The sequence below is a fragment of the Cinclus cinclus genome, unplaced genomic scaffold (genome assembly GCF_963662255.1).
Source record: "Cinclus cinclus unplaced genomic scaffold, bCinCin1.1 SCAFFOLD_83, whole genome shotgun sequence".
Taxonomy (NCBI): Eukaryota; Metazoa; Chordata; class Aves; order Passeriformes; family Cinclidae; genus Cinclus; species Cinclus cinclus.
Window position 1 is genome coordinate 346,257 of NW_026912186.1, and position 138,346 is coordinate 484,602.

Genomic DNA, 138,346 nt, shown 5'->3' on the forward strand with positions numbered 1-138,346 from the left:
AGTCACTTTTCCCCAAGAAGCCAAATTCAAGAGCCCACTTGGCAGGTGTCATTTTGTAGGGCGCGTTTGGGCCTCCGATGGCAGCCATGTTTGGAGGAGGGGGCAGCTTTGGTCTGGGAGAAATCCTCGTCCTTATGGAATTTTTGGAGGCAAAAGCCCAGGACGGGCCGCAGGCAAGTTAGGCAAGTTGGCTTTGAAAGGAGGCACTTTTCCCCAAGAAGCCAAACTCAAGAGCCCACTTGGCAGATGTCATTTTGTAGGGCGCGTTTGGGCCTCCGATGGCAGCCAGGTTTTGAGGAGGGGGCAGCTTTGGTCTGGGAGAAATCCTCGTCCTTATGGAATTTTTGGAGGCAAAAGCCCAGCACGGGCTGCAGGCAAGTTGGCTTTGAAAGGAGGCACTTTCCCCCAAGAAGCCAAACTCAGGAGCCCACTTGGCAGATGTCATTTTGTAGGGCGCGTTTGGGCCACCGATGGCAGCTAGGTTTGGAGGAGGGGGCAGCTTTGGTCTGGGAGGAATCCTCGTCCTTCTGGAATTTTTGGAGGCAAAAGCCCGGGACGGGACACAGGCAAGTTGGTTTTGAAAGGAGTCACATTTCCCCAAGAAGCCAAACTCAAGAGCCCACTTGACAGGTGTCATTTTGTAGGGCACGTTTGGGCCTCCGATGGCAGCCAGGTTTGGAGGAGGGGGCAGCTTTGGTCTGGGAGAAATCCTCGTCCTTCTGGAATTTTTGGAGGCAAAAGCCCAGGACGGGCCGAGGGCAAGTTAGGCAAGTTGGCTCCGAAAGGAGGCACTTTTCCCCAAGAAGCCAAACTCAAGAACCCTCAATGCAGATGTCATTTTGTAGGGCGCGTTTGGGCCTCCGATGGCAGCCAGGTTTGGAGGAGGGGGCAGCTTTGGTCTGGGAGAAATCCTCGTCCTTATGGAATTTTTGTAGGCAAAAACCCCGCATGGGCCGCAGGCAAGTTAGGCAAGTTGGCTCCGAAAGGAGGCACTTTTCCCCAAGAAGCCAAACTCAAGAACCCTCAATGCAGATGTCATTTTGTGGGGCGCGTTTGGGCCTCCGATGGCAGCCAGGTTTGGAGGAGGGGGCAGCTTTGGTCTGGGAGAAATCCTCGTCCTTATGGAATTTTTGTAGTCTAAAGCCCAGCACGGGCTGCAGGCAAGTTGGCTTGGAAATGAGGCACTTTCCCCCAAGAAGCCAAACTCAGGAGCCCACTTGGCAGATGTCATTTTGTAGGGCGCGTTTGGGCCACCGATGGCAGCTAGGTTTGGAGGAGGGGGCAGCTTTGGTCTGGGAGGAATCCTCGTCCTTATGGAATTTTTGTAGGCAAAAGCCCGGGACGGGACACAGGCAAGTTGGTTTTGAAAGGAGTCACATTTCCCCAAGAAGCCAAACTCAAGAGCCCACTTGACAGGTGTCATTTTGTAGGGCACGTTTGGGCCTCCGATGGCAGCCAGGTTTGGAGGAGGGGGCAGCTTTGGCCTGGGAGAAATCCTCGTCCTTCTGGAATTTTTGGAGGCAAAAGCCCAGGACGGGCCGAGGGCAAGTTAGGCAAGTTGGCTCCGAAAGGAGGCACTTTTCCCCAAGAAGCCAAACTCAAGAACCCTCAATGCAGATGTCATTCTGTGGGGCGCGTTTGGGCCTCCGATGGCAGCCAGGTTTGGAGGAGGGGGCAGCTTTGGTCTGGGAGAAATCCTCGTCCTTATGGAATTTTTGTAGGCAAAAGCCCGGGACGGGCCGCAGGCAAGTTGGCTTTGAAAGGAGGCACTTCCACCCAAGAAGCCAAACTCAAGAGCCCACTTGGCAGGTGTCATTTTGTAGGGCACGTTTGGGCCTCCGATGGCAGCCAGGTTTGGAGGAGGGGGCAGCTTTGGTCTGGGAGAAATCCTCGTCCTTCTGGAATTTTTGTAGGCAAAAGCCCTGCATGGGCCGCAGGCAAGTTGACTCCGAAAGGAGGCACTTTTCCCCAAGAAGCCAAACTCAAGAGCCCGCTTGGCAGATGTCATTTGGTAGGGCGCATTTGGGCCTCCGATGGCAGCCAGGTTTGGAGGAGGGGGCAGCTTGGTCTGGGAGAAATCCTCGTCCTTATGGAATTTTTGTAGGCAAAAGCCCAGAATGGGCCGCAGGCTAGTTAGGCAAGTTGGCTTTGAAAGGAGGCACTTTTCCGCAAGAAGCCAAACTCAAGAGCCCACTTGGCAGATGTCATTTTGTAGGGCGCGTTTGGGCCTCCGATGGCAGCCAGGTTTGGAGGAGGGGGCAGCTTTGGTCTGGGAGAAATCCTCGTCCTTCTGGAATTTTTGTAGGCAAAAGCCCAGTACGGGCCGCAGGCAAGTTGGCTTTGAAAGGAGGCACTTCCACCCAAGAAGCCAAACTCAAGAGCCCACTTGGCAGATGTGATTTTGTAGGGCACGTTTGGGCCTCCGATGGCAGCCAGGTTTGGAGGAGGGGGCAGCTTTGGTCTGGGAGAAATCCTCGTCCTTATGGAATTTTTGTAGGCAAAAGCCCTGCATGAGCCGCAGGCAAGTGGACTCCGAAAGGAGGCACTTTTCCCCAGAAAGCCAAACTCAAGAGCCCACTTGGCAGATGTCATTTTGTAGGGCGCGTTTGGGCCTCCGATGGCAGCCAGGTTTGGAGGAGGGGGCAGCTTTGGTCTGGGAGGAATCCTCGTCCTTATGGAATTTTTGTAGCAAAAGCCCGGGACGGGACGCAGGCAAGTTGGTTTTGAAAGGAGTCACTTTTCCCCAAGAAGCCAAACTCAAGAGCCCACTTGGCAGGTGTCATTTTGTAGGGCGCGTTTGGGCCTCCGATGTCAGCCAGGTTTGGAGGAGGGGGCAGCTTTGGTCTGGGAGAAATCCTCGTCCTTATGGAATTTTTGTACTCAAAAGCCCTGCATGGGCCGCAGGCAAGTTGGCTTTGAAAGGAGGCACATTTCCCCAAGAAGCCAAACTCAAGAGCCCACTTGGCAGATGTCATTTTGTAGGGCGCGTTTGGGCCTCCGATGGCAGCCAGGTTTGGAGGAGGGGGCAGCTTTGGTCTGGGAGAAATCCTCGTCCTTCTGGAATTTTTGTAGGCAAAAGCCCAGGACGGGCCGCAGGCAAGTTGGCTTTGAAAGGAGTCACTTTTCCCCAAGAAGCCAAAGTCAAGAGCCCACTTGGCATGTGTCATTTTGTAGGGCGCGTTTGGGCCTCCGATGGCAGCCAGGTTTGGAGGAGGGGGCAGCTTTGGTCTGGGAGAAATCCTCGTCCTTCTGGAATTTTTGTAGGCAAAAACCCCGCATAGGCCGCAGGCAAGTTAGGCAAGTTGACTCCGAAAGGAGGCACTTTTCCCCAGGAAGCCAAACTCAAGAACCCTCAATGCAGATGTCATTTTGTGGGGCGCGTTTGGGCCTCCGATGGCAGCCAGGTTTGGAGGAGGGGGCAGCTTTGGTCTGGGAGAAATCCTCGTCCTTATGGAATTTTTGTAGGCAAAAGCCCAGGATGGGCCGCAGGCAAGTTAGGCAAGTTGGCTCCGAAAGGAGGCACTTTTCCCCAAGAAGCCAAACTCAAGAACCCTCAATGCAGATGTCATTTTGTGGGGCGCGTTTGGGCCTCCGATGGCAGCCAGGTTTGGAGGAGGGGGCAGCTTTGGTCTGGGAGAAATCCTCGTCCTTATGGAATTTTTGTAGTCTAAAGCCCAGCACGGGCTGCAGGCAAGTTGGCTTGGAAAGGAGGCACTTTCCCCCAAGAAGCCAAACTCAGGAGCCCACTTGGCAGATGTCATTTTGTAGGGCGCGTTTGGGCCACCGATGGCAGCTAGGTTTGGAGGAGGGGGCAGATTTGGTCTGGGAGAAATCCTCGTCCTTATGGAATTTTTGTAGGCAAAAGCCCAGAATGGGCTGCAGGCTAGTTAGGCAAGTTGGCTTTGAAAGGAGGCACTTTTCCGCAAGAAGCCAAACTCAAGAGCCCACTTGGCAGATGTCATTTTGTAGGGCGCGTTTGGGCCTCCGATGGCAGCCAGGTTTGGAGGAGGGGGCAGCTTTGGTCTGGGAGAAATCCTCGTCCTTCTGGAATTTTTGTAGGCAAAAGCCCAGGACGGGCCGCAGGCAAGTTGGCTTTGAAAGGAGGCACTTCCACCCAAGAAGCCAAACTCAAGAGCCCACTTGGCAGATGTCATTTTGTAGGGCACGTTTGGGCCTCCGATGGCAGCCAGGTTTGGAGGAGGGGGCAGCTTTGGTCTGGGAGAAATCCTCGTCCTTATGGAACTTTTGTAGCAAAAGCCCGGGACGGGACACAGGCAAGTTGGTTTTGAAAGGAGTCACATTTCCCAAAGAAGCCAAACTCAAGAGCCCACTTGACAGGTGTCATTTTGTAGGGCACGTTTGGGCCTCCGATGGCAGCCAGGTTTGGAGGAGGGGGCAGCTTTGGCCTGGGAGAAATCCTCGTCCTTCTGGAATTTTTGTACTCAAAAGCCCAGGACGGGCCGCAGGCAAGTTAGGCAATTTGGCTCCGAAAGGAGGCACTTTTCCCCAAGAAGCCAAACTCAAGAACCCTCAATGCAGATGTCATTTTGTGGGGCGCGTTTGGGCCTCCGATGGCAGCCAGGTTTGGAGGAGGGGGCAGCTTTGGTCTGGGAGAAATCCTCGTCCTTCTGGAATTTTTGTAGGCAAAAGCCCTGCATGGGCCGCAGGCAAGTTGACTCCGAAAGGAGGCACTTTTCCCCAGGAACCCAAACTCAAGAACCCTCAATGCAGGTGTCATTTTGTGGGGCGCGTTTGGGCCTCCGATGGCAGCCAGGTTTGGAGGAGGGGGCAGCTTTGGTCTGGGAGAAATCCTCGTCCTTCTGGAATTTTTGTAGGCAAAAGCCCAGGACGGGACGCAGGCAAGTTGGCTTTGAAAGGAGGCACTTCCACCCAAGAAGCCAAACTCAAGAGCCCACTTGGCAGATGTCATTTTGTAGGGCACGTTTGGGCCTCCGATGGCAGCCAGGTTTGGAGGAGGGGGCAGCTTTGGTCTGGGAGAAATCCTCGTCCTTATGGAATTTTTGTAGGCAAAAGCCCTGCTTGAGCCGCAGGCAAGTGGACTCCGAAAGGAGGCACTTTTCCCCAGAAAGCCAAACTCAAGAGCCCACTTGGCAGATGTCATTTTGTAGGGCGCGTTTGGGCCACCGATGGCAGCTAGGTTTGGAGGAGGGGGCAGCTTTGGTCTGGGAGAAATCCTCGTCCTTATGGAATTTTTGGAGGCAAAAGCCCAGAATGGGCCGCAGGCTAGTTAGGCAAGTTGGCTTTGAAAGGAGGCACTTTTCCCCAAGAAGCCAAACTCAAGAGCCCACTTGGCAGATGTCATTTTGTAGGGCGCGTTTGGGCCTCCGATGGCAGCCAGGTTTGGAGGAGGGGGCAGCTTTGGTCTGGGAGAAATCCTCGTCCTTATGGAATTTTTGTAGTCTAAAGCCCAGCACGGGCCGCAGGCTAGTTAGGCAAGTTGGCTTTGAAAGGAGGCACTTTTCCGCAAGAAGCCAAACTCAAGAGCCCACTTGGCAGATGTCATTTTGTAGGGCGCGTTTGGGCCTCCGATGGCAGCCAGGTTTGGAGGAGGGGGCAGCTTTGGTCTGGGAGAAATCCTTGTCCTTATGGAATTTTTGGAGGCAAAAGCCCAGGACGGGCCGCAGGCAAGTTAGGCAAGTTGGCTTTGAAAGGAGGCACTTTTCCCCAAGAAGCCAAACTCAAGAACCCACAATGCAGATGTCCTTTTGTAGGGCGCGTTTGGGCCTCCGATGGCAGCCAGGTTTGGAGGAGGGGGCAGCTTTGGTCTGGGAGAAATCCTCGTCCTTATGGAATTTTTGTAGGCAAAAGCCCTGCATGAGCCGCAGGCAAGTGGACTCCGAAAGGAGGCACTTTTCCCCAGAAAGCCAAACTCAAGAGCCCACTTGGCAGATGTCATTTTGTAGGGCGCGTTTGGGCCACCGATGGCAGCTAGGTTTGGAGGAGGGGGCAGCTTTGGTCTGGGAGAAATCCTCGTCCTTATGGAATTTTTGTAGGCAAAAGCCCAGAATGGGCCGCAGGCTAGTTAGGCAAGTTGGCTTTGAAAGGAGGCACTTTTCCGCAAGAAGCCAAACTCAAGAGCCCACTTGGCAGATGTCATTTTGTAGGGCGCGTTTGGGCCTCCGATGGCAGCCAGGTTTGGAGGAGGGGGCAGCTTTGGTCTGGGAGAAATCCTCGTCCTTATGGAATTTTTGTAGTCTAAAGCCCAGCACGGGCCGCAGGCTAGTTAGGCAAGTTGGCTTTGAACGGAGGCACTTTTCCGCAAGAAGCCAAACTCAAGAGCCCACTTGGCAGATGTCATTTTGTAGGGCGCGTTTGGGCCTCCGATGGCAGCCAGGTTTGGAGGAGGGGGCAGCTTTGGTCTGGGAGAAATCCTTGTCCTTATGGAATTTTTGGAGGCAAAAGCCCAGGACGGGCCGCAGGCAAGTTAGGCAAGTTGGCTTTGAAAGGAGGCACTTTTCCCCAAGAAGCCAAACTCAAGAACCCACAATGCAGATGTCCTTTTGTAGGGCGCGTTTGGGCCTCCGATGGCAGCCAGGTTTGGAGGAGGGGGCAGCTTTGGTCTGGGAGAAATCCTCGTCCTTCTGGAATTTTTGTACTCAAAAGCCCAGGACGGGCCGCAGGCAAGTTAGGCATTTTGGCTCCGAAAGGAAGCACTTTTCCCCAAGAACCCAAACTCAAGAGCCCACTTGGCAGATGTCATTTTGTAGGGCGCGTTTGGGCCTCCGATGGCAGCCAGGTTTGGAGGAGGGGGCAGCTTTGGTCTGGGAGAAATCCTCGTCCTTATGGAATTTTTTTAGCACAAGCCCGAGACGGGACGCAGGTAAGTTGGTTTTGAAAGGAGGCACTTTTCCCCAAGAAGCCAAACTCAAGAGCCCATTTGGCAGATGTCATTTTGTAGGGCGCGTTTGGGCCTCCGATGGCAGCCAGGTTTGGAGGAGGGGGCAGCTTTGGTCTGAGAGAAATCCTCGTCCTTCTGGAATTTTTGGAGGCAAAAGCCCAGGACGGGCCGCAGGCAAGTTGGCTTTGAAAGGAGGCACTTTCCCCCAAGAAGCCAAACTGAAGAGCCCACTTGGCAGGTGTCATTTTGTAGGGCGCGTTTGGGCCTCCGATGGCAGCCAGGTTTGGAGGAGGGGGCAGCTTTGGTCTGGGAGAAATCCTCGTCCTTATGGAATTTTTGTAGCAAAAGCCCGGGACGGGACGCAGGCAAGTTGGCTTTGAAAGGAGGCACTTTTCCCCAAGAAGCCAAACTCAAGAGCCCACTTGGCAGATGTCATTTTGTAGGGCGCGTTTTGGCGTCCGATGGCAGCCAGGTTTGGAGGAGGGGGCAGCTTTGGTCTGGGAGAAATCCTCGTCCTTCTGGAATTTTTGGAGGCAAAAGCCCAGGACGGGCCGCAGGCAAGTTAGGCAATTTGGATTTGAAAGGAGGCACTTTTCCCCAAGAAGCCAAACTCAAGGATCCTCAATGCAGATGTCATTTTGTAGGGCGCGTTTGGGCCTCCGATGGCAGCCATGTTTGGAGGAGGGGGCAGCTTTGTTCTGGGAGAAATCCTCGTCCTTCTGGAATTTTTGGAGACAAAAGCCCAGGACGGGCCGCAGGCAATTTAGGCAAGTTGGCTTTGAAATGAGTCACTTTTCCCCAAGAAGCCAAACTCAAGAGCCCACTTGGCAGATGTCATTTTGTAGGGCGCGTTTGGGCCTCCGATGGCAGCCAGGTTTGGAGGAGGGGGCAGCTTTGGTCTGGGAGAAATCCTCGTCCTTCTGGAATTTTTGGAGGCAAAAGCCCAGGACGGGCCGCAGGCAAGTTGGCTTCGAAAGGAGGCACTTTTCCCCAAGAAGCCAAACTCAAGAACCCACAATGCAGATGTCATTTTGTAGGGCAAGTTTGGGCCTCCAATGGCAGCCAGGTTTGGAGGAGGGGGCAGCTTTGGTCTGGGAGAAATCCTCGTCCTTCTGGAATTTTTGTACTCTAAAAGACCAGGACGGGCTGCAGGCAAGTTGACTCCGAAAGGAGTCACTTTTCCCCAAGAAGCCAAACTCAAGAGCCCTCTTGGCAGGTGTCATTTTGTAGGGCGCGTTTGGGCCTCCGATGGCAGCCATGTTTGGAGGAGGGGGCAGCTTTGGTCTGGGAGAAATCCTCGTCCTTCTGGAATTTTTGGAGGCAAAAGCCCAGGACGGGCCGCAGGCAAGTTAGGCAAGTTGGCTTTGAAAGGAGGCACTTTTCCCCAAGAAGCCAAACTCAAGAGCCCACTTGGCAGATGTCATTTTGTAGGGCGCGTTTGGGCCTCCGATGGCAGCCAGGTTTGGAGGAGGGGGCAGCTTTGGTCTGGGAGAAATCCTCGTCCTTATGGAATTTTTGTACTCAAAAGCCCTGCATGGGCCGCAGGCAAGTTGACTCCGAAAGGAGGCACATTTCCCCAAGAAGCCAAACTCAAGAGCCCACTTGGCAGATGTCATTTTGTAGGGCGCGTTTGGGCCTCCGATGGCAGCCAGGTTTGGAGGAGGGGGCAGCTTTGGTCTGGGAGAAATCCTCGTCCTTCTGGAATTTTTGTAGGCAAAAGCCCAGGACGGGCCGCAGGCAAGTTGTCTTTGAAAGGAGGCACTTTTCCCCAAGAAGCCAAACTCAAGAGCCCACTTGGCAGGTGTCATTTTGTAGGGCGCGTTTGGGCCTCCGATGGCAGCCAGGTTTGGAGGAGGGGGCAGCTTTGGTCTGGGAGAAATCGTCGTCCTTATGGAATTTTTGTAGGCAAAATCCCAGGTCGGGCCGCAGGCAAGTTGGCTTTGAAAGGAGGCACTTTTCCCCAAGAAGCCAAACTCAAGAGCCCACTTGGCAGATGTCATTTTGTCGGGTGCGTTTGGGCTTCCGATGGCAGCCAGGTTTGGAGGAGGGGGTAGCTTTGGACTGGGAGAAATCCTCGTCCTTATGGAATTTTTGGAGGCAAAAGCCCAGGACGGGCCGCAGGCAAGTTAGGCAAGTTGGATTTGAAAGGAGGCACTTTTCCCCAAGAAGCCAAACTCAAGGATCCTCAATGCAGATGTCATTTTGTAGGGCGCGTTTGGGCCTCCGATGGCAGCCATGTTTGGAGGAGGGGGCAGCTTTGTTCTGGGAGAAATCCTCGTCCTTCTGGAATTTTTGGAGACAAAAGCCCAGGACGGGCCGCAGGCAATTTAGGCAAGTTGGCTTTGAAATGAGTCACTTTTCCCCAAGAAGCCAAACTCAAGAGCCCACTTGGCAGGTGTCATTTTGTAGGGCGCGTTTGGGCCTCCGATGGCAGCCAGGTTTGGAGGAGGGGGCAGCTTTGGTCTGGGAGAAATCCTCGTCCTTCTGGAATTTTTGTAGGCAAAAGCCCAGGACGGGCCGCAGGCAAGTTAGGCAAGTTGGCTTTGAAAGGAGGCACTTTTCCCCAAGAAGGCAAACTCAAGAGCCCACGTGGCAGGTGTCATTTTGTAGGGCGCATTTGGGCCTCTGATGGCAGCCCGGTTTGGAGGAGGGGGCAGCTTTGGTCTGGGAGAAATCCTCGTCCTTATGGAATTTTTGTAGGCAAAAGCCCTGCATGGGCCGCAGGCAAGTTGAATCTGAAAGGAGGCACTTCCACCCAAGAAGCCAAACTCAAGAGCCCACTTGGCAGGTGTCATTTTGTAGGGCGCGTTTTGGCGTCCGATGGCAGCCAGGTTTGGAGGAGGGGGCAGCTTTGGTCTGGGAGAAATCCTCGTCCTTATGGAATTTTTGTAGGCAAAAGCCCTGCATGGGCCGCAGGCAAGTTGGCTTTGAAAGGAGGCAATTTTCCCCAAGAAGCCAAACTCAAGAACCCACAATGCAGATGTCATTTTGTAGGGTGCGCTTGGGCCTCCGATGGCAGCCAGGTTTGGAGGAGGGGGCAGCTTTGGTCTGGGAGAAATCCTCGTCCTTCTGGAATTTTTGTAGGCAAAAGCCCTGCAAGGGCCGCAGGCAAGTTGACTCCGAAAGGAGTCACTTTTCCCCAAGAAGCCAAAGTCAAGAGCCCACTTGGCAGGTGTCATTTTGTAGGGCGCGTTTGGGCCTCCGATGGCAGCCAGGTTTGGAGGAGGGGGCAGCTTTGGTCTGGGAGAAATCCTCGTCCTTCTGGAATTTTTGGAGGCAAAAGCCCAGGACGGGCCGCAGGCAAGTTAGGCAAGTTGGCTTTGAAAGGAGGCACTTTTCCCCAAGAAGCCAAACTCAAGAGCCCACTTGGCAGATGTCATTTTGTAGGGCGCGTTTGGGCCTCCGATGGCAGCCAGGTTTGGAGGAGGGGGCAGCTTTGGTCTGGGAGAAATCCTCGTCCTTATGGAATTTTTGTAGTCTAAAGCCCAGGACGGGCCGCAGGCAAGTTGTCTTTGAAAGGAGGCACATTTCCCCAAGAAGCCAAAGTCAAGAGCCCACTTGGCAGGTGTCATTTTGTAGGGCGCGTTTGGGCCTCCGATGGCAGCCAGGTTTGGAGGAGGGGGCAGCTTTGGTCTGGGAGAAATCGTCGTCCTTATGGAATTTTTGTAGGCAAAATCCCAGGTCGGGCCGCAGGCAAGTTGGCTTTGAAAGGAGGCACTTTTCCCCAAGAAGCCAAACTCAAGAGCCCACTTGGCAGATGTCATTTTGTCGGGTGCGTTTGGGCTTCCGATGGCAGCCAGGTTTGGAGGAGGGGGTAGCTTTGGTCTGGGAGAAATCCTCGTCCTTATGGAATTTTTGGAGGCAAAAGCCCAGGACGGGCCGCAGGCAAGTTAGGCAAGTTGGATTTGAAAGGAGGCACTTTTCCCCAAGAAGCCAAACTCAAGGATCCTCAATGCAGATGTCATTTTGTAGGGCGCGTTTGGGCCTCCGATGGCAGCCATGTTTGGAGGAGGGGGCAGCTTTGTTCTGGGAGAAATCCTCGTCCTTCTGGAATTTTTGGAGACAAAAGCCCAGGACGGGCCGCAGGCAATTTAGGCAAGTTGGCTTTGAAATGAGTCACTTTCCCCCAAGAAGCCAAACTCAAGAGCCCACTTGGCAGGTGCCATTTTGTAGGGCGCGTTTGGGCCTCCGATGGCAGCCAGGTTTGGAGGAGGGGGCAGCTTTGGTCTGGGAGAAATCCTCGTCCTTCTGGAATTTTTGTAGGCAAAAGCCCAGGACGGGCCGCAGGCAAGTTAGGCAAGTTGGCTTTGAAAGGAGTCACTTTTCCCCAAGAAGGCAAACTCAAGAGCCCACGTGGCAGGTGTCATTTTGTAGGGCGCATTTGGGCCTCTGATGGCAGCCAGGTTTGGAGGAGGGGGCAGCTTTGGTCTGGGAGAAATCCTCGTCCTTATGGAATTTTTGTAGGCAAAAGCCCTGCATGGGCCGCAGGCAAGTTGAATCTGAAAGGAGGCACTTTTCCCCAAGAAGCCAAACTCAAGAGCCCACTTGGCAGGTGTCATTTTGTAGGGCGCATTTTGGCGTCCGATGGCAGCCAGGTTTGGAGGAGGGGGCAGCTTTGGTCTGGGAGAAATCCTCGTCCTTATGGAATTTTTGTAGGCAAAAGCCCTGCATGGGCCGCAGGCAAGTTGGCTTTGAAAGGAGGCACTTTTCCCCAAGAAGCCAAACTCAAGAACCCACAATGCAGATGTCATTTTGTAGGGTGCGCTTGGGCCTCCGATGGCAGCCAGGTTTGGAGGAGGGGGCAGCTTTGGTCTGGGAGAAATCCTCGTCCTTCTGGAATTTTTGTAGGCAAAAGCCCTGCAAGGGCCGCAGGCAAGTTGTCTTTGAAAGGAGGCACTTTTCCCCAAGAAGCCAAAGTCAAGAGCCCACTTGGCAGGTGTCATTTTGTAGGGCGCGTTTGGGCCTCCGATGGCAGCCATGTTTGGAGGAGGGGGCAGCTTTGGTCTGGGAGAAATCCTCGTCCTTATGGAATTTTTGGAGGCAAAAGCCCAGGACGGGCCGCAGGCAAGTTAGGCAAGTTGGCTTTGAAAGGAGGCACTTTTCCCCAAGAAGCCAAACTCAAGAGCCCACTTGGCAGATGTCATTTTGTAGGGCGCGTTTGGGCCTCCGATGGCAGCCAGGTTTGGAGGAGGGGGCAGCTTTGGTCTGGGAGAAATCCTCGTCCTTATGGAATTTTTGTAGGCAAAAGCCCGGCATGGGCCGCAGGCAAGTTGGCTTTGAAAGGAGGCACTTTTCCCCAAGAAGCCAAACTCAAGAGCCCACTTGGCAGATGTCATTTTGTAGGGTGCGTTTGGGCCTCCGATGGCAGCCAGGTTTGGAGGAGGGGGCAGCTTTGGCCTGGGAGAAATCCTCGTCCTTCTGGAATTTTTGTAGGCAAAAGCCCTGCATGGGCCGCAGGCAAGTTGACTCCGAAAGGAGTCACTTTTCCCCAAGAAGCCAAACTCAAGAGCCCACTTGGCAGGTGTCATTTTGTAGGGCGCGTTTGGGCCTCCGATGGCAGCCATGTTTGGAGGAGGGGGCAGCTTTGGTCTGGGAGAAATCCTCGTCCTTCTGGAATTTTTGGAGGCAAAAGCCCAGGACGGGCCGCAGGCAAGTTAGGCAAGTTGGCTTTGAAAGGAGGCACTTTTCCCCAAGAAGCCAAACTCAAGAGCCCACTTGGCAGATGTCATTTTGTAGGGCGCGTTTGGGCCTCCGATGGCAGCCAGGTTTGGAGGAGGGGGCAGCTTTGGTCTGGGAGAAATCCTCGTCCTTATGGAATTTTTGTACTCAAAAGCCCTGCATGGGCCGCAGGCAAGTTGGCTTTGAAAGGAGGCACATTTCCCCAAGAAGCCAAACTCAAGAGCCCACTTGGCAGATGTCATTTTGTAGGGCGCGTTTGGGCCTCCGATGGCAGCCAGGTTTGGAGGAGGGGGCAGCTTTGGTCTGGGAGAAATCCTCGTCCTTCTGGAATTTTTGGAGGCAAAAGCCCAGGACGGGCCGCAGGCAAGTTGTCTTTGAAAGGAGGCACTTTTCCCCAAGAAGCCAAACTCAAGAGCCCACTTGGCATGTGTCATTTTGTAGGGCGCGTTTGGGCCTCCGATGGCAGCCAGGTTTGGAGGAGGGGGCAGCTTTGGTCTGGGAGAAATCGTCGTCCTTCTGGAATTTTTGTAGGCAAAAGCCCAGGACGGGCCGCAGGCAAGTTGGCTTTGAAAGGAGGCACTTCCACCCAAGAAGCCAAACTCAAGAGCCCACTTGGCAGATGTCATTTTGTAGGGCACGTTTGGGCCTCCGATGGCAGCCAGGTTTGGAGGAGGGGGCAGCTTTGGTCTGGGAGAAATCCTCGTCCTTCTGGAATTTTTGTACTCTAAAAGACCAGGACGGGCTGCAGGCAAGTTGACTCCGAATGGAGGCACTTTTCCCCAAGAAGCCAAACTCAAGAGCCCTCTTGGCAGTTGTCATTTTGTAGGGCGCGTTTGGGCCTCCGATGGCAGCCAGGTTTGGAGGAGGGGGCAGCTTTGGTCTGGGAGAAATCCTCGCCCTTATGGAATTTTTGGAGGCAAAAGCCCAGGACGGGCCGCAGGCAAGTTGACTCCGAAAGGAGTCACTTTTCCCCAAGAAGCCAAACTCAAGAGCCCACTTGGCAGGTGTCATTTTGTAGGGCGCGTTTGGGCCTCCGATGGCAGCCAGGTTTGGAGGAGGGGGCAGCTTTGGTCTGGGAGAAATCCTCGTCCTTCTGGAATTTTTGGAGGCAAAAGCCCAGCACGGGCCGCAGGCAAGTTAGGCAAGTTGGCTTTGAAATGAGGCAATTTTCCCCAAGAAGCCAAACTCAAGAGCCCACTTGGCAGATGTCATTTTGTAGGGCGCGTTTGGGCCTCCGATGGCAGCCAGGTTTGGAGGAGGGGGCAGCTTTGGTCTGGGAGAAATCCTCGTCCTTATGGAATTTTTGTACTCAAAAGCCCTGCATGGGCCGCAGGCAAGTTGACTCCGAAAGGAGGCAATTTTCCCCAAGAAGCCAAACTCAAGAGCCCACTTGGCAGATGTCATTTTGTAGGGTGCGCTTGGGCCTCCGATGGCAGCCAGGTTTGGAGGAGGGGGCAGCTTTGGTCTGGGAGAAATCCTCGTCCTTCTGGAATTTTTGTAGGCAAAAGCCCTGCAAGGGCCGCAGGCAAGTTGTCTTTGAAAGGAGGCACTTTTCCCCAAGAAGCCAAAGTCAAGAGCCCACTTGGCAGGTGTCATTTTGTAGGGCGCGTTTGGGCCTCCGATGGCAGCCATGTTTGGAGGAGGGGGCAGCTTTGGTCTGGGAGAAATCCTCGTCCTTATGGAATTTTTGTAGGCAAAAGCCCTGCAAGGGCCGCAGGCAAGTTGTCTTTGAAAGGAGGCACTTTTCCCCAAGAAGCCAAAGTCAAGAGCCCACTTGGCAGGTGTCATTTTGTAGGGCGCGTTTGGGCCTCCGATGGCAGCCATGTTTGGAGGAGGGGGCAGCTTTGGTCTGGGAGAAATCCTCGTCCTTATGGAATTTTTGGAGGCAAAAGCCCAGGACGGGCCGCAGGCAAGTTAGGCAAGTTGGCTTTGAAAGGAGGCACTTTTCCCCAAGAAGCCAAACTCAAGAGCCCACTTGGCAGATGTCATTTTGTAGGGCGCGTTTGGGCCTCCGATGGCAGCCAGGTTTGGAGGAGGGGGCAGCTTTGGTCTGGGAGAAATCCTCGTCCTTATGGAATTTTTGTAGGCAAAAGCCCGGCATGGGCCGCAGGCAAGTTGGCTTTGAAAGGAGGCACTTTTCCCCAAGAAGCCAAACTCAAGAGCCCACTTGGCAGATGTCATTTTGTAGGGTGCGTTTGGGCCTCCGATGGCAGCCAGGTTTGGAGGAGGGGGCAGCTTTGGCCTGGGAGAAATCCTCGTCCTTCTGGAATTTTTGTAGGCAAAAGCCCTGCATGGGCCGCAGGCAAGTTGACTCCGAAAGGAGTCACTTTTCCCCAAGAAGCCAAACTCAAGAGCCCACTTGGCAGGTGTCATTTTGTAGGGCGCGTTTGGGCCTCCGATGGCAGCCATGTTTGGAGGAGGGGGCAGCTTTGGTCTGGGAGAAATCGTCGTCCTTCTGGAATTTTTGGAGGCAAAAGCCCAGGACGGGCCGCAGGCAAGTTAGGCAAGTTGGCTTTGAAAGGAGGCACTTTTCCCCAAGAAGCCAAACTCAAGAGCCCACTTGGCAGATGTCATTTTGTAGGGCGCGTTTGGGCCTCCGATGGCAGCCAGGTTTGGAGGAGGGGGCAGCTTTGGTCTGGGAGAAATCCTCGTCCTTATGGAATTTTTGTACTCAAAAGCCCTGCATGGGCCGCAGGCAAGTTGGCTTTGAAAGGAGGCACATTTCCCCAAGAAGCCAAACTCAAGAGCCCACTTGGCAGATGTCATTTTGTAGGGCGCGTTTGGGCCTCCGATGGCAGCCAGGTTTGGAGGAGGGGGCAGCTTTGGTCTGGGAGAAATCCTCGTCCTTCTGGAATTTTTGTAGGCAAAAGCCCAGGACGGGCCGCAGGCAAGTTGTCTTTGAAAGGAGGCACTTTTCCCCAAGAAGCCAAAGTCAAGAGCCCACTTGGCATGTGTCATTTTGTAGGGCGCGTTTGGGCCTCCGATGGCAGCCAGGTTTGGAGGAGGGGGCAGCTTTGGTCTGGGAGAAATCGTCGTCCTTCTGGAATTTTTGTAGGCAAAAGCCCAGGACGGGCCGCAGGCAAGTTGGCTTTGAAAGGAGGCACTTCCACCCAAGAAGCCAAACTCAAGAGCCCACTTGGCAGATGTCATTTTGTAGGGCACGTTTGGGCCTCCGATGGCAGCCAGGTTTGGAGGAGGGGGCAGCTTTGGTCTGGGAGAAATCCTCGTCCTTCTGGAATTTTTGTACTCTAAAAGACCAGGACGGGCTGCAGGCAAGTTGACTCCGAATGGAGGCACTTTTCCCCAAGAAGCCAAACTCAAGAGCCCTCTTGGCAGTTGTCATTTTGTAGGGCGCGTTTGGGCCTCCGATGGCAGCCAGGTTTGGAGGAGGGGGCAGCTTTGGTCTGGGAGAAATCCTCGCCCTTATGGAATTTTTGGAGGCAAAACCCCTGTAAGGGCCGCAGGCAAGTTGACTCCGAAAGGAGTCACTTTTCCCCAAGAAGCCAAACTCAAGAGCCCACTTGGCAGGTGTCATTTTGTAGGGCGCGTTTGGGCCTCCGATGGCAGCCAGGTTTGGAGGAGGGGGCAGCTTTGGTCTGGGAGAAATCCTCGTCCTTATGGAATTTTTGTAGGCAAAAGCCCTGCATGGGCCGCAGGCAAGTTGAATCTGAAAGGAGGCACTTTTCCCCAAGAAGCCAAACTCAAGAGCCCACTTGGCAGGTGTCATTTTGTAGGGCGCATTTTGGCGTCCGATGGCAGCCAGGTTTGGAGGAGGGGGCAGCTTTGGTCTGGGAGAAATCCTCGTCCTTATGGAATTTTTGTAGGCAAAAGCCCTGCATGGGCCGCAGGCAAGTTGGCTTTGAAAGGAGGCACTTTTCCCCAAGAAGCCAAACTCAAGAACCCACAATGCAGATGTCATTTTGTAGGGTGCGCTTGGGCCTCCGATGGCAGCCAGGTTTGGAGGAGGGGGCAGCTTTGGTCTGGGAGAAATCCTCGTCCTTCTGGAATTTTTGTAGGCAAAAGCCCTGCAAGGGCCGCAGGCAAGTTGTCTTTGAAAGGAGGCACTTTTCCCCAAGAAGCCAAAGTCAAGAGCCCACTTGGCAGGTGTCATTTTGTAGGGCGCGTTTGGGCCTCCGATGGCAGCCATGTTTGGAGGAGGGGGCAGCTTTGGTCTGGGAGAAATCCTCGTCCTTATGGAATTTTTGGAGGCAAAAGCCCAGGACGGGCCGCAGGCAAGTTAGGCAAGTTGGCTTTGAAAGGAGGCACTTTTCCCCAAGAAGCCAAACTCAAGAGCCCACTTGGCAGATGTCATTTTGTAGGGCGCGTTTGGGCCTCCGATGGCAGCCAGGTTTGGAGGAGGGGGCAGCTTTGGTCTGGGAGAAATCCTCGTCCTTATGGAATTTTTGTAGGCAAAAGCCCGGCATGGGCCGCAGGCAAGTTGGCTTTGAAAGGAGGCACTTTTCCCCAAGAAGCCAAACTCAAGAGCCCACTTGGCAGATGTCATTTTGTAGGGTGCGTTTGGGCCTCCGATGGCAGCCAGGTTTGGAGGAGGGGGCAGCTTTGGCCTGGGAGAAATCCTCGTCCTTCTGGAATTTTTGTAGGCAAAAGCCCTGCATGGGCCGCAGGCAAGTTGACTCCGAAAGGAGTCACTTTTCCCCAAGAAGCCAAACTCAAGAGCCCACTTGGCAGGTGTCATTTTGTAGGGCGCGTTTGGGCCTCCGATGGCAGCCATGTTTGGAGGAGGGGGCAGCTTTGGTCTGGGAGAAATCCTCGTCCTTATGGAATTTTTGGAGGCAAAAGCCCAGGACGGGCCGCAGGCAAGTTAGGCAAGTTGGCTTTGAAAGGAGGCACTTTTCCCCAAGAAGCCAAACTCAAGAGCCCACTTGGCAGATGTCATTTTGTAGGGCGCGTTTGGGCCTCCGATGGCAGCCAGGTTTGGAGGAGGGGGCAGCTTTGGTCTGGGAGAAATCCTCGTCCTTATGGAATTTTTGTACTCAAAAGCCCTGCATGGGCCGCAGGCAAGTTGGCTTTGAAAGGAGGCACATTTCCCCAAGAAGCCAAACTCAAGAGCCCACTTGGCAGATGTCATTTTGTAGGGCGCGTTTGGGCCTCCGATGGCAGCCAGGTTTGGAGGAGGGGGCAGCTTTGGTCTGGGAGAAATCCTCGTCCTTCTGGAATTTTTGGAGGCAAAAGCCCAGGACGGGCCGCAGGCAAGTTGTCTTTGAAAGGAGGCACTTTTCCCCAAGAAGCCAAACTCAAGAGCCCACTTGGCATGTGTCATTTTGTAGGGCGCGTTTGGGCCTCCGATGGCAGCCAGGTTTGGAGGAGGGGGCAGCTTTGGTCTGGGAGAAATCGTCGTCCTTCTGGAATTTTTGTAGGCAAAAGCCCAGGACGGGCCGCAGGCAAGTTGGCTTTGAAAGGAGGCACTTCCACCCAAGAAGCCAAACTCAAGAGCCCACTTGGCAGATGTCATTTTGTAGGGCACGTTTGGGCCTCCGATGGCAGCCAGGTTTGGAGGAGGGGGCAGCTTTGGTCTGGGAGAAATCCTCGTCCTTCTGGAATTTTTGTACTCTAAAAGACCAGGACGGGCTGCAGGCAAGTTGACTCCGAATGGAGGCACTTTTCCCCAAGAAGCCAAACTCAAGAGCCCTCTTGGCAGTTGTCATTTTGTAGGGCGCGTTTGGGCCTCCGATGGCAGCCAGGTTTGGAGGAGGGGGCAGCTTTGGTCTGGGAGAAATCCTCGCCCTTATGGAATTTTTGGAGGCAAAACCCCTGTAAGGGCCGCAGGCAAGTTGACTCCGAAAGGAGTCACTTTTCCCCAAGAAGCCAAACTCAAGAGCCCACTTGGCAGGTGTCATTTTGTAGGGCGCGTTTGGGCCTCCGATGGCAGCCAGGTTTGGAGGAGGGGGCAGCTTTGGTCTGGGAGAAATCCTCGTCCTTCTGGAATTTTTGGAGGCAAAAGCCCAGCACGGGCCGCAGGCAAGTTAGGCAAGTTGGCTTTGAAATGAGGCAATTTTCCCCAAGAAGCCAAACTCAAGAGCCCACTTGGCAGATGTCATTTTGTAGGGCGCGTTTGGGCCTCCGATGGCAGCCAGGTTTGGAGGAGGGGGCAGCTTTGGTCTGGGAGAAATCCTCGTCCTTATGGAATTTTTGTACTCAAAAGCCCTGCATGGGCCGCAGGCAAGTTGACTCCGAAAGGAGGCAATTTTCCCCAAGAAGCCAAACTCAAGAGCCCACTTGGCAGATGTCATTTTGTAGGGTGCGCTTGGGCCTCCGATGGCAGCCAGGTTTGGAGGAGGGGGCAGCTTTGGTCTGGGAGAAATCCTCGTCCTTCTGGAATTTTTGTAGGCAAAAGCCCTGCAAGGGCCGCAGGCAAGTTGTCTTTGAAAGGAGGCACTTTTCCCCAAGAAGCCAAAGTCAAGAGCCCACTTGGCAGGTGTCATTTTGTAGGGCGCGTTTGGGCCTCCGATGGCAGCCATGTTTGGAGGAGGGGGCAGCTTTGGTCTGGGAGAAATCCTCGTCCTTCTGGAATTTTTGTAGGCAAAAGCCCTGCAAGGGCCGCAGGCAAGTTGTCTTTGAAAGGAGGCACTTTTCCCCAAGAAGCCAAAGTCAAGAGCCCACTTGGCAGGTGTCATTTTGTAGGGCGCGTTTGGGCCTCCGATGGCAGCCAGGTTTGGAGGAGGGGGCAGCTTTGGTCTGGGAGAAATCCTCGTCCTTATGGAATTTTTGGAGGCAAAAGCCCAGGACGGGCCGCAGGCAAGTTAGGCAAGTTGGCTTTGAAAGGAGGCACTTTTCCCCAAGAAGCCAAACTCAAGAGCCCACTTGGCAGATGTCATTTTGTAGGGCGCGTTTGGGCCTCCGATGGCAGCCAGGTTTGGAGGAGGGGGCAGCTTTGGTCTGGGAGAAATCCTCGTCCTTATGGAATTTTTGTAGGCAAAAGCCCGGCATGGGCCGCAGGCAAGTTGGCTTTGAAAGGAGGCACTTTTCCCCAAGAAGCCAAACTCAAGAGCCCACTTGGCAGATGTCATTTTGTAGGGTGCGTTTGGGCCTCCGATGGCAGCCAGGTTTGGAGGAGGGGGCAGCTTTGGCCTGGGAGAAATCCTCGTCCTTCTGGAATTTTTGTAGGCAAAAGCCCTGCATGGGCCGCAGGCAAGTTGACTCCGAAAGGAGTCACTTTTCCCCAAGAAGCCAAACTCAAGAGCCCACTTGGCAGGTGTCATTTTGTAGGGCGCGTTTGGGCCTCCGATGGCAGCCATGTTTGGAGGAGGGGGCAGCTTTGGTCTGGGAGAAATCCTCGTCCTTCTGGAATTTTTGGAGGCAAAAGCCCAGGACGGGCCGCAGGCAAGTTAGGCAAGTTGGCTTTGAAAGGAGGCACTTTTCCCCAAGAAGCCAAACTCAAGAGCCCACTTGGCAGATGTCATTTTGTAGGGCGCGTTTGGGCCTCCGATGGCAGCCAGGTTTGGAGGAGGGGGCAGCTTTGGTCTGGGAGAAATCCTCGTCCTTATGGAATTTTTGTACTCAAAAGCCCTGCATGGGCCGCAGGCAAGTTGGCTTTGAAAGGAGGCACATTTCCCCAAGAAGCCAAACTCAAGAGCCCACTTGGCAGATGTCATTTTGTAGGGCGCGTTTGGGCCTCCGATGGCAGCCAGGTTTGGAGGAGGGGGCAGCTTTGGTCTGGGAGAAATCCTCGTCCTTCTGGAATTTTTGTAGGCAAAAGCCCAGGACGGGCCGCAGGCAAGTTGTCTTTGAAAGGAGGCACTTTTCCCCAAGAAGCCAAAGTCAAGAGCCCACTTGGCATGTGTCATTTTGTAGGGCGCGTTTGGGCCTCCGATGGCAGCCAGGTTTGGAGGAGGGGGCAGCTTTGGTCTGGGAGAAATCGTCGTCCTTCTGGAATTTTTGTAGGCAAAAGCCCAGGACGGGCCGCAGGCAAGTTGGCTTTGAAAGGAGGCACTTCCACCCAAGAAGCCAAACTCAAGAGCCCACTTGGCAGATGTCATTTTGTAGGGCACGTTTGGGCCTCCGATGGCAGCCAGGTTTGGAGGAGGGGGCAGCTTTGGTCTGGGAGAAATCCTCGTCCTTCTGGAATTTTTGTACTCTAAAAGACCAGGACGGGCTGCAGGCAAGTTGACTCCGAATGGAGGCACTTTTCCCCAAGAAGCCAAACTCAAGAGCCCTCTTGGCAGTTGTCATTTTGTAGGGCGCGTTTGGGCCTCCGATGGCAGCCAGGTTTGGAGGAGGGGGCAGCTTTGGTCTGGGAGAAATCCTCGCCCTTATGGAATTTTTGGAGGCAAAACCCCTGTAAGGGCCGCAGGCAAGTTGACTCCGAAAGGAGTCACTTTTCCCCAAGAAGCCAAACTCAAGAGCCCACTTGGCAGGTGTCATTTTGTAGGGCGCGTTTGGGCCTCCGATGGCAGCCAGGTTTGGAGGAGGGGGCAGCTTTGGTCTGGGAGAAATCCTCGTCCTTCTGGAATTTTTGGAGGCAAAAGCCCAGCACGGGCCGCAGGCAAGTTAGGCAAGTTGGCTTTGAAATGAGGCAATTTTCCCCAAGAAGCCAAACTCAAGAGCCCACTTGGCAGATGTCATTTTGTAGGGCGCGTTTGGGCCTCCGATGGCAGCCAGGTTTGGAGGAGGGGGCAGCTTTGGTCTGGGAGAAATCCTCGTCCTTATGGAATTTTTGTACTCAAAAGCCCTGCATGGGCCGCAGGCAAGTTGACTCCGAAAGGAGGCAATTTTCCCCAAGAAGCCAAACTCAAGAGCCCACTTGGCAGATGTCATTTTGTAGGGCGCGTTTGGGCCTCCGATGGCAGCCAGGTTTGGAGGAGGGGGCAGCTTTGGTCTGGGAGAAATCCTCGTCCTTCTGGAATTTTTGGAGGCAAAAGCCCAGGACGGGCCGCAGGAAAGTTGGCTTCGAAAGGAGGCACTTTTCCCCAAGAAGCCAAACTCAAGAGCCCACTTGGCAGGTGTCATTTTGTAGGGCACGTTTGGGCCTCCGATGGCAGCCATGTTTGGAGGAGGGGGCAGCTTTGTTCTGGGAGAAATCCTCGTCCTTCTGGAATTTTTGGAGGCAAAAGCCCAGGACGGGCCGCAGGCAAGTTGTCTTTGAAAGGAGGCACTTTTCCCCAAGAAGCCAAACTCAAGAGCCCACTTGGCAGATGTCATTTTGTCGGGTGCGTTTGGGCTTCCGATGGCAGCCAGGTTTGGAGGAGGGGGTAGCTTTGGTCTGGGAGAAATCCTCGTCCTTCTGGAAATTTTGGAGGCAAAAGCCCAGGACGGGCCGCAGGCAAGTTAGGCAAGTTGGATCCGAAAGGAGGCACTTTTCCCCAAGAAGCCAAACTCAAGAATCCTCAATGCAGATGTCATTTTGTAGGGCGCATTTGGGCCTCCGATGGCAGCCAGGTTTGGAGGAGGGGGCAGCTTTGGTCTGGGAGAAATCCTCGTCCTTCTGGAATTTTTGTAGGCAAAAGCCCAGGACGGGCCGCAGGCAAGTTGACTCCGAATGGAGCACTTTCCCCCAAGAAGCCAAACTCAAGAGCCCACGTGGCAGGTGTCATTTTGTAGGGCGCGTTTGGGCCTCCGATGGCAGCCAGGTTTGGAGGAGGGGGCAGCTTTGGTCTGGGAGAAATCCTCGTCCTTCTGGAATTTTTGGAGGCAAAAGCCCAGGACGGGCCGCAGGCAAGTTAGGCAAGTTGGCTTTGAAAGGAGTCACTTTTCCCCAAGAAGGCAAACTCAAGAGCCCACGTGGCAGGTGTCATTTTGTAGGGCGCATTTGGGCCTCTGATGGCAGCCCGGTTTGGAGGAGGGGGCAGCTTTGGTCTGGGAGAAATCCTCGTCCTTATGGAATTTTTGGAGGCAAAAGCCCTGCATGGGCCGCAGGCAAGTTGAATCCGAAAGGAGGCACTTTTCCCCAAGAAGCCAAACTCAAGAGCCCACTTGGCAGATGTCATTTTGTAGGGCGCGTTTTGGCGTCCGATGGCAGCCAGGTTTGGAGGAGGGGGCAGCTTTGGTCTGGGAGAAATCCTCGTCCTTCTGGAATTTTTGTAGGCAAAAGCCCAGGACGGGCCGCAGGCAAGTTGGCTTTGAAAGGAGGCACTTTTCCCCAAGAAGCCAAACTCAAGAGCCCACTTGGCAGGTGTCATTTTGTAGGGTGCGTTTGGGCCTCCGATGGCAGCCAGGTTTGGAGGAGGGGGCAGCTTTGGTCTGGGAGAAATCCTCGTCCTTATGGAATTTTTGTAGGCAAAAGCCCAGGACGGGCCACAGGCAAGTTGACTCCGAAAGGAGTCACTTTTCCCCAAGAAGCCAAACTCAAGAGCCCACTTGGCAGGTGTCATTTTGTAGGGCGCGTTTGGGCCTCCGATGGCAGCCAGGTTTGGAGGAGGGGGCAGCTTTGGTCTGGGAGAAATCCTCGTCCTTCTGGAATTTTTGGAGGCAAAAGCCCAGGACGGGCCGCAGGCATGTTAGGCAAGTTGGCTTTGAAAGGAGGCACTTTTCCCCAAGAAGCCAAACTCAAGAGCCCACTTGGCAGATGTCATTTTGTAGGGCGCGTTTGGGCCTCCGATGGCAGCCAGGTTTGGAGGAGGGGGCAGCTTTGGTCTGGGAGAAATCCTCGTCCTTATGGAATTTTTGTACTCAAAAGCCCTGCATGGGCCGCAGGCAAGTTGACTCCGAAAGGAGTCAATTTTCCCCAAGAAGCCCAACTCAAGAGCACACTTGGCAGATGTCATTTTGAAGGGCGCGTTTGGGCCTCCGATGGCAGCCAGGTTTGGAGGAGGGGGCAGCTTTGGTCTGGGAGAAATCCTCGTCCTTATGGAATTTTTGTAGCAAAAGCCCAGGACGGGCCGCAGGCAAGTTGGCTTTGAAAGGAGGCACTTTTCCGCAAGAAGCCAAACTGAAGAGCCCACTTGGCAGATGTCATTTTGTAGGGCGCGTTTGGGCCTCCGATGGCAGCCAGGTTTGGAGGAGGGGGCAGCTTTGGTCTGGGAGAAATCCTCGTCCTTATGGAATTTTTGTACTCAAAAGCCCAGGACGGGCTGCAGGCAAGTTGACTCCGAAAGGAGGCACTTTTCCCCAAGAAGCCAAACTAAAGAGCCCACTTGGCAGGTGTCATTTTGTAGGGTGCGTTTGGGCCTCCGATGGCAGCCAGGTTTGGAGGAGGGGGCAACTTCGGTCTGTGAGAAATCCTCGTCCTTATGGAATTTTTGTAGGCAAAAGCCCAGGACCGGATGCAGGGAAGTTGGCTTTGAAAGGAGGCACTTTTCCCCAAGAAGCCAAACTCAAGAGCCCACTTGGCAGATGTCATTTTGTCGGGTGCGTTTGGGCTTCCGATGGCAGCCAGGTTTGGAGGAGGGGGTAGCTTTGGTCTGGGAGAAATCCTCGTCCTTCTGGAATTTTTGTAGGCAAAAGCCCAGGACGGGCCGCAGGCAAGTTAGGCAAGTTGGATCCGAAAGGAGGCACATTTCCCCAAGAAGCCAAACTCAAGAATCCTCAATGCAGATGTCATTTTGTAGGGCGCGTTTGGGCCTCCGATGGCAGCCAGGTTTGGAGGAGGGGGCAGCTTTGGTCTGGGAGAAATCCTCGTCCTTCTGGAATTTTTGTAGGCAAAAGCCCAGGACGGGCCGCAGGCAAGTTGACTCCGAATGGAGCACTTTCCCCCAAGAAGCCAAACTGAAGAGCCCACTTGGCAGATGTCATTTTGTAGGGCGCGTTTTGGCGTCCGATGGCAGCCAGGTTTGGAGGAGGGGGCAGCTTTGGTCTGGGAGAAATCCTCGTCCTTATGGAATTTTTGTAGGCAAATGCCCAGGACGGGCCTCAGGCAAGTTGGCTTTGAAAGGTGGCACTTTCCCCCAAGAAGCCAAACTGAAGAGCCCACTTGGCAGACGTCATTTTGTAGGGCGCGTTTGGGCCTCTGATGGCAGCCAGGTTTGGAGGAGGGGGCAGTTTTGGTCTGGGAGAAATCCTCGTCCTTATGGAATTTTTGTAGGCAAAAGCCCGGGACGGGACGCAGGCAAGTTAGGCAAGTTGGCTTTGAAATGAGTCACTTTTCCCCCAAGAAACCAAACTCAAGAGCCCACTTGGCAGGTGTCATTTTGTAGGGCGCGTTTGGGCCTCCGATGGCAGCCAGGTTTGGAGGAGGGGGCAGCTTTGGTCTGGGAGAAATCCTCGTCCTTCTGGAATTTTTGTAGGCAAAAGCCCAGCACGGGCCGCAGGGAAGTTGGCTTTGAAAGGAGGCACTTTCACCCAAGAAGCCAAACTGAAGAGCCCACTTGGCAGATGTCATTTTGTAGGGCGCGTTTGGGCCTCCGATGGCAGCCAGGTTTGGAGGAGGGGGCAGCTTTGGTCTGGGAGAAATCCTCGTCCTTATGGAATTTTTGTAGGCAAAAGCCCAGGACGGGACACCGGCAAGTTGGTTTTGAAAGGAGTCACTTTTCCCCAAGAAGCCAAACTCAAGAGCCCACTTGGCAGGTGTCATTTTGTAGGGCGCGTTTGGGCCTCCGATGGCAGCCAGGTTTGGAGGAGGGGGCACCTTTGGTCTGGGAGAAATCCTCGTCCTTATGGAATTTTTGTAAATAAACGCCCTGAATGAGCCGCAGGCAAGTTGACTCCGAAAGGAGGCACTTTTCCCCAAGAAGCCAAACTAAAGAACCCTCAATGCAGATGTCATTTTGTGGGGCACGTTTGGGCCTCCGATGGCAGCCAGGTTTGGAGGAGGGGGCAGCTTTGGTCTGGGAGAAATCCTCGTCCTTATGGAATTTTTGTACTCAAAAGCCCAGGACGGGATGCAGGCAAGTTGACTCCGAATGGAGGCACTTTTCCCCAAGAAGTCAAACTCAAGAGCCCACTTGGCAGGTGTCATTTTGTAGGGTGCGTTTGGGCTTCCGATGGCAGCCAGGTTTGGAGGAGGGGGCAGCTTTGGTCTGGGAGAAATCCTCGTCCTTATGGAATTTTTGTAGGCAAAAGCCCAGGACGGGCCGCAGGCAAGTTGACTCCGAAAGGAGGCACTTTTCCCCAAGAAGGCAAACTAAAGAAACCTCAATGCAGATGTCATTTTGTGGGGCACGTTTGGGCCTCCGATGGCAGCCAGGTTTGGAGGAGGGGGCAGCTTTGTTCTGGGAGAAATCCTCGTCCTTATGGAATTTTTGTAGGCAAAAGCCCAGGACGGGCCGCAGGCAAGTTGGCTTTGAAATGAGGCACTTTCCCCCAAGAAGCCAAAATGAAGAGCCCACTTGGCAGATGTCATTTTGTAGGGCGCGTTTGGGCCTCCGATGGCAGCCAGGTTTGGAGGAGGGGGCAGCTTTGGTCTGGGAGAAATCCTCGTCCTTCTGGAATTTTTGTAGGCAAAAGCCCAGGACCGGCCGCAGGGAAGTTAGGCAAGTTGGCTTTGAAAGGAGGCACTTTTCCCCAAGAAGCCAAACTCAAGAGCCCACTTGGCAGGTGTCATTTTGTAGGGCGCGTTTGGGCCTCCGATGGCAGCCAGGTTTGGAGGAGGGGGCAGCTTTGGTCTGGGAGAAATCCTCGTCCTTATGGAATTTTTGTAGGCTAAAGCCCAGGACCGGATTCAGGGAAGTTGGCTTTGAAAGGAGTCACTTTTCCCCAAGAAGCCAAACTCAAGAACCCTCAATGCAGATGTCATTTTGTAGGGCGCGTTTGGGCCTCCGATGGCAGCCAGGTTTGGAGGAGGGGGCAACTTTGGTCTGGGAGAAATCCTCGTCCTTATGGAATTTTTGTAGCAAAAGCACAGGACGGGCTGCAGGCAAGTTGACTCCGAATGGAGGCACTTTTCCCCAAGAAGCCAAACTCAAGAGCCCACTTGGCAGATGTCATTTTGTAGGGCGCGTTTGGGCCTCCGATGGCAGCCAGGTTTGGAGGAGGGGGCAGCTTTGGTCTGGGAGAAATCCTCGTCCTTATGGAATTTTTGTAGGCAAAAGCCCAGGACGGGCCGCAGGCAAGTTATGCAATTTGTCTTTGAAATGAGTCACTTTTCCCCAAGAAGCCAAACTCAAGAACCCACAATGCAGATGTCATTTTGTAGGGCGCGTTTGGGCCTCTGATGACAGCCAGGTTTGGAGGAGGGGGCAGCTTTGGTCTGGGAGAAATCCTCGTCCTTATGGAATTTTTGTACTCAAAAGCCCAGGACGGGCAGCAGGCAAGTTGACTCCGAATGGAGGCACTTTTCCCCAAGAAGCCAAACTCAAGAGCCCACTTGGCAGATGTCATTTTGTGGGGCGCGTTTGGGCTTCCGATGGCAGCCAGGTTTGGAGGAGGGGGTAGCTTTGGTCTGGGATAAATCCTCGTCCTTATGGAATTTTTGTAGATAAACGCCCTGCATGAGCCGCAGGCAAGTTGACTCCGAAAGGACGCACTTTTCCCCAAGAAGCCAAACTAAAGAACCCTCAATGCAGATGTCATTTTGTGGGGCACGTTTGGGCCTCCGATGGCAGCCAGGTTTGGAGGAGGGGGCAGCTTTTTTCTGGGAGAAATCCTCGTCCTTCTGGAATTTTTGTAGGCAAAAGCCCAGGACCGGCCGCAGGGAAGTTAGGCAAGTTGGCTTTGAAATGAGTCACTTTTCCCCCAAGAAACCAAACTCAAGAGCCCACTTGGCAGGTGTCATTTTGTAGGGCGCGTTTGGGCCTCCGATGGCAGCCAGATTTGGAGGAGGGGGCAGCTTTGGTCTGGGAGAAATCCTCGTCCTTCTGGAATTTTTGTAGGCAAAAGCCCAGGACGGGCCACAGGCAAGTTGGCTTTGAAAGGAGGCACTTTCACCCAAGAAGCCAAACTCAAGAGCCCACTTGGCAGATGTCATTTTGTAGGGCGCGTTTGGGCCTCCGATGGCAGCCAGGTTTGGAGGAGGGGGCAGCTTTGGTCTGGGAGAAATCCTCGTCCTTATGGAATTTTTGTAGGCAAAAGCCCAGGACGGGACACCGGCAAGTTGGTTTTGAAAGGAGTCACTTTTCCCCAAGAAGCCAAACTCAAGAGCCCACTTGGCAGGTGTCATTTTGTAGGGCGCGTTTGGGCCTCCGATGGCAGCCAGGTTTGGAGGAGGGGGCAGCTTTGGTCTGGGAGAAATCCTTGTCTTTATGGAATTTTTGTACTCAAACGCCCAGGACGGGCGGCAGGCAAGTTGGCTTTGAAAGGAGGCACTTTTCCCCAAGAAGCCAAACTCAAGAGCCCACTTGGCAGGTGTCATTTTGTAGGGCGCGTTTGGGCCTCCGATGGCAGCCAGGTTTGGAGGAGGGGGCAGCTTTTTTCTGGGAGAAATCCTCGTCCTTCTGGAATTTTTGTAGGCAAAAGCCCAGCACGGGCCGCAGGCAAGTTGGCTTTGAATGGAGGCACTTTTCCCCAAGAAGCCAAACTCAAGAGCCCACTTGGCAGATGTCATTTTGTAGGGCGCGTTTGGGCCTCCGATGGCAGCCAGCTTTGGAGGAGGGGGCAGCTTTGGTCTGGGAGAAATCCTCGTCCTTATGGAATTTTTGTACTCAAAAGCCCTGCATGGGCCGCAGGCAAGTTGACTCCGAAAGGAGACACATTTCCCCAAGAAGCCAAACTCAAGAGCCCACTTGGCAGGTGTCATTTTTTGGGGCACGTTTGGGCCTCCGATGGCAGCCAGGTTTGGAGGAGGGGGCAGCTTTGGTCTGGGAGAAATCCTCGTTCTTCTGGAATTTTTGTAGGCAAAAGCCCAGGACCGGCCGCAGGGAAGTTAGGCAAGTTGGCTTTGAAAGGAGGCACTTTTCCCCAAGAAGCCAAACTCAAGAGCCCACTTGGCAGGTGTCATTTTGTAGGGCGCGTTTGGGCCTCCGATGGCAGCCAGGTTTGGAGGAGGGGGCAGCTTTGGTCTGGGAGAAATCCTCGTCCTTCTGGAATTTTTGTAGGCTAAAGCCCAGGACCGGATGCAGGCAAGTTGGCTTTGAAAGGAGGCACTTTTCCCCAAGAAGCCAAACTCAAGAACCCTCAATGCAGATGTCATTTTGTAGGGCGCGTTTGGGCCTCCGATGGCAGCCAGGTTTGGAGGAGGGGGCAACTTTGGTCTGGGAGAAATCCTCGTCCTTATGGAATTTTTGTAGCAAAAGCACAGGACGGGCTGCAGGCAAGTTGACTCCGAATGGAGGCACTTTTCCCCAAGAAGCCAAACTCAGGAGCCCACTTGGCAGATGTCATTTTGTAGGGCGCGTTTGGGCCTCCGATGGCAGCCAGGTTTGGAGGAGGGGGCAGCTTTGGTCTGGGAGAAATCCTCGTCCTTCTGGAATAGTTGTAGGCAAAAGCCCAGCACGGGCCGCAGGGAAGTTAGGCAAGTTGGCTTTGAAAGGAGTCACTATTCCCCCAAGAAGTCAAACTCAAGAGCCCACTTGACAGGTGTCATTTTGTAGGGCGCGTTTGGGCCTCCAATGGCAGCCAGGTTTGGAGGAGGGGGCAGCTTTGGTCTGGGAGAAATCCTCGTCCTTATGGAATTTTTGTAGGCAAAAGCCCAGGACGGGCCGCTGGCTAGTTGGCTTTGAAAGGAGGCACTTTCACCCAAGAAGCCAAACTGAAGAGCCCACTTGGCAGATGTCATTTTGTAGGGCGCGTTTGGGCCTCCGATGGCAGCCAGGTTTGGAGGAGGGGGCAGCTTTGGTCTGGGAGAAATCCTCGTCCTTATGGAATTTTTGTAGATAAACGCCCTGCATGAGCCGCAGGCAAGTTGACTCCGAAAGGAGGCACTTTTCCCCAAGAAGCCAAACTAAAGAACCCTCAATGCAGATGTCATTTTGTAGGGCGTGTTTGGGCCTCCGATGGCAGCCAGGTTTGGAGGAGGGGGCAGCTTTGGTCTGGGAGAAATCCTCGTCCTTATGGAATTTTTGTACTCAAAAGCCCAGGACGGGATGCAGGCAAGTTGACTCCGAAAGGAGGCACTTTCCCCCAAGAAGCCAAAATGAAGAGCCCACTTGGCAGATGTCATTTTGTAGGGCGCGTTTGGGCCTCCGATGGCAGCCAGGTTTGGAGGAGGGGGCAGCTTTGGTCTGGGAGAAATCCTCGTCCTTCTGGAATTTTTGTAGGCAAAAGCCCAGCACGGGCCGCAGGGAAGTTAGGCAAGTTGGCTTTGAAAGGAGGCACTTTTCCCCAAGAAGCCAAACTCAAGAGCCCACTTGGCAGGTGTCATTTTGTAGGGCGCGTTTGGGCCTCCGATGGCAGCCAGGTTTGGAGGAGGGGGCAGCTTTGGTCTGGGAGAAATCCTCGTCCTTATGGAATTTTTGTAGGCAAAAGCCCAGGACGGGACGCAGGCAAGTTGGCTTTGAAAGGAGGCACTTCCACCCAAGAAGCCAAACTCAAGAGCCCACTTGGCAGGTGTCATTTTGTGGGGCGCGTTTGGGCCTCCGATGGCAGCCAGGTTTGGAGGAGGGGGCAGCTTTGGTCTGGGAGAAATCCTCGTCCTTATGGAATTTTTGTAGGCTAAAGCCCAGGACCGGATGCAGGGAAGTTGGCTTTGAAAGGAGGCACTTTTCCCCAAGAAGCCAAACTCAAGAACCCTCAATGCAGATGTCATTTTGTAGGGCGCGTTTGGGCCTCCGATGGCAGCCAGGTTTGGAGGAGGGGGCAACTTTGGTCTGGGAGAAATCCTCGTCCTTATGGAATTTTTGTAGCAAAAGCACAGGACGGGCTGCAGGCAAGTTTACTCCGAATGGAGGCACTTTTCCCCAAGAAGCCAAACTCAAGAGCCCACTTGGCAGGTGTCATTTTGTGGGGCGCGTTTGGGCCTCCGATGGCAGCCAGGTTTGGAGGAGGGGGTAGCTTTGGTCTGGGAGAAATCCTCGTCCTTATGGAATTTTTGTAGATAAACGCCCTGCATGAGCCGCAGGCAAGTTGACTCCGAATGGATGCACTTTTCCCCAAGAAGCCAAACTAAAGTACCCTCAATGCAGATGTCATTTTGTGGGGCACGTTTGGGCCTCCGATGGCAGCCAGGTTTGGAGGAGGGGGCAGCTTTGGTCTGGGAGAAATCCTCGTCCTTCTGGAATTTTTGTAGGCAAAAGCCCAGTACCGGCCGCAGGGAAGTTAGGCAAGTTGGCTTTGAAATGAGTCACTTTTCCCCCAAGAAGCCAAACTCAAGAGCCCACTTGGCAGGTGTCATTTTGTAGGGCGCGTTTGGGCCTCCGATGGCAGCCAGGTTTGGAGGAGGGGGCAGCTTTGGTCTGGGAGAAATCCTCGTCCTTCTGGAATTTTTGTAGGCAAAAGCCCAGGACGGGCCGCAGGCAAGTTGGCTTTGAAAGGAGGCACTTTCACCCAAGAAGCCAAACTGAAGAGCCCACTTGGCAGATGTCATTTTGTAGGGCACGTTTGGGCCTCCGATGGCAGCCAGGTTTGGAGGAGGGGGCAGCTTTGGTCTGGGAGAAATCCTCGTCCTTCTGGAATTTTTGGAGGCAAAAGCCCAGGACGGGACACCGGCAAGTTGGTTTTGAAAGGAGTCACTTTTCCCCAAGAAGCCAAACTCAAGAGCCCACTTGGCAGGTGTCATTTTGTAGGGCGCGTTTGGGCCTCCGATGGCAGCCACGTTTGGAGGAGGGGACAGCTTTTTTCTGGGAGAAATCTTCGTCCTTCTGGAATTTTTGTAGGCAAAAGCCCAGCACGGGCCGCCGGCAAGTTGACTCCGAAAGGAGGCACTTTCCCCCAAAAAGCCAAACTGAAGAGCCCACTTGGCAGATGTCATTTTGTAGGGGGCGTTTGGGCCTCCGATGGCAGCCAGGTTTGGAGGAGGGGGTAGCTTTGGTCTGGGAGAAATCCTCGTCCTTATGGAATAGTTGTAGGCAAAAGCCCAGGACGGGACGCAGGAAGTTGACTCCGAAAGGAGGCACTTTTCCCCAAGAAGCCAAACTCAAGAGCCCACTTGGCAGGTGTCATTTTGTAGGGCGCGTTTGGGCCTCCGATGGCAGCCACGTTTGGAGGAGGGGACAGCTTTTTTCTGGGAGAAATCTTCGTCCTTCTGGAATTTTTGTAGGCAAAAGCCCAGCACGGGCCGCAGGCAAGTTGACTCCGAAAGGAGGCACTTTTCCCCAAGAAGCCAAACTCAAGAGCCCACTTGGCAGATGTCATTTTGTAGGGGGCGTTTGGTCCTCCGATGGCAGCCAGGTTTGGCGGAGGGGGCAGCTTTGGTCTGGGAGAAATCCTCGTCCTTATGGAATTTTTATAGGCAAAAGCCCAGGACGGGACGCAGGAAGTTGACTCCGAAAGGAGGCACTTTTCCCCAAGAAGCCAAACTCAAGAGCCCTCAATGCAGATGTCATTTTGTGGGGCGCGTTTGGGCCTCCGATGGCAGCCAGGTTTGGAGGAGGGGGCAGCTTTGGTCTGGGAGAAATCCTCGTCCTTATGGAATTTTTGTAGGCAAAAGCCCAGGACGGGCCGCAGGCAAGTTAGGCAAGTTGGTTTTGAAAGGAGGCACTTTCCCCCAAGAAGCCAAACTCAAGAGCCCACTTGGCAGATGCCATTTTGTTGGGGGCGTTTGGGCCTCCGATGGCAGCCAGGTTTGGAGGAGGGGGCAGCTTTGGTCTGGGAGAAATCCTCGTCCTTATGGAATTTTTGTCGGCAAAATCCCAGGACGGGACGCAGGCAAGTTGACTCCGAAAGGAGGCACTTTTCCCCAAGAAGCCAAACTCAAGAGCCCACTTGGCAGATGTCATTTTGTGGGGCGCGTTTGGGCCTCCGATGGCAGCCAGGTTTGGAGGAGGGGGCAGCTTTGGTCTGGGAGAAATCCTCGTCCTTCTGGAATTTTTGTAGGCAAAAGCCCAGGACGGGCCGCAGGCAAGTTAGGCAAGTTGGCTCCGAAAGGAGGCATTTTCCCCAAGAAGCCAAACTCAAGAGCCCTCAATGCAGATCTCATTTTGTGGGGCGCGTTTGGGCCTCCGATGGCAGCCAGGTTTGGAGGAGGGGACACCTTTGTTCTGGGAGAAATCCTCGTCCTTCTGGAATTTTTGAAGGCAAAAGCCCAGGACGGGCCGCAGGCAAGTTAGGCAAGTTGGCTTTGAAAGGAGGCACTTTTCCCCAAGAAGCCAAACTCAAGAGCCCTCAATGCAGATGTCATTTTGTGGGGCGCGTTTGGACATCCGATGGCAGCCAGGTTTGGAGGAGGGGGCAGCTTTGGTCTGGGAGAAATCCTCGTTCTTCTGGAATTTTTGTAGGCAAAAGCCCAGGACGGGCCGCAGGCAAGTTAGTCAAGTTGGCTCCGAAAGGAGGCACTTTTCCCCAAGAAGCCAAACTCAAGAGCCCACTTGGCAGATGTCATTTTGTAGGCCGCGTTTGGGCCTCCGATGGCAGCCAGGTTTGGAGGAGGGGGCAGCTTTGGTCTGGGAGAAATCCTCGTCCTTATGGAATTTTTGTAGGCAAAAGCCCTGGAAGTGACGCAGGCAAGTTGGTTTTGAAAGGAGGCACTATTCCCCAAGAAGCCAAACTCAAGAGCCCTCAATGCAGATGTCATTTTGTGGGGCGCGTTTGGGCCTCCGATGGCAGCCAGGTTTGGAGGAGGGGGCAGCTTTGGTCTGGGAGAAATCCTCGTCCTTATGGAATTTTTGTAGCAAAAGCCCAGGACGGGACGCAGGCAAGTTGACTCCGAAAGGAGGCATTTTCCCCAAGAAGCCAAACTGAAGAGCCCACTTGGCAGATGTCATTTTGTGGGGCGCGTTTGGGCCTCCGATGGCAGCCAGGTTTGGAGGAGGGGACACCTTTGGTCTGGGAGAAATCCTCGTCCTTCTGGAATTTTTGTAGGCAAAAGCCCAGGACGGGCCGCAGGCAAGTTAGGCAAGTTTGCTCCGAAAGGAGGCACTTTTCCCCAAGAAGCCAAACTCAAGAGCCCACTTGGCAGGTGTCATTTTGTGGGGCGCGTTTGGGCCTCCGATGGCAGCCAGGTTTGGAGGAGGGGGCAGCTTTGGTCTGGGAGAAATCCTCGTCCTTATGGAATTTTTGTAGGCAAAAGCCCAGGACGGGCCGCAGGCAAGTTGGCTCCGAAAGGTGGCACTTTTCTCCACGAAGCCAAACTCAAGAGACCACTTGGCAGATTTCATTTTATAGGGCACATTTGGGCCTCCTATGGCAGCCAGGTTTGGAGGAGGGGGCAGCTTTGGTCTGGGAGAAATCCTCGTCCTTATGGAATTTTTGTAGGCAAAAGCCCAGGACGGGCCGCAGGCAAGTTAGGCAAGTTGACTCCGAAAGGAGTCATTTTTCCCCAAGAAGCCAAACTCATGAACCCACTTGGCAGATGTCATTTTGTAGGGCGCGTTTGGGCCTCCGATGGCAGCCAGGTTTGGAGGAGGGGGCAGCTTTGGTCTGGGAGAAATCCTCGTCCTTATGGAATTTTTGTAGGCAAAAGCCCAGGACGGGCCACAGGCAAGTTGGTTTTGAAAGGAGTCACTTTTCCCCAAGAAGCCAAACTCAAGAGCCCACTTGGCAGAAGTCATTTTATAGGGCACATTTGGGCCTCCGATGGCAGCCAGGTTTGGAGGAGGTGGCAGCTTTGGCCTGGGAGAAATCCTCGTCCTTATGGAATTTTTGGAGGCAAAAGCCCAGGACGGGTCGCAGGCAAGTTAGGCAAGTTGGCTCCGAAATGAGGCACTTTTCCCCAAGAAGCCAAACTCAAGAACCCTCAATGCAGATGTCATTTTGTGGGGCGCGTTTGGGCCTCCGATGGCAGCCAGGTTTGGAGGAGGGGGCAGCTTTGGTCTGGGATAAATCCTCGTCCTTCTGGAATTTTTGTAGGCAAAAGCCCAGAATGGGCCGCAGGCAAGTTGACTCCGAAAGGAGGCAGTTTTCCCCAAGAAGCCAAACTCAAGAGCCCAATTGGCAGATGTCATTTTGTAGGGGGCGTTTGGGCCTCCGATGGCAGCCAGGTTTGGAGGAGGGGGCAGCTTTGGTCTGGGAGAAATCCTCGTCCTTCTGCAATTTTTGTAGGCAAAAGCCCAGGACGGGACGCAGGCAAGTTGGTTTTGAAAGGAGGCACTTTTCCCCAAGAAGCCAAACTCAAGAGCTCACTTGGCAGATGTCATTTTGTGGGGCGCGTTTGGGCCTCCGATGGCAGCCAGGTTTGGAGGAGGGGGCAGCTTTGGTCTGGGAGAAATCCTCGTCCTTCTGGAATTTTTGTAGGCAAAAGCCCAGGACGGGCCGCAGGCAAGTTGGCTCTGGAATGTGGCGCTTTTCTACAGGAAGCCAACGTCAACGTCTAAGATTCCAGTTGTCATTTAGGAGGACATATTTGTCCCTCTGATGTCTACCAGGTTTATAGCAGGTGTCCACTTAATTCTGGGAGCAATCCTCGTATATATTGCATTTTTGTAGCAAAAAAACCAGTACGAGCTTACCCTAACCCTATCCCCAACCCTAAGTCCTATCCCTAACCCTTTGAGAGCCCTAACCCTAACCCCATCCCTAACCCTAAACCCCAATCCTAACCAATATAGCGGCCCCCATGCGTCCATATTCTTATATCCATTATGGCGGCCTGTATGGCCCCACGTCTTTCTTATCCAATATGGCGTTCTGCATGCACCCACATGCTCCTTATCCAATACTGTGGCTTCCATGCTCTGACATCATACCTGAAATAAGGCGGCTCCCAGGAGGTTCAGCTCTCCAGCGGGCCATCCCAGGACTTCTGCAACATGCGGGTCCGTGGTGATGTGGGCGGGCCAGCCACCACGCTATCGTGGAGTGGCTGGCCCATCTGGTGGGACGTTGCCATGTTGTGAAATGGCAGGCCGGCCCAACGCGGTGGTGCAATGACACTCAGAAGCGAGCCAATGCAATACCACAGTGCTACGTGGCGATGCAGGCGATTTGGGTGAAGCGGGCGAGTTCAGCGATACAGCCAGGTGAGCCAGCGCAGTATTGCAGCCTTCTGGCTCCTGTGTGCCCACCTTTTTCCAGTTAAATATGGCGGCCCCTGGCTCAGTTATGTGTTTCCAGCCTAAAATGGTGGCATCCATGCCCCCACATGCTTCCAGTCCAAAATGGCAGTGCCCATGCTGCCATGTGCTTCCGGAAATATAGCGGTCCCTTGCTGTCACGTGCTTCCTGTCAAATATGGCAACCCCCATGAGAATACACGGACAGACACAGCGACTCAGGGGGATGCAGTGACGCGGGGGATCTTGGCCACGCGGGGGAGCAGAATGGTGCAATTGTGCGGACCAGCGGGCGCCCGCAACGGTGTGCCACTCTGAGGTGTGGAGGCTGGCCACAGTGGCAACGCGGGGCCATGTGACAATGCGGCGGCATGGGGTGACATGGCTGAGTGCGCCCATCCGGGTGGGCGGGCCAGTGCAATTATGTGGGCGAATTGGCTGGCGCAGCAGGGCGGTGCTGTGAGACGGTCTGGGGCAATGACGTGGCCAGATGGGCGGGCCAGCACGGCACAGTCGGCACTGCCGCGAACACAGGGAGAGCAGAGGTTTACTGAAAGAGGGTACAGTGAGGAAGGAGCGCTGGGCAACAGGTGCACACAGGTACAGGCAAAGGGACAAAAATACGGTCACAGTGCAGGACAAAGGGAAAAGGAGAGGAAGAAAGAAAGAAAGATAAAGATGCAGGCAGGCTGGGAGACAAAAAGGATGGAACAGGGAGAGGAATTGAGCAGCATTTGCTAAATAAACATTAGAGAGGATTTATCCATTAAAAGAAAAAGAACTGCAAGAGGCAGTGAGGTAGTGAAGAGGAACAGGAGGGGGGGACATGCAGGACAAGAAAGGAACACCTATACAGGTGTCATCAGCAAAAGGAACCAGGCTTTCTTCTGCATTTGCCATGTGAAACTGTTCAGCACAAAGCCGACGTACATCCCCGGCCCTGATGTCTGGCAATACTGGCAAAGGCTTTCCTGGACAGCCAGTAGGAGCTTCCAGGATTGCATCACCAAGGCAGTGCTGAGGAACATGACAGCAGACCCCAGAACTCAAAAATACCTCGTCCTCTGAAAACTGAAAAATCAGCAATAAAAAGCAGACCTGCTGGACCTGAGAGTAATTCCCCCCGACCTCCAACCCGGTCACCCAGCAGCAGCGAGGAGCAGGGCGGAGCTAGGGGCACGGCTGCAGTACCGCGCTGTGCCCACAGGGCGGCAGCACTGCCGCCGAGCTCAGCCCGGGGCTGCGGCACTTTGGGGACAGACAGATAAGAGGGGGAACAAGAAGATCCATCCCTTCAGGAAATCCTCTTAAATGAATGCACAAAAAAAAAAAAAAAAAAAAAAAAAAAAAAAAAAAACTAAAAAAAGCTTTTCTCTAACCAAATGAAAACAAACAAAACCCTTTAGATATTTATATATATATATATATATTTGTTAAAATTTAATTTATATTTATATTCATACTCTACACAGATCTTTATATATTCAATTTCATTTATATTCTAATATATTACAAAATATATACAATATATTTTTTACTTTTTATTATACATCTTTTTACTAATATTTATTTTATGTATATTTTTTATATTTTACATATTTGTATGTTTATATTTTTAATATCATTTATTAAAAAGCCTTGCCTCTAACCAAATAGAAACCAAAAAACCTTTTATTTTAAACTATAATTAAATAGATTTTTCTACTTGTATTTTTCATATTTATATCTGTAATTTATACATCTCTATTATGTATATGATATAAGAATATATTCACTATTATTTATATTAAGTACTACATATATACTTTTTTATTTCTATATATTTATACTTACATATATTTATATATGAGTTTATAACTTTGTATTTTATTGTATATTTGTATATTTATCTATTGCTTACATTATTTATATTTCTATTATTTATTAAAATCCCTGCCTCTAACCAACTAAAAACCAATCAAACACTTCATTTAAACTAGATTTAGGTCTTTTTTATGTTGCTATTTTTCATGTATTCGACACCCACCCCTCCCTGGGAATGTCCTGGCACCCGTGGGTCCCTCTGGGGGAGGGCACCCAGCACGGCCCCCCCCCCCCCCCCCATTCCCCACTCCCCTGCTCCTGCGCCGCAGCGTGGCTCCCTCTGCCGGGGACCTCGGGCTGCCCCGAAACACATCGGAGCCCCCCGAGTCTCCACCCCGTCCCCCCCTCAGCCTTCTTTCCTCACCCCCAAAATGAAGGCACAGAACCGCTCCAGCTGCCCTGGACGGCAGCACGGCCCTTGATGGGAACCCTCCCCACGGGTCCATGCCCCCAAAAAGGGACCCTGCTGGCACAAGGAAAGGGGGGGGGCAGCCCCCAGGAGGGTTGAAGTTCCTCCCCAGCCCCACTGACACAGAGGACACGAGGCAGAAAGAGGGAATGGCAGCAGAGAGGACAAAGGAAGAAAATGAAGATCAGGGTGCAGGATGAAATGTAAAAAAAATTAGAAAACAAAACCCAAAAAAACCTGGGATGCTAGATGGGCAGCACGAGAGAGGGATTAAAAAAGAACAGGGGCAGCGAACGGGACACAAGGATCCTGGGGGAAACAATGGCACGGGGAGCACCACAGAGCCACAGGGAACAGAACAGGAACATGAGTGAGGCACGGAGAAGGACAGACAAAAAGACAGAGTCCCAAACACACAGCAAGGACAGAGGGACACAGAGACAAAAAGGGAAACAAGGACCAGGAGAGGAAGCGGCCACGGCACGTGCCGGGGCTGGCAAAGACAGGCAAGGAGACAGGCCAAGGAATGTGGAGATCAGAAATGCTAAGAATGACTCCAGGTTTTCTGACATGCCCCTTGAAGGGCTAAGGCAAAAGATGTACAATACAAGACACCCAAAAGACACAGAATGCACAATAGACAAGTGACAGGACACCCACTGGGACTGCTCTGCCCTGTGCTCCTCAACATTGTGATCAAATTGAGACTTCTCCTTTATGGGGCCTAAGGGGCCGCTTCTTGGACACCCCTGTCTCCAAAGCTCACTCAAAAATTCCTCCTGAAAAGTCCAGACCCAGCACCCCCCCTTTCATCCCCTCTGTGGATCGTAGCCCTCCACCGGACAGCTCAGACGTCCGGGGACACAAATCAATCTTTGGTACAAAAGGCCACCACACCATCAGGAAGTTCCTGCTGGCACTGGGCTGTTCTGTCTTAGTCAGCTACAACAAAGAAAATCAAACTCAGTGGGCAAGTTTAGCGTTATGTGGGTCAAATCCCCACAAGTCAGTTACTCACCCTCTCCAAAGCATGCCTGGGCCCTTGAGTCTCCAGCTTCATCCCGAGTCTAAGGCTGTAGCTGTTATGATTAGCACCTGGGTTAGCAACAGGCGAAGTAACATGGCATTTCTGTGAGTGAGGTCCTAGAGCTCATGTGCCATAAGACATGAAAATACAACTGCTGTGCTTGTGAGAAGCCTTGGGGGCCACACAACTCGGTATACAACCTTCCACACACACAGGCTTTTCTCTTCTGCTTTGGATGGACTTGCTCACCCACCCCCATTACTTCCTTCCACATTTGTCCACGTCCAGCCTTGCATTTGTGCTTCTCCTTCTAGTACTTGCAAAGAAGGGTATGCAAGCTAGAAGGGGAAGATCGGGGAAATACTTTTGTGCTGGCACTGTAGATTTGGGAGCAGGGACTTTTGTAGTTTGGCTCTGCACTGGAGAGCTTTGAACTGGGCTGGGCGCGTTTTCTCCTTTCGTGAGTCGACACCATGTGGTTCTTTTGATGATCACTGACAATGCCCAGGAAAAAGCCACACGCTTTCCTGGCCCAGCCTCATTCGTGGGGGGGCAGTGCGGGGAAGAGCTCCGCTGTGGATCCTGCAAATGCAGAACAATACAGGGGAACGCAAGCCAAATATATATTAACACAATGTAACAATTTTTCTATTTCTGAAGTTTTGATTACATTTTGTTTTATTTACACAGGAAACCTAAAACAAAAGCAGCACACAGAAAACACCACTTGTGCACCACGCATGACTCTTTCAGCTTACACACAAACTCACTCTCATTCTCATCTCGACCGCTCCATTAGACCATGGCCATCGGCGCTCCTCAGGAACGGGTGCCAACCCCGAGTAAAAGAACCTCAGCTTACCCCCTTACATTTAAATGTTTTGGAGTGTTACAGACCCTTGCATGGATATACATGGTTTGCTATCATTTTAGTGGGATAATTTAGGGGAGACAGAGACAGGTTGGAGGGAAACTCACAGCACTACACCAGGTATGAAGCTAGACTCAGGTTTTGATTTTCATGTCATTTAATAAGTTAACAGATTCAACCTTTACACAGCAAGAGAATTCTTCGAGGTTTACAAAGGTGCAAGAACTTCATTTAGTCATATGTAGTTTTATTTTCATTATTAGCTACACAGTTCCAATTCTTTCCCATCGGAACAACGAATGGCCAAAATAATCCACCCAGACAGAAAGCATCAAAGTACAAAAGAGCACACACAAGGAGGGGCACTAATTCAAATTGCATGTGGGTATTTGGTCCGGTACCTTACAAAGCAAGGAAAGGTGATGTGGAGCAGTCAGGCCTGTAGAAAGAGCTGTGCACACCTTTACCAGAAGTGTGACCACCACTGGGACTGTTGCTCTACCCTGAGACTCGCCGTGACCTAGCAGTAGGGGAGGTGGGATGGAGAGAACAATGCAAAAGGACCACAAAGAACCCTCCAAACACTCAAGCATCTCCTCAACTACTCAGAAATGACTTCTCTGTAGGTTTAGCAAACAATGTCCCAAGAGAAGCTATTGCATCACTAAAGTCAAAAAAAACTAACAGAAACATTTGTCATACACCCAGTTCTAGTCTAAAAAAAGCATGTGACCATGGTTTGAAGAAGTTTTCATTACATTCCCCTCCACTGAACTTGCTCTCCAGCCAAGTAGTCTCCCCTCGCTCTTCCCCATTTAATCAAGTTGCCTAAAACCCACCCTCACCTGCGTAAGCAGCATGAGGGTGCTTGTAAGAGGCAGGAATTGGGCTTGCTTGCTCAGGTCTGCCTGCCCCTGCAGAAGTCTGTGCAAAACAATGGATATGAATGCCACAGAAATTGGTATGGTCACTCTCCTGTCCCATCTATCGGCACTGCTGTCCTCAGCCACTCTGTACCGTTACCAGTACACGCAGTTGCAGTGTATGATCTAATTACAAGCACATGCAAACATGCATCCATGCACCCAATTCCACTGGCCTCAGACATCCATCACACTGAATCCTATGGCACCCTCAGAACACTGAGGTTTTGAGGTTCCCTTCATTTTTTCCTGCATCCGTTTTCCACTGACTCACGAGGATATCTCTCATGGGCCAACAGTGAGGGCTTTGTGGACTATGAGACTCCTAAACAGCTTTGCCTAAGCATAGGGAGAAGATGCATCCAGACAGAAATATACTTACAAGCATACTTACACTAACACTAGCTGTAAGCTGTATTTTCTTCAAAGTAGTAAAAATACACAGCATAGGTAAATTCTAGTAAAACTGTTCAGCCAAAATAGGAAACAAACAAAACAAAACAAACAAAACACACAAGCAAACAAGAAACCCCAACCAACCAAAAAAACCCTCCAAGCAAACCAAAACAAACAAAAAACTGAAAACAATTCAACAAAATGCCTACTTTAGCTTCATTTACAAGTGACTGCTCTGCTTGTACAGCCAGTAGCAAAACACAGCATCTGGAACAAAGGCCCTCATATGCAGGTTGAAGCCTCCATGCATTCAAGCCGACCGCTCTGCTGTTCCTCTTCTGCCATATATTTGGTCAAGGACCAATTTCACAAGGTGCAAATAGTGAGCCTACCCTGAGACAACAATCTGCCAACTGCAGATCATTCAAGCTTAAGTCTGATGGTAGCCTGTGCCATTCATGGGGCTGCTCTGTGGTCCCAGGCATTATGAAATGCCACAGAGCCCACAGCAGCACCAAGGCAAGGGCACAGGTATCTGGAAGAAGTTAAACAGGGAGAGTAGATTTCAAATAGCATTTTCTGTCCTAAAGGCAGAAAACACAAGTGGGGATTAAACACAAAAGAGGTTTCTTAAAGCAGCCATTCTGTGGGGGGAAATTCCTGGGGACTTTGTCTTAGCAGCTTCTGGAGAACAAAACTCTATCTTACATCTTCTATCTGAGAAGATTAGGATAGACAAATTGTTTTTCACACCAACAATCACACCTCCACCATGAGGCGGATTCATTACCATACATGCCTTTGAAAAGCCAGGAAGAGCCACCTCTACTCTCATAGTCAGGACTAACAAAACCAGCACCTACTGCCTGGGGGATGAAAACATCTCTCCAGGCCAGAAAGAAAGCCTTGTTCAAATAAGAGGAAATATCAACATGGTTAATGAGGAGTGTATCCAAAACAAAAAAAATTCCAATGCACACAGCAGACCCATGACCTGCTATCCCTCTGTTCCTCAAATATGACTTTTGCAAACACCCTGAAAAACAGTCTGCACTTACAGAGAACATTCAAAAGCAGATAAAAGGTTACAATACTGCTCCTATGCTGTACAGCTTTGAGAAGCAACAAAATGCCAGAAAATACATCTCCTCTAGGAAACACAAGCAGATGTAAGACCTAATGTTTGGGGATGCGCTTTGTTGGTGCTTGAGAACATCCCTTTCCTTTGCAAGCTGACTAACCAGATACAGATTTGCAGGACAATTTACAGTCTGTGGTAAAAATCACTGTTAAAAATTCAAGGGAAGATATGCCCCTACTGGCATGCTTCCCATATGCCATTCATTTTGCCAAACACAGCGCCGATGCCTTCTGCCACATCAAGTTCAAAATAAAAAACCGTACCTCCACTGCAAGTCACTGGCTGGTATAGCCTGGAACCAACAAACCAGGAACAAAGCAGGAATGTCACAGACATATGACAGGAACTGCCCATTTAACATGGCTAGAAAGGGTCCCCAAGGCTGGTGAGTAACTCAAGTTTCTGTTTTACTCCCTTCCCTATCACCTACTCCTCCAAGCCAGACCAAGATATGCTGATCAAGAATCTAAATATGTGTTTGTCAGATACAAACCTTCCCTTTCCTGCCTCCAGTCTACAGCAACAAGGACACCACTGGCTAGCCTTCACAGTCCTCCTTGTGTACACAAACCTCAGATCCCCGATTCCAAAGAACAGTGGTGACCCTCGTTCACCTCCAGCCACTCCACACCAAGACAGCTCAAGCTGCTCTTACAGTATAAAGAAAAGAACATGAGACTATTAAATGAGACTCACCGCAGATTCTTGATTAACCCAAAACTGAAGAGCCTCAGGCTCTTCCACTGAAAACAGCATTTCTAGTGCAAGGCTTTGCAGCCTCCCACCAGAGAAGTGGGGCTGTCTGGGTCCAAATCTTCAAGGTTTAGTACTCTGAAACAGTGTAAAAATGAATAAATAAAATCCAAAAATGGAACATAAAGTACTGTCGCAGCTACAAGTCTTAGAAGGGATGGTGCAAGAGAGAATATCAAACCGAAATCAAACTCCGAGACTTTGGGAACAAAGGGTGTGCCTGAGAAGGACAGCACCGCATGTGACAGCGCCACGCCAACCCAGCAAAAGATGGCTATGTGAAACCAGTGGCTGGATTGCTACACGCAAGTTACAGACGGCCAAGTTCCAACAGCACTGTAGCATAAACCTTTCACTCGCATCAAGGAAAACGATCCTTAGTGACAAACAGTGAGTTCTAGGACATCCACAGTGCATACAAGTGCAAACAAAGCCCCAGTGCCATGCGGACAAGGAAAGAAACAAATGATAAAAGACATGACAGAGGCTGGGGATAACAAAGACTTCCAGACCAAAACAGATGTAGAGGTTCCCGGTCAGCCAGCTGAACCAATATGATTTTTCAGACTCACATATGCCCAACCATGTGAGAAATCAGCAGGAAAAACAACAGAGAGTCCCTCCTGCAAGCGCACACTAAAACTTTCAATTACACCCTTGCTAATGCTGGCCTTCCCCACCTGTACAGACATTCAAGAAACAGCCCTCTGTAAATTCTTCTGCTGCAGCACAACAAACACGTTCTGGTCCTTAGAAATGGCACACAGCAGCAGTATCAGCAGATCAGGGTTTGTCCTTCCAAGAAATACATTTTACCCATGCCATCAAGAGAACTGCTTTTTCAGTTGGCAGCATCCTGCATAAGGAAGGGCAACAGACACCACCACAGGAGGTACTCCAGAGGAAGAGCAGAGCTAGAGAATCCAGTGAGGCCTGAGAAATAGCTCTTCTGTGAGGTTTTTCCTCCCCTCTGTCCCACCTCCTTAACTTGACAACCCACAGGACAGCACGAGCTTTCTCTCAAACCGCACATGCTGACAGGGCATGGGCATTTCTCCAGAGCACTGTTATGGGCTATGTGAAGGGAACTTCTGGGGATATTGTAGATAAAACGTGTATGGGCCAGGAGACTGGACAACTGTTTCTCTAGGACAGTCTCCTCCTGCACAGGGATTCTATTTTCTCTTGTACACCTCCTCCTCTCTGCAAATGCCCTCTGTTTGAACAGGGGGGATCGTGTTTGCAAGAAGAAAGGAAATACCAAATGCAATCTACTAATGGAAACCCATCAGTGATAACATGTAAACTGTTGCCTCTTTCTGCCACATGCCTTCAGGCTTCCCATCAGACTTTGACTACATTCCTTGCCTTATTCTTTGCCATCCATCCCCAGCACAGTCCCAGTCCTTGGCACGAGAGCCATGACAGCATGAGACTGGACGCTCGGCAGGTCTGGAAGACAGCCTGGCAGCCCTTTGGCAACATCCCCAACCTCCCAAGGGGAAGGGAGGCTGCTCATACAGCAGCTGGTGTGTGTATTCAGTACAGGCCCGTCCCTGTTCAAGAACACAGATGTGGAAGGAATGTTGTGTCACAGGGAGGCTGCACAGGGTGACAGAACTGACAGCACTGAACAGGCGCTCTTGTGAGGGCTCGGGTTTCTACAAAAACCTGTTCAGTGGTTAAAACTTCCTTATTCTTAGGGACTTCTTCCTTCACCAACACAGCACAGAAAACAGGGGTCCCTCAGTGCTGTCTGAAGGAGACTGTTCCAATGGCAGAGACAGGTGGAGGACCAAAACTCTGACAGCTGACAGCTCTCTTCCAACAGCTCACAGCCCAGGAATGCATCGCCCTGCAGCACACCTCAGGTTGCAGCCTCTGCACCCAGCACAGGCAATAATAGTGTTTAGATCATCAGTGGCTGCATCATTCTCTGTCACTAGAAGAGCTGAGTGAGGCTACATCCCACACATCTTGGCACTGCAGCTAACTCAGTAGCTTCTTGATTTTAACTCTGAAGGTTGCCACTGGAGAGACCTGCCCCCTGTTTCCATGAGGCACCTGATGATGCCAGATGTCTACACACACCGAGTCACTTCTGCAACTCCAGGGAACCCCAGAGGGATTAGCATGCCACCTGGATTTTCTGGGAGAGCACAGTGGGGTGCAACAAGCAGAGAAGGCTAAGCCAAGGCAGCCGAGCAGCCTAAGTCCCGGGTTTGCCACCTCCTCTCCCCAAATGGCGCAAAGCACTGGGATGTCTTCCCTCAGCCAAGGCTGGAAAGAACTGGACTGCAAGTCACAGATACCATGAAGTGGGAAGACAAGAGGCTAGAAAACGATCTCTGAGAAATCTTTCCAATGGGCTTCTCGCTCCTTCAGTTCTCACAAGCTGATGTGTTGTCACTACCTTTGGGTTTGGATTTAGACTTGAAGGAGAAGCGTTTGATGAGGCGGTGGGAGAAGCTACCAGTTTTCTTTCTGGTGGTGGAGTTGGCAGTGACATTGGACAAGTCATCGTGAGACTGGCTCAGGCCCACTTCCTTCTGCTTGCTCCTCCTCCGGAAGATGAGCTTGGTACCGCTCCGAAGAAAGCTAACTGCAGAGAGAGGAAGGAGACAAAAACCATGACAGCATCCTGCACTGGGGAGTTTCAGGGACAGTAACACACCCAGCCATTCTCAGATATGCAGCAGTCCTCTTCCACACTGAGTGCAGAAGTACACAGTAGGTTGCCTAATCCCAGCTTCCAAACACAAGGCAAAGTCTCAGTTCGTGACAGACTACACCACCAACATGCTGCCTCACTAAACATTCCGTCCCATGTCCCCTCTGCATAAACTGCCTTTTACACAATATCCTCCTCTCAGTGGAATTGTCCAGCATTTTAAATGAAAGCCAAGACTCGTATGAATAGACAACAATTGAGATCATCTGAAACTGAAGACCCTGAGAAGAACATAAAAGAGGGAAAAGGCCTCTCAGACCAGCCTGTCTTAAGGGCACACGGATTACTCTGTGATCTAGCGCCTAGAACAACTGCCTGCATTTTCATGAAGTGCCCAGTCTGGAGGCAAATAATGCCAATGGCTCCTTATGACTGCCACAAGCTGAAGAAGATGGAGATGCCAACTGCTTTCAACCTCAAATGGATCAGAAAGACACATCCAAAACCTGCATGCCATATAACACTACAACAGTCTTTCCTGCACAGGGTGTCTGCTTTCCATTTTACCTCTCTTCCCCACCTGCTAGCTCTCTCAAGAATCTGGGTCACACAACCTTGTACCCACTGACATTCAAAATAGGGGCCTCCGCAGCTCAAACCATACCTGGCTGCAACAGGGTACAACTCCCCAAAATTTGTCCCACTCTAATATTCTGAGTAATCAAGATTTTGGTTTGCATTTCTTCATGTAAGTTGGCAGCAGAAAAATCCAAGGTGCACCATCCACCTAACTGACTAATGTGTGCAATGGCTAGGACAGCAGCTAGGTTGGGGCAGCCCACTCCATCATTTAAAAGAAGTGAGTTTGTTTGGACATCTTACTGTACAACAGGTCAGAGGCACTAGCTGCTTCAGTACTAATGGAGAAAGAAGGAGGGCAATCAAGGCCCATATAATCCATACTGCTGGGCAGCCTCCATTTCCACACCACAAGTGGCCTAATTCAGAGGATGAATCATTACTTACAGACATGTACCTGATCTGCATGGGACCAGAGAGAGGCCAGGGAGAGAAAAAGGGTTCTCTATAATAGACAGGTTGCTCAGGGCTCCCATCTAAGAGAGTATAGACACTTAAAAGGCTACAGGAACCAGACACCTACAAATGAAGGTGTTTCAAATCACTCCCGTGGAAAAACCACAAGAGAAAGGCAGGCTCTTCCAGGCTCCATCAGAGGCTGCTCTGAAATGCTAATGCTTCTGCTACGCTGAAAAGTGGCTGCAGACCCCATGCTTGGGTGAGGAACCTGGATGTCACTTTGTCCTCATGTACAGCTAATGTTACTATTGGCTCATGTTAGCTACCCTATCTAACAGTTCATCCTTACCTTTGTGATCTTTCAAGCTCCTCGTCTCAAGGGCTCCCGTGGAGCCAGTTTCAGACTCAACATCTTCCACAGATGGTCTTTCAGAGATGTCTGATCGCGTTGTCTCATCCAGCTCCTGACTGTCCCTTTGTCCCAATAGCGACGCTTCCAGTGGCCGCGACAGTTCAGTAAAATCGTGCATCTGGTCAGCTGTGCCATCTGTCTCAGAATCCCCATACGCTGTGGCCTCCAGGGATGCAGCATAACCCAGAGAAAGAGCCATTTCATCTTGAGCAATAGGTACCTGATGGGGGGTTAGAGAGGCAGACAGACATGAAGACAGGATCAAAAGAATTGCATACATCTCTCTACTTCCATCTACACCTATATACAGATGGCTCCATTCAGATCATCAGTGCTAGACAGCACCGACGGACAATTTTTGGCTGAAATACACTGGAATGTGGCCAATTAAAAAGCATTCTGCTGCATGTCCCTCACTCCCCACAGCCAAGTATGAGGAGAACTCCTTATATCCTCCACAAGGTTCGAAACCAGTTAAGGCAGCCACATCCCTTTCTGCAGCTACCTGTTGTGAATTCCCTCTGGCAAGGTATCTTTTAATGCTCACTGGGAAGCAGTGAAAGGCTTCTGATGAGCCAGCTATATGTGATGGAACCTTCCCACACTGGACCCTACAGCACAGCTTATTTTCACGCATGAATCCTTAAAAACAACCCCCACAACTGGAAATGCAGCTCCTAACTACCAGAGACCTTGGACACTCCTGAGATGATCAGTGTACTACGTTTTGTTGGTGTCTTCTTGGTGGTCTTGTTATTCGTCTCAGTTAGCTGCCTGATTGCTGTCTCGGCCACTGGATCCAAGCCATTAGGCATATGGCTATCCCCTGAGCACAAGAAAAATACAGATGCTTGGAGAAGCAACCTTCAGCAGAAGCAAAAGGTCGCTTGCTGACTGCAATGCTTGCAATAGGCAACTTATATGCACCCTGAAGTACTTTCCCCACCCAGCGTTTATGACAGATTTGTCCAAATAAACAAAATGAGAGAAGCTCTGTATAGCTAGCTCTTGGCTTTTTCAAGTACCCCAAGAGTTTCTTTTCCCACCAGGCATATCATTGAAAAACCCACCCCACCCCACCCTGCTCAACAAAGACTTCCAAAGACTCCCAATAGTTGCTTTCACAGCAAACTGTCAAAAGAGCTGCAGTGGTCTGTTCCAGACACAGAGCCCCACGTGAAGGGTGAGCAAATTTCTTTGGGTGCAGATAGCCTGGGAAGTTCTTGTCAAGCAAGGAAACACTCATAGTCACTGACTGGATAGTCAAAGGGGAATGTCTTTTACCTGCCAACACACCACCACCACCAGCCTTCAGCCCCCACCTTCACTCAGGCACTTGGACATTCTCTGAAGCAGAAAATGCAAGCGAATTCAGGGAACCGCACTCAGACTGCCACTTTCTACAACAGGCTAAGGAACACAGTTACTTCAGTAGGAGCCTCAAATTTCCAAGCACTTACGGCTACCGCTGGGCAAGTGGCTGTGATGACAGCCAGTCTCCAAGAGCACTGTTGTCTTCCTTTCAGTCACTTCCACTTTGGAAGGCGACCTCGATGGTGAATCTTCATAGCAAAAGAGACACGGAGATACAAGTAAGTGGAGACAGAGCTTACACAACTATGCTATCATATTGTGCCCCTTACACCCAACCCCAAAAAGCCTCAAGTGAGCACTCAGAGAGCCTGCAAGGCACCTCTGAAAGCCTTTGGGGCAAGAAAGCAGCAAGAAGCCTACTGGGAAAAAATCAGAATCATGGAATGGTTTGGGTTGGAAGGGACCTTAAAGACCACTTAGTTCCAACCAGCCTGCTACCAGAACAGGCTGCTCCAAACCCCATTCACCCTGGTCTTGAACACTTCCAGGGATGGGGCATGTAAAGGTTCCCTGGGCAACCCATGCAAGTGCCTCAGCACCCTCAGAGGCAAAAATTTCTTCCTAATGGCTAATATAAACCTACCCTCCTTCATCTTAAAGCCATCCTTCCTTGTCTTAACACTGCATGAGCTTGTAAAACAATTCTTCTTCAGCCTTCCTGTAAGCCCCCTTTTAGGTACTGGAAGGCTGCTTGCTATAATGTCTCCCCAGAGCCTTCTCTTCTCCAGCCTAAATATCTCCAACTTTCTCAGCCTTTTTACACAGGGAAGTGTTCCAGGTATGTGGCCAGTTTAGCGGTCCTCCTCTGGACTCACTCCAACAGGTCTATGTCTTTTATGTGTTGGGGTGGCCACAAGGCTGGACACAGTACTCAAGGCGTATTCAACCGGCTGGCATGCTTCTTTTGATGCTGCCCAGGATACAGCTGCCTTTCTGGGCTGCAGTCCTGTGAAGCAGATGCACAATACCTCATTCGTGTCATTTCCCAGCCCAACCTCTTGGAATGTCCAGCACCACATTCACAGGATGCAAGCAGCAACAACCCCTAGTGAGCCAGGTCAACATGCTTTTGGCTCCACATCCACTATGTTCAGTATAACTTCTTTAGCAGTGAAGGAACTAGAGAAAGCATGACTAAACACTAAGTCTGACATCAGGTAAAGGTTATGTGGCAGCATATGCATTAGACCCCACACCACCAAAAGGGTGTGTGAGAGCTCATCCCTCCCTCACCTCCCCTCAGACACAGAGCTGCATCAATTCTCTCCCCTAAGGCTACACAAGAGTTTCCAGCCAGCCATGAATATGCTAGGGGAACAGCAAGGATGCCTGTGTTCTGACCCACTCACCAAAAGCAATATGTAAAGCGTGAGCCTGAAACAACCAGATCTGACAGCTAAACAGTTTTGCTACTGCCTTCATGAGCAGCCAAGGGAATATCACAGCTCCGTCTGTGCTGCCATAGGAGCCACCTGTACAATACTCCTGCTGCTGCACAGCCTCACCCAGTTTGCAGTCTGCCTTGGGCCGGGACTGAATTGTGGTAACAGTAGTCACGATGGTGCCATCGGGCATGATGGTCCGGTCCATCTCCACCTTCTTAGTGGGGGTAATGCTGGTTCGCAGAGATGTGGCGTGCAGAGCATTCAAAGATGCAGGAGACTCCTGGAACAGCAGCTATATATAAAGAGTAAAGCACTGCTCAGAGAGGCACTCTCCTTCCCAGATGGAAAGGCAGGCACATTTGGGCAACAAAAACTAGGGCTCTGAGCACCAAGGAAACATCCCCAGTACAGCACCAGTTCAACAGCAGGAGGCTTAGGGACCAAGGGTCAGGTGACATGCACTCCTCCATGGCATAAGGGTCTCCTAGTCCTCTGTGCCAAACTCAGGTCCAAACATGCATGTCTCCAGTTACAGGCTCACATTATGAACACTTCTGGAGCGTGCGTGTGTGCAGAGCTTGTGGGGTCATGAGCTCACCTCCAATGTAATGGTAGCTTCAGCTCTAAGTGACTGTCCAGCTCCTGGGGCCAGTGAGCAGACCTGTCTTCCAGATGGCTGTTTGCCCAAAGAATCTATCAAAAGTGTGGCATATGCCAGCAGCACATCTGCAAGAAAGAAGAGTAAAAATGAAACACTTCATATGACCTCAGCACCTCAGACATCTCCAAGGTAACCCCTGCTTTTGGGAAGCAGCCCTATGGGCCAACACAGCAGATCCCCACAACTCCACTAACTCCCAGGTTCAAGAGGGAGAAGAGGCAGGCAGTGCTCCTCTGCTCCTCTTTAACAATTCAGGAATCAACTCCCTTAAAAAGGTGACCGCTGTGTGTGGCCTCCATCAAAAACACATGCTGCAGTTAGTCCCCAACTAAGTAAAAAAGAACAGTTAAGAGCCTTTTGCAAAGCTCTCATAATACAGGACGGAAAATCCCACGTGACTCTCCCTGCTTCAGAATGAAGATGGGCTGGCCACAGGAAACTCCTGATTCAATGTCAGACCCAGACCATTTTGGCAAGAAGAACAGAACCCAGTTACTTCACACAGTCACAGAATATCACATAAAGCTAAATATGAAAAATTCTTTGCAGAAGTCATCACATGTTGTACCAACAGAGAACTACCATGAGCTTAAAGCACAGTGAGTCCCTTTGGCATTTTTGCCTCCCTATCTTACAACCCATCTTATGGCTGCTCGTACTCACTTTCTCCTCCGTCGCTGTTCCCCAGCACCTGTAGTTTCAGCTCTTTGCTTCTAGGTCCCAACTCCCTGTTGAAACCAAAGATGGGCTGGTGTTGGCCACTCTTTTTTAAGCGGTCATGGAGCAAACAACCTCATTCTCTATATTCCCCCCATCAAATCTTACACGCCTCATCACCATCTCCAAAGTTTCAGTACCATGCATTACCATGGAGGACGTGACTAGCACACCAAACTACACAACTCTGGTCTGTGTACCCTGCAGAGCTGTGTAGGCTGCCAGCAGAAGTTGAGAGGGCAATCTCTCTGGAAGGCTGTTTATCCTACTGCCCTATTGCACCTGCTGCACCTATGATCAGCGTTTCTACCCATCCAATTAAAACACAGAGTGTGCAGAGAAGCAAAAAGTAAGTATGCAAATGTATTCTAGGGCCAAGTGCCAGAATCAGCAGTCTAGCACAGGGGCAGCACAAAGAGACGTTGCTCCGTTGTGCAGACTTCACCTCTGCACCATGCACAACAGTTACTGCATGGTAATGACAACCCCGAGACTGTGCTGGTCCACCTACACTGTGCCAGCCAGAAGGAGAGCAGACACTTACAGAAAGAACTCGTCATTCCACTCCATCTCTCCTGCAGCACCGACACTGCTACCTGTCACTGGCTTCGTCCACTTCTGCTGCGGGGGGCTGTCTAGCTCTGCCAGGCAGCATATCTCCCCAACTCCTGCAACAGAGAGACAGAGGGCACACGTACACTTGTCAACAAGAGGCAGTGGTTAATCAGGAACATGCTCCTCTTTTCCATTCAAACCCACCCACAACATCCACTCGCTCCAATCTCACCACCTGCACGCTTGCCCCTGTGGATCAGCAATGTTTTCTCGCTTACCTCCCTTCCCCTGGCAGCCCAAGTTCAGCACTCGAAGATTCCGGAGCAACAGCTTAGAACCCAGAGGGGCTGCTGCTACTCCGGACGGGGACTCTTGAGTCAACTTATTGCTGGGTACCTGAGGAATGATGAGAGCGAGACCGATACCTTTACCACTCACTTGCCAGCAGACAGCAGCAAGATGCATGGTCCTTGTACCTATTAAGTAGCTCCTCACACCAACACAAGGGAACACCTGCAAAGCCACCAAGAGATGCTGCAGGTCTCCAAAGCTATTGATCTCCAGTGGGCTCTCACATTATTTCAGATGGGAAGTTTAAGGCAGATGGAAAAGGAGACAGGCAAGAACAAGCTTGCTGGCTACCAGATGGTCAACTGACAATGACAAACCATGGGCCATTCCATGCCTGCAAAGGCTGCCCCAGAGCCTTGGTGTTCAGAGCAAGGGCGGCTGCCAAAAGACAGATGTACCTCAGGCAGTACAGGTCCACAAGTACATGAATGACAATCAGCATTCAAGAAAAAAAGGTGGAAGGAGTTACACTTGGGAGCAATTTCTAATGATCCCTATGCACCATGTCTCAGTACCCAAACTCCTATGACAGTGCAGGCCAGGGTTCAGCTGATGCCCAGAAGTGAGACTCAACCCTTGGATTCCTGTCTGAGTCTCAGCCCTCAGAAATGTCTTGGGGCCTGTGTTTGTGGCACAATATTGACATGAGAAGAGTGACTTACCACACTGGCTCCAGCGGTGCAGGCCATCAAATTCACCATCATGGCTGGCTTCGTGCTGACAATGGTATCCTCAATCAGATCCTTTATAGTGGACAGATCCACTCTCCCTTCATCCTTCTCTCCGCAAATCAAGAGGAAATGCAGGAAAGTCATTAAAAAAAGGATGCATTTACAGCTCCACCTGCTTCCCAAGCCTCTAATATGCTACACAGTCATTCTCACAGTAATAACCTCCCAGATACTCTTCCTATATTCCATACTCGCCCTCCTCAGTGCTTAGAGCTTATGCATAGCAGCTGCAGGAAAAAGCAAGCCTTCTAAATGAGAAAAACTAAGCCTATACTTCTGTACTTTATCAGCTGTAAATTTTTACAATACAGCTTTTATAATTCCTCACATGCTCACCACCTCAGGAGATGGTGCCACAACAATTTTGGGACACCAGCCAAATTCCTGCATCTACTTGGAACAAAGTAACAAAGGTGTCAATAAAGCAACAAATCAACCAACCTGTTTGGATCACGGAAGAGCAAGCACGTCTGCAATCTGTTCCTTAAACCTCTAAACCCAGGGATTCCCCACATTAATCTCTTAAAAAAAAACTCAACCAGACTTAATCAACAGAACCAAGCCAACACAACAACAATAAAAAACCACCACCTCACACAAAGAGAGAGCAGCAACCCAGCTCGTTTTGCAGTTCTACATCTAACAACAGCAGGAGGAACCTACATAGACAGAAAGCCTTCAGTAGATACTGGTATCACTTCAGCCCTCTTGAGGATGCTGTTCTGACACAGCTGAGCTAGTATTGATTCCAGGATGAAAGAATCCCTACACTGCCCTAAAAGGCCATGACAGTGAGTTGCCAATCCTTCTCCTCCACAGCAGCCTGCCTTCTAGCTGCTTCTGCTCCTTCCTCCCTTCCTCCACTCACAGTCAGCCTCCCACTGTTAGCCACTCACCTCAGGAAGCTCAAGTCGCGGAAGAACCAAAAAGTCCAAGTCTGGTCTGTCTTTAAATGTCCATGACACCAGGAGACCCTCATTCTGTATCTCCTCCAAGTGGATCTCCACCTGGCCCAGAAAAAATATCCATAGTTGGAAACAGTTTCTGTTTACATTAGGTGATTTTTGCCCCATTCCAAATCCAGCAATTGAGAGGCCCTCACACCAGTGCAACAGTAAAAAACAGAACATAAGAACACAAGTGCTCCCAGGCCTACAGGATGAAGAGGCTGCAGAAGCTGCAATGCTCCATTAGTGAGATCTGGCTTCCTCACTGCTGCTGGATGCCCAGGCAGCAACAGAGGGAAAAATTATCCATTATTACTTCCACTGAAAAAAAAGCCTGCAGTATAATCCAAAAGTGCCAAACTGGGCACCAACACATATTTACTGAGCTACATCAATTAGCCATTGCCAAATGTAAGTACAACCATTCATAAGTTAGCAATGCATCTCTAGGAGATGATCCTCAGGTTGAAGACCCATCTGAGTCACCAACAGCCTGCAACAATAAACCAGACTGTACACCATCCTTTAGTTTACCTGAAGTTAAAAAGTTGCACACCCATGTACCCATAAAAGCATCATTAATGTGACAGACAGAAGCAGAACCACACAGGAAGACCCCTGACCTGAGAGCTCTAGTAAAAACTGGGTAATGAAATTCAACATTGTTCTCAGTTGCTAGGTTGACATTCATCAACAACACAGAAGTTCATCAGACAAAAGCAACAGATATGAGAAACAGCGGCCAGGTAAGTAACCAATAAGAGGTGTGCAGAGTAGACAGGGCACAACTGGGAGCACAGTACTTGAAGTACTCCAAAACACAGGCAGGCATGTGGTAATCTAACCAGCATTTCATAAAACAGCAGCAGCAAGACCTCAATTAGAGTATCACATGCAACCCCTTACATGAACAATCAATCCAAAATTTCACCAGGTGCAGACAAGGAGACCTAGAAAATGCCAGTGAGTAGGGGAGCGATTGGATGAGATGTGAAAAAGGGGACCTTTCAGAAATGAAAAGCAACTGTTGTTGCTGCCTGTCACTAGATTGGCAGCGGGGACATGACATGCTGAAGAGAGAGAGGAGCTCTCCGAAGCTCTGGATCTCTGGAGGAGATGACCACAGAATAGAGGTACAAAATCAAACTGGCATGACCTGACAAAAGTAGGCGGAAAATTGTAGTAAAGCTTCTGAGAGCAAAAGGGTTCCAGAACAAGCTTCAAACTGCCAGCAACAACAATGGGATTGGCTTCTGCTACCACTGAGTTACTTATTTTGCCATGTCTGTTTTTTCCGGGTTTTTTGGTGCGCATATGAGCACACTGCCTCCAAGCAAGATACCATCTCCAGCATCATGTCCTTCATCATGGAAACAAAACCATATTCCAGAGAATCAAATCCAGCCAGAAAGCAACTATGGAGTTACCACCCATTGTGATTTTAGAGCTTCTTTACTGGAAGGAGCATCTCCAATATTCAACACAAAGAAAAAGCTGTATCGTGCTCATGTGAATGTAATGAGGGGAACTGACAAGCAAACTACTCCTCACCATAGTTTTCTTTTTCACACCCACTACCAGGACACCATACATATCCACATATCCACAGGACATACCTCTCCCTTTCCTTTATGCCACACAGGGAATTGAATTCTCTGGACTTCTCACATCTTAAATACCCACTTAAAAGCACAATACAGAACACTGCCATGTCTCAAAACTCTCTGGAATTTCTTACAGCTATGTTTCATAGCCAAAATCCACAGATGAAGACTCAGAAAACAAGACTCGGCATGCAGATGGAATATTTGTCACCTCACCAAATGTTAGTGACCACACACTGCTTCTTCCAGCCCAACAAGGCCTTTATTGGCACTGAATCGGGTCCTCCTTCCTCACCCAATGTGGGACTACATGGAGGAGTAAGGCCAATGTCTAACTTCTTATAAACCTTACCTGAGCCTGCAGCACAGCCAAAGTGACATGATACGTATCCACAGAAACAGTAACTGGGGACTGCTGAGTAACAGAGACAGAGAATTTCACAGCTTCAGCTGACAGACGGCAGCACAACACCTAGAAAGAAAAGGAAAAGATGAGTTTATATCCCGGTAAGAGACAGCCATGTTATTGTCACCAAGTTCCAGGCTGTAAATCTGCCACTTCAGACCCTGTGCTGTGACAAGAGCTCTCTTATGCTCTCCACAGTTGGACCCTGATGTTTGGGTTCAGCAGTCATATACCCTGCCTCCACCAACACATCTTCCCTCACAGAGCTCACTGATGTGCAGCTCCAGAGCCTCCAAACTCCGAAACGACTCCAAAAAGATCTCACCTAAAACCTTCCTGATTCCACCATCTCCATCACAAAGTTCCTAACACACCATCAACGGAGAAACATCACACTGTACAATTCAGAACAGCAAAGCCTTACCATGCTGTGGTCTGACTGTCCCTTGCATGTCACACAACTTATATCTGCGGCTTGTGGTAACTGAGGACCCTCTTCAAACGTGATCTGCACTGAACTCTGCAAAGAGAAAACTCTGTTAGATCCCAGTAGTCAGAGCCCCCCAGACAGCTTCAAAGAGAATGAATGATGTGGGGTCCCAGAGACACTCTGATCTGTTTCCACAAATCTGGTCATCACCCAGAAAATTGTTCTGGACTGCAGTCAACCATAGGTCAAGTGCATTATCCCTCTGTTATTGCAGAAGCTTTCCCTTCTGGTTTCTTAGATTACAATCTCCACTGTGGAGGCATCCCTCATCTTCATTTGAGGATCTTCTCCTATTTCAAGACCAGATCTGTACAGAGAACCCTTCTCAAGAAATAGAAGACCAAGATAAAGAATTTGAGAGCATCTTTCCACAAACCCTAGCCTCAAAGATCCTGTCTGCTCAAAAGGGACAAAAAGAGAGAGACAGAGAAAGCAGAAATTCTGGGCACTAGAACATGACCATTTGGCAAGCTAAATGCATTTTAGGACCAGAACAATCAAAAGAGATGATAGAGGGGCAGGAAGCAACATTATTCTCAAGCCAACAGAACTCTGCACTTGCCACCTCCATCTTATGGACAGCCCCGGTGAGGAGCAGAAAAGGCTCTGGGACACTAATCTGACAGGCATAAATATGACAACCTGAAAACTGCTTGCCCCCCAAAAACGAGTCAAGATGCAAGCCTTCCTTCCAAACCAGACAGAAAGCAGTTCTACCAGTGATGAAACTGAAAATGGATAACCAGTATTGGCTCACCCACTGCTATTTCATATTAGTAATGCTTGCTGTTTCTTTTTCTCGCAAGCCTCCTCCACTGGAGGCATGTATTCACTCACATAGGTCAGCCCAAAATATCAAATCAGCTTTTTCTTTCTGTGACTAGAATCTCTGTCCAACGACTCAAGCATTTCATCAGCAGCAGTGAGGTACCCCCTAGTTCTTCCCCAACACCTCACCAAACACAGTCTCACCAAACTGGGAGGCACTGATCAACTTCAAAAGATCTCACTGCTCAGAACAAACCACATGCACAAGGTGGCATGGATCTATACATCTTCCAAGGCATGCAGAAAACATAGCAAAAAAAATAATATTAGGAGGGTAGCATGCACTTGAGAGGCAACACAACTCCTTTCAAGTGTTTGCCCCATTTTAAGGCAAGTGAATTGTAATCTCAACAGGAAATGCTAAATTAGCAGCTGTCATTTCAAGATCTGCACAAAATGTAACACCTTGTCACCGAAGCTACTCTCTCAAGTACCAGGGATGAGCATGAGACATGGCTGAAGGCAGACTAACCCCCATCTGCTCACTCCTGGCCCCCTCAGACCACACTCCTAGCACAATCCACTCAAATTCACATGTTGGCATGCTCCGACCACCAATGCACTCCTATAAATCTCCTACCACATACATTATGTATTCACATTCACTGAGATACAGAAACACAAGGAAAGGTGAGCAAATTGAACCTGGACAAGATTAGGACCTATTCTTTTAAAAACTCAAGAAGCTGAAAGAAGCCATGCAGAAAGAACAAACTTCAGAAGGAAGGAGACTATCAAGATATAAGCAACCAAGGAGCATTCCTCCAGGACCCTGGAAGCCAGTGTATCAGATATGGAAAACTGGCCACACATCGACTATAGTAGGAAGCAGAAGGTGAGTTTCTACAGAGGAAGCAGGAAGGACTAAGCTCAATGGGAGAAGGCACTTCACACTGGATCTAGCCTAGAATTTGCCACTTGGTCAAAAAGGGAGATACTTTTCCTATCTTGCTGGAAAAATTCAAACAGAAGTTTGCATCATGTTCTTCAAGACTTTAACTGTCTTTTCTTCAAATATGTTAGTTTCATGGTAACTTTTTCTAGTTCTTGATTTTCCTGTGCAACTTAACAGAAAGACAACCCCTTCCCACTCACACGACAGAAAAAAAATGGACATCACAGTAGACTTTGGACTGCTTTGGACCACAGTTTCTGTGGACATTAAGACCCTGCCCTGCAGGCAACACAAGCTATAATGCAATTATTTCCATCGGAATCATCAAGGCATACTCTCCTTCGTGAATTTCAAAACTACAGATAATACAACGGTAATACTGGGAGATTAAAGAAAACAAATGCCAGAAAATTACGAAGAGATTGCTGTGGAAACATCAGTGACTACAATATTGCCCCAACCCGCGTTAAACGAGGCGCGGTAACGCACTCGGCCCTTTCCGCGCTCGCGCAGCGCGGTGCACTCCGGCCAGGCCGAACGGAGCCGTCCGCAAGGGCCCCCCCGGTGCCCAGCGGCTCCTCCGGCCGGAGCGGCCTGCGGAGAAGGGCTGTCCGGCACCCGCCAACAAAGAGCAGGCGGCTGGGCCCACCTCGCCTCGCCGCCGCTCCCCGCGCTCCCCCGCTCGTGCCCTGCCGTACCCCGTGCCGGCGCGCCTGGCTGTTGAGAGCTCGCACCCAAGCTCGCTGCCACTGCTCCCGTAGGGACCTGAGGGCGAGAAGCGCCACGAGCAGCGCTCGGGCCCCGGCCTCCTCCGCCGCCGCCGCTCCGCGACGCCGTAGCGCTCGCAGGGCCGCGGACCGCCAGTACTGAAGCAGCCAGGCCGCCACGGTGATCAGCGAGGCGGCGAAGAGCAGCACCAGCGCGGCCCAGCCCAGGTCCGGCCCCATGGCACGGCGCGCGGGGCTCACGGCGGCGCGGCGGGCATGGCGGGCGGGCTGCGGCGCCGCCCCGCTCGCGGCACCGGGCGCACGTGGTCCCGCCGCAGCCCCGCGGCACCGCACGCGCTCCCGCCGCCGCCGCCGCCGCCTCTCTCCTTCCGGCGCGGCGGAACGCGCGCGCCCCCCGCGGCCCGGCGGGCAGGCCGTGGCACCTGGTCCGAACGGCCGGGCAGCCTCACAGCTGCTGCTGCAAGCCTTCTCTTGTGAAACAGGAGCTCAGCCGCCATCTAAAAGCCCAGGTCCCCACCGGCTTTCCGAGCTCCGACTAACTATGCTTTTCTCCTCACGTCGCTACCCCGCTCCCAGCGGGCACGCAGGACACACCAGTAAGGCGGAACCTTTTCTTTCCTCCGCTCCCGGTTGTGCCACTCTCGCTGGGGAGGGCAAGTAACACGAGTTTTGATCGTCTCCCGACAGTCACAACCCAAAATAGCAGCGCCCGGTTGGTGGAGATTCCTCGGTGTTAAGAGCTCCACGGTCTCTTCTCTGGCCACACGTGCTCCCCTGTACCTCTGTGCTGTGCTTTCCTCCACAGGACGTGCCTACCTCAAAATTTATTTGAAGTTTACAAAATCACTTTTGCATATGTTCAACAGAGCAGAGTTGACCTCTCAACACGGCAGCAACTCCCCAGGGGGCTATAAAGCCATCAGAAACCATTTCAGGTTGCCATACAGGTGCAGAGCACGTAGAAGTTCTTGACGCTACCAGACTTTCTGCTGCGTCTCCCCTCTGCTCACCGTCTCACAGCTGAATGAACAGAACAGTAAATAGACACTGAGCTTATCCTGCCTTCCCTTCCCTACCCCCCAAAATGCCCCGAGGGCCCAACAGCAGTTACAGATTCCCGGACAATCAAAAATCTCCGGTAAGGTATTTTACTGAATTTTCCCGACATCTGAAGAAATGTGGGGAAAGGAACCCGACGGCCGCTCACTTTTCCGCTCTCGCGCAATCTGCACCCCGATAACATGGCTCACCGCCCCGGCGGCCGGAGCTCGCCTGCAGCCACCGCTCCTCAGGGCTGGGCGAAAGGCGGCTCCGGCTGGGAGGCGGAGTGGAGCCGTCACCCGGCGCTGCCGCGATCCTGCTCGCCCGCCCTGGTCTGCGGCTCACCCGCTCCCCGCATGGGAGGAAGTGGCGTACAGTGGATCACGGGAGGTGCCAAGGCAGCCATGGCGGTTGCGGGCATTACGGGGCAGAGTCGTCCCCGGGCGATTGCTGCTTCCGGCGCAGAGTTTCGGAGGAGCCCCGCGGAGGAGGAGAACCACCGCGGACCTTAGCACCGGGGACGAGCGTGTCCACACGCCCTCAGCGCGGCTGAAACTGTTAACGATCCCGGCCGTCGTGGGAGCAGAGCTCCGCGCCGGCAGGGAGCTCATGCCAGGGCCAAAGATGGCGCCCCCGGTAGGCCGCGAGGGCCCCGCGCATCCGGCGCCGCCCGCGTAGCGCCCGGCCGGGAAGGCGGTGGGCAGCGCCCTCGGAAGGGAAGGGACAGCGCCCTCGGAAGGGCCAGCGCCCTCCGTGGCCATGGCGGCCTGGCCCGCTGTGCCCCTCCTCATCAACCTCGGTGGGTCGCTGCTGGGCTTTGCGGCCACGCTCACGCTGATCCCGGCATTCACGGATCACTTCCTCGCCGCGCGGCTTTTCGGGGAGGACCTCAACAAGACCTCAAGACGGCCCGTGTGAGTAGCGCTGTCCTCCGGAGGTGCCCCGGGGGACCGGCCCGGGCACGGCTGACTCCCCCCGCTCTGCTGAAGCGCGGAAAAACTCTCTATAACCCACAAAATAAGTTATAAGAGTAGGTAGGTATTTATTCAGCGCTCAGGTACATGGGGGATGGCTCCTCCAAAAACATGCACACTTTGGTGACCTGTGCTTCTCCTTTTAGTCTCTACAAACTAGGAATACACAACACGCCTAATACATATTCATTTCCTAACTCCGCTTCATATTAAAGTTAGCTCCACGCCTTTTTGCGGCTGCGCATTGTTCCCTTTTGGTTGCTCTGGTGGTCGTCCGGGGGTCGCTGGGATGAAGTAAACAGTCTTCCTCTCAGTTGAACTTTTCACCTTGCCTCCTTGTGCATGCTCTCTTTTTAGTCCTTTGGTCATCTTCCGGACTTTTATACCAGTTTTCCTGGTTTCAGGAGTCTGAGGACCCCCTCGTCCTGTGGTGCCTTTGTCCTTGCATCCTGCTTGCCCATTCTAGGCCTTCACCTCACCTTGTAGCCTTGCTCTCCTCCTGTTCTTGGAAGTGCCATATATTACAGTAAACACAGTTTTCTCAGCCCCCTTTTAGTCGAAGCATTTTCTTGATACTTGATTCTTAATTCTCAATTTCTCTGTCTCAGTTCCCCCTTTTCTAGAGAATTAGTAAACTCTTTTACTTTCTCAATTCTGCCGACCTGTTTGGGTCCCACTGTGGGTTTTGGAGTGGGAAATAATCTTTCACATCTAATTGTTGAGTTTTATTATAATTGTCTGCCAGATCCCCTACCGTTTTTACAATTAATTGTTTTTCTGTCTCGGTCAGTGCATCCAATAATAATTACATATCGCTCCAATCTGGATTATGTTGTTTTATTATATATCGCAGACATTTAGCCGTGTTAACTGGATCACTGCAGTCAGTTTTAGCAACCTTTTCCCATGCCTCCAAGTCAGTTGTGGAGAAGGGAACTTTTACCAGTACCATTCCTCCCTCTGGTCCCACTGCCTCTCTCAGAGGTGCCTGTAACCAGGCCTGTCTAGCCCCGTGTGTGATCAGAAGGGGGTCTGCATTCTCTGAGTCTACATCCTCATCCTTTTCCTGTTTTATGTGGGGAAGCTTGAGCAAATCTAACGGACCGTGTTCCTGGGCCACAGTCTGATAAACCTTATCAGATTTTGTGCATCTTTGCCCTATACGACATGCTGAACACCGCTTAAGCTTTCCTCTTAGTCTTAGTCTTCTTCTCTAGGGCCAATACCAGAGGGTCCAATGGAGCCCTGATCTCACAATCCCTCTGCCATTCCAGGTGATTGCCAAGGAATAAAAATATATCGGCATAGGATACCTCTGTCCATTTTCCTTCCCTCCTAAGAAATAGCATGAGCTGTGTTATAATCCAAAGTTCCACTGGGTGGACACTTCACTCCCTCGTCCAATTCATAGAATGGCCACCAGTCCTTGCAAAATCTTACAAGGTCTCTCTTGTTTTCTGTTCCCCCATGCCCAGCAACATCTTTCCAACGTGCAATAACACAGCCTAGTGGGCTGGCTTTAGGGATCTCTTTACTTCGTCTAGTTCCCATTATCTTCTCCTTCTTGTCCTGTCCCGTTACCACCCAAACTTTTCCTCACACAATTTCACTGTATCTTCCCAGTATTCTTCCTACACACAACCCCAGTTTGCGGGCACACAATGTGACTTTCCACACACCAACTTTAGAATTTTAGGTTCAACATTGACTTGATTAGGATTGTTTTTCAATTCACACTTGAGGCATTTGCCCTGCTGGTTATTAGAGCAACACTGTCAACATCTTTTACAATCTCTACACTGTAATAAAACCCACGCCAGATGCCAACCCCTTGGTCCTCTGACAGCTCTAAATCTCCCACAAAGACAAGCTATCCTGTTCACCCCCCCAGAATACTCGGAGCCTCTACTGTGAAAATGCTCAATTTCTCTGTCTCACTACCTTCCAGCCCCGAAGCACAGGGTGTGATTAGCGGTGCCGTGTTCCTGATCATCCTCTTCTGCTTCATCCCCGTGCCCTTCCTGAGATGTTTTGTGGAGGAGCAGTGCGCTGCCTTTCCTCACAACGAGGTGAGGCTCGTCCAGTGCTGCAGGCATGGCAGGCAGGGGCAGGGAGTGGCCACCGGTGACCGGGGTCCTGTTCTCTGTCCTGCAGTTCGTGGAGCTCATCGGTTCACTCCTTGCCATCTGCTGCATGATTTTCCTGGGCTTTGCAGATGATGTTCTGAACCTGCGCTGGCGCCACAAGTTGCTTCTTCCTACCATGGCTTCCCTCCCACTGCTCATGGTTTACTTCACCAACTTTGGGAACACGACCATTGTGGTGCCTAAGCCCTTGCGGGTGCTGCTAGGCATGCACTTGGACCTGGGTAAGTTAGAAATCAGCAGAAGCCATTATCCACATGGCAAGCAGTCAGTGGAAGGGAACACATGAAGCACTGTGCTGCAGAGGGAGCAGACTAAGGATTTGCTTAAGTAACCAGTAAGAGAGTGGCACTCCACCCACTAAACATCAGGCTAGAAAGAACATCCAGAAACCCAGAACACAGAAATTGAGCTGTGCATAGACAGGCACCAATCATTTTCCCATGATCCTGGCAATACAGTTGAGTACTGGGGCACACAGCACATGGCTGATAACACCAGGATGTCAGAAGGGCAGGAACAGCACTCCAGCTGGCTGCCATGTCAAAGCATGCTGCAGCCACAGTGCTGTACATACACGTACACGAGGCCAGCTCATAAGAGAAGAAGCAATCTATCTGTAAGCTACCACCATCAAAACTCACTGAGATTGCTAGGTAATAGGTTGGTATGTAAATCAGGAAGTGAGAGCTTCAGTGAATTTGTCTAGGGCCTGCTTTGCCTCCAAATACTAAAGCATTTGGCTTGCTCTGATTGGCAGGTATCCTCTACTACGTGTACATGGGCATGCTAGCAGTGTTCTGCACTAATGCCATCAACATTCTCGCCGGAATTAATGGAATTGAAGCAGGACAGTCACTGGTGATAGCTGCTTCCATTATCATATTCAATATTGTAGAGTTAAATGGTAAGGAAAATAACAAACATTTGTGGGCACAAAAAGCAAAGGGAGATTGAATTCTAGATTTCAATAGCTTGTATTGGTAAAAATGAACCAGTCTTGTCTTATCACAAATATATGTTTTTCTTTTTCAATAGGGGATTATCGAGATGATCACATCTTTTCTCTCTACTTCATGATTCCCTTTTTTTTTACCACGCTGGGCCTGTTTTACCACAACTGGTAAGAGGATAGACATTCAGAATTTGTCTGGAAGCATCCTTTCCCTCTAGTTTCTCTTTTTTCTATTGGAGTCTGAAAAACAGAGGCCTCTCTGAATTCTTCAGCAAGAGAGCAGAGTACAGGGTTTGAATTAAAACCTTTGGATGGATTAAAGTATATTAAGCCATTCATACATGAAATAGAGATGTAAGTTTAAGTAAGTAAGGATACGTTTTAAGTGCCTTGAAAACTTAAAGCCTTAGATATCAGTGTAGAAAACAAGTGAAAGTTCCAAAACATAGTTCCAGACATAATAAAAATATAGTAGGAATAGTGCTTACATTTTTCAGATAAAACAGATAGGCCTTTAGTATTAAAAAACTAGAACAAACAAAACCACTTAACAACGTGCAGGTGGAACACTGGAGTGCAGAGAGTCTTGTTGCCAGAACCAAGAACACAAGGCATAGATGGCGCAGTAGCTTTTCTTTGTATTAGAACAATTGTGGTCACACCGGTTCACCCAAACACACAGAATACACTCTCTCCTGTGCCTCACTGGCTGTCTTTTCATACCATATTCTCCTCGAGTCAGATAGTGGGTCCCAGTCCTGCAGTTCTAGAATAAATACCTACAGTTGTTTACAGCTCCCCATTGGCCCCTAACCTGCAACTTGGATGTATATCCAGTGGTTATAAGTAGCCATTTTCATGGCAATAGTAGTCACATCAGACCTTTTCTTTTCTGCTCCATGGGTTCCAGGTACCCATCTCGAGTGTTTGTTGGGGACACCTTCTGCTACTTTGCTGGCATGACCTTTGCTGTGGTGGGGATCTTGGGACATTTCAGCAAAACAATGCTGCTTTTTTTCATCCCGCAAGTACTCAACTTCCTCTATTCATTGCCTCAACTCTTCCACGTCATTCCTTGTCCCCGTCACCGGCTTCCGAGGTAATGTTCCAAGCGACCTAGAGTGGTGCTACAGGTTGTGTCTTTTTTCCTCCAACACCAGCTGAGAAAGGTGGTGGAAGGTGCTCTTTTTAAAAGCCATCATAGTATGTTTTCTCTTTAATAGACAGCAGCTCACTCTGCCAGCTGCAGTCAGACCATACAGTAGAGGTTTCTCAAAGAAGTGAACTTTCCTGACCAGCCCTCCCCTCAGGATACAGAATAATTTTTATCAAGGTTAGAACATGATGATTCTATCCTACATGATGAAGAGACATTGACACAGGCTGCTTTTAATGCTGTGGCAGTGGGATCTGCTAAGATTTCATAGTAGCAAGCATTCTGTAGCGCTATGCCACATCAGCAAGTCTCTCTGCAGGTGTTAGATTCTTCTATTTTATTCTCTAAACTACACAGCATATATTGTGGGTACACTGGGAAGGAGTTTTCTCTGCTCCATTTGAGGGGCTAGATACCAGCAGCTGCTGTTAAGTGCATCACGTTAGTCCTGTTTCTTCTGTTGCCTGGAAAGGGTGACCTGGAACAGAGACTATATACAGCAAAAGGAATAAAAGAGGTATTTATTGAAAGGATGCACTTCGGGCAGTGCAAGAGGCTGGCCAGGGCTACACCCAAATAATCAAATTCCAGATGGATCCCGGTCATGAGCTTTACACGTTTTTAAGTTTTGGTTCATCCTACATATTAGGGTTATTTACCCAACCACAGCCCTGGGCTATGAGTATCAGCCCCCTGGCTTGCTCCCTTTCCCTCATTGTTTCTGCATTTTGGGTACCAGTTGTCCTTAATTCTTTACCTAGAAAGGGATTGTTGTGTCTAACTACCCTGTGAAGAGAACTTTGTAACACCTAATATGAAGTTTCAGAGTTACACACTAAGCAGCAGAAATTCTGAGAAATATTAAAGCTAAAACCTAAGGCATCACTTCCACCACTGGATTTTTTTCTCAGCTATAGATCTAAGTCTGCTTACAAAGTGATCTCTTTGTTGTATCTGGACTAAATTTTAAATGTTTCTTTTAGGCTTAATCCTAGTACAGGGAAGTTGGAGATGAGCTATTCCAAGTTCAAAACTAAGAGCCTCTCTGCCCTGGGAACAAACATTCTGAAGGTAATATGTGGAAAGCATTCAAAATTCAGATGCATTTTCTGGCAGTCATCAACTGCAAGAGAAACAGGATGGGAGAAAATGCAGAACTTCAGGATTCAGTAGTTATTGCCTGGCTCAAATCTAAAAGAAAGTCTGTTACCATCCCTCACAGTCACTGAATTGTGTTACTAATCAGTCTTTCAGAATAACCACACATATAGAAGTGCCACAGGACCATCATAAGTCTGTCCTGTCTTTTCTGTAAGAGCACAAGCAGGATTTCAAGGATGGTACAACAAAAGGGCTCTTAAGCAAGACTAGCCAGTGAACACCAAACATACCTGGTGAAATATCATGCAGTATTTCTTTCCTCAGGTAGTCAAGATCTTGCACATTGTAGATGTGAAGAGTGGAACAGATGAAGATGGTGAATACACCGAATGCAGTAATATGACGCTTATTAATTTTGTCATAAAGCTGATTGGACCCACCCACGAGCAAAATCTCACTCTCCTGTTGCTACTCATTCAGGTCAGACAAAGGGTTCCTCCAGTAGAAAGATTTACTCTGCAATAGAAACAGATCCAAGTCAGTCTGAAGAGTTTTAAGGGGGAAGGGGAAAGTAGAATATCATGCTCTTCATACAAGGTGCAGTGGAGCCTGGGGAGAGTAAGAGGCTTACACACCTCAAGGAGGAAAGAAATTCCCACATCTCCCTGTTCATTAGGAGCTTATAAGGAAGGTTAGCTTAAGAAGATTCCCAAGGCATAAGTCATTGGTTGCAAGAAAAACATGAGGACAGCAGAGTGCCTTGTCACTTTGACTCAAAACAGCCTTTTGGTATGTTCCTGTTTTTCAGTAATACCAAATAACAGTCTCAGAGCTGTCAGTAAGACTTGTGTAAGTGTGGCACATGGCTCAGCAATCCCTCAGTCTGAGGGGCATGCAGGAGCATTTTGAAACCGCTTGGAGAACAAGGATATGCTTCACAGATACTGCCACTACCTCTATTCAGTATGTGAATTCTCAAGCATAGTATAGTAAAAACACCTCTTTTGGAAAGACCTGCATTGGTTAACTGCCCACAATAAAATCCTTCTATTCATCCTCAGATTTAAGATAAGGGATTCTTATTAGGAAAGAGACATTTAGCATGATTCCGATTTGGGTGGAAGGGCTTTCAACAAAAGCCTGTTGAACAGGGTTTGGGCAGATGACATAGGGGATAGAAGAAGACAGGAAGTACATAGCACTTACCTTGATCCCAGTCACAGCAGAGATATCCTGAAAGTGTCTTATTGTAAGGATGCTGAATTCAGTTTTGACATAAGGTATTTTCCATTGCAAACCGTGGGGGTTTTGTTGTAATACAGGATCCTTAAGGCAGAAGGAGTTAATCCTAAAAGTTTTTCTCTTCCACTTGTTGTTACAATGTGACTGTGTACAGGCACATGGAGAAATAACCCACTGATAACCAAAATCCTAAGAGAAGCAAGGTCTTTGGATACGCTTCTGCCATTTGTCTTCCTGTACCTAAAAAAACGTAGCCTTTTTGTTGCTGTTTTATGAAACAAGGCATGCTGGAAAGCTTAGCAAAGCCATTTGGAAAGGAGAAATCTGATAGTCTGTAAACCATTTGATAGTATAATGTTTCTGTTATGTTTCTGATTTTTACCTAGGTCCTTGGCAGCATGCTTGCATTTTCGATCCGGTACCAACTAGTGCGCTTGTTTTATGATGTCTGACTGGACTGTCAGGAGCAAGGGAAAGAGTTCTACCTGCCAGTCCATTTTCTCCAGTTGCTTGACCAAATGATTGAATGTTCCCGCCCTCTGAGAACCTCAGAATAGCTGTCAGAACACAAGCAACTGCTTTGTGTGGGCTGGTTTTGAACTGGGATGTTTTTTGTGCACCAAAGGCTTTTGTCCAGTTCTGTGATAGAAAAGATTCACTGCTATTTGGACATCGTTGTTATTAGGAATACCTTTTAGAGGGGAAGCAAATGACAGCACTTAGGTAAAGTGGCAAAGATGGAATCTCTATACATCTAACAAAGACATTACTGTTCACCAAGAGCAAAAAGAGCTACTTTTAATTTCTGTGAGCAGAGTAAGTAAACCAGACTCCGCTCTTGGCTTCACCAATCCTGTTTTTGGTTCATGGACATAGAACAACATGTGAAAACCCATACTCAAAATTCAGTGCTCCGAGAATAAAATAATTCATGGTACCCTTTCCCCTGCAGTGCTTTGCCTTTGCAATATTGACATGCAGTGAAACTAGGTTATATGGTCCATCTCTAGCTTTCTACCCTGTCAAGCAGCTGATCATTTCTATAGTAGACTCCTTCCTTTTGTATGGCTACTGGGAGCATTCCTGCTGATGAGCTTTTAATTCCGAATACCTTTATTGTCTGCCTTCCTCCCTGGAGGAGGACGTGTCTGGAACAGGCTAGCAGAGTAAGGATCACCATGTCTTAACAGGGTATCAGTAGGACCCTTAGATCAACATGGAACTTAGACCCTGATCACTGCCAATCCCTTTTCTCAAATACAAATAATTATTTATATAGCAGTATTTAGCACCACAGTTCAACACAGAATTGCTACCTGCCCAGCAGAAAAACATGGAACAGCCACTGGAGTACCAGGTTATAGTCTTTGCAAGAGTAAGGGTAGTGAAAGTGAGTGAAATAATGCAACAGCAGAAACAAGGATGCTGAGGTGGGTGAGAGTAGAAATTGCCAGGTCCAGTACCCTAATAGATGTAAGGGACTGCACCTCCACACACCCAAGTCCGGCTAGTAACAAGGCCTGGAATGTATTACCAGAAAGCAAAAATACCTGTATCCAGCAGCACTGATCAACACAGGAAACACACAGCACTCAAGTATGAATGGTACAAGTGGCCAAATCCTCCAGCTGATCAGTTATAGATCAGTACAGTATGTTCTTTGACACATACACACAAACATTATGAAACCAATCAGTGTCTGGCCTTAAACACTGTCTGTCCTGTTACTAGCTGCTGGATTTCCTGGCATCAGGGCATATGAACAGAGAAATTAATCTCTCTGCTAGCTGAGCTTGGAATGTGGTCTTCCAATAGGTACCTCTCAGGCAGCCATTCCATTTTCCCCAGTGAGCTAGCTTAGCTCTAACTCCAGTAAGCATCCTGCTGACCCAAATCTCTCCCATATCTGGTCCTGGGTTCCAGTGCCCATTATCCTACTTGCTCTCTAGTCAGGCTTATTCACTAGGGATCACACACTCATTCTATCTAGCCCTGGCCCCTCCCTGCGTGTGCTCAGGTCTTCAGTCTGCTGAAAACACTGGCTGCTCTGATCTGTGTCCTAATGCCAGTTGCTAGCACTTAGACCTCCAGATGTACATAGGCACGCAGGGCAGACAGTCCGCTCACTCTGGGAAAGAAAACATACAGGTTGGCTTAAGTACAACAGCACAGACTGCAGAGTGAATTCTTACTAATCGGCAACATTTTAAAACATTACTTCCCGTTTTTTTCCTCCTAGTCCAGTTTGACTCCTCCCTCTGGTGCTTCTCTTAATATACCAATATTATAAACCCGTAATATATCCCACACATTCCCACAAGCCTCTAAAAAAGATCTCATGGTAGGTTTTTTCACATCCCTAAGTGCTCTTTCCCCCACGTGGGATCCTGAGGCAAATGGCCTTACAGACAGGGGTACCTCTCAGTCTGTAGGCATCCCGGGAGCCCCTCTACCTCACTGTGTGTGGAAGCCCGGCTCAGACCAGGGACCAGGCCCAGGGACTGACTGCACCCCTCAAAAAGCACCGCGTACCTGTGCCGGTGGCACGAAGGGCTTTGTGGGGCGGGCGGGCCAGCACGGTTTAGATTTGGTGCCTCACTCGCTGACTGCCGGACTGACCCTGCCGCCGACACACTCAAGGCATCGCATTCAAGGTATCACACAGGGCACCGATCACCCAGGAGCTGCTTCCAAAACCAAGGGCGGTGGCGCTGGTCGGTGAGCAGGGCCGTGCTCGGCGGGAGGGTGTAAAACTCCCCAGTGCCCTAGCTCCAGGCCCTAACGTGTAACAGCGAAGGGGGACTCTGTGTCTGCTCATGAAAGAGCGCAGCTAAGGCCAGGTCTCGCCCGGCAGGGTGCGTTCAGCAGCTGCAGAGCAGGGGCGCTCTGGGACCTGCTGCGGCCGAGTACCTGGCGGCCATGCTCGAGGACCTGCTGGCAACATGGCACGATACCACAAGAATATCATAAGGATACCACCTTCCCTGTGGGTCTGTTGCTCTGACCCAGAACAGCCTGTGGCCACAAGCCATCAGCTCTCAGTGACTTCAGCTCTGCTTGCGAGGCTGTCCCAGGCCGACTCGGGGACAGTGAGACAGAAGCATTATATGGCAAATTCCACAAAGGTTCCTTTATTATCCAGCAGCTCTGTGAAGGGGCCCAGGAACGACAGCTCCCTCAAGAACTTGGGGAAAAGCTGGGGTTTTTATGGGGGAAAGCAAGGGTGGTACCAAAGGGTGAAAGACCAATGGGCTACAAAGGATTACCGTGGGTACTAAGGCATAGTGGGATCACTGAAGCCTTTGGGATAGCTCACCATGATAAGGCAGGATGTGCCCACCCAAGGGGCATCTCTCCAGAAGGACTGAGATAAACAAGTCACAACTGATTCAAGGAACATCTCTCCAGGGTAGAGGTGTGGCTAAAGCCACAGCAGGCCTGCCAGTCTCCACACCTAGCTACAAAAATTCCGAGAGACAATCAACAATTTAGAGAAATGCAGAGAGGGATGAAATCTCTGAAGAGCAGAAACTACTCAAGTTAGTTAACTTCATATTTGAGGCTTTTTACATCCAAGCATCAGTTTAGACTGGTGTGAATGTTGAAATAAATCCCTCCAAAGGATCATGGTGTAGCTGCAAAGACTTGTAGTTACAGTTGTACCACTCCTGCTGGCTACACCCCAGGTTCAGCGGGTATCATTGAGCTGCCTTGCCACACTAAGGATATGCTTTGCTCCCTTGCTCAGAAGTAAACTAGCTAGTTCAACACCCAGGTTCTCTGCAGCTTCCTGGGCCTGACCAGGTACATTCTTGGCCGTGATGCCAACATGTTGCACATCATCATTCGGTCCATCTTCATTCTGCAAATATAAACACCTCAAAGTAAGTCAGCAGGAAAACAGTGGCCAAAGAATTAAGACACCCATGAAACAGGTTAGACTCTAGTCTGAGGAGCCTCAAGAACACTGTGCTGTTATAGCTTACAAGAAACCAGACCAAATATAATCTATTGCTGAAGGCTTCATTTTGGTCATTTAGCTTCAGGTTTGAATTTTGAAGTCACCACAGTTCACATACCTGGTGGGGATAACTAACACTGGTCTGCATGGTCTCCTTCAGGCTATCAGATCCATCCAAGCTGTAGACCGCTCCTGTCAAATACAACTTGAAAAAAATATACCACATTAACAAACAAACAAGCAGCCAAGTACCCCCTCTTTGAAAAAACCCACCCAATATACAAGGCTGAGTCTGGAGGGAAAGACTTTTGTCATGCAGTGGGATCAGCATGAGTAACCCTGACCCTGAGTGAAGGAAGAAGAAAATGAAGACAAGCCACTAACTAGGTGGTGCAACTAACCCCTTACAAGGTGGTTACATAACAGTACAATACAAGTATAAAAAAGTAATCCCTGTTAGGGAAGATGTGACTTCTGAAGGAAAAAGCTGAAGTTTTTTTCTAGTTTTCCACATCCTTAATCACATTCCACTGTCAAAGAACAGGTTTGGTAGGGTCAGAAGCAATACTTTCAGATCTCAGGACAACATGAAATAAGCACCAGGGGTAGATGGGGAAATCTAGTATATAAGGGAATTTTCTGAAAGACAGCTTCAGTAGCCAGACCCATTGTACTCCTGCTTTGGACAAGGAGGGTCACGTCAGGAGGCTATCTGCCCTAACTGGTTATAAAGATACCTGCTAAAATTAGCTTCAGGAAAAGATACAGAAACATGCACACACTTGGAATAGGTTTTCAGAAATAATCCATGAAAAATACAAAGTACTCCTCACCTGGCCATCCTTCAGCAGGGTGTTGACAGCAACAGGGATGCTACATCCACCCTCCTAAAACACAAAGCAGCTGACACTGAGGCTCCTACTCAACACATTCAAAGCAGAGGCCTCTGAAAAGTTTAGGCTACACACAACCCTGCCCATCACTCTTCTGGCCCTTTTCGATTCAGAAGTACTCTCCTTTGCAGTTTTAGAGAAGTGTAACAGATTTCCCATACTATGGCATCAAGTCAACTAGCAGATCAGTATTTAACTGCTGCAGGCAGAGCAAGGGTGCCAGACCTACCAAACGCTTCATAAAGGCTCTCTCAGCAATGCAGCACAACACAGTGTCTGCATCATGCAGGGCAGATACCATATTCAGTATCTCTTGGTCTTTGGCACGAACTTCCACTGCTAAGGCACCCTAGAAGAAGAAACACACAACAAAATATAATAGTTCTTCAACTTCATGCATCTGCATGTGTACTCAGCATTGATCATGAAACAGAACTCGGAGGCTCCAGACCCTTTTCACTTAAGAGAGTAATGTTCACAGAAATTAATTACAATAAACTCCACTGGCTGCAGGGCTGTCCTACAGTAGCTGCTATAAACAGAAGATGAGGATTTATTCAGCCAAGTGATCATGCTGCCACCTCAAACCATTCTAGAACTCTGCACAGTACTTGACAAATATATGATCAAAATCACTTTTTCAGACTGAATGCGCAGATTCGTCACTCACAACCACTAATAGATCACCAGCTCTGGTTCAGCAAGTTTGATACTAGCAGGGCAATCCTGTGTAAGCTCAGCCATGCAGCCAGCATGGAATGGAACAGTCTGCCCACCTAAAAACAGGAGCACTGACAATGTGCTCCAAGACAGATGTTTCAGCTCCACCCCTGCAGGAGTCAGGACACCATGCACAAAGGAGGGAGCATCACAGAGCAAAGACACTGCAGTGAGTTTGCACATCCTGGTGGAGCATAATACTGACTCTGCCAGAATCTGCCCCATATTTGCTGTGTTGCTTCACTGTAGCTGTTCATGGATTACCTTTCCTATTTACCGTTTTTCTACTACTGATAGGAATCAGCCCCTAACACACTGGGTAGGAGACCAGATTCCCATTCTTCAAACGAGCTGTGCTTAAAATAGTGTAACAGCCAACAGAACAGATCAAAGTACTTTTCTGGTAACCAAGACATGAGAATTCTTCAGCACAGTTAACTACTCAGATATATCATATTGCTGCTGGCTTTCAGTGCCATTTAAGCATGGCTTAAGGAATAAAATTGTAAAGTACCTGTCCAACAGCATATAGACAATCTTCAGGGCCTAGGAGCTGGAAGAAAGTAAATTCAAGAGTTAACTCAAGTTGCACTGTTCGCAATATAGGAAACAAGAGCCAGATTCCTGTCTCTAATACCAAATGCCTTCATGTCAGAACAAATATCACCTCTCCCTTCCCACGCCTCAGTGTTTCTATCACAAAAGTGAGATAATGCACTTTCCATCAACTGGAGTGTAACACTTTGTGAATCAGCTAATCACTAAAATCTCAGCCTTGCATACTGTTGCATTGCTAGACACAAGTGCTGCGAAGTGCTAGGAGACCATCAGGTTACAAACTGTTACTGAACCATGGAAAGCTGAACAGAAAAACTTCTATATGAAGAAAAAGACAGTCAACCAGAAAACCCAACCACTCCTTCCTGAAGTGCCTCAAATCAAAGCTAGCATGGCAATGTAGTCAGGAGATTGCATGCTTATCTTAGGACAACCACAAGGTCTGAAAGCCACTCAGTTGGATAGTTCAGCAGAGAAGGGTATTTTCTGCTTTGCTGCGCCTCACCTGCCCAATGCGATTTTCCCAGCCCATTCTCTTCAGCCCAGCAGCAGCCAGGATGATGGCACTGAAGTCTTCCTTCTCATCTAGCTTCTTTAAACGGGTATTTAAGTTTCCTCTCTGTAGAAGTGATTAAGCAAGCATAGAAACAGCAAACAGTCCCACAACCACTTGAGTCTTTACAGACTGTACAGAATCCAACAGTCTCCAAATGAGAATGTCAGTACTATCCTGAAAGAAGTGTCAAATATGTATAATTGTTTCTTAAAATAGAATTTTGCCAAGTATTATGGAATATTAATTCAAGCGCTGAGTCTACCAAGATATGCACACCATTGAAGTGCACTATTAGCACCCAACCCCTGCTGCACTGCAAAGAACTCTACTCCTAGGACTGAAGCAACAATGCCTTTTCTCAGTAGGTCAGCCACCCACATTGGAACTAGTGGTCCAAAGCACATCCAGGGTTACTGGAAACCCAGCAACACTTGGTCACGCCTGTGACAAACACATGGGAAGCTCTGTCATGCAGTTTTTCAAACACTGCAAAACATACAATTCATCTGTATGCTGAACCTCCAGCTAGATCAAGGCTGGCTGCTTCTTCACAGCCTCATGAGAAAGCAGAGGACAGGATGGCTACAGTGCTACCTCCCCCTCAGAACAGCGTAGCAGAGAACAGCTTTTGAGGAAGCAGATGGTTCTTGTAAGTCAGGTGGCACAAATCAGCCTCGACTTTAGATTTTACATGAAGTTGTACTTTCCTTTTTGCAGCTTTACCCAGCTCCTATAGCTTGCCAGGAAAGGATACAATATCCCTGAATTCCAAATGAGGGAACTTCTTCTTGAGCTGAGCTGCTCTCCGAAGTGAACTGGTTCCAATCACACTGCAGGGAAAAATATAATCACTGAAATCCAGAACACTCCTAACAACTACCTCTAGCCCAATATATGACAGAATTTTCAATGAAACAAATGTTTTGCTTTTTTTTTTCAGTTGATATGAAGATCAAAAAATCAGTCAGTTATTTGTATCTCCTCAGGAGAAAGAAAACCACTCTGTCAAGTTTAGCATAAAGCACGTCTGAAGTCACTGCCCAGCAGCCATTTTACAGGATATGCTTCTGATGAGCAGATCCTAGCCACTGTCAAGGACTGATGAAACCTTATTGAAAGACAACATTTTTCACAGAAAAAAATTCTGCTGCTCCAAAATGAACCAGACAAAGCCAAACAACTAAGTGAGGAAATGACTAAAATGGAGGAATTTCATCAAAGAACTGCAGTAAGCAGACTATATGCTTACTGCATATTATTGCTGGTTTGGAAGGGAACCATCAGCATCACTGACTTCCAACTCCTAGCCCTGTGCAGGACAACCCAAGAAGCACACCATGTGCCTGAGAGTGTTATCCAAATACTCCTTGAGCTCTGTCAGGCTTGGTGCTGTGCACACTTCCCTCAGAAGCCCGTTCTAGTGCTGAACCTTTTCCTGATATCCAACCTAAACCTTCCCTGATTCAGTTTCATAAATTTTCCTTGAGTCCTGGCACTGGTCATGAGACTGAAAAAATCAGTATGGGCCCTTCTGCTTCCTCCTTTTGGTAACCTGAAACCTAAACCAGATGTGATTTTCCTGCTATGCACAGAATCACAAATCTTTGTGTCACAGCTAGTTTATTTCTTTCACTTTACATATTAAAAAAAAAAAAATCTAATAGCTACCTTGATCTGAGTAATTTCACTCCTCTGTCTCAGACAAAAGATTCCAATAACTTCTATAGAAAGACAGGTTATTAAAATGGAGAAACCACAAGAAACTGATGCCAAAAAAACAAAGAAAAAAATCAGAATTGGCTGAGTGAGAACAGAAGCATAATTCAAGTTCATGAAAGCTGCACCAGACACCCCATCTGCATTGTGTGCATTCCCCACCAGCAGGCAGAATACCAAGGAGCTCGAGGTATCGTGGCAAGAAAGGCTCTAACTTGAGAAAGTATTGCCACCCAAGGGTGCCTTGAGAGATGAACCTCACTCACCATGCAGCACTCTCGTGAGACAGCATTACTTTATCCAGCAAGTGGATTCAGATTAATGTCTGTGGAATGCTCACAAAAGGCAGCTCAAAACCACTACAGGATAAAGCAGTGAGCTGAATGACTTGCCAATGGAAAATACAAGCCAACTGACCCCTTCTGTTTTTACACCTGCCTTCCCCTTCTTCTCCCACTCACCTCTTCTCAGGAAGGAGGCTCAGTGTTTTCCCGCAGTTTTTAGGATGAAAGACAACAGCATCAAGTGGGTTTTCCCTTCTGCAAAATAATGCAAGTGCAGAATGCCTGACACATCATTTAAGGCATGGCTGCTAAGATCAACAGTTCTGCTATCATTTCCTGCAAGAACTGCCTCTGGCTCTAAAATACTCCATCATCACTGTACGAGCAAGAATTTCCAGCACACCTGCTAGCTATGGAACACCAGTGTTCCACTAGAGCTTCCACTATTTTGGAGATTAGTCACAGGAAACTTTGAATACCTGCAAGGACCTACGCTGCCTTTGCTGTCCCTTACCAACACTACAAAATGCAAGACCCTCAGAGAATCAAGCCTCATATCCACACTTACTTGCAGACAGCACCAATTGTAAAGCCGGGAGGAAGACAAGTTGGCAGGTCCTTCAGGGAGTGAACCACAAGGTCAACTCTAAAAATTAGAGGATAGTAGTCAGAGAACAGATGGTGAAGCTCATGTGGATCTACCAGAGGCCTGCAGGTCACCCACAGAAAAGTTTGAATGCACTCTGGAATTAAACTGGAGAAGAATTTCAGGATTCTGTAGCCAGGATTACTACAAACTTTTTGTGTTAGTCCCAAAAAGCTACTTCACCTTTCTGCGTCTCTTTTCCCCTCACCCAGTGATGAAAGACACTTAATAATTAATCAGATTGAATGAGGGGAAGATGCTGGAGATGTTCACACAGAGAGATTCACTGTACCAAAATGCATCAGTATGAGGGTTGGTATTGTACTTCAAACTTTAAGTAACAGCAAGCCAAACTACAGGCTACCTGCTTTGTCACACAGGAACAGAGCATAATTGTAAACACTTGAGTCTCCAAAATATATCCACCAACTTCACTAAAAATGCACTATGATGTAACTATGTGGCAGAGATGCAGAAGAATACCTTTGTTTTCAAACATACTTTAACTAAGGCACTATGGAAATCCTCCTCAGAGTACTGAAAAGAAAGAGATTAAATAATAACAAAAATCCCCCAGCACCTCAAACCCACGAAATCAACACTAATATCTCTCTGCTCAGGGACCTAAAGCAAGGTTTTTTGTGCAGAGAAGTTGCATAGAACACAGCACAATTTGCCCATGCCAAATTCTCCTGCACATTCAGATTGCATAACACTAAATCTGTTTTGCAATACATTACCAACTACAAGCAAAGAATTTTAAAAAATATTCATAAGTGGAAATCATATGAGATCACATCCTCTCTATATATTACAGCATGTAATACACAAATAACAGAAAAAAAAAAAAACTAACTGGGGCAGACCAGGTGACACAACAACTGCACTTCAAAATACATGGCCTAAGCCCAGGGTAGAGAGAAAAAAAAGGTGGAAAAAAAGACAGGGACTTATCAAACTATTACTTTTCCTAGCCTGAGAGGTACCAGGACTGAAGGAAAGTAGATCACTTATGCTGCAAGCTAAATATGTCCAAAGAGCACTGAATGCCAAGGAGAAAAACAAAACAGTAAGCTCTTACTCATTTCTTTCAAGTGCAGTTTCCAACTCTTTGGTGAAGAGGCTCTTCTCTCCAATCTACACATAAATGGAAGAACATGAATCACAAAATAAGCATCAACCAATAATAACATAAATACAATTAGTTTTTGAATAAAGGAAGAACAGATCCTTTACCTTGGAAAGTGCTGTATCCAAGATCTTGTCCCCAGTTGTTGACATGGCCACTGCTCAGAAAACAGTACAGGTAAAATATGAGGCTTGACAAAAGCACTGGGCTTAGGCCGAAAATATCTATCAAAATGCCATGAGCAGTCACACACTACTGGGTGAACAATGATTCAAGCTCAATACAAGGGCAGCTCACTTCTAGAAATACACTGCACTCAAGAAAAGTGAATTTGAGATTTCTTTCATTGTCCTCAAAAATTAAAGCAAGCTGGAAGAGAGCAGGTTTGAGGAAGAGATGACCCAATGGAAGCTGCCACAGTCTGTCTCTAGAGTGCCAGTGAACACATCATATAAAGCAGTTCTCTTCAGTGCAAGGCTGAGCTCCCATTATTCCTGTTGAAAGCCTTGAGCCCCAGACCAGAAAATGCCCCTAATGCTCAGAGGGGCGCAGCCACAATACCAAGTTTGCAAATGGAGCAACACACCACAATATCCATCACATACTCAGCACTTAAATCATCAAGAGCTTATGAAATCCATCTATTTCCCCTAGAAGGAGCAGTTGCTCAGCCACACAACTGAACTGAATTCAGACAACATTCTCAGATAAACTTAGACCTCCTCCTCCTGACTCTACACACATCTCTTGCACACAAAGATAACCTGCTGGCTCCTGCTGCCATCTACCCCAGGGCAACAGCCAAATAAAACTTACCAATCTCAAAGCAGAGGTCAGGGTATAGCTCACGGAGCATCATAACTACACTGTCAGTCTGAATCCGGGCCAGCTACAAGGAAGCAGAAAACAAAGTCCTAAAGAAAGAGCATATTGTCCATGTAGTAGCTAAGGAGACTTTGCCATTCTTCCACAGCCAGGCACGCATGACCAGTATGTGCTTTCCAAATCAAAAGCATTAGAAATAGGTTGCCTCAAGTAATATCACTCGTAGATACAATTTCTTTGAAGTGCGGGAACTCCTATCACGACCAGAGGATGTCACTGAAGAACTTCTTTTATTGATTAAAGAGCTACATCTCCTCATGTCCGGAGATGCACTGCAGTGATGCAACCACTGATGAAACATTGAAATAAATTTATAGAGTTAGGGACAGTAACTACAGAAGTAGTAACAGCAGTAACAGAAGCCTACAGATCATGATTCTCATACTTTCTGGTTTCATGTACGTGGAACACAAACACTGAATGATGACTGCTAATCAGCAAGTGGGCAGAAAAATAAGCAAAACCATTATTCTATTGCTCAGTGATGAAAGAACAAGTCATATTGCACACTGAGCTAGGGTTAAGGTTAGGGGTGAAGGCTCCTGCTTTCTCTAAGAGAACAAATTGTACCAACACTGGAAGCTTTGGGAGAAGCCAGTACTATTTCTCTGAGCTGGCAGAAAATTCCAGTTACTGTTAAATACAAGTTACTCATCCTCTGTGAGAACAAAGATCTAGTTAGAGGTTCTACAAACACACACATATAAAAGTAACAGCTTACATCACTGAGTACACCAAGAAACAAATCTCAAAGTAGCAAACTGCATGAACATTCTATTGCATAAGAAAATCAGAAGCAAGTAAAATACAATCACTAGTGTATCATCTTTCTGCACATGAAAGCAGCAGAAGACTCAAGCTACTAAAGAAGAGTTTCAGCTTTTCTCCGACCGAAGGGCTCAGGATCCTTTGGTAATTAAGGTAGTTCCAGGACAGCGGTTCCCTACAAGTACAATGAATGTATGCAGCTGCCTCCCTTTGTAAAGTGCCCCAAAGCCTCAGGCTATCACACGAGACAACACATATGCACGGCTATCTCCCTCGTCCTGATGCCTACATAAAATGCCTTTGGTGACAGCACCGAATTCTTCCTAGAACGTGCTACCAAAAAGAACGAGATTATCTCAGGGCAAAGGCTCAGGGGCGCTTATCTCCCTTTGTGAGGCTGCTCCTCCCTGCTGTAGCCCGCCGGCAAGAGATACCTCCTCTATCTCTGGGTATGTCCCTTCCCCGGCCTGGGAGCGGGCTGCAATCACCCCTCACCGGGGTTTTCCCTACGAGAGCCGCACAGCCCCAGAGGGCCCCGCACCGCGGCAGCGCCAACAGAGCTGACCGTTCCCCGGCTTCCGAAGGAAGGGCTTTCCAAATTTCTTCCCGGAGTTCCACGGCAGGAGTCCAAGCGCGCCAACTCAGGAAGTTCGGGCCGTTCCTCAGGCCCGAGAGCACGCAGACCCCGCGCTGCCCGGGACGAACCGAGTGCCCGGGCGGGAGCATTCTCCACACCCCGGCCCCGCCGCTGCCTACCTGGCTCCGGCGGGTGCCCACGCGAATCGCTCTGCCATCCACCCCGTTCTCTCCCTGCGGCAGCAACGGGTCGGCGCCCGCGCCGCCGGGCTCGGCTCGGCCCAGGCCCGCAGCAGCCGCCGCCGGCTCCGCCATGACCGCCGGCCCGCCCAGCCCGCGCCCACCACGTGACCGGCAGCCTCCCCCCCCCGCCGCGCTGACCACGTGATCACCCCCGGCGGGCGGTGCCGAGGAAGCCCCGCCCCCTCCCCTCCCGCCACTTCCCGGACCTCCGGGGCCGCACTGAGGGCCGGGCACGGCACCTCCCGCCCAGCCCGCTTTATTGGGGACCAAGGGATGACAGCGAACACAGGTGGCCGCGGACACAGCGGGCACTCCGTACAACGAGAGAGGGACTGTGCACAGGGCCTGGAGTCAGGTACTGCGCTTGGTGTGGATGAGCAGCTCCCGCTGCAGGCCAGCCTCGATCGTAGCAGCCGTCTTTCCCGAGGGCAAGTCCGTGATCAGGGTGAGCTTGTTGAACACGCCGCGACCAAAGTAGTCAGCAACGACTGAGAAGCCATCGTTTGAACACTTAAGCTGCCAGACACAAAGCAACAGCATCAGCAAAAGCCTCCAGAGCCTCTTGCCTCTAGCCCACTTCCTTTCTTGCCCTGCACTTAGAAGTGTCTGCCTTAGGAGACAGGGCAGCCCGTGTCAGTCCCTGGCTCTGCTCATTCCGTGCAAGGGCTGAGTGTAACAGAGGAACCTCCTAGATTTTCTGACACTGGCATTCCAGCTCCTGTTTCAACGCCACTTCTGAGCCACGCATGGAGCAAGTAATGAGCAACTGAATTAAGCAGGAAGGTGAATACCTCAAGTGCTCTACTTTCTACATGGGTTAACATTTTCCAGCTAATGTCCCATTCTCACACTCACCGCTTACTTCATCCTTGGGCAACACAAGGTAGATGCAACATTTTGGTGCTGTCCCCATTCCAATTCACACTATCCCTTTCCTGTTCTCCCTAATTAGTTTTATACAACCTGTTTACCAGCTGTCATGCTGACCAACAGGTCTCATGTGAATCTCAGATGAGAACATATTCTCTCTTTCACCTTCACAGAGCCAACAATGATTCTTCATGCTCTTTACACAACGCAGTCAGCCTAGGGTCTAATGCCTCATTATCCAGTTAATATAAAAGTATTTTGTAAACAAGGTTAAGCCTTACCTGTCTCTACCAGCCTCCCTCCATTTACAGGTCTGTAAATGAATCTAAACTCTATTTAACTTGGTAAGGTAAGCAATGTTACCCTACCTGATGCTGAAACTGGTCATGCAGATCTCTCTTCTGCTCCTGGGCTCGGATCATATCCATCACTTTGCGATTTTCTGGCATGCAAGTAGGACATTCTGAATCACTCTCAGAGTAGCTTTCAAAGCAGTGCTGGTGAAAGGAGTGACCGCACAGGAAGTGGACTGAAGGGAGCTCCAAGGCACTGGTGCAAATGCTACACTTGGTCTTCTGAAAAATCTTGGGACTGAGTGACAAGATGGAGAAGCATGAGAAAGACAAAATACACTTTACAAAAAGAAAACAGCACTTCTGTCCTTGTACAGAACTAGACAAGACAGCACACAGTCCTGCACCTTGCTTTTAGCTCTTCAATTTCCAGGCGGATCCTTGTAGTTTCTTCTCGGTATTTCTGAATTCTCTGCTCATCCTGCTCTATCTGGCGGCTTTGCTTCTGCAGCTTGTTGACAAGATAATCCTTGATCACAGACAGGGTGGCTGTGGAGTTATGAGCCAGCGTCTGCACAACTGAAAGCAACTGAGATGTTAGTTTAAACACAAGCACAAAACCTGCAGCTATGCTTGTACTGCTAGGGCAGACTGCTTTCCTGGGACAGGCCACTTACAGGCAAAGACAGTTGGCATTCTCATGGAATTGGAAGAGCTCACTTAAAGAAACATTCTCTTTCAGTTTGACCTCTTCCAGAAATGGGTGACTGGGAGCATGTCTGGATAACTCAGACCAAAAGGGACAAAGGAAGGATCTAGTAGTGGATTTGATTCTAGCTCTCCACCAAGAGGAGTTTCAGCACACCCTGCACTGCCCCACACTGACAGAACAGAAATCATGTACAAGACATCCCACTGATACTGCAGATCTTTTTCCCTAACTAGGGAGCTGTGACTGACATAATTTTTTCCTATAGAGCAGGTTATCAATTCAAATGTTGGGCTCCAATTTAATTGATTCTTCTAATGTCTGATCTACTGAAAGCACTACAAACTAGTCTGCTTTGGAGTCTTTTGTGGTTTGCTTTTCTGTCTTTTGCTTGGGTTGGGGTTTTGTTGTGGGGGAGGCTGAGGGTTGAGTGTCACATGTCATTACCAAGCAGCGGAGGCATAAGATTCTTGTTCTCGATGTGTTTCAGCACTGCAGCAATATACTCTTTGCAGTTCTCCTCCTTCCGTGCAAAGTAGCCAAGAGCCTGTTCCCAGAGACAAGCCTCCTGGTCGCCATATAACTCGCACACCTCAATCACCTTCTTGTACTGCTCATTCTGCATGTGGTAATGCATGATCTGTTGGAAACTATGGTAGAAAGACTCATCAGCTGCAACAACCCATCTCACCCTTTGAGTTGTTACAGGGACCTCAGGTTTTCACCCAGCCATGCAATCTCCAGACTCATACACGAGTCAAAGACAAGTCTTTTTTTTTCTCTATATGACTGCCTTGCTTCAGCGGTGAGGTATTTCTGCAGAGCAATCATCCACCATTCCCATCCTGAGACACGAAAGAGGTCCCTACCATTAATGGTACAGACATTTATGGCTCAGAAATTGCTGCAGTGGCGGCAACAAGGGAAGGACAGGACTCTTAAGGAGACTCCAACTCCAACAGGAGTTGCTGGAGTCTGAACAGAGGCCTCTCTTGAGTTCCTCAGAGAGAGATCAAAATGCAGGCATCGAATTAAAACCTTTTTATGGATTAAAGCATACTAAGACACACACATATGAAGCAGAGGTGTAAGCTTAAGTTTTAAGTAAGTAAGTTTAGTTAAGAGTATGTTTTAAGTGCCTTAAAAAGTAAAAGCCTTAAAATTTAGTGGGAAAAAAAAAAGCTTCAGAACTCAAAAACAAGTCTCACTCAGTGAGAACTCAAAAACATAGCTCCAGACATAACAAAAATATAGTAGGAATACTGCTTACATTTTTCAGATAGAACAGATTGACCATATGCATAGATTATACGTAAACTTTTGTACCAAAAAACTAGAATGTTTTTTGTTCCAAAAAACTAGAATTCTAGTTTAGAAGAAATGCTGCAGGTTTGTGCTTTTACATCATTCGATAATTTGTAAATAAGAATCTGTGTACTGGAGCGAGAGCTCTCTTGCTCTCTGTTCCTCCACCACCATCCACCACCATCATCATCACTACCATCACATGATGAAGAAGAAAAGAACAAAAAGAAAAGCCCAGGGAGCATCTGCCTCTCGAGACTCTATACCAGGCCACAGCCTCTGCCACAGCTCAAGACTCTGTAGTAGACTGGAACTCCAGCCTTTTCAGGGCCTTGCACCAGGAGCTGCTTCTGCTTCTAATCAGGACTTGACTTCTATCTGGGACTCTATGCCAAAAGCTTTTAACACTTGGGACTCTTTTGCCTTTTGAGACTGATGTGCCTTTACAATAAAGAATTTTATAGCAACTAACAACTGCTCAGCTCTTTTGAAGATTTGAACGCAAAACAATCCCGACAGAATAACACTCACAGTTTGCCCTGCTCGTAGAGGTAGAGAACACCATCCTTGAAATTGTGCATCTGACATAAGACCAAGGCCTTATCAAAGACTGTTTTGAACCTTCCACTCTTCAGGAGGATGAGGGCTTCATTGTGCAACTTCTCCTTGATCTACAAAGAAGGGGGAGAGGTCAAGAACAGGAACACAGGCACACCTACATCCACACTATTTTGGACTAAGACCTGACAATTTGGAGCTCTTTGACAAGTTTTGGTACTTGTCCTTTAAACTTTTTAAGCAAACAGAACATAGTTTTCTTTGCCCAAACAGCCATCCAACAGATCTAGGCAAGCAAGTAAAAGATATTTTTGTGGGCAAGGCATTTGCTCACAGAGACTGTATTGTCTGGAATCTGTCCTTAAATTAAATACAAACAAAACAAACTCAGCCATCCTGAAGGGAATATTCTCCCAGCTCCTAGGCTGCTTTCCCATTTGTGTGCTATTTGTCGAGCACAGCATATGTATTGCCTAATGTTATCAATGCCCCGTTGGAAAGGACATTGTGGGAGTGCAAATATGACTCAGAGACACCAAATCTTTCTCTCAAAACAATGCTAGAGGAGCTCAAACCTGCTCATCTTGTTCATGTGCCCAGTTCTGCAATCGAAGTTCCAGTAAAGTGTCATAGACACCCTGTGGAGAGTCAGCCTGCACCTCAGTCATGTGCTCCAGAAAAGCTTTCAGTTCTCGGGAGTTGTTTGCAAAGACTGGGATGAACTCCTCTGAATTAGCCTGTAAAACAGTCAGAAGAAGACAAGCACCCACATCAGTCTAAGCCACACTAGTGCTTCCTTCCTGCCATGAAGAATGTTCATTTCCAGAATCTCAGGATGGATACAGCACAATACAGGATGCTGACAACATTAAGGATCAATCATGAGCAATAGCTTTAAGAGGTCCCCTGCCTCTAGGTCTACCAGTCCACCAGAATTGGGCTTTTCATAGAATCATTGAATAGTTTGGGTGGGAAGGGAACTTTAAAGGTCATCTAGTCCAATACCCCTGCAAAGAGCTGGGACATCTTCCATTAGATCAGGCTGCTCAGGTCCTCATCCAACCTGACCTGAGTGTTTCCAGGTATGGGGCCATCTACTTCTCTTTGCAACCTGCTTCAGTGTTTCATCACCCTCATTATAAAAAGTTCCTTCCTTCTATTTACTCTAAATCCGCCCTCTTTTACTTTTAAACTATTACCTCTTGTAGCATCCCAACAGGCCCGGCAAAAAGTTTGTCCTCATCTTTCCTATAAAACTCTTTTGAGTACTGAAAGGCTGCAGTGAGGTCTCCCTGAAGCCTTCCCTTATCCAGACTGCAACCCCAGTTCACTCAGTCTTTCTTCAGAGCAGGTGTGTTTTCCATCTGCCGGATCATTTTTGTAGCCCTCCTCTGGACCCACTCCAAAAGGTCTATGTCTTTTCTGTGCTAAGGGTTCCAGAGCAAGACACGATATTCCAGGTGGGGTTCCACCTCAGCAGAGTTTATTTAGGTGTAATTCTCATTATACCTAACACATCAGACTGGCAACACAAGGCATGCAGAAGCACTCGCTGCCAAGTTACTACCAGAGAGCAACAACTCTCAGTCCACACAAACCATACCTTTTTTCCTTCCAGCATCCCAGGGCCTTCATTTCCTCCCGAGGGACGGTAATCAGTGCAAAGGATCTTCAGCAATTCAGTGGTCTCATTAGGGACATGGTGCATCAGGATTTTACCATAACGCTTCATGTTACTCTCTGCCTGTTCAAAGGGCAGTTTTCCAATGTAGTGCAAAGCCTCTTGGTAGTTCTGTGAAGACAGACAACAAAACAATTGCAAAACATTGGCCTCTGCTCTCCACTTTGAGGTTAGAACAGAAAGCATTGAAGACATGCTGTGAGTAAGCCACAAGTACCATTTGCTCTGAATTATGACCTAGTTCACTATTCCTGCTTATTTTCCTCCTTAGGGAGAAAGACTGGATATATCCTGGGGGAACGTTTAGATGAATCTCCAGCTAACCACCCTCCTTCCTCTTAAAGAGCACTGTAAAAAGCCACATCAGAAAAAAAAAAAAACAAGACCTTCTGATTTCTACACTTAGTCTAACACACAAGCCAAAAGCAACACACAACCAATCACACCAACAGCAATGAGTATTGTTGCTGCTGCTCTCATCAGCATGCTATCCTCAGCAAAGAAGTCAGTGAAATTATATTCTCACTAAAGAGGAGGCTAGAGAATTGGTATTCTCCCCAGTAAGAACACACATGCAATTATGTCTCCTCACCTTGATGTCCTCTAACTGTATTTTGAGGTACCATTCATGATGCTCATGTTTCTCTGCCAGGTACACGGCGTGGGAGTAGTAACCAGCCTGGCGAAGCACCTTGATAGCCGTTTCCACATCAAAGTGGACCTCACTCTCACTTGTCTCCGAGAACGAAAGCAGAGAGATGGCCCCTCAGAAAAATTCTAACAGTCCAGAAGCAGTAATCATTTATGTAAGAGGCGGGAAACATGAGCAGGGACAATTTGGTACCTCTCATGCAAGGGAAAAATCACCCTTGCAGAAAGGAAAGGGGTGTAAGCATTTCTTATTTGCTTGCCAGAATCAAACACACTCTAGACCCAGATGGCAAACCAACCAAACTGAGAATGTAAGCAAGAGCTTGGAAATAAAGGAGCAAAGACCTTTACCACTCAGGGTACTGAATGGTAAATTCATTATTCTCACTCTTAACAGTCGTACAGAATGGAACTTACAATGTCACCACTACCCCTTTTTAATTATTATGATGACATAAAAATGTAGCATGATTCTATGTCCCCCCAATACCTTAATGAACTCTTCCAGTTTGGAGCTGTCTTTGAGTTTGGTATAGCAATTCAGCAGAAGTGTAGTGTGGTCTGCATTGGCCAGGGACTGTAGATGGAGCATCTGTAGATAAGCAGTGAGATTGTGGATACGCTGAGCATCCAGGAATTTCCGAATAACATAAGATGGTTCTAGCTTTCCTATAGTTCTGTGAGGAGAAAAGCAATGTTACAAGGTATTGTATGCTCATGAAGTCAACACAAATGGAGAAATTAACAACAGAACACAGAGATGCCTTAACTTTAGCAGGCACTAACCCTCTTGGGACTGCTCAGCTACAGATCAGAAGCAACAACTATTTACAATGTAAGACCACCCATCTGCACACTAACTGATACAAAGGTCTTGACCAGGATGACCATGACAGTATACAAGGAGTTAATCTTTCTTTAGAGGTGGCAGCGAGAAGAAAAGACTAAGCTCTGAGCACAACAAACTGGGAAGCCAAAAGAAGAGAGGAACAAAAGCTCCATCTTCCTTCATTTCAGTCACATAACTCAAAGTCAGCTTTAAATGCTTATGCTCTAAACATGGAGCAGTTCAGTGACAGTTACTGTGATAGTTAAAGCAAGTTAAGGTAAAAAGACATTCTGACTTTCACTAGATTTCAGGGACTCTGGAGCATCAGCTCCACAGTAATGTAACACTTTGTGGCATTTAAAGTAGTGAACATGAACTTTTTCAGTAAGCCCCAAAACAAGGCTGCTCTGAGTTCTAGTTTTAAAAAACCCAAGATGGTTTAAAACTGACATTGAACTGCTTGAGTACTTTCCAACAAGACTGCCATACATGGTCAAATTCCATCATCTATTTGCACAGAGTGATCCCTTCTCTATAATGATGTCACCAGATCCCACTCCATCCCAATGGGCCTGCATTATTCACGTTAAAATACCATCAAAGAGAAGAATTTTATCCTAAGGTGTACAAAGCAATTTTCAAGCAACTTGTTAAAGATTTTTAGTCCCCCTGACATCTTTGTACAGGTATAATTTCTACCTCAAGTCATACTTTTTTTCTATTTTGAACTGTTTTTCTTCCTGGGCTGAAACAGAAACCAAAGCCTACGTTGCTCCTACCTGTACTACACCATCCCAGCTCCACAGGACCCTCACCTACCGGATATACTGCTGGATGGCTCCGTCATGGTTTCCCTTGTTATAGAGGTGATCACCATACTGCCGGAAAATCTCCGACAACCCATCGCTGTCCAGGTGGTGGCTCTTGGCCAGGTTAATGGCCATTTCAAATAAGTTCTTTCTGAACAGCATCTGTTAAATACATGATAAGAGCAGTATGAGAGAAATACCACCCCACAAAACAAGTTAAAATGCACCTGGAAAACAAGTTGTTTCTTCTTCTTCTTCTTCTTAGTGCATACATGAGCTTGGGCCTTTACCAATTGTCTTACAACACTGGTTATACTGTAAAGCTATTCACTCACTTGTTATGTAATTCACTTACCTGAACGGTTCAATTTTTCAGTCTGCAGAGCCAGTGCAATCTTACAGACATAAGGCAGAGACTAATAAGAAAACAAATTTACATGCCTCAAGTTTGGTTTGTGTATCCTTCTCCTGCAGTACATGGATCTTCCCATCTCTGGTCAATACATAGAGAGAACCCCACTCTGCCAAGACATCCACTATATCATCAAAGATTGAGCTGTATGCAATGAATTTGTTGCACAAGTCGTAGATATTCAGGACTTGTTTTTCTGAATTCTGTGCCTCGTTCCCAGCAAATTCTGACCTGGAGAGCAGAACAAAGTTTTAGAAAACAGAATGAACATAACTTGAAATCTCCATACCTATTCAAACTAGGGATGTATAGAAAGCAAGATAAACAGAGTTCATTTAGGTAATTAAACTAAGTGGATCCAGAGAGAAACCACCATGCATTTATATACAAATTCCATCATCCTGTTACACTGAGAAATTCATAGGACTGGAAAAAAATCCCACTAACTCAGCACACTTAATTGTGCTACTCTCACAATGGAAGTTAATCAATATATGGGTCTGGATGAACCTCAACAATATCTGACAGAGTTGCAATCTGCCCCCAGGAGCAAAGCTTCACAGGGGGGAGGAGGAAGAAGGAGAAGAAGAAGGAGGAGAAGGAGGAGAAGGAGGAGAAGGAGGAGAAGGAGGAGAAGGAGGAGAAGGAGGAGAAGGAGGAGAAGGAGGAGAAGGAGGAGAAGGAGGAGGAGGAGGAGGAGAAGAAGGAGGAGAAGAAGGAGGAGAAGAAGGAGGAGAAGAAGGAGGAGAAGAAGGAGGAGAAGAAGGAGGAGAAGAAGGAGGAGAAGAAGGAGGAGAAGAAGGAGGAGAAGAAGGAGGAGAAGAAGGAGGAGAAGAAGGAGGAGAAGAAGGAGGAGAAGAAGGAGGAGAAGAAGGAGGAGAAGAAGGAGAATAGTAATAATAATAGTAATAATAATAATAGTAATAATAATAATAGTAATAATAATAATAGTAATAAGAATAGTAATAATAATAGTAATAATAATAGTAATAATAATAGTAATAATAATAGTAATAATAATAGTAATAATGAAGCCACATGAGCAAAAAGAACTCATCTGTTTATAGAGGAGCCCTACTTTGGGGAAGTCTTTCGGTCCTTGGAGACAATGATGAGGTACCCCCGATACCAGTGAACGATCAGCTTTTGTCCCTCGAAGGCAAAGCAGGGGCCACGTTCGTCTGGTTGGTAAAGGTACACACATTCATTTCCAGCCACGATGAACTGGAGATCCTGGGAGGGGTCACTGAGAGATGAACAGCGCAATCCACAACCGTGAGTGTCCAGCTCCAGGTGAGGATAGTCTTTCACTGAAAGCATATAAGACTGCAGAGGAAACTCGAGGGTTTGGGGATTGCTCTGAACTAGACTCTGAAGCCAACAGAATTTGCAAGTCCAAGTCACTTTTTTTCAACTAGCTTCTCACCTGGATGTTCTCTGTGGTCACCACAAACAGATGCGTTGTTTTGCCAGACTGTCGAAAAGCAAGGCCAGTAACTGGGTAACTGCCTTCGTGTAGGACCTGGGTCTTACTGTGCCGGTCTCGAGTGATGTCTCCTTTAGTAAGCACAATGCTCCCATCTGCAAAACCTGGTGAAGCGTACAGACTTAACTACTACTTTTACAACACACCTGAAATTTTAGCCAGCATAAGCTAGGGAAGCTCCAATCAGTGACAACACCATGATCACCAGCATGGTATAAAGCAAGGGGATTGCCACAGGTTGTCACACCACGTCAATCCTCACCAAATCACCCCTCACTGCTCCTGTTACAGTTCAGAGCTGTCACACAACTGCACACAGGATAGCACTGTTCAGCAAGGGTTAACTTGCTTTCCACAAATGAACTTCACATGCAGATTAATTTTGTTTGACTCTGTCTGTATTTTGTTTTACAAATGGCCTTCCCATGCTGCAACTGTAACTATAACTTCAAGTCCCTTGCTTATTCAAAACACACTACACCCTGTAAAAAAGCCCAGAGGGAGATTTTTTTAAGACAGTAAAATGTGCAGTTTTCATAGCTTGCCAACAGCCCCAGTCTTGTAAGTTGTTCCAGGGTTGAAGGCCACCATACACACAGGGATAGCAAGCTTTTTGATTACAGTGTAGGGACCAAGTCAGCTGAGAGCACTTGTACTCTCAGAACATTACTGCTCTTACTCTGTCCAAAGAGCTAAGCCCTTTCTCATGTAAGAAACATTACCAAGGAATAGTTAAATCCAGAAAGGGAAATTTGTTTTTTTCTTTGAAAAAAAGTTTGTATAACATGCCTGAAAAAATAACTCTGTAACATTGGGTATCACAAAACTCTTGCTTTTTCCTGTACAAACAGAAGCTATGTTTAGTACTAAGTTCAATAAACATGTAGCCTTACCAACTGGCAGGGAAAACAGGTTATCAACTAAAAATATGCACTTCCAAGTATCAAAGTTATTAGTGTAAAATATACAGTAGGCTAAATTTGCCCATTTATCTGTTGAGCTGTAGGATAGCATGAGATACACAGTATCTCAGCGAGAATAATGTAACAACTGAGTGAGAATAAATATAATCAGGATCTTCTATGCTGATTTTTGTGTTATCTATTCATGTTCCTTACCTCTCAGTAAGGAGTGTAATATTTTTCTTAAGCTATTACAGTTCAGCTTTACTTACCGATAGCCATGAAATTAAGATTCTCGTGGACAGTTAGGCAGGATACAACCGTGGGCTTGTTACCTGGTATTGCTGGAAAAATTCGTGTGCAGAGAGGATTACCACCATCTCGTTTCTCCAGGTTCCAGACTTTCACCTACAAACAATGACAATCTGGCATAAGCAAAACGTGGGGTATTAGAAGGCCACCAACTGGCATCAAAATGTTACAGGACCCAGAACGGACAAGCTACTTAAGGTAAGAAAGGGCAACTAAGATCATCCCAGTAGTCTTTAAGAAAGACACGCATTACAAATGCATTTTCCTCTCTTTGTCACTTCACTTACCAAAGGATTAATACCCTCTTCATCCTCACCAATAGAAACCAGGATACTGTGCTGCTTCAGCTGGTACAGATGCGTTACCCTTAGCTTGTAAGCTTGGAAGCTGCTGAGTTGTAGAGAGCGAGGCAAAAACCAAATCTGACCTTCCATATTTAGATCACAGTTAAGGCACATAAGGGGAACAAAGAAACAAAAAGCCCCACACCTCCATCCATACGAGAATCTGCACGCCACTAGAGCTACAGCAAATACTTCTGCAGAGCAACCCCGGAGCACCAACATATGCGGTGGCGGTTTGGGTTTTTTTTAGCTTAAGCGCAGCCGAGAACGGAAAGCTGCCGCATTCCCAAGGCCCAAATATCCCCCGGGCCGCGACAGACGGGCCAGGACTCGGTCGGGCTGAGCCCCGCGCAGGATATCTCCGAATACGAGGCTCCCCCGGCCCGAGTCGCACACTGTGATGCCCGGGGGCAGCGCGAAGGGCTTCGCGCCGGCCCCATCCGGCCCCGCCGGCTCCCTGACGGTCTCTCTGTCGAAGAAGACGAAGCGGCGCCACTGCAGGTAGGCGGCCATGACGGGCCGGCCGCGAGCCACGTGACCGGATCTCCGCCGCCCCCCCCTCCTCCCCTCCCCGCGCAGGCGCAGACGCAGCGCCCGGACCAGGACTGGAGGGCTCGAGCCCCGAGCGCGCCTGCGGGAACAGCGCGGGGCCCGCGGGGCCCGCGAGCTCGGGGCGGCGTCAGCGACCGCGGCTGAGGCGTTCTGCAGTAACATTCCTGCAGTACGGTAACACATGCGTCATCTTTTGCATTTGCCTCTCGCCATCAAGACCTTAATAGTATATACAAAAAGGCTTGGAATTTAAACGTGGGTAAGAACTCATGAACCCGGGATATTTGCTGTAATATGACTAATTAGTTATGTGTTATTTGTGCCAGATTGAGTTTCATGGCTTAACAAAAGCAATATAGTAAATATATTAAAAATAAAGCTACACCTTTCGATACATGTGTAGGTTAGTTTCAGTGCAACCCCAGCAAACCAGAATGCATTCAGCATTTATGTACTTGCACAGTACCTCATTTCATTGCACCAGTATGCTTTTACTGCTCGAAGTGGGACCATGTTGTTTACAATCCAAAGTACTTAGTTACCATTATAGTAAATCCTGTACAAATCTTTAGTTAAATTGCTTAACTTGAGCTGTCAATTAAATGGTGTTAGGTCTGCTGTTAAATCTTTATGCATAAACCAACTGGTCAAGTCCAGGTCCCTGTTGAACAAGGGGGTCTGCTCTGAACCTTGTGACTCAAGGCATTTGTATCTTTCTTTTTCCTCTTCTCCCTCAGCCTCCAGATAGACAATTTTGGGTTGATTCGGCATTTCGGTTGAGTGTGGTCTGCTTTTACACTGTATGCTTGAACCATCTAGGCCACAGCAGAGTAAATCTTGGCACTGAACTTCACCCTGCTTTCGCTTTTACATTAAACCTGCTTTTGCCAACTCCTTTCCTGGTGATTTTCTGAAGCATCTTTAAAATATTCATTCCAACAACGAGACCCACAGCCTGCACAAGGTCTTCTGCTGCACAAGTAGCCATCAAGGGAGAGCTCAGGATGACTCCTGATGGAAGACACGAGGACACAACCTCAGCAGGACCTGCAGTGCTCCTCCAGCCCCTTGCAGAAACTCCCATTGTCAAAGTCGAGGCTAACTTGGCACTGCAAACAGACGCCACACAGAGTCCTCTAGTCCAGTGGAGACAAAGACTGTGGAGCATTTGACCCTAGAGAAACAGCAGCCATCAGCTCATCTGAGCAGAAAAAGGATGCCTCCCTCTCATGGACACACAGGAGAGCATTTTTTCGATTTATCACAGGCCTCCTTCTCTTGAGGCTTCTCTCCAAAGGTTGTTGCATACAACGCAGACTTTGAGTGTCTATAATGACACCAGCATGCTTTTCACACAGCACAGTTAAAAGTAAAAAAAAAAAAAAAAAAAAAAAAAACAAAAAAAAAACCAGAACAAATAGGAGTTCCAGGGAGCTTTTATTGAGTTTAATTAACAAAATCAGGATTTTTCCATTCATCTTTTTTGCACTCGCAACTCATGAATCTCTTCACAAGTCAGTGCTACAACACATACAAAGCCAGAGAAAACACATTCTCAACAAAATCTTAGCTCCACTGGAGAGTTTGCCAATTGCCAATTTAACAGAAAGCCAATTTTCCCCTCCCTCCCGTGACTGTTTTGTAGACTAGACCATATTGTTTGCTGGTTAACAGTTAGAATATCAACCCCTTGTCTAGGGTCTACTGGATTATGACACTCCACTTAAATTGCAAATAATTTCTTTTCTTGAAATAAAAGTTCCAGTTTCTTTCAATAAGGGGAACAGTGACTATTTTCTTCTCCTGACACCCCTTCCCCAAAATTACTGGTTAAAATACAGCCAAGGCTGTATCTTAATAAACATATCCCTGCCCCCCCCCCCCCCTTACTCCTCCCTGACTTGTCTACAGCAGAATTTAACAATGCTTCCACGCAGACACATTTTAGCAATGCAAGAATGAACTGAGCAAAGCCTACAGGATAATCTGCCAAAGCCTTCTTGTGAAGTTCAGATGCATGCTCTTTGGTCCAGAGACCTGGTTGATTACAAAGATAAAGTGTGATTCAAAAAAGATGGACCAGAAGTTCACAGCAAGCAGAAAACTCCCTGCAGGGACTACAGTTGCCCAGCCTCTACCATGGCAGCTGTACTGCTGGAGTCTCTGGGAACAAAATTCACTTTGTTCTCAGGAAGTAATGACCAGCAGCCCCACGAAGTTCAGCATCAGCACAAGAACCACCACAACAGCAGCTCAAGAGATGTGGCATGACAGCTCTGTAACCTCTCTTACAGAAACTGAGGCAGGACAGCCATCTGCACAGGTCTGTGTCCTATCAGTCATTTGTAAAGAAAAAAAGTGTTTGAAGCATTTTTAAATCCTTGAAGCAGACACCCTCCCCCCCATCCCAAATAAAAATAAACAGAAGATCAGAATGAGATGATTTGATACCACCATATACACAACATGAAATCATGTTCAGCTTCCCTGTTCTTACCCACAGAAACAGTCACAGAGGGCAAGGAAAGATGCTCCCATCTCATTCTGGAAATTGAAATGTGTATTTGAGACCAACCCCCCCCCCCCCCCCCCACCTTGGGAAAAGGCCTCCACAGCCACTGCAGTGCCCACCTGACAGTGGACACCCAGAGACTGGCCTACAGATTCTCTCAAGTGGCTGAAGACTTCATGACCTTCTTCACAGCCACCTCACCCAGTTGTGAAACTCCATTTCAGAGACTCAGAGTGACACTTTCAGACTTCCAATAAAAAAGAAATGCAAAACACATCAGGTTCTCATTCTCATCAACTCTGTCACAGGAAATATGTGAACCAGGGCTTGTCACTGAAGGCTCTGACTAATCTACCTGTAAAGGCTGGTGACCAGCAGAAACTGGAGCTCACAAGAAATCTCACGAACCCAAGATTTAGACACACTCCTTACTCTTGGGTAGGGAACAAAACAACCAAGAAAACCTCAAACCAAAATAGTAAAAAACAAAAACCCCAAACAAACAAACAAAACCCCCCACACACACAAAGAAAAGAAAAACAAAGAACAACTAGGATTATCCTAGTCTTCTGGAGCATCTTTCCATTTGCAAGATCACATCTGTTTGAGATAGCCTACTAGCACCAAAAATAGACTGCTTCCTTCTTGATAAGAAGCCACCTAAAAATGGTGCCCCCGATAGTTTAGGTAAGTGCCAATCCTCAATGAGAGGCCAATTTTAAAGTAATACTTTCAAAAGTTCTGTGCTTCAAGAGGGACCATCAATGCATGGCACCAGGCTAACCTACCACAAACCCATGCAGAGCACACACACCTGACTCAACATTGCTATCCTGCTCTTGTTACATGTGCATGCCCTGGTGAGATACAAAATTTATTTACATTTTCATGTCTTTGTTGCATTAAAATGATCCCTCTTCTATCTGGAAAATCATAAGCTGGCTGCAGTACAGGAGCAATATTTTACTTTTGGTCGAAGTTACCACCCATAAGCTCCCGCCCCCCCACCCCCAAAAAGCACCCCAAAATTGTTTACATTTAGTACCTGCCAGTCAGATGTAAGCTATGTGGCTCACAGAGACCAAGCTCTTGAGTTTGTACTCTAGTGCAGCATTTGCTACAATTATGGAGTCACTGCTGACAAAAAGAAGAAAAATATCCCGAACACAAAAACCTTTCAATCTTGTAAAGTTGTTGTCAGGAGGCACCTAGCTTCTATTTATGATCATCAAGGAAAGGGATGGCTAGTCCACCTTGTGATTCCAAACTATTTTACTCCAATTCAAAAAAAGGGTTAAAATGGGGAGAAATTAAGACAATTAAATTCTGCCTCAAAGGTAAGCAAGCATGGTGTGAGTGCAGCATCTGTATATGCAATAAATGACTGAGCAAAAGGGACTGCATTCACCCAGGTGCCTCCTGACAGTGGTGGTTAACAGGCTCAAAGGGATTTTAAAAAAGTAATTTTTTGATTTGTCTCACTCCTTTTGCCTGTAGATCAGGCCAAACATCAAGCATGTTGGGAGGGGCACAATTTAAAGCAACACTACTTGACCAGAAAGCACTTTTCAGCCATATACAATGCAAAATGCAAATAGCAACTCATGGCAAACCAGAGTAGATGGCAAGCAGCTTCCTGCAGCTTCTGATGTTAATAGGTGTTTGCCCTCACCTGCCCACAGTTCTGCACAGAGGCCACTCCAGGCAGAAAACAGTGCTACAAGAAGTTAATCAATTCCACAAAGCTCCAGAACTGTCAACTGATGTACGTAAATTTTTTTTTTTATGGTCTCTCAAACCCAAATCCACACCTTACGTATATACTGCTCAGCGACACCCACTGGATTTCCCTCACACCACGGTGGAACACAGGTCATGGACTCCTTCAGAGCTTGTCAAGTTCCTCAAGTTTCTAAGGGGAAAATCAAAGAGCATCTCCCAAAAAGCTGAGCTGTGGATTTGGAGGCCTTGGAGCCCCACAAGTGATCTCTTCCATACGAGCAGTACAGGACTGTTGCTCCCACCAGAGCAAATCCACCCTGACAAGGGACACCTGTAGTGGCCTGCAGTTCAGAGGTCAGAGCACTTCTCATTGTTTAAGTGTTGCAGGAAACTGAGCCCCTCTCATCTTTAGCTGCTCCCATAATCAGTCTAATCCCTTTAACCTCAGCAACCTTCATCATAAACAAAAAAGTTATATATGAACCCAAAAAGAAAAAAAACCAAACATATTTACAAAGTTTGTACAATATACACATCTGATTTTCTATGGGACACACTGCACCAGAAGAAAGAGGGCCATGGCTCTGAAACAAGTCTACCTATCAAGTGCTGTAACTACTAATGAAGACTTATGGAAACCAGTCTTTAGTGTTCTGCTAGAGCACAGGGCTTTTCTTATGGCTCCTGCAAAGGATCACAGGCTACTCTTTCCTTCTGGAGCTATGATGCTGCACCTAATCAGCCCAGATTTTATGTTGTTTTCATTTTAAATACAGATATTTACAGTTTGGGTGAACTGCAGATGCATATCAACTCCTCCAATAAAAAAAAATTAAAACTACGTAAAAAAAAAAAAAAAAAAGGTAAGTTGAAGAAAAAAGTAGTATTATCAATAACCAACACATTTCACCTCCCAGCCCTAGGCTTGAGTACATGGGAAGGAGGAGAAGGGGAAGAGAGGGGAACTTTGACCTGAAACCAAAAACAGATGTTGATTCCGTGGGCTGTGTCAGAAAGGTGATATTCTGAATGGTCTCATAGCATAAGGCACTTTGCACGAATAAGTAACAAGCTCTTCAGCTTAAAAAACAGATGAGTAACCAGGGAGAAGTTGAAATGCACTCAGTCAATGGTTAAAGAATTTGAAATAGCAGACAAGCTCGTGTTCATCAAGATTCTTCTCTTTCCAGGGTTTCTCTTCTTCCCTTGCTGTCCCTCCCGCCCAAAGAACAAAATTTAAAACCAGCAGTTAGTGCAACTAATGTTCAATCAGCACACAGTGCAAACAAGTGGAAAAACAAAAAGACATTTCTCCTTTTATCTTCTTTCTTCCTTGCTTCCAAATTTAAAGAGAAAAAAAGGCCGAGCTCTTTAGTCTTCATAGTTCCAAAATGAAAAGATGAAGAAAAACCCACAAAGAGAAGGGTATCCCCAAAGAAACGATGTGTCACAGATCTGGATCATAGGGCTTCACCTTCTGGCATGTGTAATCAAAGCCTATAAATAAATAAATAAATTAAACTAAACTAAACTACCAAACCCAAAACCACCAAAAAACGAAACCCCCAAAAAACAAAACAAAAAAAAAAACTCCAAAAACCCCAACCAAAAAAAAAAAAAAAAACCAACAACACACAACCAGAAGACCCACAGTTAAACTGGTTCTATACAAATCAGAACACAAAGTGATGAATCACATACACTAACTATGCAACAGCTCTCAAAAGGCAAAGGGCATATTGAACAGCTCAATCCCAGTTTCAGCTCTGTAAAAAGAGGTGCTGCTAATGCCCTTCTCTACCTGTGGAACATGATTACCTCCTGGTTTCATGCATTTAGGAAGCAGCAAACTGCTGTCTGGCAAGGTCCCAGCATTCCCCTTAGAAAGGCGCCCAAGAGCCTGTTCCACATTCAGGCTGTTTTGTATTCTATTTATTTATAAAAAATGGAGAATGTTTAACCATCAAAACAGAAGCTTTCAAGTCAGCTTGGTATGATTATCTAGGGCTATCCTTGGATGATTTCAAAGAAGGAACCATAGGTTCATTTCAACACTATCGAGCAGTCTATTTCTATAGCCACTTTTTTATTTTTGGTTATCTGAAAAGAATTTCAGCAGCTTCACTGGTATTGTCTAATTCATGACAACTGCTGAGAAGAGCACATGTAAGAATGATTTTCAGCCCAAATTTTATGGTGATGGATCTTGCACAAAATCATCTTAACTAAGGTCAGATGATCATCCTGCAGCCATTTAGCTTGACTGCAGTCCAGGGCAAATCACCTTCCCATTAAAAGGACTTAACTCAGCAGCTTTTCCTGAGACAATGATCAGAAAGGGAGCACTTGGGCGAGTCTCCAACAGTGAAAGCGCTTTCTTTAGAAATTACGTGGACGACCTCAAGTGGCAGCAAAGACGAATTACAGCTTCACTCCCTACTTCTGTTCACTTGCAAAATTCTATGACCCAAAGAACACAAGAGGCACCTTTTGCTTGAACCTGGTCCTTCTGGCTGCTGAGGGGCTTATTCTTCTGCTGATGTTCTGTTCTCATAGCTATCCATTCTATCTCCTTACCTTTTTGAGGACTACTTTCCTCTCTGCCCCTCACCAATTTCTCATTTCAGTTTAGCAATACAGAAAGAATTCATTAGGTTACTAGTACTCCATCCCTCTCTCAGCACCATTCCCCACTCCCCCCATTTTTGGTCTCTTTAGCATATGGTCAGCATTTCAACTAAAACAACTAAAAAATACTCATTCCTCCCCTCCCACCTTCAGCACATCATGGAATTCCTTGCACTGACATTCTATTCCAAACCCTTTTTTGACATTCAGAGTTTTTCATCATATCAGATTCCCTCTTCCCCTGAGGTAACAACACTGACACACCGACAACATTCCTGCCATTCAACACATCACTATTCAGCAAGGCACTTACCTACACGTTTACTGTTTCTCATCTTCTACAGGTTCACTGTGGTATTCTGCCACATACAAGCTCTTGTCAATGTTGCTTGGTATGGGTTTAATTTCAGTTCCCAACTGCTCCTCAATACTTTTCAGGTTGAATCGATCATCATAGGTGATCAAGTTGATGGCCAGGCCAAGATGACCAAAGCGACCTTGGCAAAAAAAAAAAAAAAAAAAACCAAAACAAAACAAAAAAAAAAAAAAAAAAAAAAAAAAAAACCAAAACAAAACAAAAAAAAAAACAAAACACACACCTGAACTGAACTGAGTTAACACAGAGGCTGACAAAGAAAAAGTCTGCAGACTGTGGAGTTAGCATCATTCTGTGATGTTATAAACAAATCCAGCCACAGGTCTCTACACCTTTCACATCAGTTTTTGGTAAGGAGTTTTGTAGTGCTGTAGGAGTAAGAAAACTCAGGAAGTTCAAAACGCTCTGACCAAAGCTCCGGGATAATTACCAGCAAAAAGTCTTCCACAGCTCTTGAACAAGCCTCATCTACAAAGTTCAACTACACTGAGTTCCTCTGTTCATTGCCTTTCTTCACGGCATATTTTGCTGATTCCCAAACAGTACAAACATACCTCAGAACACATGCAGAAGAAAGCATAAATCTCTAGGTTTGAGATACTCTGAAGCAGAGATTTTAATATAGAATTTCCCCAAATGGCAAACAGGGGTAAAAGTAAGTCTCCTGAGATAAAAAAAAGATATGCCTTTTATTTTTTTTTTTTTAAGACCGCTCAGGCCAGTTTCAAGAGAACTTTCTTTTTTTTTTTCAGATAATATCCTCAGTGAGGACAGCCATCTGAAATGATACCCAAAAATAAATTTGTCAGAAAAATCAAAGCTACCTAAGGTAATTCTCAAATATAGTAATAAAACACCAAAAGCCAATTCAAGGCTAAAAAGCTTCACAGTCATCAGCAAAGTTAAGCCTAGAACAGGTTTCTCCTCTCACCTGATCTGCCAATGCGATGGAGATAAGTTTCTGCCAGCTTTGGGAAATCAAAGTTTATCACCACATTCACAGCCTGGATATCAATACCTCGGGTAAACAGATCTGAAAGACAATCCAGATCACAAAGAAAATTTCAATGAGCTCAAATGCTGAGAGTATTTAGGGTGTAAAGATTAACAGTGATTAAATTTGCTTTGTGCTAGTTTCCAGATATAAGCTTTCCTTCTATCAAAGCCAGTTTACCTACAATCCTGTTACAGCTTCCTCTTGCTCTGTATACATTATAAAATCAAATCATGTAAGAAGAACAATCAAAACCACCAGATCTGCACATCTAGGCAGAAACACTAACCACAAAGCTAGGTTTTTCCATGTTACACTATTTTGGAGCAGTTCTTCTTAAGCATCCCTTCACACAGAATTGTGCATTGCCACTGCCACATCAGATTTGAGACCTGAACTACATTCCACCACCTCAACTACTTCTCTTCTGCTTCTAGCGATTTTTGTTAAGGTGGCCCAGACATATTTAGTGAGAGCAGACACTTCCAGGTACTACCTAAACAAGCCATACAACAAAGAACTAAGACCATCCACAGGCCAGTCAAAACTACGTAAGTATTTAGAAAAAGTGAGCTCTAAACACTTAAAAGAATCAGCAAAACTTCACATGATCATAGTCATGGCTCTACTGATAAATTATAAAGCTTACGACCCAACAACTCAGGGAACTCTCACATGTGAAAACACTATTGGAGTAAAATGATTTGCTGGCAAGCTGCACCTTCACAAAAAATAAAACTTCGTATGCCTAAAGGAATGCTGCACCCTGCTACATGCAGGCTTGGCAAAGACATCTTACCATAACATCTTGTTTTGGTTTATTACAGCTAACTCATCTACAATACCTGGGCTAACGCACTTTCTATCACAAATTTCAGGAACAGGAAAAGGTTTAGGAACTCTTACCAGTGCAAACGAGATTGCGGCACAAGCCATTTCGGAAGTCATGGAATACACGATTGCGGTGCTCCTGGAAACACATACATGTAGCAAAGAGACACAAAAACTCAAAACCCACAAACCAACTGTTGCTCTCAGGTATATTCAGGTCACTAACACTCAACTTCAGTTGTGTAAATGTCTCCACCTTCTCTATAGAGAACAGCTGAGTTGAAACAAGATGCCAGTACAAGTTTTTTTAGTACTCCTTACCATATATTCTGAAGAATTAACTCTAGAGGGCCTTGATCCCACTTCTCAACAAAGACAATCAGCTGACTGCATTTTAAAACCTCCTATGGTGGCATCAAAACCATCTCAGAAAAGGACTATCTAAAGTTACAATTATATGAAATCACATCACAGAAGTTGAACTGATACTTTGACTGCTGTCTTTCCCCCAGCCCTCCCTTGCCAAATTTCACAGGTTTTATTAATTCCCTTAAAAACTGAAGCTGGCAGTTAACTTCCTGCTGCAATATGTAACATTTTTCACTACTAATTCAGAATTAGGGGTGAGATGAGCCCATTTTCTGTGAAGACTCTCCTCTCGCAAACACCTCACTTTGGGCCACACAAAGATAAAGTAGTATCATTGTTAAGTGAAATTCAGAGAGGGAATAAACAAGCTGAAGCCTTCTGCAAAAATATACCTGCACTTTGCCAAAAGATCATCTACTGACTGATCAAAAGCATACAAAAATCAGACACTGAGGAACCCACTTCCATATCTCTCTGTTCTCACTAACACCACCACTTCTGTTTCTGCTCAATTAATTACTGCTCTGCATCTGGCCCAGCAAACATTGGCATTACCTGTCAGCTGCATGAGCAGCAAGCCAGACTAGTTTATATAAAAGAAGTGTTTCAAAGTGCTCCTGTTCTACATGCATCAATTTCAGCCTTCTGAGATCTTTTAACAGTGTGAATCTAGAGGAAGTATGAGCTACTACTGTACAGTTAACAGAAATCTCTTCACCAGCAAATCTGCAATGTCATTTTCCACCAGCTACACCATAGCCACAAGTGTCTGGTCACCATACACCAGCCACTCCTTTCAGCAAGAGATTTGATCCAACTCATCTCCTCAACTTCTGAGATTCTCCTGCAGCCACAGTGCAAGATTACTGTTTGCAAAGGGTACTCAATGGGCTATGTATTGGGGTTTCTGTCATTTAATTCAGGCCCGTTTTCAACTGAGGGAGTTAACACTGTATGCTCTACCCTGGCTCCCCATGCTGCCAAGCAAGGCAGCAGCACCAAGAACTGTGCCTTCTGGCTGCAGTTTGTGCTTCCACAATTAAATAATTAACCTGACCTGAAGCAGTCAAATACCAACTGCCCACCTACACTGAACAGTCCAGAAAGAGGGGGAAGGTTGGCAGTGGGTATCTAAAACCAAACCTACAGCAAAGCAATACATGTTTCAGTTTATGAAGAACATGCAAACTTAAAGCAAGCATGACACTTAATTCAGCAATTCAGTATAGCCTGGGATGGGATGAACAGACTTCATACTCACCTGCCTCATTTTAGCATGGATATAGAAGCAGGAATAGCCCAGCTGGGAGATCTTTTTGGCTAGCAATTCAACCCGTTGAGAGGAGTTGCAGAAAATGATCGACTGGTTAATCTGGAGCTGAACGTACAAACAATGTTCTCAGTAAATGCAGTTGTTTTACTAACAGAGTATCCCAGGCATTGTCTAAATCCCTTCCAAGAACAAAGTGCAGCAGGTACGCTGCTGGTAATTTACATCAGACATATTTTTGTATAGAAAGGGAAACAATTAAGAAAGTTCTATAACACAGAGATGTTGGACAAGAAGCATGCATTTTTAGCCTTAGATATACAGCACATTTTGACCAAGAAAAATTTTCATTAGGCTGCCTTTGAAACACTCAGTCTTACTCTTGGTTCCAAGAGGGAAAAAGCTTCTGGTATGTTCCTCACACAGCCCCACTCCTTACCCTGGAAAAGAGTGTATTGAGGCAGTGCACTTTCTGACGCTCAGTGACATAGGCATAGTACTGAGTAACTCCCTTCAAGGTCAGCTCCTCCATCAGATTAATTTCGTAGGGTTTCTGTAAATGGGAATTCTGAAAAATAAAGATATTGATAAAGCAGGCAGATCTACATGCAAAACAGTGTAAGTAGTTCTCACTCTATAGTACACTTAACTTCCTCCAAGGCAAGGATGCACTACTTAGCCACTCACTCATCATACTAGAGTGGAAACAGACGGGGTGGGTAAATTTTCACAAACTGTTACTTACAAACCCAGAGTGAATGAGCAGCCAAACAGAACCACCCTCCAGAAGCAAATCCACACAAATGACGTAACCAATACACAAGTGGAAAACAGCACCACATAGGCAAAAACTGCACACACCTAGCTTCCCATTAATTCAACTGCAGGTCAAAAACAGCTTTCAAACTTCTGCCCTAGACTTAGGCTGATTTAGATAAAGCCTGTGAAGTTTACATGTATTTAAATAACTGAGCACTTACAGCTGTGCATTGCTCATTCACACCCTTCCTGCACAATGTCACCACCATCACCATATCTACTTGAACACATCTCCACTCACCATGAACTTCTGCACACTCAAAGGAAAAGTGGCTGAGTAGAGCAAAATCTGTCTGTTTTTAGGTAGCGTGAGAATAATGTCTTCCATTATTTGAACAAAATCTTGAGACAGCAACTTATCTGCCTGTAACAACAGAAGTAATAAACAGCAAGTTAAAACAATGGCGTTAAGATTTCAGTCTTTTGGTGGCTACACATTTGGGGGAAGGGGAAAAAAAAAAACCAGTTACCAGGGTACCAACTAGAGTCATCCAAGAGCTTTCACACAACTATATTTTCTCTCACTCATAAGCTTGTACGCTACTGGACATTCATAAATCAATTCCATATATTACATGGTAAGTGCAGCTGATTCATTATAAACAGTAACCATGAAATGAAATGCATTCCTTTGTTGCAGAACAGACTGTTATTGTATTCATCAGCAAAGACAGGAGAGGTAAATCTTCCTAGGCTGTTTTCTTAAAAGACTTAAATGCAAAAATTTCCTACTGTCAAAGTAGTTTCACAAAAATACTCAGAAACAGAGCAGACCTCACAATGTCTCTAAGCAAGTTTCAATCACTGCTGTGCACCAAAAGGACACTCACTGAGACACAGCATTCCTTTAACTTGGTGTTAAAATCCCACAACATTTAACATAAGGAACTTGCCTCATCCAATACTATCATCTGGACATGCTCAACTTTTGCTACTCCTTTCTTGATGAGATCAAGAATTCTCCCAGGGGTAGCTATCACCACATGCACTGTAAGGGTAGAAGAGAAAAAAAGAAAAAAAAAAAAAAAAAAAAACCACACGTTAAGGTGATTAAAACTGTGTTTCCTTCCACCATTCAGGACCATGTTTCATATGAACACTTTGGAAGAATGATAACAGTATAGGAACAGCAAACAAGACATTGTAGTCTGTTCCATAACAGGCAAACAGCAACAAGCAGAAATTCCATGACCACATAGTAAAAGCCACAAAGAAACAGCAACCTCAGAGTAGCTGAAGTGCTCTGACCTGTATCATCAAGTCTCATAATGTCATCTCGCAAATTGGTTCCTCCGGTTGTTGCCATCACTTTGGCACCTCCCATGTGTTTGCTGACTTGGATACAGATTTGACTGACCTGCAGGGCTAGCTCACGGGTGGGAACAATCACCATTGCTAGAAGTTAAAAAAATCACTGTCAGTTACTAGTAACGTCCTGTATCTTAAATACTCATCCTCAGAGGAACCAGATGCTTTATGAAGTCAAATAATGAAAAGCACAGTTTAGGAACTCCACTCTGGGTATCCTGAACAAGGATAACCAGGAATTGCTTTTGATAAGGCCAATTCCACGCAAGGGTTCTCCAGCCCTTGATGCTCCCATTGCACAAGCATCCCAGCCAGCATGCTGGCTCCACATCCACTTCCCAGGGCATGACAGAAAAGTCTACAAGTCTTCTTCTATTTAAACCTTTTGAAAGCAACTGTGGGACTTTATAAACTCCATCACTCCCCATTAGCTTTCTCTGGAAGTACAAGCAGATTACACACATTGCCCCATTTCATTAACCAGTTTCAGATTCAAATCTCTTATGTAGTGACTGACACCACTACCTGGCTGCAGCCAAGTGAGATCCACCTCAACTGACCTTGTATATTGTCCTTCTTTAAGTCTAGCCGTTCAAGTAAAGGAATGAGGTAGGCTCCACTCTTGCCTGTTCCATTTTTTGCTCTTGCCAAGATATCCCTACCAGATAAAGCAATGGGGATGCTCTCCTCCTGAAATGCAAGGACAGAAAGTGCATGAGCAATTAATCATAAGCCATGCTTCACTGAAGAGGATGACCAAATTTAAGTCCCCTCACTAACAGTGTCACATGAAATCTGTTACATGACCAGTATTATTACTATCCTGTAACCACAAGCATGACAGACTCATAACAGGAAGAAGTTAAACCCATCAGTAAAGAGCTCCCCAACACATTCCACTTAGAAATCCTTACCTTGCCTGATCGTAAGAAAGGGATCAAGTACCACAGGTAAACCCATACTAACACACTAAGAAAAAAGTGAAAAACCAGGAACAAAAAAAAAAGTGAAGAGACTACGACAGTCACTAGCAAACTCCCCCTATGGAAGAGGATTCCCACCTACATCTGAATATCAGAACCACCTCAGCCCATGGGATTCCAGCCTCTACAGCACTGTGATAAACTTCTCATAAGATCTTCAGCCATCCAAACACAGGCCCCACGTATTTTTAATTTTACTACCTTTTTCAGCAACATCTAATGAAATCTCAGCCTTTTGGAAAGGTGCCATCCTGAGAATCTGTTTATAAACAAAGCAAGCCATAGCTTTCTCATGCCTTAAAGATACAAGGTGGCAGAGCTGTGTCAGTGATAAACCCTGAAAGACCAATAAAAGAGTTCAACCCTCCACCCTCCCCCCGAAGTTAACATATGAACAGTTCTTAATAGAACTGTTATAGAAGTAAAAGAAAGATGGAGGTACAGAAAAGCAAACTTAGTATGATATTAATCTCTCTCCCACAGTCTTCCTAAATCTTCCACAGGATTACAATAAAAAGAGCCAATACTGTGATAAAGCCATAATTATACTTTTAACAACTAACGTTATATAGCCAATGGTAAATCAGTTTTGGAAAATTTATAGAACAGAACCCTGGGACTATTTATGTGAAAGATGTTACTGAACACACAATTAACAAATTAACACCTCCAGCATGAAAAGGAAAATCCAAGTTAACTTCTCCAAAAGTGCAAGGAAGTCCCATCACTAAGTAACTCAATGAATGACTTAGTGATTTAGTTGGGGGTTAGAAATTCTTGCTTTTTCCCAAGGGACTCCAAGTTTTTATGTTCAAAGCTTCAGTTTTCCCCAATGATGATGCAAGTATTGGACATTTATGCATAAGAATGTCAATACATTTATAGAAGTCAAAAAGCAGCATTTAAGTAGTTTGTTTGCAAACAACCTGAATAGGAGATGGTTTTTCCCAGCCCATTTCAAAAATTCCCATCAGCAACTCCCGTTTCAAACAGTAATCTTCAAACTCATTTCCTTTTGTGGAGGTCACGTCCTGAATAATCAAAAAAATAAGCACATCCATAAGATCAGGTCATATAATCTACAGCTGTAGATTAATCTTTACAGAAATACACAAAATACTATACAGGAGTTCCCATTAACCCATACAAAACCCTACAAAAGCAAAGGAAACACTCGTTTTCTCAGAACCAAACACAGCTCCTGAGTGTACACAGCAACACCTTCCCATCTGCCTTGCACAATGCAGATGCTGCCTGTGTCATGCCATAATACTAATAAAGTAAGAAATCCACAGTGGACTCCACTTCTGAGCTTTCCAAGAGAAGCATCACTCACGAGCAGTTGAGAGAATAAATTAAGTCTTCATTTAAAACAGCAGGAGCTGAACTACCTTTTAGCCTTCGCTCAGGAAAAGTATTTTACCATTGCAAACTCTCCCACAAGTTTTATTTAATATTTATTCCTACAATTCAATGATCCTTACCGAAGTTTTGATTCTCAAATCCTTTGGAGGGAGTTTTAAAGTCTTCTTCCAGTCATCACCAGGTCTACAGCAAAATACAATGAAAACAGGTTTTCCAATACTTAATATTTTGATTTTACATTTTATTTTCTTAGATACAGTGATGATAGTCTAATATTTTCACCTCCTCAGAGCTAAAAGCATCTACACATATGAGCTCAAATCTTCTCTGAGCTAAGCAGGATGTAACAGGCAGAAAACTGTAAACAGACAAAATCAGCCGTCTGCCAAACAAATCTGTGAAATATTTATCCAGTCATGATTCAAGTGCCATTTTTAGGGCACTGAATCAAACAGTAGAACAGATTTAAAACTGAGCACTTACTCAATCATATAACAGAAACTGGCTATAATAAGTTCACACAAAAGTATTTCGTGACTTAAAAGCAACCACTCCACTTGTTGATCAAGCACCTTTGCTCTCAGTGATATTTAGATACCCATCCTCTCTTGAAAGCCACTGTAGAGTGGAGACCAAGTCCTCCTCGTCACCAGCTCCAGGAAGTTAAGTGTGAATTTTGATGAGTTTAATTCACAACATTCATTAGAGTAACCATGTAATACATTTAAAAAAAAAAAAGGGGGGGGGAGGGGGCAAGTTGGGCAGATTTTGAGAACCCGAGTGTTCCATCATGCTTTCTCTGAGGAGAGCTGGCACTTCCTTCGCAAATAATTAACAAAATAAAAACCAGTGCTGTTCAGAGGAAGGAGGATCCATGGAAGAAAAAAAGAAAAGCAAGGCATTACCATACCGTCCAAGTATTTTACCTCTTCCAAAATTCCAACCAGCACACTTCCAAAACTAGCTCGATGGGAGCAGGATATCACAGTGAGACTATCCTCTCAGCTCAGGCTTGGATGAATTAAAGCCGGAGCATTACAATGAGACCAGGTGCTACTATTTCAGATCAATGACAAAAGATAACTGACTTTAAAGCATTTCTCACCACGACAGAAAACTGCAACAAACTGAAAGGCATACACAACTAGACTGAGACCACTTGGCATTTCCTCCTTGGTCTTAAATGTCAGTTCAGGTCCTTCCCACTCCTTCCCACTTCCCTCTTGAACCATTCCAAAAAGCAAAGAACACAGGATTCTAAAGCTGGGCCACCTCTGCCAGTGGCTCAGAAAAGCACTGCATCAAACTGGATTTTCACAACAATTGCTGCTGGAGAGAAGCTCGCACAAGGAAATACAGCTTTTTCTCATAATGTACATCACAGGAGGATACTTCTAACCACCCATGTCACAGAACAACAGAAGACAACATTTTCCACGTGGGAATCCAAGAATGCTTTCCCATCCACGACTTTTAAACATTCCTTTTGTGGCAGCTGATACAAACACTTACTTAATAGTGGTGGTCATACTCTGTGCTTGCTGTTGAGTGCCATTATTGATTGTGTTGGCATTTTTCAGCTGGTTCATCTGTTGCTGAGTTTGTGTGCCTCCACCTCCTGGGCCCCCGCTGGGTTTTACAGGGCCTCTCAACTGCCCATTCTGACTGGATAGACCCATTATAACAGGGTTCTCTGTTCTGGCCGTGCTCATGCTTTTATCTTTAAAGATGTCTTTTTAGACTTCAAAACTTTGAAAGTCAGTACAGAAACTGTAATAACAGTTTATTAGACTCTCCAAAATGAAGAGATAAATAAGTCTTGCTCAATATATGAGTCCTTTATTGCAATGCAGGCAAGCACCTGTAAGTCACTCAAAAGTAAAGCAGTAACTTGCTCTGATGCACTGTGGAACAACTTTTTTTTAAAAAAAGCCCTCTATTGAAGTTGATTTATATCAGAATTCACTTGCTTCAATCTGAAAGAGAAGCAGACAATAACAATTAGTATGTGGGTTTTTGTCTACATAAATCACATCAGTTTACTTCTGTATTTTAAGAAAAAACTCTTTTCCAGGCAGTGTGCAACAATAGTACTTGCTTTTTTGTTTACTCAGGGATAATTATAAAGACATACATCAAACTTTTTTTGCCTTTCCTTTTTCTTCTAACATCTTCAGACACCAAAGAAAACATCGCAAACTTTCAGTGTACTTTCAGTGACCTTCCACTACCTGACCCCTCTCATAAAGCAACCACTAAGTGTATCAATTGTTTTGATGGCTCTTCAATTCCCCCACAAATTCTCCCACATCCGGGATGCAGCCAACCAGCCCTAAAATGTGAACAATAGTGTTATGCATAAGTTTGTGAGAGGAAGCAAGATTATGATATCAAGTGGACATTGCAGATGGAACTGACAAAACCCTTACATTACTCTGATTGCCTGTTTGGTTTGAATGGGAAATATAAATTACATAAACCCAAACCAACAGCTTACACTCCTCCAACCCCAAATGCTAGCTCAACCAGGTTACCCCCAGGTTTACACCGGATACTGATTTAAGGCTACTCAGAACAGAGATGGAACTACACTATTACACTGAACTGAGAGCAGCTGCCTCTCTGAGTCCAAGTGACTGAGCTTGAACTGAGGCAATAACGCTGCTGGTTACCCAGCTTCTGCCTGTGATCTTACCTTCCTGCTGTCAGCAACAACTTATGTGGTGCTCAGAAGACAACATTTCATACACATGACTTAACATTGACTCTGTATGTAACAGAAAGGTTGCAAAACTGTGGAAAAACAATACAAAGTCTGCCCCTTATATAAAGCAAGCATAGACCAGAGCTAAAGACTGCTTTTGGTAGTACGAGGGAGACAAAACGTCCCTAGTCCAAAATCTTTTGGAACAAAAAGTAGGCATGCCTTGAGCATCTGCATCTTGGGAAAACACAAAGGAAAAAACATCACACTAATGCCTCCTAACCTCGGCATTCACAGCAAAATAAATGTTTTCCTAATGAATAAAAAGGCACACTGAAGAGCATTTCAAGAGAGCAGAAAAGGAATCCAGAGTTCCCAGCTGCTTTCAAGTGTGTCAATTCTGGCTTCTAGCAAGATTTTGAAGTTTGCGATACTAGGATTTTCTGGTAGCTAATTTTCAAGGCATCTTGGAAGATATATTTCACTTGGCCATTAACTTCGTAAAAACAAGACGAGTTACGAAGGTAGCCAGAGACGCTGACTGGCTCTCTGGCAATGAGACCCGACTACCAATCCCAAGTTCTCAAATAGTGTAGGAAATGAAACCTCTCAGTCCCCTATGCCCTCATGCTCGTAACAATCCTTTACAAGAACATAGGTTAAAAATAACGCACAGCCTCACGGATCCCAACAAATCTCCCCGTTCCGATAAAAGAGACGCCACCATTACGCAAATCAAGGGACTGGAAAAAAAGGGCCTCCGTCGCCTATCTCTGCTCTCCGGGCGCGGGCGGGCGGCCGGGGCAGCAGCTCCGGACCTTTCCCTTCCCGTCGGCTGCACCCGGCACAAAGGGAGGCCCAGAAGTGCTCAATGCGCCCGGTGAGCCCGGGCCGCACTGCAGAGCTCCGGGGCCGAGCGGTGGGCCCGGTGCCGCCCGCCGATCGCAGCTGCGCCACACCAACATCTTCCGCCCGCGAACAATGGAGCGGCCGCCGCTTGCCGCCCGGGTCGGCGGGGAGCGAGCGCCGCCCGGCCCCGCCCCCCGGGGTCCCCCAGTCCCGCCGCTCACCGGTGCGCCCAGGCCCAGCCCGGCCGTCCCCGCCCCGCCAGCGGCGCCGCCAGGCCCCGCTCAGGCCCACGATCTCGCCGCAGGCCGCAAGGCGCGGCCTGCCTGCAGCAGCCCCCACGCCCTGCTCCCATGTAGCCGTGCCCGGCCTGGCCCGTCCTCACCGCCACCAGCCGCGCTCCCCCTCGCCCAGGTACAAAATCCTCTCGCTCCCCCGGTGCCTTGTTATGGCGACTCGACGCTCCAAGATGGCGGCTTCCTCCTTCCTCCCGTGCGCCCTCCCCCTCCCGGCGGGCGGCACCGCCCCGGTCAACACGCACCACGCACGCACGCATGTACGTACTACGTGCGGCGTGCACCACGCGTCACGTCCCGCCCAGCGTGCGGAGCCCACGTGACCACGCTCCCTCAGATGAGGCCCTTCCCTTTTAACTCTTTCGCCAGAAAGCGCCGGGAAACGTAAAGGGGCTTCGCTATGTGGCCATTAAAACAGAGCCAACGCAAACGTAAGAATAAGGGCATGAGCCACAGCCTGTAGGAGTCGTAACCACCGATCGTGACAGGCTGGGTATTGGCATTTCTTTTTAGACAGCTGTTGCATAGACATGGATTTTGACGAACCGAGACACAATGGGAATGTAATCTCAGTAGTTACTGCTTTGCAGACAGATTTTTCTTCAAATGTTTTTCCAAAATACATGCAAAAGGACAAGGACGTTCCTGGTTTTGTTTGGTTCCTCAGACTTACAGTTGTCTCTCTCTGGTTGTTTTTCCACCCTCAGCAGCAAAAGGCACCAGTTCCACTGCAGTTTTAGCTGATTGTGAACAACCTTTCTGTCTCAGTCTCTCGGGCCCAGCGGTACCCCATGCCTTGCCTTACCCCTCAGCCCTGACAGGACAGGGCTTCAGGACGGGGCTTGCTCAGTCTGTGTTCTCCCTGTGACTGAGGCACAGTGCGAGCTCCCTACAGCTTCCCTCCGGTTTTGCTGCTCTCCATCCTCTTGCTTTCAGAAGAAAGAGTGCCCAGAGGCTGATGAGCACATGCAGGTGCACACAAAGGTCCTCACGGCAGGGGAGGACAACGACATCCTCGGGGCAGCAGGTGCCCGAGGAGTCGGTATCTATGAAGCAGGAGGAGTGGTTGTAATCCAGCAGTGCTCACAAGAATAACACCACCTCCTTCTTCACCAACGTCCCACCAGAGTCCTTGCTGGTAGAGAGGCCTTAGTGCAGCACTACCTAGACAAGAGGAGGACAAGAACTGTTTGTCAAACCACCTCAGCTCATTGCAAAGGAAAAGTTTTCTGCCAAAATGTCAGCTGCAATGCCATCCTACTCTGCTGATCCAGACTGGGGCATTCTCACTGTGATCCTGCTGCTGTGACATCACTGAACAAAATGCCCATTTCTCCGAGCAGAAAAAATACTGATTTCCCATCTTGATTCTCCTTTGTTACCCTTGTGAAGCCAAGATGTCCAGCCCCTGCTAGTCCTGCTCTAGACTTTGCAGAGCAGCTGCCAAGGCCTTGCTTTCCTGTGCAAGGCACCTCACACTCCCCAAGCCCAGATGAGGGGTAAAGCAGCAGGAGATGGCACAGAAGACAACCACAAGTCACTGGGGTTAAAGCAGCCAGAAGGACCCCAAGGCAGAGGGCAGTGATCATAGTGACCATACCCATACTTCGAAGTCCTGCACAGCTCCAGAGAAGTGCCTAGATCCAGGAGGTTTCTGCTAAGAATGGTCCTTGGCATGGAACTTTTCAAAGCCTTTTGGATCACCTGGAACAAGGACAGTTGGGGGCAAGAGCCCTGAAGTTTTCCAGGGAAGACCTAAGGATGTTCTGGATCTTCTGTGGTATAGACCAAAGGAATATATACTCTTCAAACTGTACTTTAAAAATCAACTTACAGCACTAGTAAAAAGATAATAGATAGAAAGCTAGATGCTAATCTTTACATCAGTCAGGTCACTCTATGCCTGGAGCTCATTTGCCTTGCAAATACTCTGTTGTTACATTCTGTGTCGCTCCCTACTCACTTAAATGATTGACTCCAGCCCTGAGAACTTCTGTAGAAATTTCTGGAAGAGAGACAGAGCCTGTCCCTCAAACCATGGGGCCTGTCAGCTACTCTTCAGAGACCTATGACTTGGTAAGTTGGGCCTGGCTTTCCTACCTGGGAGGTAGAGCTGGGGTGGGCTGAGAGGCCAGGTTTCTGGCCATCCGTCATCTAACCCTCCTGTTGGCAGAGACAGAGCTTAAGCCATTTCTTATGCCAGCATAATCAGTCCTTGCATCCCTTAAGTCTAGACTTGATCACAAGCACAAGGCTGTTGCTTGTGGAGAGGTGGAGTAGTGCGGCTAGAGCCACTGTAATCCAGGGATGCTGGGGGTATTCCACTGGGGAAAGCTGCCCAGACCTGTACTGGCAAGCGCTAAGCCCAAGTGCTGTCCTTGCACGAGGACACAGACTAGTGTGTCTGCAAAGGGCCAGGTGACTCACCTGGAGAGCAGGGCTCCAGCAGTCCCATCCTGTGCTGCCAGCCTCTCCCAGCCTCTGCTCCTTGCTGCCCTGCTGTTTGCACAACCGTTAGCACAATGTAGTCATAAAATGCTTACTCTGAGCTAGGCATCTTTTGCATCAGCCTTCAGTGATATAAATGACTGTGTACACAGTGTGCAAAGCCCTGTACCACCTTATCTGGTCTCCTTTCACAACTGGAATGCCCAAGCAAACCCAGCCTTCTCTCTCTGAGTGTGAAAAGCCTTGGTATGACCACCCTGCTTGCTTGCTCCACATACAGGCTTCCATACATATGGCTCCACATACATACAGGCTCCACATACACTCTGCTGAACTGGGAATATGCAGTATATTTACAAGAGGACAATTTTAAAATTTTAAAATTGCAAAAACTTCTACTAACAGGGAGAGATAACACTAGGTATTCTACCTCATCATTCTCTTCCCAGCCTTTACAAGTGAAAAAGAGCAAGCTGCATCTTTTAGAGGCTGTTGTGCTATCCAACAGGAAGGACACAGCAGCATTATCATTACCCTGGTTTTCAAATACTGCATCTCAGATTATTTTTTTTAACTACAGTGGCTCCCTGCAGCAGACCTCAGGATTAGTTATCCCAAAAAAGAGAAATGTTGGATTCAACTGTTACCAAATTTTCTCTTCTTCCTTTTTTCCTACACACCAGGGAAGAGCGAGGAGATGGAGGAGCAAGCCCTGCCCTCCTTATTTATTTTCTGATTCATCCAATATAAAAATCCCTTGCAGATGGTGGTCATTTCTTTAAAACTTTTTTTGGAGAAGACACTTCTTTCCCTGACCTCTGTTGAAGTTCAGTGGTAGCCCTAAAATTGAGAGAAAAAGAAAACAAACTCAAACCTTTCTCACCTCCTTTGCTTACAAAACTTTCCATAATCCTTAGCTTGGTGATTTTTATCTCTGCTGTGAATTCTTTTACATCAGAAAGGAGACCCCATGGGAGGGGAAGGGGGAGGGTTTGGGCAGGGGAACCCAGCAGATTTTTGGACTAAATGCTCACAGTCAGGTGCCACAGCAGGAAGAGTTTTAGACCTTTTCTCAGATTTCTGCAGTTGGGATTTTGGCATATGTTGTTTCCCACCTCTGTCTCCTGGAAGCTTCCCAGATTTGGCTCCCTCCCTGTTCCAGGGAGGCCACAGATATCACATGAGCATCACTGTATTTGCTTTGGTGGTGCCATATGTTGCTTTACTTATACTCAGTGCTCGTAGCAGCAACCTACCCTCAGAGATTTTAAAAAAATGGCCTCCAAAGTGTCTTGTCAAAGTGGCAACACAAACCCTGCCTTGTGCAGGGATTGTTTGATCAATTGAGCAATTATGGAAGGAAAAATGATGAGGATGTTTGCACCAAAAGGGCATTCATCACACAGTATCACACAACGAATACAGGGCTTCACCTAAATTTTGATACCGCATGAGACCATTTGACTCTGTAACCTTGCAGAAAAGTACCATGCCCAAAATGATAACCCTGTTTCTCCATAGCAAAAATGCTTTGCCTGCTAACCTTCCTCCTCTGCAGACTAGACAACCAAAAACACAGTTGCAGAGATCTACACTGAGGTTTACACCAGGTTCCCTGAGGTTCCTCAGGCCAGTTTTCATTGCATTCATTTCAACATGCCTGGAGAGTGTAAAGGCACCTACGCTGCAGTAACATGGTATTTCCACAGGCCTTGGTTTTATTCCTGGATTTCCCTGGTTCAGCCCCTGGAGAAGTCATGAGCAGAAGCTCCCTCAGTAGATTGTACTGATGTGTGCAATTACAGTTCTAAGGTTTTGAGAATGAAATGTACTGCTCCCAGCCCTGGCATTGACTAGAAGGGAATGATTCACATGGAAAATCCATAACAGTGCACAAGCTGGTTCACTTCTGCAGCCAAGTATTTTGATTGCTGACAATTGTGGGGAACTGAGAAAAACAGCTGACACACAGAGACCAGAATAACTCCTGTGATGCAGGTTATAAGGGTAAAGGTATGAACAAAAAGCACCCAGGAACAGCTTTCCCAGGCATGCACTTGACTGCTATATTAGAGAGACACCACTTTTTCTCCCACCCCCAAATTTGCTGCAATTGTCATGCAGGAGACCTGTACAAACGTCCCTCTGCATACACACTGTTGACTTATCCTATCCCAGATCAGGCAGCCACCCACTTCCAGTCCTAGAATTGCAGCAGAGCCCCCAGAAGCCTCAGCTTGTCATACATATTCAGTGCATCTCCTGCAGTTCTGGTCCTGCCCTTACTGTCTCAGCCCAGACTCTGATTTTTCATCCTCTTTTATTTGTCTCTAACTCATCTCTGTCTGCTCCTACCCACATGTGCTGCTCTGCTCAGCGGTGCAGGCAAGGACAAATCAGACACAGCTCCACATACGCTCTCCCTACCCACAGTGAGTGGTTTACAGTAAGAGCCCTCCCTACCTGCTCCCATCAGCAGTCAGATAGTGTCTGATAGTGGCACTCAGCCTCTGCACTTCCGCCTCCAAATACAAAGGTGATGCTGAGAACTGGCCAGCAGCCAAAGCCACTGAACGCTGCCCAAGCTGGCCATCCCCTGCCATCGATGGTGCTGGCATGGCTCCAAGGGAGGACTGAAACTCCAGCCAGCAAACCTAGCCATTTTCCATCATTTCATTTTTCCCTTTAAAACTGGAATCGCCCAACCTCTTCCCAGTGAAATTTCCCAACATACAATCTGTTTGGGGTGTTCAGCAGAGTTACCTGCACAGCCTGAGCAGCCTGGTTTGGTCACTGCATCAAATAGCAAAGGTTTTTAGGTTGTTTTGCTTTTTCTCAGAGAGGTTCAAGAATCTGGCCTTGACCAACACATCACAGATTTCTGTGTGTTGGTTAACTCCTCTTGAAAGGTACAGGTACAGAGTAGGCAGGAAACACTTTCAAGCTGGGGAGGAAAATAACTGGGAGGGATTTCTTAAGGCTTTTGTCTTTAACAGCAATCTCTGATCTCCAAAATCATACCCTAAACCAGAAAAATAAAAGTTCTTTGGGAATACAAAATGCTTCTCATCAAAGGCTTGCAGCCCCACAGTTACATAAGCAAGAGCTGGGCAGGGTTATTCCGCACGTTTCTGAAGGACTCATTCACCCTCCTACTGTCCACTGCTTGGGAACTGCCTGCACCAGCTGTCTGCTCTACGAGTTTGGTAATGCTCCCTAGGCTTATGACCCATTAGCATACCCGGGCTACTCTTGGAACCATGCAGATGGTTTCAGCAGTAGAGGAGTGTTAGATAAGCCCTGCTGCTGCCAAGGGACCTCTTTACCCCCCCCCCCCCCCCACAGTCATGTGCAGAGGCACCCAGTGCATTACCCAGGGAAAGCTGCCTGAGAGAGAAGAAACATAAATCACCTTTCCCTAGCTAAGCACAATGCAAGACTCCAGGCTGGTCACAGTAATTTTGCTTAATAGCCCATTGGGTGAGCAAAAACCCCCAAAATCAGGTCTAAAACTGTTTAAAGCAGGACTGGTATTTTTAGACTGGAACTTTGTCTGATGAGGGAAGGAGCAGCAGGTGCAAACAGCTGCAGCTGGCAGTGAAAGGTATGAAAGCATTAGCAGAGACTTCCGCTGTGGTCAACACTGAAGTATCAGCACAGGTCTCCAGAGAGGGTGTAGGTGGGGGACTGCAGGGTGACTGCTGCTGAGCTCTTCCCAGTTGTCACTAAATATTCAGTTTGCCATAAGCCTCCTCCACTGCTCTCTTTTTTGTGCAAGGCCAGCTGAAACATGACCACCATCCAGGGAGCTCATCCTGAGCAGAATTCCATCTTCCCAACGCTCAAGACTTGCCCACAGCTTCAGCCCAAATACAGGCTGGTCAAGAAGATACAGCAAGCCAAGGGCAAATCACATCTGCAGCAGCCCTATTGCACTTGCCTTACTGGGTCAGCCTGGGGTCTGAGCAGTGTTTTCCCTTCCCTTTCCTGCTCTGACTGCAAGTAATTCAGAACTGAAAGGTTTATCAACAGAACAGATCTCTCTTTCCATCATCTAGTCCTGTAGCTATGGCACCGTAGCGCCTCAGAGGCTTTTCTCCCATTGTGTTGAAGATCTGCCCCACATCTTCCTCTGAGTGAGTAGAAAGCAACCTCAAAGGACAGCTCCTGCTGACCCCACCTCACCCTGCTCTGTCATAGGCAGCTCTCAGGCCTCTGAGGAGGAGCAGGGTTCACTGTGCAGAATTTGAGGTACAGATGTGCTGTGCGGTGAATCCTGCCACCTTTATACCTGACAGCAGGCAGCAGGCAGGACAGGAGTGGTCCATATCAGAAATGGGTGGGAAAAATCGGGAAAGCTGGTAAAGGAGAGTTCCATTTTATGTGAGGAAGCAAAATTCACCAGCAGGTAGCTTGGCAAGAACCAGAAGATGAAACTGGTCATCTGATTGGACACCAAAACATCCCCAAGTTTTAACTCCAGTTAAAGATTACAGACTGAGCAGCCCTCACTGTCCCAAATGGAGAAAACCCTCTCCACCTGCTGCTGCACCTCCTGGCAGTGGAGGGGCCTCCAACGACATCACACTGCAGACAGCATCTCCTCTGTATGCAAGTGGGCTGCAGGACATGGAGATGCTCTTCTTTAGGTCTGCCAGGTGCAGCTGAGGGATTGGGTTCTTGTGTTCAGAAACTCCCCTCCACTAACAAGACTCTCTCTGTTCCCCAGAGCCAGGTGGAGCTGAGTGGTTACTACGAAGCTGAGAACACCACCCCTTCTTTGGAGGGCTACTTTTGCTTCAACCCAGCCTCATCTGTGGTTGGCAACCAGGGAGACCCCTTCAGAAAGGTCTTCATGCCCCTTATCTATCTGCTGATGTTTGTGCTGGGGACTCTGGGCAATGCCCTGGTCTTGGTCATTTTAGAGAGGTTCAAGAGGTCTCGCACCACCACAGAAAACTTCCTTTTCCACCTCACCCTGGCCAACATGGCACTGTTGCTCACCTTCCCATTCAGTGTGGTGGAGAGTCTGGCTGGGTGGATATTTGGGAAGTTCCTCTGCAAGATACTCAGTGCTGTCCACAAGATCAATTTCTACTGCAGTAGCATGCTGCTGGGGTGCATTGCGGTGGACCGCTACCTGGCCATTGTCTATGCAATCCACACCTACCGCAAACGCAGGGCTCGCTCCATCCACCTCACCTGCACAGCTGTCTGGCTCTGCTCATTGCTTCTGACTTTACCTGATCTCATCTTCATGGAAGTCTGGACAGATGACAGCAACCGCAGCATTTGCTATTTTCCAGAGGTTGGGATTGATGGAAACAATGCGTGGCTGGCAACACGCTTCCTCTACCACACCGTGGGCTTCTTTGTGCCTCTGCTGGTCATGTGTTACTGCTACATGGCCATCATCCGGGCGCTGTGTCAGTCCCAGCGCCTGCAGAGACAAAAAGCTGTCCGTGTGGCCATCCTGGTCACAGGCATCTTCCTCCTCTGCTGGAGCCCATACCACATCGTCATCTTCCTGAACACACTTACCAAGCTAGAAGCCTTCACCAAGAATTGCCTCCTGGAAGACCAGCTGGACACAGCCATCATGGTGACAGAGGCCGTTGGCTTCACGCACTGCTGCCTCAACCCCATCCTCTACGCCTTTATTGGGGTCAAGTTCCGTAACGACTTCTTCCGGATCCTGCAGGAGCTTGGCTGCATAAGCCAGGAGACCCTGCAGGAGATTCTGGAGGTGACAAGGAAGGGCAGTGGGATAGAGTCTGACAACACCACCTCCATCTCCACTTTCTAGCTGGGAAAGGCTGCCTGCTGGGCAGAACTGGTCTAGGTCTTTCCTTCCCAGTGGTGCACTTGCTGTGGTCTCAGTTACAAGTTTCACAGGCATCCCCACAACTTTCTTCACTCCTCAGGAAACAGGTCCAATAGCCACCAAACACCCAAATCCCATCAGACACCTTGCTTGGTTCTTTCTGGTTCTTGTAGAGATCCACCTGGGCAGCTGTTGGTGAATGCTCGATGTCTGATGGTCACTCCTGTGGGGCTGGATGAACTCAAGTGAGTTGAGCCTGATATTCCCACCTCTCCCTTGAAAAACTGACTGGGCATCTTGCACACAAAGCCAGGCACAGGATTGTCAGCGTGCCACAGGGTTAAGGAAAAAAGTGCAGCCAAGTAAATGAGTCATGTCAGTAAGCAGGTCTCCATTTCACTAGCTCAGGTTGGTACAAACATGCTCAAAGGAAGCCATGGGACTCTGGCCATAGCAACTGGAGAGATGCAGGTAGGACTGATGGGGACTGCGAAGCTCAATCCAATAGCACAGGCATGCAGTGCTGGACACTCTTTGACTGCAACATTGTCCTCCTACTGCGTGACATCCCCTCAGCCAGCCACAACAGATTCATCATCCCAACACAGCTCATGCCAGAAGTCCTCCCGCAGATTGAAAGATTTGACTGTCACAGACTCCTTTCCTGACACCAGTTGCATCCTTCCCCCCTCATTTGATCTGTTTTACTGATGTTATGACCTGTGAGTGGCTGCTGAACTGAATGTATGACTCTGCAAAAATTTTCCTTTGAGGAACACCATCTGAGGAGATGGCTTCTTTTTTTGTGACTGCACACAGGGGGGAGAAACCACACAGCTTTGTAGGGCTGATGGTATAACTATTTTTTTTTTTTTGGCAGCTAGTTGTATGGCTGTTTACGGGTTCTGAGAGCAAGGAGACCCACTGCCCCAGAGTAAGGGATAATTTATCTTTGTTTTTAGCAAGGCTAGAGGAAATGTGGCATTTTACTTGGCACTATGCTTTCTGATAGTTTTCCTCCACCTGCACCTACAGGCCTTTTAAAGATTCAGGTGCATCCAGGTGAACAGAGGACAAACCAGGGATCTTGCCCTGAACTGCAAGGATGCAGGAACTGCTCAGGTCAGGGCAGCTTGATGATAATTTGGTTCAAAATAAGAGCAGCATCTTTCCCCATCATTAATTCTTGCACTGCAAGCTGGTGTGTGGGGAAGCCCCAGCAGAGACTCAAGACAGCCTGCTGCTGCCTAGGAGGTCTCGTCACAGTTTAATGTGGCAGCAGGCCCACAACACTGCTCCATGACATTTCTGTTTCTAGAGAGTGCTGTGGCCTGAAATGCAGGAGAGCCATACATACCAATGTCACATGAGCACAACCCTCCTCACATCTGCTCTACCCTTCACCTCACATTTTAAGTAATGTCAAAACAATGCTAGTTCTCTTCTGGCAGCAGGAACTTTGTGCTAACCTCAGTTCTGAAGTTCATCCCACTAGCAGAGAGCTCAGTCCCAGGTGAACTTCACGGTACTCAAGGGCCGTGCTAAAAAGACCAGCCATTATGGAAAGAGGCCACATTACCTCAGCCTGACCCAGACAGAGATCTCAATAGCTTGATCACATATTGTGACTTGAGGAGACAACTCACCTAGTATAACACAGTCCACCTTTTCCTGCAGCACCACATCTTCCAAGATGAAACTTCCAAGTAATGGCAATTGTGTTTGTTCAGGCACATACACGCAGCAGAGTAGGGCAAGTCTCTTAAGCCTGCACTTGTGTTCGCCACAGTTGCACCATATAGAAAACCCATTGCAGATGCATTGTAAACACCTACCCAGCAGGTTACAGTAACAACTGTGTTTCTACATGAAAATGTTACTGAAAATATAATAGTCAAAGTGTAAAATTCTTACAGTGGTCACAAAGTAAAAAGAAAATCTGCACTCAAATGAGGATGAACAGATTACACATCTATTGTTGCTATAGCTTTTAGCACTGGTATGTACAAACCTTTAGGAAGCTTTGAGGTAAGCTATAATAAACAGGTGAATAAAACACCATCTTCTCTTGTATAGTGCTTATAAGCATCTGTCTGTAACTGTGTCACGTATTCAAGGGAAATGCATCAGAGAGCACCAAGTCAGCAGATGGCACCTTTCTGACAAGCTCTGCTCAAATGGCTCAGAGGAGCACCTTGCTCAGATTCCCCTTCACCAGTGCCACAGAAGGCTCTGCTGTGTTCAGAGTCAGTCCAGAACTCTCTGCTTTATGGAGCTTCTTCCACTAACTGCACCTCCTGCCCCAGTTTTACAGCAGCTGCTAACCTGATGGGAAAGCTGCCCTTACACCTTACATTTGACTCAGCCTGGGAATGGCTTGGCTCAGAGCTGACAGACCTTCCCCAAAGAGTTGCCGTTGTTCCTTCCACAGCTGCCTGTACCCAGCCTGCTGAATGGCACAAGAAGAAAGCAAGAGGAACTTTCCTTCACTACAGAGGAAGCTCTGCCTTCCATTCAGCAAAACCCTTGCTGTGTCCTCAAGGTTTGCATGGCTGTCACATCACCTTGCCCCTTTAATAGGCTTCCCTGCTAAGAACTCACATGGCCAAAGCTGCCCCTGCAGCCCTGGGGCAGACCTTCAGTCTCCCCTGTGGAGCTCTGCTCAGCCCCTATCCCATGGCCACCAAGTGAGGCAGATGCACTCTGCCAACCCAGGCCACCAGGAAGGGGGACTGAGCCAAAGGGAGCTTCAAGGTGGCTCTGCAGAAAGTAGGGAGACGGTGTGTGGGAAGGCAATGTCACCACCATCCACAGCACACCCTCTGCACCCCCAGTCCTGGACTGTGCTCTGCAAACAAGGCTCCAGCAGACAAGCCAGAGAAAGCCCTCGTCTCTGATGAAGGCAACCCCAAATACAGGAACACAAAGACCTTCACAAACAGCACACTGCTCTGCATTTCCTGTAGGGCAGCCAAGTCACCCAGGAGACAGAGCTGGGGCTCCTTCTGCTACACACACACAGTGATCACAGGGCCGTGGCAGGCAGTGGAGCATGCATGGGTGAGTGCAAGTAAGGGAACGCATGAATGAACGTGTGCCTGGGAGTGCTGCAGAGAAGGGGCTCCCCCAATGCTCACACAATCCTTCCAGCACCTCTTGCACTTTCTGTCTCTGCTGCAGTCCTGTGGACAATCACGTGGAAAAAGACAGGCACAGGTCAGGTCTTGAAATTTGTCTTTTTAATAAAAAGGCACCTATAAAACAGGTCAATACATTACAGGCAGCACAGATACCCAAAAACAAGCCTAAAAATTGTTTCAAATAAAAACCAATAAGATGTCTTCACATATTGTATTTATATATTTATATTTATATATATATTTATATAATGGTACAAAATGACTGGGGAAGTTTCTCCATGGGATGACAGAGAACAGGTCAGTCAACTTTACCTCAATGTGAAAGCTTATTCCAGGTGTGTGATTATCTGACATACTGAAAGATGCAGTTTACCAGCGTTCACTTTTTTGGAGCTGTTTTGGAAAAACATGGCGAAGTCATGGCTAAAAGATGGGCAGACCTTCTACTGTGATTAGGTGGAGTCAGTACACAGAACTCAAGGTGAGGAGCCGAGCAATAAACTACAAGACACAAGACTAGACACAGATCATGACAGCGGGCAACCAGCTGATGGTAAACCTTGCCCGGGTCTAACAAGGACTGGCTGGCACTGAGCCTCCAAAGGAACTCCTGCCACATTGTTGTTCACAGACATGGTTGGGAGCAGCGCCAAGGGCACAGGGGTGTTAGGCAGCATTTCTTCTCCCCATTGTTCAGCCATCACAGTGGTAGGGGTAGGGCTGGTTCCTCAGCACTGGGATTTTTCAGAAGAGCACCAACTGCAGCTCCAGAGTCCTCAGCTCTGACCTAGCGCCAGGATTTCCCTTTTGTATCCTTTGTAGGGCTGCTGAGTCAAATGGCTTAGCTTCTGATTTGTCACTGAAGGACAGGTCTTCCTCCTGTTGCCAGGCAGAAATAGCATCGCACTGCTGTGTCCCTGTGAGTGCTAAGCACTGCTCTCCCGAGCGCTGCATGGCCTGTGCCACAAGCCTGCAGGCTCCTGCTGGTGCAGGGACAATGCACTGCTGACAGAGTGAGGACTGCGAGCCCCATGCAACCTCTGTGTCGAGCTGGGCAAAAGGGACAATGAGAAAAGTACAAACACATGGAGATCTCAACCAGGCTAAAACAACAGCTATCTACAGGCAAACAAAAAAACTTCCATATAGAAAATGTTATGGCTTCAAATTAGCCAAGACTTGCTGGTGGGTGATGAGTAAAGTTTGGGACTGTAATTGGTATTTGGATGTTTACAAGAAGCTACCGGCAGCCAACACCCTGAAGAGCAGCCAAGAGAAGCTACAGCCTTTCAGTCAAGTCAAGCTTAGAAAGAGCTACATCTGTTTGAGTCACATCCTCCTGCATGAAACACACACCTTTCAGATCAAGAATCCAACTAGCTAACGTGTCAGGTCCAAAGCCTGGGCTGAAGATAATTCTTCTGCTCCAACTGCTATGCCAGGAAGGAGAACTTCTTGTAATTGTTCCTGTTTTAGCACTGTAAAAAATGTTACTTGCTCACGCTGTATACAACAAACCCCACAAAGCAAGAGACTAGAGCAAGATCCTTCCTCAGATCCAAACCCATCCTTCTCACCCAGCACTACAAAATGCCCCAAAGCTTCAGTGTATTCCCAACTGGACTTTATGTTTCCATCTTCTCACAAACTGGATCAAGACAGCTGCTGGGCTGACATTTCAGCACCCACCAGCCTTTCCAAACAGCTTGCCACCTGATAAAAAGTGTTGCCGTTCACTCACTACTTGGCAATCTCCCTTCCCAAAGCCCTCTTCTCCCTGCAACAGCAAGTTGGGAAAGGTGAGCTCTGTTATAAGAGAGGTAGTGTGTTAAGCCTGGATCTGCAGAGATAATGCTCCAGCAATTGTGTGCCCCAAGTTTACCACTGGATGATGGAATTGCAAGTCCCCACAGAGGTCCAGAGATACTGTGATGTGTGCAGAAACGTGCATGCATCACGACACACTCCCCTCTGTGAAAAGACATGGGAAAGACCATCAGGGCTGCATGCAGGAAGACCTTACAGAGTACACGATGGAGAGGGTGGAGTGCATCCAGAAAAGCCAGAGTTGTCCAAATGGCATGTTTCTGCCAGCCTAGGAATGAGAGATTGCAACTCAACTTTGGCCTCTTCTGCCTGAAGCACAGGATGGCCATGCTGCCGACACTGCTGGGGTAGAGTAGTGCACTCAGGGACTCTCTTCAAGAGCTGGACTTCTGTGCTACAAGACAGGGCTGCTGCCAGTAGCTCAGGTTATGATGGAGTAAGGACTGCCTACAAAACTCTACTGATGAAGGACTGACAAGCACTAGGAAAACCTGGGAAAGCATTCAATGATGGGGGAGCGTGACACAGTGGTAAACAGTAATGGATGGGTAACAGACTGGTATAGCAAGGCTACAGAAGATCAGTGTTCCCAGCTAGCCTCTCCTGGAAGCACTGGAATGCATCACCTCACTCACCTCAAAGCCCACCTGCCCCTACACATCACAACACTTTGCCTACGGGGAACACAGCATGAAGGGAAGAGAAGGGAGTAGAGGTGACAGAGATGGTCAAGACCTTCAGGTCCAGCATGTTACCATATGCAAAGCCCAGATTCCTGATGCTTCTCCAGCTGAAGGGCCAGCATCCTTCCCATCCCAGACACAGCAGCTTCTCCAGAGAGCAGCAACAGCTGCATCCTGTAAAGCTGTAGCCTCTCCCCTGCCAGATGAGCGCCGCTCCTCCAGTAGCATTTCACCATTTCACTGGGGCTACAGCTGGGTGCCCCCTACCCCCCAGTGGCCCTTGGTCAGTGGTTATGTTACTATGCATAGTATCCCTGTATCCACGGGACCTGAGATCTGCATGACACTGCACCACCCCCTCCTCTCCCAACACTTGCAAAACCATTCAGATGCTTGAACAACACAGGTCTGACAGAGTCACTCTACAGTGGGATCTCTCAACACCCTGTGCACCCTGGGGATCCTCCTGCCTCCCCCAAGGAGAGATTTCAATCCTTGTACACTGTTGCCTTTAGCATGGTTTTTTTTTTTCTTTCAGTTTTTTAAAACATGTTTTGAGGCTTCTATTAAAACACAGAAATACAGAACAATTAAAAACCAGCACAAATTTTGCCTTTCCCAGCGACCTATTTACAGCTAGTTCCAAAAACCCTCTTGCAGATTTTGGTTGCTTAAAAAGGAAGGACAAAAAAAAAAAAAAAAAGACAAAAAAAAAAAAAAAAAAAAAGAGGGGGAAAAAAGGGCAAGAAAAACTCTTGACAGAGGAAAACCGGAAGTGAAAACTTTACAAACTGCCACAAGGTCTGGATGTCCTTGGTCACCACAGGGTTCAAAGTAACAGCCCCACTCCCAGCATCTCCACCCACCTCTTCCACAAAAAAGAAAGTAAAAAGAAACCCAATTCACATCAAGTTTACTGCACATCTGGTTTGCTTTGTAGAGGCGAATCTGATATGAAAAGCATCCCACGTGGTGTCCTCCACTGGCATTGGCCCCCAACCCGCCCCCACAGAAAGGATAAAAATGTTTGTAGGGGCAGCCCCATCCCCTCCCCAGCACCAGTCAGGGTTAAAAAGGCAAGTTTGCCATGTTCCCAGGCCCAGGAATGTAACTCATCTGGCTGTCCAGGGAGACACTCCTCTGCCTCATCTGGTGCGTGACCATGAGGTTCTGCTGAGGCGGGGGACCCATGAGAGAGCCCTGAGGTGACATCATATGTCCTGTCTGGGCATACATCTCCCCTGACACAGACATGCTTCTCTGCTTGGCCTGCATCAGCATGAAATTCTGCTGGGCCATCAGGCTCTGCTGTGGAGACATCATGCCCTGGTGCATGCTGTTGCCCATCATGCCTTGCTGTGGCGGTATGCCTGTCCTGCCCAGCATGGGCATTTGTCCAGGATGGCACATGGGCATGCTGAGTCCCCTCTGCACGCCCTGCTGCCCGGGGAGGCTGGGAGCATTCATACCTGGACGCACGGGGGGCTGCTCAGCCATCATGTTCTGCAGGTTCATGAGGTGGAGGTTGGAAGGCTGAGATTTGGGTGCCTGGCTGTCGTTCTTGGGGAAATACTGCAAGGTGCTGCTTGGCTTCTCTGATGGGATGATCCTGGACAGGTCAAACTCCGGGATCCCCGTGGGCGTGGGGCGGATGACCTCGCTGAGCTCGGGGTCGTTCAGCACCGACGCCACCCCAGGAAGCACGGGCGGGTAGGGTTCGCCGATCCGAGGAGGGATGTTCTTGCCCATCATGTGCTGCTGAGGGGGCATCTGGCCAGGCTGTTGGGAGGGAAGGTCCTCAGGTGGCAAGGGCATCCCTGGCGGGTAATGCTGCTGCATCCCAGGGCCACCTCCTGCACTGGGGGCCATGGGCATACCTCCAGCAGGAGATGGCATGGCATTGTGGGGCTGCTGCATGCGGGGGAACATGAGCTGGTTAGAAGGAATCATCTGTGAACTGTTGGGCACAGGGCCACACTGCTGGTTCAAGGAGTCCTGGGGACCCGGGGGCAGCATCATGGGGTTCTGGGGGGGCACGCCCACCCCTGGCCCACTCGGATGCATAGGAATGTTGGAGCCCAAAGGGTTTGGGGAGGACATCATGGAGGTGGGGGGTGGTTCGTGGGAAAGGGGCTGCTGACCAGGCAGGTTCATTCCCATGGGGCTCTGAGAGGATCCAGGCCCCACAGAGTTCAAGTGCAGTTGATTTGGCTGATTCCCAGTCACGCCTAAGGACAGGAAAAAGAGAGAAGAGTTAACCCTTCCCACAGACCTTGCAGGGTTGCAAAATCCACATCCAGAAAGCCTGCCCAGCACTCCTGCTCAGAATGCCCTGAGCATGACGCTCAGTAAGCAGCTCCAAGATGGACTTACAAAGCACTAACATCAGGAAAAAGTGTCTCCAACTCCAGCTCCTCAAGCCCACAAACACCAGAGGCCTCTTCCAGCTTCATCCAGTCCCATGCTAGATTTGCAATTTCTTACATTCCCCTGATTTTAAGAGTCCTGGCTGGCTCAGTGTGTGCCCCACACCATGGTCTCATCAGGGCTCTCAGCTGCCTGAAAGGCAGCAAGGAGTGACCCTTCACCACTGCCTGCCACAGGGTTTTGCCACCCAGCTAGCTCCACTGACCACACAACCTCGGGAGGTGAGAAGGACAAAAGCAGAAGAGCCAGCAGCCCAGCACAGGTGCTGTCTGGGCAGGAAGGCCTGCGCCCATCAGAAAAGCAGAGCAGCCAGCAGTGCCTGTGGAGGCAGCCAATGCATTTGCATGCCTGTGGTCAACCTAAATGAACTGCTCAGCGGTGAAAGAATCAAAAAGTTGATTTTTCATTTTCAAAACTGCCAAAGAGATTTATCAGACAGCTTTAGACCCTAAATCAAGTGGTAGAGCATGCTGGAATTCCCCTTTGGGCTGGTTGCCACATGACAAAAAACACTCATTTGCCTAGATGTCCTTGCCAGTGCCACTAGTTAGTGAAGCATATCTGGCCTACTGAAATCACAACTGTGCAGGCACTTGGGCTCTACTCAAAACACCAAACACCCAAGCCCCATTCAGAGCATCCCTGTCCCACTGCATAGGAACACAAGAGCTCTAAGCAGCAGACCTCTGCCTGCAAGTCCTGGACTTGAGAAAACTCCAAAAGCCATGAAAACTCAGGCCAAATACATCTATATGGGCAAAGGCAAAAAACTTCCAGTCTTGTGGAAGGACTCCTCAAGCCAAATCAGCTCATGTCCTTCCACCCAAGCCAGGAATTGATGGACAGCCTGGGCAGAGGGCAGGGAAGTGCAGAGACTGTTACAAACTAGGAGAAATTTAAGCTATGTGACGTGGCAGTCATGGGGAGATCAGAGTTTCTAATACCTCCTCCACCTGCTGCCCCAGGTCCACTGGCAGTCACAAGACAGTCTGACGCCTCACAAGCCCACCTCCAGAAGTAGATACCTGATATACTTCCAGGTGGGAGCATAGGCCTGTCTGGCAGAAGCTCGTCATCAGAGGTGGCGATGGTTTTGATGGCATTGTGGTAAAGTGGCGTGGAGCTGGGCATGGCATACTTGGACATCTGGGACATCATCAGTGAGAGTGGGTTCTGGGAAGGGGATGGATCTGGAGAGGAAGTAAAAGGCATGTTCGGATTCATGGTGCTAGAAGTGTTGCTGGCTGGTGCGGAAGAGCTGCTCCGAGGCCCAGAAGGGAGAGAACCTGCAAGCAAGAGAGAGATCAACTTCGTATTGTAAGCCACACACTGTGGCTTGCTCCCACCAGAGAGCAACCCCATCCCTCCTCCTGACAGCAGTGACCAGAGGAGGCTGCAAAGCACAGAACTGGCCTAGTCCAGCACTCTGTGGGTTCTAAGAAGGCTCACGGAGAGACCCTGCTACAGAGCAGTGTCAGACTTCCACTTAAACCTGCCCCTGACTGCCCAGCACAGACATAGCGTTTGCTGCCTGTGTCACAGATCTACCTGAAAAGGCCCTGTTTGGACCCCTGGGAAGAAATATACTTGCTCTGTGAGATGTGGGGCCAGGCACAGGAACACGTCTTCCCACTCCAGAGAGAGCTCGTGGGCTGGAGAGAAGCCCTGTCCATACACTCACCAAAACTAAGCACAGACATGCACTCGCATACAAGACAGCCAGCATACCCTGATCCAGTGCTCCAATGGAAGCAGATGAGTTCATATTGAGAGTCTGCTTGCTCTGGTTGACTCCTGGGCTGGGCATGGTGGCTTTGGGAGATGGCACCCAACCAGGGGAAGAAACAGCCATAGAAGGAGACTTCAGGCGGCTTGGTGAGCCAGTGGGAGACCGGATGTTGAGAGAGGAACTCATCACTTGGGGGGACTTGAGAGGTCCAGACTGGTTTGAAGGTGGCATGCTCACCATCTGTGAGGGTGTCTGTGGCGACTTGAGATTGGCAGACGGGGAGGTGACCAGTGGTGAATGCACCTGGCTGAGGGTAGGAGACTTGAGGTGACCCATACTGGGGGAATTCATCTGGTTAATGTTGATGGTGAGGTCAGAGGGCCGGCGGCCCAGCCCCCGGGAAGGTGCTGGGTGCATGTTGGCCAGGTTTCCCCCTGGTGTGGGAGTGGGATTGGAGGCCGGAGGCAGAGGAATGTGGCTGAGTCTGGTGGTGCCACTGATGCTTCCAACAGGCATAGTGCCCTGTTCAGGGCTGAACATGTCTGAGCCACTGCCCATCTCCTGGGGCAGGTTGGGGTAAGACCCTTGCCCAGTCGAAAAACCTTGGTGTCCTTGGTTGGGAAACTGTGAGGGAATCATCATCTTCTGGGGTCCCGTTAGTATTGCACTGCCATTGCCATTCTGAGCCCTAACCCTGGCCAGCTCCTCAGGGTTCATGCCCTGGTGAGTCATCATTTCAGGGCCCCTCATCTTCTGTGACATCATCATCTGCTGCTGTGGGGTCATCTGGACATTAAGGTTCATATTCATGTTCATATTGACATTCATGTTCATGTTGAGGTTGCCAGGGCCCATGGGTGTGTCCATGTCCCGAAGGCCTGACTGACTCATAGGGGGGCTCAGCATCCCCCGAGTGCCTGGAAAATCCATTCCCATTGGGGCACTGCTCAGGCTCTCACCCGTTATCTGCCCAGCAAACATAGATGGATCCATCTGCCTGTGAGCCTGCATCATCCTCTCCATTTCCATGCCCTGGCTCATGGAGTTGCTGGATATCCCCATGGGCCTCTGCATTGCCACTGGGCGTTTCTCCATGAGCTGATGCCGCAGGATCTCCTCTCTGGCACGGGGATTCATAAACCTTTCTGGGTCTCCCTGCCCTGGTGGGTAGGGCAAGCTGCCTTGTGGAAAGTTCCCAGGGCCTCCCATAGGAGACATATCATCGCTCCATCCCATGCCAGGCCTGACTGGCCTCTGCATGGCATTCATGGGCCCAAGAGCATCCAAGGGCATGTTCTGCATCCCTCCAAAGCCAGAGACTCTCTGCATTTGATTCCCAGGGAACCGTGGCCCAGGGAAAGGTGGTCCTCCCCGCAGCTGCAGAGGGTCCTGCACATCTATGGGTCCCCGCAGCTGGCTGCCCATCCCTGGTGGCCACTGCTCTCCAGGCTTGCTGTGGTAGGGTGGTGGAGGCCCACGCATCATCATGCTCCCCATTGACTGCGGGATCATGATCTCTTGCATGGGCCGGCCATGGATGCTGATCTGCTCCTCTTTCCGTCGCTTTTCTTCATAGTACTCTTCCTGCAACTTCCTCCAGGCCACTTGTTCTGGTGTCAGGCTGTCCTGGTTCAGCCGCTGCATCATCATGTTCATCTGCTGTCCCATGTCAGCGCCAGGGTGGTGGGGCACCTCGTGCTCCAGGCTGGGCCCACCAAGGCTCTGAGTCTGGGAGATCATGGACTGCAGAGGCTCTTCATACTTCTTCATGCTAGCAGGGGGCGCAAGGGGCTGGGCAGGGGCAGCCTGTGGCTGAGGGGCAGTCCCCCCCTCACCCACATTTTGGCTGGACTTCAGGAAGGGCTCAGCCTCCCCACTGCGCAGCAGCAGACGCTCAATGTCTCTCAGGGTCTGCAGAGAGCGCTCTCGGTGCTCCAGCTGCTCCTTTGAGAGCCCTTCTGAGTTCATGGTGTTCCTGGGGCCCACGCCTGCCTGCCCATTCCCTGGCATCCCCGGGCCTGGGCCCTCTCCAAGGAGGCTGGAGCTGGGTGTGGCGGAGGAGTCCACTTGCCCAGGCTGCATGGTGCTGGCAGATGCAGCGGGCGTATTTGGATGGTTATTTGGAGGCTGGTTGTTGCTGCTATTGTTCCCCAAAGAGTTGGGAGTCAGATCTCTCCGGCCATCTTCACTTGTTCCTTCCTGAGGCAGGCTGCTGGGCGCAGGCAAAGGTGTTTGACTGATGGCCTGAGGTGGTGGGCCTGGAGGCTGGGGTGGGGGAGGCTGTGGTTGTGGTTGACTTGCTTGAGGGGCCAGTGGCTGGGACTGTGGAGTGTTGGCAGCAGGAGGGTTAATTGGAAGTGACTCAGCAACACCCAGCACTTTAGAAGCAGGTGGAGCCTGGCAGAGAAAAGGGGAAGAAACTTGAACAGGGAAAGATCCCAGGAAGGTATTCTTCCCTGCACCCTGCAGGACACCTCTCTCACCCAAAATGAAGCCTAAAGGCAGCTTACCTTCATACCTTGCAGGAATAAATGTAGGTACTACTACACAATCTAGGAATGCACAAGCAGGTACTCTGTACACGTGGCTGAGGGGGAACATGCCATGCCCCATCCCAAACTTTTCACAGCCAACAACAGCAAGGACTTGCGCCAAAGAAATTTCACAGCAAAGCAGCTTCCCACCCCGCTGAAAGGGAATTCTGGCAACCCCTTATTTCAGAGCAGAGCCAGGGGATCGGGGAGAATGGCCACGTCAGATAGGAAGGGTAATAGTGGGCAGCGTGTGGCAACAGGAGCAGTTGGTTCACAGGTGGTATACCTGGTCTAGTTTTGCCCGTGGGACATTCTGTTGATGGTAGGCCAGAATGGAGTCAGCTCGGCCCTGCAGGACAGCTTCTGCAGCTCTGGGGAGAGAGCACAAGTCACTTGCAAACAGGCACTGTGCCACATCCTACCCATTCAAGGCCCCAGTTACCACCTCGGTTCTCCAGTTCTGCAGGAAGAAGTCTCTAGAGGTAACCAAGAAGGGGGAACGTTCTCAGAGTCCTCCCATCTGTCCTGCACAGCCCCCAGTGAGGATGATCACCTGTCGTTCAATTTCCCTCTTCCCACGTCCTGTGACAGGCTTTGCTCTGTGCCTGCTGCCTTAAGGTGGTTGTCATCAAGATGTTCTAAGACCTCCCACACTGAACCCACGCCACAGCAGAGCTCTAAAACTAAACAGACTAGTCTAAACAGACTAAACTAACTGCTAAGACTCTATGGCTGAGACAATGCAGGACAGAAGAGAGGAACTGTGTTGAGAATTCCATGTGTTACATTACACTCCCTGTGACACCCATCCCTTAGATACTTTTGAATCAGACCAGCAGCCCACACTGCTTCTGGTGAATCATTGTGTTGGATGCTGACTAGATGGGCTCTACAGTGGGTGAAACAGAGTGTGGAGCCAGGCCTCACTGGGAGGAAGTGGGCATTTAAGTCCAAGTTTGCCCACCTGCAGTGGCTGCCAGCATACCTCATGAACTCCAGGGGTTTCCCACCCTGTGCAAACAGAGAGACACAGGTTTCTCCAGCTCTCTTGTGCTCAAGTGCTGCGTGCAGCAGGCAGCTGTGACAAGGCCGGCCAGGTGTGGCAAGGCCGGGCAATACCCGTGGGGGAGGTACGGGGTTTTACCGCTTACGTGTTAGCAAGGTGCGTTGTGAAGACGTAAACAAACTGTGTAGGCTGCTTCCCTGTTCCGCCGCCTCCGCCTCCTGCAGCCTCTGACCGCAAGCCAGGGGCAGCACCGTGGGGCACGCCGGGAGCACTGCTCTCGCTCAGGGCAGGCAGCGGGTTGGACCCTGGGCCGAGCTGCGGGGCCGCGGACATGGCAGGATCTACATGACAGCCTGCGGGAGCAGAGGGGAGAGCTGCGGGCGGCCGCCGGCAGGGGGCAGCACGGGCCCGGCCGAGCTGACGGGCGATCCGCGTTATTCACCAATTAAGATCCCCAATTAACATTACTAAGCACTGCAATTACCAGCGGCACGCCTTGCCTTCCTCCATCCTCGGCCCTTAACTCAGCTGATTCCCTGCTCCCCTTCAGCTGCCTCTCCCCATCGCAGCAGCTCCTGCAGCCCGACCCTGCCACCGCAGGAGACGCCACTGGGAACCCGCAGCGGGGACACAGGTGCTGCCTCCTTGCCAGCTCCTGCTCCTAGGCAGCCCCACCATGACCCATTCCCGCTGGGCAGATCTGGTAGAAGGTTGTGACGAGGGACGCAGCACCATCCCTTCCTGCACAGGCTGCGGACTGTGCTGAGAAGTGCAAGTGGATGTTCTGGAGAATATGGCAACAACGTGTTGGCAGCAACAGAGGCCACCCTCTTCTTGCTTTTCTACACATTCATGTTCTCCAGCAGACAACATGGACATCTCCATGGACCCCACAGGACCTTGCCCCATCTCTCAGATATTCTCCCTGTTAACAGTCTGAAAGCAAAGTGAACTGTAGATACATAATGTCAAAGAATGCTGATGCTTTCATAAAACGGAAGAGACCTACACTTCACTGTCCCAAAAAGCGCACACCTTAGGCCAGCTCAGCTCAGCCTGAACCACTGTCAAGACCCCAGAAGTCTCTTTAGACTCAGCTGTCTTTACAACACAGCTGCAGAGACAAAAATGAGTGGCCTGGCACAGCCTCAGCTGCTGCAACAAGAGCAGTGCACGTCGCACTCTGGCTACCATTATGACCAGGATAGTGTGGCCAGAGCAACATACAGCAGGGACATTTAACCTCAACACCTTTCCCCCCAGCATCTCAGTAGCATCTCTGCAAAACAGGTCCCAGACCTCACTGCATGGCAAACATCCTCACAGCACAATGACCAACTGCAGTGGGCCCCCACACACTTGGCTAAGTGAGCACACACAGGCAAGGCTAGAGGTGCCAGTGTCATCAGCCCTCCTGAGCCGCAGAAGGACCTGGCTTCACTGGAGCTCCAGAGCTGGTAAGGAGGCAGTCACTCACTGTGTGCACTGCTGATGGGTTTGTCATCTTCCTCGCTGTCCGGCCCAGAGCACCATTCATCGCCACTGTACGGCTGCTTCCTTTCCAGCACACACCGTCGCTTACTGCGGGGAGCCACCTCACCTGTAAAGGGACAGGGCCATCAGAGGTGCTTATGGGGCTGAAAAGCTGGGGTTCCTGCCCAGCTGGGTGCTGCATGCTGTAACACAAGAGTTAGCCATTGCTGAGGAAACCACAGAACTGTTCAGACAGAGTCGTTTCAGTGAACTGTGCTGTTGCTTAGATAGCCTCAGTAGCCTGTGAAAACCAATGCCAGATTCTGGGTGTAAAAAATGGTTTAGGGAATGAAATGCAAAGCATATGAGAATTCCGGTCCAAAAACTGCAGATGTGACAAGCAGTGATGCAAAGTCACACAGGCAGCCAGGACAAGCCTGAACAGAAGACACAGCACAGAAACCAAAGATGCTCCTATCCCAAGTTCTGCCAGGATGTTTGTAGCAACTGAGAGGAGGACATGCTGAAGGTCTAGGAGAGCATTACCTTTGGATTCTGTGTCCTGTGATGGGGTGCTGCCTTCTCGCTGTTCTCCAGAGTCCACCGAGATGCTTCGTTCCCGCTTCGCCTTGCCCTTCAAGGAGCTGAAGTTTGGGACAGCATTCTGGCTGTTTTTCAGTCCAGAGTTGCCAGGGGAAATCTGAGTGGCCTTGCTGCCATGGCTGCCTGCCCCCACACCCTTTGAGCCCAAGTTACAGGTGGGTGCTTGGTTCACATTGTGGTGCTGGGCCAGGGCACTGCTGCTGCCTGCCTTGCCATGGCTGGGCAGTTTGTTGTCAGGGTGCATTGGCTTGGCTAAAGCTTCCCACAGTGCCAATGGAAGGAGCTCCCAGGCCCTTCGATCAGAAACCTGCAGGAGAAAAGAGCAGCAAGTCAGTATGGTGCCCCTCACACGGATGCAGCTGCTGGGGGCACAGCCCAGGACCAGTGTACTGGGGCTGCTACTTGGTCACAGGGCCAGACAAAGTCCTTGGCAAAGCACGACCCAGAGCTGCTCATGATGGGAATTAGCCTTGGCGCCTTTGAGCAAAAAGTCCTGCTCTGCAGTTCCTCACTCACATGCTGACAAGCTGTAAACTCTCACCCAGGCATGGCAGACTTGCCAGTACTTCAAGGAACAGACACGAGAGCCCTCATCTCCAAGGCCAAGATGAGAAATGAATGCTCCACGCCAGACTGACCCTTTGGTGAGCAGAAGGATGCTCAGAGCTATTTTGCAGGTGTTCTCAGAGATTAGACAACTTTGTGACCCTAGAGAGAAATCTGGTGCCCTACTGTTTTCAGGAACCCCTTTTGCTGGTAAGTAAGTTTCCTCTGCCCTGCACATCACACAGAAGACAACTGAGCAGACAGTCTTGACACAAGCCTATAAAGAGAAAACTGGAATGGAGCAGAGGACAAAGGTTGAGGCAACTGAGAAGGAGGCAGTCGGTTGCAAGGCAAGGGCAGAGCCGGGAAGTGCAGGCTCATCAGACAAGCTCTGCCTCTCCCAGGGTTCTGAGGGACAGCTCCATCTCATGCTTTAAGGCTCTGGCTTAAAGCAGGGGCTGTTCACTTTAGCGGGAGCTTCCAGCCCAGCAGGATAATGCAATGTGCCACAAGCCTGCTTGGATAGCACGTTGATGCTCTCCTGTCCAAAACCCAGCTCAGCTTTCCAAACAGCCCTGCAGGCTGAGGCAGAATCTGGCAGAGAAGAGGAGGTTAGGGCAAAACACAGAGGTTTCTGGGCTGAGGGACATGGATGCAGCTACATAATGCTGCAGTAGCCCTCCTTGCAGGATCTAGTTGCCTTGACAAAGTCTCCTGCTCACACTGCGAATACTCCCCTTGGAACTCTGCACAGAGAATCTCATCCCAGAGATTACTGGGATGCAGCTCCGTATCACATTGTGTATTCTGGAAGGTGACCACAAACCCTTGGTCCAACACACAACCCTGGTAACTACACCCTAACCCTAAACCTGTCACTGTCTTTTTTTACTTCTTGGGGAAGCAGGAGGGAAGGAGAGTAAACCACATCTTCATGGAAGCTGAGGTATCACTCTGTTTGCTGACATCTGCTATATGCTTTGCATGACACCCCCCAGTGCACCCGAGAAGCTTTCCTGTGCACAGGCTGGGAAATTTCCCAGCACACAAGGAGGGGATTGCTGTGGTCTGCTCTTCCCACTTGGACCACGCAGGCCAGATGCTCCGCACAGATTTCTTCTGCCACCCAGGAACAGGAAGCACCAGCTCCAGACCAAACCCTATGTGTGTAAATAGCACCGCAAGAGCTCAGTAGCACTACACATGCCACTCCTGGCTTGCTGAAGGTGACCCTGGAGATGCCACTAGCAAAAGCCAAGTGCTCGCTCTACCAGGGCAAAGAAAGCAGTGAAGCACATTTTGCAGACCTATTATCCCCAAAAGACTGTGATCACCACAAGGCAAAGGCTGCAGCTTGTCATGCACCATGAGCGAGTTCTGTGCCTGCAGAAAGGGTCTTCTCTGCAAAGGGTCTTCTCGGCACCTGCCTCCCTGCAAGCTGAGCCTGGGGCTGCTGGCATGCTATGCAAACACTGCTGTGGCACAGCCCGCCCAAGCATTCTTCCTCAGTTAGTGGGATCCTTCCTGCACAGCTTGGCCTATCATTCATTGCCTCCTAGCTAGGAGTTGTTAGTTGCTCCCTCCTCCTCCACCTCCGCCCCACACACCTCCGTGAGGACTCTGCTCTAGCCCGGAGGAAGATGGTAAGCTACAGCGCTGATTAATTTTCACAGCACATAAGGGAGTTGCTAGCCCTTTAAGTGTCAGCCAGTCTCGCTTGCTCGCTCTTTTTCTCCAGAGACCTATTAATAGCAGCTGGAAAGATCACATCACTCTCTGGATATTTATACCCCTCATTCCACACCAGGAGAGATTTATGTCAGAGCTGCTGTCCCAGCGCCTGCCCAATTGCTCTGTCAAACCACTTGCAGGGGGAGGGGAGCTGAGCTGGGAGAGACACGGAGAGGGCAAGCAGGGAGGAGGAGAAGGTCCATATGGTACAAGCTGCAGCATTAAGCACACATGCTGCCTGCAGCCACTGGCTGGCCAGCCACAGGGAGCCTTCAGCCCCACTGGAAGAGCTTGCTGGCAGACAACATTCCAGAAAGCAAGCCTTGCAGCAGCTCCTGCTGCTGGTGGCCCAGAGGCCCTCCCCCACCTCCGCTCTGATCCCTACACCGTAGTCCCGAGGGTCACAAACCCACTGTCGCCGTTGTGTGGCTACACCTGCTGAGGAGGTGCTTCCATTTACACGGCAGACTGGGAGATCCAGGTGTGCCTGTGGCATAAATGCTTCACTGAAAATGTGAATGCTCGGCAGCACAACCCTAGTACAGCCCAGTCCGGTGAATACTTCGGGGCGGGAGGAAGAAGCCCTGGAAAGGCTACGCCTGCAGAGTCCAGAGACAAACCTCCCGTCCCTCTGGTTCTCAAATGAGACTGCATGAACACACACCTCGATCCCGAAGGACCTGGAAGTTGCCGTGACAAAACCTTCAGGCACTGCCTGCAGCGTGGATGGGCCTCATCAGCTGCGAGGTTCCTCCAGAATGCAATGTTTGGGGGGCACCTGCTTTCTTTCTCTATTTTGGAGTAGGCTGGGGTTCAGGGAGGTCATTCAAAACCTTGCCTGAGGCAGGATGGAAAGCTACCCTGGGCTGACAGGGACCTGGCTAACTCTGGAAAGCCCTCCTCTTCTTGTGTCCACTCAGAGGGATAACACTTGCCTCACAATTCCTAATGGGACAAATGCCAGAAGCAGCTGCCTGAAGATTCTGCTCTGCTGTCAGGAGTAGCAACAGCTGGATTCTGTTGCAGATGGACAGCAGGTATCCACCTCAGCCTCTCATCTGCCTGGCCACAGCATGACAATAGGCATCTCGACTGCTGTATGCTCCTTCCACATACCCTGAGATTCAAACTAGATTTCAGCAGGCATGCCATACATCTGGGCCACGGAAGACAACTAGAAAGTAGGTACACTGACACCAGGAGACAAACAATTCAAAACATCTTGAAAAGAACATGAGAAAAAGAAGACTGCACAGAAATCCTTCTCTGCAATTTAGCAACACACCCACTCCAGCCTGTTTTGAAGACAATAACAAACTTAATCCCCAGTGGTTAAAGCAAAGAGATGAGATTCCTGGCTTCTGCTCCCGGCTACCACCAATTCCACTTGTGAGCCCAAGCAAGATGCCTGGGTTTTGGGTGCCTTGACTCCACCATCATTACACAGGGAGAACCCAGCCAACCTCCCACAAGGAGGGAGGCTTTCAAGGCACAGTAAGTATCTGTTGAACAAAGGGCTACATCCAA

At 48.7% G+C, this 138,346-nt stretch overlaps 7 protein-coding genes across 21 annotated transcripts; 2 read left to right on the forward strand and 5 right to left on the reverse strand.

Moving 5' to 3' along the window:
* Positions 1-39,722: 39,722 nt before the first annotated feature.
* Positions 39,723-58,783, reverse strand: LOC134057563 (phospholipid transfer protein C2CD2L-like). Its single transcript, XM_062514537.1, has 14 exons — positions 58,535-58,783; positions 56,048-56,143; positions 55,570-55,689; positions 53,563-53,673; positions 52,598-52,714; positions 51,863-51,980; positions 51,574-51,697; positions 50,976-51,040; positions 50,250-50,377; positions 49,772-49,943; positions 48,353-48,454; positions 47,585-47,718; positions 46,830-47,112; positions 39,723-45,373 (listed from the first exon to the last, which is right to left on the reverse strand). Exons 1-14 carry the CDS (start codon positions 58,781-58,783, stop codon positions 45,153-45,155), a joined length of 2,040 nt encoding a protein of 679 aa, XP_062370521.1. The 3' UTR covers positions 39,723-45,152.
* A 1,559-nt stretch (positions 58,784-60,342) lies between these two features.
* On the forward strand, positions 60,343-68,119 carry LOC134057554 (UDP-N-acetylglucosamine--dolichyl-phosphate N-acetylglucosaminephosphotransferase). 3 transcript variants are annotated; one of them, XM_062514511.1, is made up of 9 exons: positions 60,343-60,519; positions 62,528-62,648; positions 62,734-62,947; positions 63,484-63,630; positions 63,762-63,846; positions 64,589-64,777; positions 65,818-65,905; positions 66,260-66,415; positions 67,564-68,119. In XM_062514511.1, the coding sequence occupies exons 1-9, from the start codon at positions 60,365-60,367 to the stop codon at positions 67,627-67,629; spliced, it is 1,221 nt and encodes a 406-aa protein (XP_062370495.1). In that variant the 5' UTR covers positions 60,343-60,364; the 3' UTR covers positions 67,630-68,119. The 3 variants fall into 3 exon arrangements, with proteins under 3 accessions (XP_062370495.1, XP_062370496.1, XP_062370497.1); XM_062514513.1 differs by lacking the exon at positions 60,343-60,519 and adding an exon at positions 60,605-60,639; XM_062514512.1 differs by lacking the exon at positions 60,343-60,519 and adding an exon at positions 60,528-60,639 and having other exon boundaries at positions 62,528-62,947.
* A 2,173-nt stretch (positions 68,120-70,292) lies between these two features.
* LOC134057556 (porphobilinogen deaminase-like) lies at positions 70,293-80,211 on the reverse strand. 5 transcript variants are annotated; one of them, XM_062514515.1, is made up of 13 exons: positions 80,050-80,211; positions 78,457-78,529; positions 77,748-77,797; positions 77,593-77,648; positions 76,434-76,511; positions 76,043-76,120; positions 74,620-74,695; positions 73,815-73,928; positions 73,275-73,304; positions 72,261-72,380; positions 71,972-72,025; positions 71,257-71,343; positions 70,293-71,039 (listed from the first exon to the last, which is right to left on the reverse strand). In XM_062514515.1, the coding sequence occupies exons 1-13, from the start codon at positions 80,182-80,184 to the stop codon at positions 70,866-70,868; spliced, it is 1,125 nt and encodes a 374-aa protein (XP_062370499.1). In that variant the 5' UTR covers positions 80,185-80,211; the 3' UTR covers positions 70,293-70,865. The 5 variants fall into 5 exon arrangements, with proteins under 5 accessions (XP_062370499.1, XP_062370498.1, XP_062370500.1 ...); XM_062514514.1 differs by having other exon boundaries at positions 73,266-73,304; XM_062514516.1 differs by lacking the exon at positions 73,275-73,304.
* A 141-nt stretch (positions 80,212-80,352) lies between these two features.
* Positions 80,353-91,786, reverse strand: LOC134057557 (vacuolar protein sorting-associated protein 11 homolog). Of its 4 annotated transcripts, none has more exons than XM_062514522.1 (16): positions 91,633-91,786; positions 91,217-91,365; positions 90,890-91,025; positions 89,656-89,819; positions 89,308-89,555; positions 88,259-88,460; positions 87,828-87,964; positions 86,670-86,856; positions 86,121-86,264; positions 85,451-85,639; positions 84,423-84,584; positions 83,821-83,960; positions 82,432-82,634; positions 81,683-81,854; positions 81,351-81,573; positions 80,353-80,628 (listed from the first exon to the last, which is right to left on the reverse strand). In XM_062514522.1, the coding sequence occupies exons 1-16, from the start codon at positions 91,784-91,786 to the stop codon at positions 80,464-80,466; spliced, it is 2,775 nt and encodes a 924-aa protein (XP_062370506.1). In that variant the 3' UTR covers positions 80,353-80,463. The 4 variants fall into 4 exon arrangements, with proteins under 4 accessions (XP_062370506.1, XP_062370504.1, XP_062370505.1 ...); XM_062514520.1 differs by having other exon boundaries at positions 87,828-87,979; XM_062514521.1 differs by having other exon boundaries at positions 87,828-87,979; positions 91,208-91,365.
* LOC134057558 (probable ATP-dependent RNA helicase DDX6) lies at positions 90,927-111,051 on the reverse strand. 6 transcript variants are annotated; one of them, XM_062514525.1, is made up of 14 exons: positions 110,938-111,051; positions 108,515-108,978; positions 107,122-107,185; positions 106,564-106,668; positions 105,215-105,344; positions 104,595-104,741; positions 104,236-104,334; positions 103,588-103,706; positions 102,967-103,095; positions 102,519-102,635; positions 100,964-101,027; positions 99,995-100,096; positions 99,001-99,184; positions 90,927-91,025 (listed from the first exon to the last, which is right to left on the reverse strand). In XM_062514525.1, the coding sequence occupies exons 2-13, from the start codon at positions 108,712-108,714 to the stop codon at positions 99,009-99,011; spliced, it is 1,452 nt and encodes a 483-aa protein (XP_062370509.1). In that variant the 5' UTR covers positions 108,715-108,978; positions 110,938-111,051; the 3' UTR covers positions 90,927-91,025; positions 99,001-99,008. The 6 variants fall into 6 exon arrangements, with proteins under 6 accessions (XP_062370509.1, XP_062370510.1, XP_062370512.1 ...); XM_062514526.1 differs by lacking the exon at positions 90,927-91,025 and adding an exon at positions 95,355-97,556 and having other exon boundaries at positions 103,588-103,710; positions 104,240-104,334; XM_062514528.1 differs by lacking the exon at positions 90,927-91,025 and adding an exon at positions 95,355-97,556 and having other exon boundaries at positions 99,001-99,117.
* Positions 111,052-112,581: 1,530 nt separating this feature from the next.
* On the forward strand, positions 112,582-119,105 carry LOC134057560 (C-X-C chemokine receptor type 5-like). Its single transcript, XM_062514531.1, has 2 exons — positions 112,582-112,924; positions 118,026-119,105. Exons 1-2 carry the CDS (start codon positions 112,886-112,888, stop codon positions 119,100-119,102), a joined length of 1,116 nt encoding a protein of 371 aa, XP_062370515.1. The 5' UTR covers positions 112,582-112,885; the 3' UTR covers positions 119,103-119,105.
* A 6,733-nt stretch (positions 119,106-125,838) lies between these two features.
* LOC134057564 (B-cell CLL/lymphoma 9-like protein) lies at positions 125,839-134,801 on the reverse strand. The gene is made up of 7 exons (XM_062514538.1): positions 134,486-134,801; positions 133,944-134,066; positions 132,612-132,819; positions 131,747-131,831; positions 128,926-131,323; positions 128,223-128,483; positions 125,839-126,998 (listed from the first exon to the last, which is right to left on the reverse strand). The coding sequence occupies exons 1-7, from the start codon at positions 134,784-134,786 to the stop codon at positions 125,839-125,841; spliced, it is 4,536 nt and encodes a 1,511-aa protein (XP_062370522.1). The 5' UTR covers positions 134,787-134,801.
* Positions 134,802-138,346: the final 3,545 nt, after the last annotated feature.

Coding starts and splice junctions, on each gene's coding strand:
- LOC134057563 (XM_062514537.1), bottom strand. CDS start 58,783: ATGGGGCCGGACCTGGGCTGGGCCGCGCTGGTGCTGCTCTTCGCCGCC. Junction 52,715..53,562: donor CGCGACTTGAGCTTCCTGAG/GTGAGTGGCTAA, acceptor ATTTGCGGAGAG/AAGGATGAAGGGAGAGTGGA. Junction 51,041..51,573: donor TGGAATGACGAGTTCTTTCT/GTAAGTGTCTGC, acceptor TGGTTTCAACAG/GGAGTTGGGACCTAGAAGCA.
- LOC134057554 (XM_062514511.1), top strand. CDS start 60,365: ATGGCGGCCTGGCCCGCTGTGCCCCTCCTCATCAACCTCGGTGGGTCG. Junction 63,631..63,761: donor CAATATTGTAGAGTTAAATG/GTAAGGAAAATA, acceptor CTTTTTCAATAG/GGGATTATCGAGATGATCAC. Junction 63,847..64,588: donor GGCCTGTTTTACCACAACTG/GTAAGAGGATAG, acceptor CATGGGTTCCAG/GTACCCATCTCGAGTGTTTG.
- LOC134057556 (XM_062514514.1), bottom strand. CDS start 80,184: ATGGCGGAGCCGGCGGCGGCTGCTGCGGGCCTGGGCCGAGCCGAGCCC. Junction 78,530..80,049: donor TGGGCACCCGCCGGAGCCAG/GTAGGCAGCGGC, acceptor GCTTCCTTGTAG/CTGGCCCGGATTCAGACTGA. Junction 74,696..76,042: donor AGCCTCCTTCCTGAGAAGAG/GTGAGTGGGAGA, acceptor TTTTCCCTGCAG/TGTGATTGGAACCAGTTCAC.
- LOC134057557 (XM_062514521.1), bottom strand. CDS start 91,786: ATGGCCGCCTACCTGCAGTGGCGCCGCTTCGTCTTCTTCGACAGAGAG. Junction 89,820..90,889: donor TCTTAATTTCATGGCTATCG/GTAAGTAAAGCT, acceptor ACGCTTCACCAG/GTTTTGCAGATGGGAGCATT. Junction 85,640..86,120: donor TACAGTTAGAGGACATCAAG/GTGAGGAGACAT, acceptor CTGTCTTCACAG/AACTACCAAGAGGCTTTGCA.
- LOC134057558 (XM_062514525.1), bottom strand. CDS start 108,714: ATGAGCACGGCCAGAACAGAGAACCCTGTTATAATGGGTCTATCCAGT. Junction 103,096..103,587: donor TGAGTGTGCAGAAGTTCATG/GTGAGTGGAGAT, acceptor TTTATTTTTCAG/AATTCCCATTTACAGAAACC. Junction 100,097..100,963: donor CCGCAATCTCGTTTGCACTG/GTAAGAGTTCCT, acceptor ATTGTCTTTCAG/ATCTGTTTACCCGAGGTATT.
- LOC134057560 (XM_062514531.1), top strand. CDS start 112,886: ATGGGGCCTGTCAGCTACTCTTCAGAGACCTATGACTTG. Junction 112,925..118,025: donor CTTCAGAGACCTATGACTTG/GTAAGTTGGGCC, acceptor TCTGTTCCCCAG/AGCCAGGTGGAGCTGAGTGG.
- LOC134057564 (XM_062514538.1), bottom strand. CDS start 134,786: ATGCACCCTGACAACAAACTGCCCAGCCATGGCAAGGCAGGCAGCAGC. Junction 131,832..132,611: donor ACAACGCACCTTGCTAACAC/GTAAGCGGTAAA, acceptor CTCTCTCCCCAG/AGCTGCAGAAGCTGTCCTGC. Junction 128,484..128,925: donor CATTGGAGCACTGGATCAGG/GTATGCTGGCTG, acceptor TCTTGCTTGCAG/GTTCTCTCCCTTCTGGGCCT.